This window comes from Coregonus clupeaformis, chromosome 8 (genome assembly GCF_020615455.1).
Source record: "Coregonus clupeaformis isolate EN_2021a chromosome 8, ASM2061545v1, whole genome shotgun sequence".
NCBI lineage: Eukaryota > Metazoa > Chordata > Actinopteri > Salmoniformes > Salmonidae > Coregonus > Coregonus clupeaformis.
The window spans coordinates 34,681,864-34,826,042 of NC_059199.1; the positions used below are offsets into that span (position 1 = coordinate 34,681,864).

General features: G+C 43.8%; 2 protein-coding genes across 6 annotated transcripts; both read right to left on the bottom strand.

Annotated features, from left to right (window-relative positions):
* Nucleotides 1–49,621: 49,621 nt before the first annotated feature.
* LOC121585445 (DNA-directed RNA polymerase III subunit RPC7-like) lies at nt 49,622–57,237 on the bottom strand. 4 transcript variants are annotated; one of them, XM_045222370.1, is made up of 8 exons: nt 56,899–57,237; nt 56,281–56,423; nt 55,797–55,926; nt 54,690–54,758; nt 54,250–54,306; nt 52,092–52,162; nt 51,829–51,948; nt 49,622–50,895 (listed from the first exon to the last, which is right to left on the bottom strand). In XM_045222370.1, the coding sequence occupies exons 2-8, from the start codon at nt 56,398–56,400 to the stop codon at nt 50,809–50,811; spliced, it is 654 nt and encodes a 217-aa protein (XP_045078305.1). In that variant the 5' UTR covers nt 56,401–56,423; nt 56,899–57,237; the 3' UTR covers nt 49,622–50,808. The 4 variants fall into 4 exon arrangements, with proteins under 4 accessions (XP_045078305.1, XP_045078308.1, XP_045078307.1 ...); XM_045222373.1 differs by having other exon boundaries at nt 54,690–54,761; XM_045222372.1 differs by lacking the exon at nt 56,899–57,237 and adding an exon at nt 56,120–56,136 and having other exon boundaries at nt 54,690–54,761; nt 56,281–56,371.
* Nucleotides 57,238–57,783: 546 nt separating this feature from the next.
* Nucleotides 57,784–112,101, bottom strand: LOC123491397 (transcriptional repressor p66-beta-like). Of its 2 annotated transcripts, none has more exons than XM_045221980.1 (11): nt 111,928–112,101; nt 70,915–71,301; nt 70,623–70,752; nt 70,301–70,432; nt 68,984–69,112; nt 68,071–68,238; nt 67,387–67,765; nt 66,575–66,777; nt 66,065–66,175; nt 65,517–65,733; nt 57,784–62,670 (listed from the first exon to the last, which is right to left on the bottom strand). In XM_045221980.1, the coding sequence occupies exons 2-11, from the start codon at nt 71,298–71,300 to the stop codon at nt 62,534–62,536; spliced, it is 1,992 nt and encodes a 663-aa protein (XP_045077915.1). In that variant the 5' UTR covers nt 71,301; nt 111,928–112,101; the 3' UTR covers nt 57,784–62,533. The 2 variants fall into 2 exon arrangements, with proteins under 2 accessions (XP_045077915.1, XP_045077914.1); XM_045221979.1 differs by having other exon boundaries at nt 65,493–65,733.
* Nucleotides 112,102–144,179: the final 32,078 nt, after the last annotated feature.

The window sequence follows — 144,179 nt, forward strand, 5'->3', positions numbered from 1 at the left end:
CAAGATAAAGATCCTCAGGAAAAAAGTGGATTATATTTCTGAGACAGTTGTGAAAATGATTCTGTCTGCAATCAATGAAAAATATGTGTATTGAGATATATGCAGAAACTGCATGGTTATAGATTGATAAAAATCCACGTCTGTCTATAGGTCCACTAGTGAAGCCTACCTCAGGATTTTATATAAGGAACCCGGTGCGTTTTCACAAAAGCTCAGAGTAGTAAGTATAACAACAATTTGACAGTCAATCCTCTGTGCATGAACAAACCAAATTCGTCAAATAAAGCGGTTCTGTGTGTGGTGTGCATTTAGGTCGTCAAGAGAAATAAAGGCCCACTGAGTGTACAAAACATTAGGAACACCTTCCTAATATTAAGTAGAACCCCCTTTTACCCTCAGAACAGCCTCAATTCATTGAGGCATGGACTCAACAAGGTGTCGAAAGCATTCCACAGGGATGCTGGCCCAGGTTGACTCCAATGCTTCCCACAGTTGGCTGGACGTTCCTTTGGGAGGTGGACCATTCTTGATACACGGGAAACTGTTGAGGGTGAAAAACCCTGCACCCTGCGCCTTGCACCTACTACCATACCCCGATCAAAGGCACTTAAATATTTTGTCTTGCCCATTCAACCTCTGAATGGCACACATACACAATCCATGTCTCAATTATCTCAAGGCTTAAAAATCCTTATTTATTAACCTGTCTCCTCCCCTTCATCTACACTGATTGAAGTGGATTTAAAATAAAAAAAATAAAAAAAATAGGTCATTTAGCAGACGCTCTTATCCAGAGCGACTTACAGGAGCAATTAGGGTTAAGTGCCTTGCTCAAGGGCACATCGACAGATTTTTCACCTAGTCGGCTCGGGGATTAGAACCAGCGACCTTTCGGTTACTGGCACAACGCTCTTAACCACTACGTTACCTGCCGCCCCCTAAGCAAGATTTAACAGTGACATCAATGATGGATCATAGCTTTTGCCTGGATTCACCTGGTCAGTTTATGTCATGGAAAGAGCAGGTGTTCCTAATGTTTTGTACACTGTGTCTTTCAGGAAACTCATCTGAGAATTATGTCACAGAGAAGACACTCCACTCCATTGAACCCCACGGCAGTAAGTGTAAAGCTAGCTACCTTCACCACCAGACAATATGAATATGATTTAAAATGTGCATCTTTTAATGCAAGCGTTGCGAGTTATTGCTGAGCCATTCGTTCTATACTTAAACGGCCTGGAATGTCTTTACAGGGACAGGGCAAGTGTGCACACTGTCAAATAGCAGCCTGTTGATTAAGCCATTGAAATCCTTGGATTAGTGGGGGCTAATTTTACACAGTGCTCATTAGTGCTCTGAGGCCCCAGCCTATTTTTACAACTGCAATCACTGTCACAGTGCCAAGTTAACGATCAGTCAAATAAGATTAAAAACAGAGGGTCGCAAAGAAAGTGGAAGGAACAATTCGATTTTTGGAATACAACCCAGAGTTCTAGATTTGACTTCATCAACCTTTACTTGAATGTTTAGAAAGACATCATACGACAACTCTACAAACAGCATCACTATCATTATAAAATGTTTGAGAGGTTAGAAAGCCTATTTATATGATTTGTGAGTCTCTTGATGTAATTGGAGGAAAACCAGCATGGGAAGTTTGATCTTTATCTCAGGTAGCTAAAGGCATTGCACACGCTCCTTATTAGAGCTCTGATTGGTTAAGAGGAGTTGTTCATCCAGTCTTCCATTGGCTGCCATGTCCAGACACTTGCTTGGCTCCTGACAGTTTGGAGCATGTCTAGAGTTTCATAGATTTCTTTGGCCCCAGGCAAAAGACATTGAGACATGAAGTAAACACACTAATTGTTCTACTGTGTCAACCGCTTTAGCTCAGCTAAAGGAGAACACTCGAGTAGCCACTACCTCTCAGTGACACATGTTGGAGTTTAACTGTTGTTTTGTCTGGTTGGCTTGGAGTTTTCTCTCTTGGGGGATTTCAAAGAACTCTGTTTCTGTGACAGAGTGGTGGTGGAGGGGGATTTTGGTTCTCATTTTGCCTTTACTTTCTGTTTCACTAAATACTTTCTTATTTCGCAATACAGTGGGGAAAAAAAGTATTTAGTCAGCCACCAATTGTGAAAGTTCTCCCACTTAAAAAGATGAGAGAGGCCTGTAATTTTCATCATAGGTACACGTCAACTATGACAGACAAAATGTGGAAAAAAATTCCAGAAAATCACATTGTAGGATTTTTAATGAATTTATTTGCAAATTATGGTGTAAAATAAGTATTTGGTCAATAACAAAAGTTTCTCAATACTTTGTTATATACCCTTTGTTGGCAATGACACAGGTCAAACGTTTTCTGTAAGTCTTCACAAGGTTTTCACACACTGTTGCTGGTATTTTGGCCCATTCCTCCATGCAGATCTCCTCTAGAGCAGTGATGTTTTGGGGCTGTCACTGGGCAACATGGACTTTCAACTCCCTCCAAAGATTTTCTATGGGGTTGAGATCTGGAGACTGGCTAGGCCACTCCAGGACCTTGAAATGCTTCTTACGAAGCCCGGGCGGTGTGTTTGGGATCATTGTCATGCTGAAAGACCCAACCACGTTTCATCTTCAATGCCCTTGCTGATGGAAGGAGGTTTTCACTCAAAATCTCACGATACATGGCCCCATTCATTCTTTCCTTTACACGGATCAGTCGTCCTGGTCCCTTTGCAGAAAAACAGCCCCAAAGCATGATGTTTCCACCCCCATGCTTCACAGTAGGTATGGTGTTCTTTGGATGCAACTCAGCATTCTTTGTCCTCCAAACACGACAAGTTGAGTTTTTACCAAAAAGTTCTATTTTAGTTTCATCTGACCATATGACATTCTCCCAATCCTCTTCTGGATCATCCAAATGCACTCTAGCAAACTTCAGACGGGCCTGGACATGTACTGGCTTAAGCAGGGGGACACGTCTCGCACTGCAGGATTTGACTCCCTGGCGGCGTAGTGTGTTACTGATGGTAGGCTTTGTTACTTTGGTCCCAGCTCTCTGCAGGTCATTCACTAGGTCCCCCCGTGTGGTTCTGGGATTTTTGCTCACCGTTCTTGTGATCATTTTGACCCCACGGGGTGAGATCTTGCGTGGAGCCCCAGATCGAGGGAGATTATCAGTGGTCTTGTATGTCTTCCATTTCCTAATAATTGCTCCCACAGTTGATTTCTTCAAACCAAGCTGCTTACCTATTGCAGATTCAGTCTTCCCAGCCTGGTGCAGGTCTACAATTTTGTTTCTGGTGTCCTTTGACAGCTCTTTGGTCTTGGCCATAGTGGAGTTTGGAGTGTGACTGTTTGAGGTTGTGGACAGGTGTCTTTTATACTGATAACAAGTTCAAACAGGTGCCATTAATACAGGTAACGAGTGGAGGACAGAGGAGCCTCTTAAAGAAGAAGTTACAGGTCTGTGAGAGCCAGAAATCTTGCTTGTTTGTAGGTGACCAAATACTTATTTTCCACCATAATTTGCAAATAAATTCATTAAAAATCCTACAATGTGATTTTTTCTCAATTTGTCTGTCATAGTTGACGTGTACCTATGATGAAAATTACAGGCCTCTCTCATCTTTTTAAGTGGGAGAACTTGCACAATTGGTGGCTGACTAAATACTTTTTTCCCCCACTGTATATAGCTTGCCTCAGGCTCTAGTAGTCTATCACCACCTCTCTCATTAATGTTTTTGGTCTGTTACAGCATGTCAATCTCACAAAACCTTTTATAACTTTGTAAGAAAAACTAAACTCAAAACCTAGATAAAGTTAAGTCTTAAAAGTCTTGAACTTGTAGTTTTAAGAGAAAGGACAACTGAACAAATGAGGATGTTTATGACAAAGCTGAAGATGTTGCCTTTTCTATGTTTTTGCTCAATGAAATCATTGTGACAATGCCTTACTTGCCAGTTCATGTTTATGAAGAGTTTCCTCATTATAAATTCAGCATGACCCAGAGCTCTGGGAAATGCTGTGCATGCAGAGTGCAAGTGGCAGCCCATGTGAAACTGGTCTCAGCCAATTGCGTTGCAAGTGATTTAGCCCTCTGGCCAATCAGAAACGAGTTGAGTCAGCACATGAAAGAGGAAATCCTTGGTGATGACAAACATCAGAAACCAAGGTACTTTAGGAGAGACTCTTTCCCTCTGACTGTTATCTTAGAACATTTGTACATGGAATATATTAATCACAATACCATCCACCATCCAGGCATAGCCTATAGGGGCACTCAATTGTTTCACAATGAACAATGGTTGAATTGACAGACTAAACTTGATTTTCATCCATTTGTAACAAACACAAAGTCCTCACTACTGTACCATGCAAAATGTCCTTAAAGTTTTGGTTTGATCTTCAGAGGGGAAAATGAATAATAGAAAGTGATGACCGAAAAGAGCTTCTGCACATCAGAACAGCTATCACTAACCTCGATTTGGATGAGGACTTCTACTTCAATGAGTCGGAGGCGAAGGACATATGGATTATCCAGAACCAGGCCCAAATCCCCGACACTCGGAGAAGGAGGCGCTATAGAGGCCGGTGTACGGGATACCTGACGAGACTACGTCGGAGAGGGGATAAACCGCTTCTACCCTCCGTTCAATTGGCGAACGTGCAATCACTGGAGAATCTATTCATTGGCAGGATAGAACGGCAGCGTCAGGGAAGCTCAGGGGAGGGGGTGTGTGTCTCTTTATTAACAACAGCTGGTGCGCAATCTTTAATATTAAGGAAGTCTCGAGGTTCTGTTCGCCTGAGTTAGAATACCTTATGATAAGCTGTAGACCATACTATTTACCAAGAGAGTTTTCATCTATATTTTTCGTAGCTGTCTATTTACCACAACAAACCGATGCTGGCACTAAGACCGCACTCAACGAGCTGTATAGGGGCATAAACAAATAAGTAAACACTCACCCAGAGGCGGTGCTCCTAGTGGCCGGTGATTTTAATGCAGGAAAACTTACATCCGTTTTACATCATTTCTAGCAGCATGTCACCTGTGCAACTAGAGGCAAAAAACTCTAGATCACCTTTACTCCACACACAGAGATGCATACAAAGCTCTCCCTCGCCCTCCATTTGGCAAATCTGACCATAACTCTATCTTCCTGATTCCTGCTTACAAGTAAAAACTCAAATAGGAAGTACCAGTGACACGCTCAATACAGAAGTAGTCTGATGAAGCGAATGCTAAGCTCCAGGACTGTTTCGCTAGCACAGACTGGAATATTTTCTGGGAGTCATCCGATGGCATTGAGGAGTTTACCACATCAGTCACCAGTTTCATTAATAAGTGCATAGACGACATTGTTCCCATAGTGACCGTATGTGCATATCCCAACCAGAAACCATGGATTACAGGCAAAATCTGCACATAGCTAAAGGCTAGAGCTGCTGCATTCAAGGAGCGGCGCACTACACTTATAAGAAATCCCACTACGCCCTCCGACAAACCATCAAACAGGCAAAGCGTCAATTAAGGACCAAGATCGAATCCTACTACACCGGCTCTGACACTTGTCGGATGAGACAGGGCTTGCAAACTATCACAGATTCCAAAGAGAAACCCAGCTGCTTGATGTCCTGTGACGTGATCCTACCAGACAAGCTAAATACACTATAATCACCAAAAGTATGTGGACACCCCTTCAAATTAGTGGAATCGGCTATTTCAGCCACACCCGTTGCTGACAGGTGTATAAAGCCGAACACACAGCCATGCAATCTCCATAGACAAAAATTGGCAGTAGAATGGCCTTACTGAAGAGCTCAGTGACTTTCAACGTGGCACCGTCATAGGATGCTACCTTTCCAACAAGTCAGTTTGTCAAATGTCTGCCCTGCTAGAGCTTCTCCGGTCATCAATTGTAAGTGCTGTTATTGTGAAGCGGAAACATCTAGGAGCAACAACGGCTCAGCCACAAAGTGGTAGACCACACAAGCTCACAAAACAGGACCGCCGAGTGCTGAAGTGCGGTTGCAACATTCACTACCGCGTTCCAAACTGCCTCTGGAAGCAAAGTCTGCACAAGAACTGTTCGTCAGGAGCTTCATGAAATGGGTTTCCATGGCCGAGCAGCCGCACACAAGCCTAAGATCACCATGTGCAATGCCATTGGACACTGGAGCAGTGCAAACGCGTTCTCTGGAGTGATGAATCACGCTTCACCATCTGGCAGTCCGACGGACCAATCTGCGCCAATGCATAGTGCCAACTGTAAAGTTTGGTGGCATAGCATCCCTCCCCTTAATTCCACTGATGTTGGGCCTAATCGCCCAACATCAGTGCCCGACCTCACTAATGTTCTTGGCTGAATGGAAGTCCCCGCAGCAATGTTCCAACATCTAGTGGAAAGCCTTCCCAGAAGAGTGGAGGCTGTTATAGCAGCCCATGATTTTGGAATGAGATGTTTAACGAGCAGGCGTCCACATACTTTTGGTCACTCACACACCCACAAAACACACATGCATATTGACGCCACACACATTCACACACACACTCTTTCACACTCTTCACATCCGCTGCTGCTGCTGTGTTTATTATCTATCCTGATTGCCTAGTCACTTTTACCCCTTCCTACATGTACATATTACCTCAACTACCTTGTACCCCTGCACATTGACTCGGTACTGGTACTCCTTGTATATAGCCATGTTATAGTTTTTTTATTGTATTACCATTTCCTTTTTTTTTTTTCTTTTTTTTACTTTTTAACTCTGCATTGTTGGAAAGGGCTTGTAAGTAAGCATTTCACGGTTAAGTCTACACTGGTTATATTCTGCGCATGTGACAAATATTTTTGGGGGGGATTTGGTTTTGATTTTATTATTTGTGTTCCGTATAGCTTTTCTGTAACAGAAGTGGTCAGTCATTTGGTAAACTGTCAGAAAGGATATAATGCATTTTTCATGTAACAGTGATACTGAAGGGAGAAGATGGATCAAATGTAACTACTTTACATAAAGCTGACAGACATAATGCTTTATAACTCTCCCGAGTGGCGCAGTGGTCTAAGGCAGTGCCACTAGAGATCATGGTTCGAATCCAGGCTCTGTCGTAGCCTGCCGCGACCGGGAGACCCATGGGGCAGCGCACAATTGGCCCAGCGTCGTCTAGGGTATGGGAGGGAATGGCCGGCAGGGATGTAGCTCAGTTGGTAGAGCATGGCGTTTGCATCGCCAGGGTTGTGGGTTTGATTCCCACGGGGAGCCAATATGAATTTTTTTTATAAATAAAAAATAATAATGTATGCACTCACTAACTGTAAGTCGCTCTGGATAAGAGCGTCTGCTAAATGACTAAAATGTAAATGTAACTTGTTTATAATATGTTATTATTTTAAGGTTTCCTGTATGATACAGTATATTATGTCTCTCTATGTAGCAAATTGTTGTACTCAAAATGGCTGTTATTTAGTCAGGAGGTCATACGTGCTTATACAAGACTTACAATGCATTATAAATGCATCATAATATGTTATACCTGTCGGTGTTAAGAATTGTGTTGTGACCGAAAGCTTGGCCAGCATTGTAAAGCTGAGAGAAGCGCCATCTGTCAAAGTACCCAATGTTCTCTTAGCCATTCTCTCTGACCAAATAAGGTTACTCTGTCTGCTGCAATGCTCTCCTTCCCTGCTCAGTGCTGCTCTGGTATGCCTTGACTGCTATGGCCTGTGCTTGAAGACTTCCTGACGCACGCACATTGGTCTCTTGCCAAGATATGTGCAGCCTGTCTTTTAGGGAAAAAATGAAATACTCCCCATCCAGCTTCTCCGCCTGACCAGGCTAGTAAACCGTGGACGCTGAAGCTACTGTAGTAATAGTTCATTTTGCAGCTAACTTTCAGTCACCGACACACAGACACAAGAATTGTGCGGTTATGTTAGTCACTCTTGAATCAGAGTTAGGGTTAGGGTTAGTCCCTGGTGTATGTCGTTCTCTTCAGTAATCATTCCATATTCTGAAATAAGCAGGTATGATACAATTAATAGAATATTACATTTTGTGGGAAGATTTGCCAGGATGACACCCAGTTAACACACATTACAATAACGATACATTGTAACTCCATGCACTTTCTGAATACCTTTGGAAACAAGCCTCATGTCAACTTTTTTTCATAATCAAAAAGGAAAAACAAGGTCATGTTACCATCCCCACAATATGCACAACATTGCAACAGACTATCCCGCCCTCGTTCTAACTTTGAGTATTGTCTCATCACACAAAACCTTCTGATGGTATGAAACCATGATACTCAACTCAGTAGTCACTCTCTCTGGTTTCTTTATAGGACTTCTCATTGGCTCAGGCACTTGATCACTCACATTGCGATTGGTCATATCGGTTGTTTATGAGGGCTACCATTCAGTCAGTACGTGTTCATCACACCTTGCCCCAGACACCCCCGCCCTCCCATTTGTGGATTTCTTGTTTCTGTTCTAGGTGCCTGAGTCAAGCATGCCTCCCTCTCTTCTCTTCCTCCCTGTTCTGCTTTTATTACAGCTGGTTGAGAGAATCCAGGCCACCATGTGCTAGCTAGCTGCTATAAGAAACAAACAGCGTCTCTGATCAGTTATAGACATGCTGTGATGCGTGTGATAGAAGGAGTCAGGCGCAGGAGAGTAATACGCATCCAAAAAGTTTATTCCGTCGATAAACAGTTACGCAAGCATGCGACAACAACACTCAGGCACAGGGGAAATATCTACCCTGGCAAACAACAAGGTAAGGGTAGCTCAACCGAGCTACACACAGCTCACAACAAACCATCACCCACACAGACAAGGAAGCAGAGGGAACACTTATACCATGACTAATTGGGGATAAGGACCAGGTGTGTGTGATTAATTAGACAAGACAAGTGAGTGATGATAAATGGATCGGCAGCAGCTAGTAAGCCGGTGACGACGAACGCCGAAACCTGCCCGAACAAGGAGGGGAGGCAGCCTCGGCGGAAGTCGTGACAGTACCCTCCCCCTTGGAGCCGCGCGCCGACCGCGGCCTCAGGGACGGCCAGGAGGACGCGGAGCAGGGCGAGCTGGATGGCGACAGTGGAAATCCCGTAACATGGAGAGATCGAGGATATCCCTCACCGGGACCCAGCACAGTTCCTCCGGACCGTACCCCTCCCACTCCACGAGGTACTGAAGGCCCCCCACCCGACGCCTCGAATCCAGGATGGAACGGACCGAGTACGCCAGGGCCCCCTCAATGTCCAGAGGAGGTGGAGGGACCTCCCGCACCTCAGACTCCTGGAGCGGACCAGCTACCACCGGCCTGAGGAGAGACACATGAAACGAGGGGTTAATACGGTAATCAGGGGGGAGTAATAACCTATATGTGACCTCGTTGACTCTCCTCAGGACTTTGAACGGACCCACAAACTGCGGGCTCAGCTTCTGGCAGGGCAGGCGGAGGGGCAGATTCCGGGTCGAGAGCCAGACCCGATCCCCCGGTACAAAGACGGGGGCCTCACTGCGGTGGCGGTCAGTGTTGGCCTTCTGACGACGCACAGCGCATTGGAGGTGAACGTGGGCAGCATCCTCCGTGCGCCGAAACCAGTCATCCACTGCAGGAGCCTCGGTCTGTCTCTGGTGCTACGGTGCCAGAACCGGTTGGTAACCTAGAACACACTGGAAAGGTGTTAGTTTAGTGGAGGAGTGGCGGAGAAAGTTCTGGGCCTATTCTGCCCATGGCAAGAACACCGACCACTCCCCCGGCCGGTCCTGGCAGTAGGACTGCAGGAACCTACCCACGTCCTGATTTACCCGTTCCACCTGCCCATTACTTTCGGGGTGGAACCCAGAGGTCAGGCTGACCGAGACCCCCAGACGTTCCATGAATGCCTTCCAGACCTTGGACGTGAACTGGGGACCTCAGTCAGACACTATATCCTCTAGTACCCCATAGTGCCGGAAGACGTGAGTAAACAGGGCCTCCGCAGTCTGCAGGGCCATGGGGAGACCGGGCAGAGGAAGGAGGCGGCAGGACTTGGAGAAGCTGTCCACAACGACCAGGATGGTGGTGTTACCTTGGGAGAGGGGAAGTTCAGTTAGAAAATCAATGCTAAGGTGTGACCATGGTCGTTGTGGAACTGGTAACGGTTGTAGCTTACCCACTGGGAGGTACCTAGGTGCCTTACTCTAGGCGCACACCGAGCAGGAAGAGACGTACACCCTCACGTCCTTAGCCAAGGTAGGCCACCAGTACTTTCCGCTCAGGCAGCGCACTGTACAGCCGATACCTGGGTGACCAGAGGAGGGTGACGTGTGTGCCCAGTAGATCAGACGATCACGGATAAGAGCAGGCACTATATCCGCGTCCATGACTGTTGTGTCAATTCCTGACTACAAGCTATACCGAGCACTCAAGCCTAAATCCACCCAGGGTGCTCAAAGCACTCCCAACCTGCAGGGGCAACCATGCAACCGGAGCTGTTGAAACCAACCACCAGGAAGTGCTCTGGGGACCATATTAACGTGCGCACCCACAAGCAGTGCATGTGCATGGCATCGAAATGTTTGGTAAAAGCTTACTTGGCTCTCACTCATTCCTGAGAAGAGATACCAATGACCACGGCTCCTGATCATCCAAAGACGCAACTGGTAGGACAGAATGTGTTGTGAATTCATGCTTCTATATGCCCTTTTGTTTGGTTGTAACATACAATACAATTATTAATTAAATTAAATAGTAAGACTTCATTATGTGAACGTAGAACTTGACAGTAACGTTACTATAATCATGTGTATTGTTAAATGTTTAATTAGGATATTGATATTTAATTATTAACTTGCAATGATCCTAGGTTAATCTAAATGATGAAATTATTGTTTGGTTAGGTTGAGGATTCAGTAACATTAGTTTATGCTTATTTTTGAGAAAGTGGAATTGAGAGTTATTTGTAACTAATCCATGGGTTTTGTTTGTGTGTTTTGAAGGTTATCAACCTATTCTGTTCCATCTTTATGACAATAAAAAATCATAAAGTGAACAGTTTTGAGTTGTCCTTTGCGTTCATAAAGGATAAAGCCGTTTTCAAGTTTGGGCAGAGCTGTGGTCAGCCAGAAATCACGCAGAACTTGACAGTTGATAACCAGCGCGGCAGTGAAGACGAGGATCAAAGGGCTGAAGTCAAGCTGTCGACGCAAAGGAAGAATTGCCTGTGAAGCTCTACACCATGGCCAAGGAAACTTTTGGGAAGACAGTCAAGCAACTGAAGCAAGAGCGGACCTTAGCCAAATCTGCTTTCACCAGACAAGCGAACTACCTGAGTAAAGCTGCAGCTGGTATGATTAAGCATGAACTACAAGAGGAGTTCAGCAAGCTCAGTTCCCTGGCTAGAAGTGTCGGTGATTCAAATGATGACTACGCGGCTGGCCTACTGGCTGAAGCGGGAACTAAGGGAGATGAAGAGGTCAAGCTCGACAAGGACCAGCATGCTGATCTTGAAAGGACGATTGAAGAGTGCGACATGAAATTGGAGGAAATCCGAGAGGCAGTCCAATTCAACCTCTGGCCAAGATACGGTAAAGAGGAGGTAGACTTTGCAATCCAAGAAGCGGAGAAAGCCTGTGACAGAGCCAAAGAAACCCCCGTCACTGCTATTAACAGGGACGGCTATGAACTACAGCTGGAAAGAGCGAGGAAGCTAATCCATGATGCAAGTGAGAGCCTGAAAGACTGGGAAAAATGGGTCCCACACGATGAGACTGCAGATCTGAAAGGCAGAGTAAAAGATCTGAGAATATTCGGCAGTAACCTCGAGGCCAAAAGAACAGAATTCCTCATCGCACAGAGAATTGCAGAAGAGGACAGAAGACCTACAGAGCTTCAACCAAGAGCAGTCCCACAACCAGTGGTGAGAATAAAACCAACCAGTCTACCTAAATTCACTGGGCTTAGGAGGAATTTCCACAGATGGAGGAAAGACTGGGAGAGCCTGCAAAAGCAGGGAGAGCCGACTGGTTCAGTGGAGGTGAAGAAGTTTCAACTTCTTGACAGTGTGGACGAGAGAATATGTAGAGACCTGCGCCTGTCATCATATAACAGTGCTGAAGACATGTTTAGAGTACTCCAAAACCGGTATGGAAACAAGCCAACAATTGCTTTGGAGATAATTGAGGACCTGGAGAGGATCCCTCCTTTAAAGTCACACCAACCAAGGAAGGTTATTGACCTGATTCAAGCTGTGGAAAAGGCCCTGAATGACCTCACGGAGCTCGAAAGCAGTGGAGCCATAAAGAATCCCCTTGTCATCAGATCCATAGAGAGCAAGCTGCCGGATAACATGAAGAGGGACTGGCTGACATTCATGGTCAACCCAAGAAATGGAGTCACACCTGACAATCACTTCGACAGCCTTCTAAGATTTTTAAAGACACAAGAGGACATACTGGAGAAACTAGACCAGTTGGGTGTAAGTGAAAACCCTGAAAAGAAAGCTACGTACCCGGAGAAGCGGTATGCTTCCACAAGGTCCACGAGAAAGGGAGGATGCGTTGTGTGTGGAGATGAAAAGCACCGTGAGAAGATTTTCTTTTGTAAGCAGTTCAAAGAACTAAAGCCTAGTGAGAAGCTGAATGCTGTCGAAAGACTGGGAGCATGCAGAAGATGCCTCAGATGTCATGGAGAGGATGAGGAATGTACGGACACTTACCTTTGCAGAAACAGAGACTGCAAAAGAGGAAGCTCCTCGGATCACCATTTCTTTCTCTGCCTTAAAGGAGGGGCTAAGAGGAAAGAATACGTGAAAGTGGAAAACCAGCACCAGGAGGCAAACATTCACAGAGGAGCAAGAGAGATTAATACGTGAGCTCACCCCGGACGTGGCAGAAAAGTTCAGGAATGCTTTCACCAACATGGCAAAATCACACTGCACTGGAGGAAGCCTTCCTGGGGTAATGGACTCAAGCACACGTGAATTACCAGTTATTCTTATGCTTCTCGAAGTAGCTACTAACGCAGGGCAGAAAATTGGAACTCTCATTGACTTAGCATCAGACACCAACTACATCACTCACACAGCCGCCAGGAGACTGAAGCTTCGAAGTGAAAGGATCACACTAGTCGTCCATGGAGTTGGAGGCATGGCCATGAAGGTGAAGACCAAAAGATACTTACTCAAGGTGAGAGTCAAGACACCAAGAGGCACGGAGAAAGCTCATGAGCTGATCTGTTATGGGTTGGATGAGATTGCAAAAGTTCACAGAGCAATCAAAGCACAACACCTCAAGAAGTTCTTCCCCGATACCAACCTGGAAGACCTTCACAGACCAGAACATGTTGAGCTTCTCATAAGCCACCGGGAAGGAAGACTTGCTCCACAGAGAGTTAAGGTAGTAGGAGATCTTGTCCTGTGGGAGAGCCCTTTAGGAAAGACCGTTGGAGGAGCACATCCAGACCTCTGTGAAGTAGTGGACATGGCCCTGCACAATTCTGAAACTCATTTTGCACGATCTATGAGAATCACAGCAGTAAAGTATCAAGAAATTGCTGAGATGCAAGAATCTAGAGCTGAAACTAAAACCACTGTTATTGGCAAAGAGTTCTTGGACTGGTGGAAGTGGGACAGCATTGGTGCGGCCTGTGAACCCATGTGGGGAGGATGTCGTTGTGGTAACTGTCAACCAGGAGGCAAAGACATGACTCTTAGTGAAGAAAGAGAGCTTGAGATAATCAGGCAAGGTCTCAGTTACGTGGAGTCAGATGTGCATAGTCAGGAGCCTCACTGGGACACAAAATACCCTTGTATTGAAGATCCAAGTTCCCTGCCCAACAACAGAAGCGCAGTGGAAGCCACGTTTCTGAGGACGGAGAAACAACTCAAGAGAGAACCAGATTGGCGTGCAGCATACACAACTCAAGTTCATGAGATGGTGGAAAGGAAGGCAGCAAAGAAACTCACTAGAAAGACCATTGCCGACTGGAAAGGTCCAGTATGGTACGTCAGTCACTTGATAGCACCAAACCCACACTCTATAACTACACCTGTCCGACTGGTATGGAACAGCAGCCAGAGGTTTAGAGGAAGCAGCATGAATGACCTTCTTCTGAAAGGGCCTGATGTACTTAATCCTATTCGAGCGGTACTGCTAAGGTTCAGGAGAGGAATCCATGCTGCTCTCGGCGACATCAAAAAGATGTACAATTCTGTGTGGCTCGAAGACCTGGAGATGCACCTCCATAGATTCCTCTGGAGAGACGGTGATGATGGGGACATTGAGGAATATGCCATCACCAGGGTCAACATGGGCGATCGACCAGCAGGGTGTATCGCACAACTAGCCATGAGAGAAACAGCGAAGTTGCCCATGTTCACACATCTGAAAGAGGAACGGAGGGTCCTTGAAGAGGATTCCTACGTAGATGACATCCTGACATCCCATAATGACCTGGAAAAGCTAGACGGAACCACCAAAAAAGTCGAAGAAATCCTAAAGGCAGGTGGATTCTTCCTCAAGCCGTGGGTCCGATCAGGCCAAAGTGGGAGGCAAACATCTACATCAGAACATCCAACATCATCAGATGAAGTCTTCATCCTCCCCAACCAAGTGAGAGAAGGAGACAACAGAGCCCTTGGAGTTGGTTATTTAGTCGAATCAGACAAACTGTACCTCATGACCTCGATAAACTTCTCAAAGAGACAAAAGAAGATGAGGATCAGTCAAGATCTCGTTGGAGAGGAAGTGAGAATGAAAACTCCAAACCCACTGACCAGAAGGCAACTGCTTAGCCAAGTAGCTAGTTTGTATGACCCAATAGGCCTTGCAACACCTGCCAAACAGAAAGGAGCCATTTTAGTCAGAAAAGCATTCCAAGAAACTGGAGGCAAAGCTCTAACAAGAGACACATGGGACACACCTCTGTCTGAGAAACTTAGAGGAGAAGCAATCCGCCTGTTTGAGGAATACAGACACCTCAACCAAATTACCTTCCATAGAAGCCTGACTCCAGTCAAAAGGATTGGAGAACCCTGGGGAATAACATTCTCAGATGGGAGCGACCAGAGTTATGGAGCAGTGGCATACTTCAGGTGGGAAACCGAGCAAGGCATCCTGGTCCGTCTTGTTGAGTCCAAAGCCAAGCTTACACCACTTGACCAAAAGGGAGAACCAGTGAAGGCTGAAGTCTGTGGTGCTGTGTTCGCTGCAAGACTCAGGAAATACATTGAAAAGCACAGTCGGATGCAAGTAGGACGTTGGATCCATCTGTTAGATAGTCAAACTGTGCTGGGTGCAATCCAAAGGGACAGTTATGGGTACCAGACCTTTTTTGCAAACAGAGTGGGAGAGATCCAGAAGTCCACATCAGTTGAGGACTGGAGATGGATTCCAGGTGAGCAAAACATTGCTGACCTCATGACAAGAGGAGCAACCCCAGGGGACCTCAAAGAGAACTCTGTGTGGCAGAACGGCCCAGAGTTTCTGAAACGACCTGTAGAGGATTGGCCGACAAAGTCAGCCAAAGAAGTCGCTGCAGATGCCAAAGAAGGCATAAACAAGCTCCAAAGGAAATGTTTTACAGCAGCACTGACCCGAGCGCAGGTGGGGAAAAAAATCCAACATGCTCCACGTATACCAATATCTCCAAACTCTGACAAAGGTGAAGACCTGCAAAGCAGCCCTAATGGAAGAGGGCACCAAATCCAAGTCCAAAGACCACCTTCTGGTTATTCAGTGGGGAATATCCTTAACATCAGCAAGTTCAGCAGTTTAACCAGGTTGACAAGAGTCATTGCCTGGGTGTGGAGAGCTGCCACAAGGTGGAAAGAAATGCTAGCCAAGACCACCACCACAAGCAAGCCAAAGAAAAAGGAAATTCCTTCAGCTGTTGAGATCAAGTCCAGAATCAAGAAAGCTACACTTACCATCATGGAGTGTGAAGATGCACTCAGGGATCTCTTCCTTGCAGCCCAAAAGGATGTAACCTGGCCAGACACCACACTCAGCAGGCTTGCTGTGGTCAAAGAGGAAAACACTGGACTCTTGCTCTGTGGAGGAAGATTCCAAATCTTTAATGAAGAAAAAACTGCAGTACAGGCTTGCCAGAGTTATTGACGTTAACACTGACAAGAAGGGAATTGTGAGGGATGTATATCTCCGATCCTTCCCCAGCTACCCAGTCACAACTGTGAAGCCCACTAAAAAAGATGGAAAAACATTCAATCAAGATACCAGCAACAGTTCTTCACAGGGATGTCAGACGGATAGTTGTCTTGCTTCCAGTTGAAGAGCAGCAGCAACAGGATCAAAAATAGAGTAACTGAATCCAACACATCACAGTTCTGTGTGACCTCCTTGGGTTGAAGAACCAGGAGGTCAAGTGGGAGGTGTTGTGTCAATTCCTGACTACAAGCTATACCGAGCACTCAAGCCTAAATCCACCCAGGGTGCTCAAAGCACTCCCAACCTGCAGGGGCAACCATGCAACCGGAGCTGTTGAAACCAACCACCAGGAAGTGCTCTGGGGACCATATTAACGTGCGCACCCACAAGCAGTGCATGTGCATGGCATCGAAATGTTTGGTAAAAGCTTACTTGGCTCTCACTCATTCCTGAGAAGAGATACCAATGACCACGGCTCCTGATCATCCAAAGACGCAACTGGTAGGACAGAATGTGTTGTGAATTCATGCTTCTATATGCCCTTTTGTTTGGTTGTAACATACAATACAATTATTAATTAAATTAAATAGTAAGACTTCATTATGTGAACGTAGAACTTGACAGTAACGTTACTATAATCATGTGTATTGTTAAATGTTTAATTAGGATATTGATATTTAATTATTAACTTGCAATGATCCTAGGTTAATCTAAATGATGAAATGATTGTTTGGTTAGGTTGAGGATTCAGTAACATTAGTTTATGCTTATTTTTGAGAAAGTGGAATTGAGAGTTATTTGTAACTAATCCATGGGTTTTGTTTGTGTGTTTTGAAGGTTATCAACCTATTCTGTTCCATCTTTATGACAATAAAAAATCATAAAGTGAACAGTTTTGAGTTGTCCTTTGCGTTCATAAAGGATAAAGCCGTTTTCAAGTTTGGGCAGAGCTGTGGTCAGCCAGAAATCACGCAGAACTTGACAATGACCCATACTACTGGCGCTACAATGCAGGAGGCCGGCAGTATGGCAGTGTTGTCTCTGGGCCTCTCCTCTGTGTCATACAGCCGGGACAGCACACGTGCCTTCACGTTCTTCGTACCCGGGATGTATGATAGAGTGAAATCAAACCGGGTGAAGAATAGGACCCACCTGGCCTGGCGAGGATTCAGCCTCCTCGCTGCCCGGATGTACTCCAGGTTCCGGTGGTCCGTCCAGACGAGGAAAGGGTGTTTTGCTCCCTCGAGCCAATGCCTCCACACGGTCAAGACTTAAACAACAGCCAACAGCTCCCGATCACCAACGCCATAATTCTGCTCCGCCGGGCTGAGCTTCTTTGAAAAGAATGCACAGGGGCGGATCTTGGGTGGCGTACCCGAGCGTTGAGAGAGGACAGCTCCTATCCCAACCTCGGACGCATCCACCTCCACTAGAACGGTAGTGATGAATCGGGGTGGGCCAGTACTGGGGCTGAGGTGAACAGACCCCGCAGTTTGCTAAAGACCAGGTCAGCCTCTAAAGACCAGCGGAGCCGGGACAGCCCACCCTTCAACAGGGAGGAAATCGGAGCTGCGACCTTGCCAAAGCCCCGGATAAACCTCAGATAATAGTTGGCAAAACCAAGGAAGCGCTGCACCTCCTTAACCGTGGTTGGAGTCGGCCAATTACGCACGGCTGAAATGCAATCTCCCTCCATCTCCACACCTGAGGTGGAAATGCGATATCCAAGGAAGGAGACGGACTGCTGGAAAAACACACACTTCTCTGCCATAGCATAAAGGTCATTTTCCAACAGTCGGGCCAGCACCTTGCGAACCAGGGACACATGCTCTGCGCGCGTAGCGGAATACACCAGGATGTCATCGATGTAGACCACTACACCGCGACCAAGCATGTCCCGAAACACCTCGTTCACAAAGGACTGGAAAACTGAGGGAGCATTCATCAAACCATAGGGCATCACCAGGTATTCATAATGCCCCGTGGTTGTGCTGAATGCTGTCTTCCACTCATCCCTCTATCGGATACGAACCAGGTTGTACGCACTCCTGAGATCTAATTTGGTGAAGAAGCGCGCCCCATGCATTGATTCAATCACTGAAGGAATGAGGGGAGAGGATAACTAAATCTTATCGTCTCCCTGTTCAGTGGTTGATAATCAATGCACGGGCGCAGACCTCCGTCCTTCTTCTTCACAAAGAAGAAACTCGAGGAGGCGGGTGAAGTGGAGGGACGTATATACCCCTGGTGCAGGGACTCGGTGACATGTTTCCATAGCCACTGTTTCAGCCTGTGAGGTACAGCGTCTACCCGGAGGTTTATCGCGCAATCCCCCACCTGATGAGGTGGAAATTTAGTAGCCTGCGTTTTAGAGAACGCTTGCGCAAGATCTAGGTATTCAGGGGGAATGCGCACAGTGGAGGTACTGTCTGGACTTTCCACCGTGGTTGCACCAACGGAAACACCTAGACACCTACCCTGACACTCTCGCGACCACCCCGTGAGAACCCTCTGCGGCCATGAAAAGGTGGGGTTGTGGAGTGCTAGCCAAGGGATACCTAATACCACAGGGAAAGCAGGAGACTCAATAAAGAAAAGAAAACGTCACCTGCTCACAATGATTCTCCTGGGTAATCATGGTGACTGGTGCAGTAACTTCCTTAACCAACACGGACCCTAATGGTTGACTATAAAGTACTCTGATGGGGTGTGGAATGGATAGGGGAATCAATGGAATGCCTATACGGTGTGCGAATGCCCTGTCCATAAAGTTCCCAGCTGCGCCTGAATTGACTAGCGCCTTACACTGGGGAACATCCATGTGCTCAGGAAAGGAGACAAGTATTTTACAGTGCGCAGCAGAGGGCTCTGAACGAGTGTGGGTGTTCGATACCTGGGGTGATACGTGAGTGCCCTGCCTGCCAACTCCAGGACCAAAAGAACATTGACTACGACGTGTGGTGGATTGTCCCTTCGTGCCACCAGAGTGGCACTGTCGCTGTCCTCCTCCGCTCTCTCGGCCGGCGGCTCCACCCAGCTCCATCGGCTCGAGGCCTGAGTCTTCCGGGGTGGAAACGGGCAGACCCCTACCAGGACGTCCTCTGGCTGCCAGCAGGTTGTCCAACCGAATGGCCATGTCCACCAGTTTATCGAAGGACAACATGGTGTCCTGGCAGGCTAGCTCCCGTCGGACGTCCTCCCGCAGATGGCACCGGGAAATGGTCGATCAGGGCCCGCTTGTTCCACCCGGATCCCGCTGCCAGGGTCTGGAACTCCAACGCGAAGTCCTGCGCGGTGCTCGTCCCCTGCCTCAGGTGGACCAGTCGCTCACCCGCCTCTCGAGCCTCGGGCAGGTGGTCGAATACCACCCAAAAGAGGCGAGCGAACTCCCTGTAGTCTTCCAACGCAGCTTCTCCTTCGTTCCACACCGCGTTGGCCCACTCCAGGGCTTTCCCACAGAGGCAGGAAACGAGGACAGACACCTTCTCCCGCTCCGATGGTGCCGGCTTGATGCTGGCGAAGTAAAGCTCCAATTGGAGGAGGAATCCCTGGCACAGCGCCGCTGTCCCTTGAAACGGCCGTGGTCGGGATATCTGGATCCCTCCTGCTGCTGGGGTGTAGGTGGCTGGATCCGGTTGGCCAGCTGGTCTCGACAGATCGGGTCTGTTCCCCTCCAGGCGTTGGACTACCTGAAGAACCCGATCCATCGCTTCCCCCAAGCTGGCCAGCATCGTGGAGTGCTCCTGGACCCGTGCCATGACTCCAGGCATGCACTCTTCTCCCGCTGACTCCATAGCAGATGGGTGATTCTGTGATGCGTGTGATAGAAGGAGTCAGGCGCAGGAGAGTAATACACATCCAAAAAGTTTATTCCGTCGATAAACTGTTGCACAAGCATGTGACAACAACACTCAGGCACAGGGGAAATATCTACCCTGGCAAACAACAAGGTAAGGGTAGCTCAACCGAGCTACACACAGCTCACAACAAACAATCACCCACACAGACAAGGAAGCAGAGGGAACACTTATACCATGACTAATTGGGGATAAGGACCAGGTGTGTGTGATTAATTAGACAAGACAAGTGAGTGATGATAAATGGATCGGCAGCAGCTAGTAAGCCGGTGACGACGAACGCCGAAACCTGCCCGAACAAGGAGGGGAGGCAGCCTCGGCGGAAGTCGTGACACATGCTTTTATGACTATTAGGTTTAGGCACCACTGAAAGACCTCCATAAATGCCAGGGCACACAATATAGTTGAATATAAAAGGGTTTACAATAGACTAATGTAAAACACTGCTATATTTTTACAAATGTATAACATATTTATTGTAAAAAGAGATGGGTTGAGCGTGTGTGAATAAAAAGTATGTGTAAGATAACAATGAAGCCTGATCTGTGAAAGAACACCATAAGCCATCATACTGGCAGGGCAAACAATTTCCATCTCTAAAATCCCCCATCAAACTGTGCAGTCTTCCTTTCTGTGCCTTTCTCTTTCATGTTCCCAAGGGAGAGCATGTCTGGATAAATGCAAAGGCTTACTTGGCATGCTGGCTTTACATTACATCACAGTCCTGTTCAACAAGTTTGACTATTGACCATTCTAAATACAGACTCGAGACTACCCCTCAGACCTTTTTCACCTGTAACAATTTGCCTGACAAATTAGTGAGGTAGTCCTACTGTATGTAGACTACATGACACACAAGATATTTGATGGGTAGGTGAATGTTAACTTGACCACCATTTTGTCAATCCAGCTTCATTAACTGACACGGGCATTAGATAACTAGAGTCACAGTGTGACACAGAAGCGCCAGTATAAGCATGGACCCTTTCATTCACAGTATAGCCCAGTCTGACTCTGAAATAGGAAACAGAGCAGGTCATTGTGTAAATGCTGAGAAAGAAGAACTGATCTGATAGCAGTATAGGATCTCACCGCAGGGATGATCAAAGTCAAAGCAGAGCCTTGTTGTACAAACTTCACTGATTAAATGGGGAATTACTAATTGAAATGTATATGGAATTGATGGTGAAAAAGAATGGGCTAAAACATGAATCTATATGTGTGAAGGTTATATTGTTTTAGAAGAATCTAACAGCCTGTATCAAATAAACTCATCAAGTACTGTATGAGGTGAGATACATTTTATGACCTTCAGAACATTTGCTATGGTACAACAGGCCCTCGCTTGAGGTGAACTCAGCCTTTTCCTCTCTGCTTATCCTCAACAAAAATGAGCTATCACTCGCTTTCTGATAGGCTGAAGGGCATGTGCATGCGGCTGCCATGCGAGGAGTGCATGCAAGCATCCCCTGTAGGCAGTTCAGTTCAGGCTCTGGTCTTGAGAGAGTACTTTTTTTTTTTTTTAGAAGAGATGCTTTCTCAAGGGCCTTCCTCATGCCACTAATGACTGACTAACTTTGTTTTAAGAGTGAGCTCCCCATTACTACGGTGGAGCCCAACTTCAAATGGACTGGACCCGAAGGACAAGGTGTCCTAGAGATGAACGCTAGTTAATGTCTCTTACCCCCTCCACTCAATGTCCACTACTAAAAGGTTACTCAATATTTATTCCCATTTATTTCATTCTTGTGAAACACTGGCTTATCTGGTTCCCAGTGAATTTTGCTACAGTACATGTGAAGCACTGGTTTATCTGGTTCCCAGTGAATTTTGATACAATCCCAGTTCCCACACTCTAATGGCACTACACCCCCGGGCCCCGCTCCAACCTCCCTATCCCCCCTGGGTAGAAGGTACATTGGTGGTATCCACATAACTCAGACACTGATCTACATCTTCCTCCATGATTGAGTGGACACACATGCGTCAGTTAAATGGGCCGAGTGTTTTAGCATATGCTCTTTCTATAGATGGGTTAGCTGACAGCATCACGAAAACGATGTGCGCGCTTCAATGGGGCAGAAGGCCGTGTGTTGTTGTGATACTGGGTAGCCAGATAGCTAGCAAAAATGACAAGAAGCTGCCATGTGGGGAATCGTAGGTGGCTCGTTTCATCTAGACAATCTTGTTGTTGATACCATGTTTTGATTTGATGTGTTTTGACTGATGTCACGTCTATGCTAATATGGCAAAACATTTGCTAGCTAGCTAACCAACCACTGTAACAATGTATTTGAGAGACAACAAGTGCTCATTGTGCAAACGTATTTATGTTTTCAATAAACATTGGAGACTAAATATACATGTTGTCAATAATCTAAACCAACCTCGTCTGTTTTTAGTTGCACACGCGTCAGTTTTGTTGCTAAACAACCAACCTATCTATGGTATAACACGGAACTCGTGTGAAACCCATACTCTGCTGTTGCCTATTTACTTGACTGTACCCACTGTAGTAAATTGTGAAGCATAAAATGTTAAATAATTACTCTAAACACATGTCAGTTGTAATTCCATGGGCTCCAACTAGTCAAGCTGATTCACAGTAACTTCTATATCAAGGATTCTTTATTTAAGAATTCAATTGAGAATGTGTAGACTACTGTTTTTGTTGAAACAGGAGAGAGCTTAACCTAGAAGGGAACACATGGAAAACAAATGATCAGACTCTGTTAGGTTGAATTAAGACGGTCAAGTTTTTCTTCTATTCTATGTGACCTACCATGGCAAAATGGGGTTTAATGAAGAGGGAGACAAGATGTTCGCTCAAGTCATGAGGGTGAGGAATCTCTTGACCACTCTCAAGGGGTGTGGAAATCAGACACAGTTAAATAGTTACATAAGCAAGTCTGCATATGCTACTAAAGGTAAAATAGCATTTTGTTTCAACAAATCTAGTGACATCTCTTTCACGTCATCCACTTTTACCTTAAATTTGCACATTTTGAACCACTTGAACCATTACAATATGTCTTAGAGCACTAAACGCATGTCTTCTTTGAAGTCTTCTTTGTTTACCACAGATAGAAGGTGCTTTCATGGTCAAGGACTGTGCAAACTTACACATAGACATGAGACTCAGGCTGCGGAAAATCGGTTTGATCCGCTAACACAGAAAAACTGTAAAAGAGAAAACACAACACAAGGACTGGTGAGAGATATAAACAGGATGTGGGCTGGTGGAATTTGAGATACTGCGGTCACGTCTCAAATGGGGTCATGTACATGTCCTCTGCTGAAGTATGAGACAGTACCTGCTATTCTGCCCACAACACACAGACATAATATGTAGGCTTAATCCATGTCTGGGAAACAAGATATTATCCCACATTTTCTGAATCATAGTAATGAAAGAGTCAAGTCAACTGCTCTGCACAGTAAAATACAGTATAAATGTGGAGATACAGTAGGTCTATCTATGACCTGAATACTATCAGTATTCAGACTGTGCAAATGTGTGAGAAACACTTGGTTCTCCTTTAAGACAATTAGAAGATAGAATCAAAACATCTTGGGCAAGATCGTTAACGAATGTACACAGAAAGGGAAAGAGTGTGTGTGCGTGTGTTGTGCGTGCATGTGGTGTATGTGTGCACATGTGTGTGTGTGGACATGCAGAGGCCTGCGAGGCTGAACAAACAGTGTGGCTGAGCAAACATATCCCTCCCACACTCTGCGAGGGATCAGAATGTGCTGTTTACCTGAAGCTTCAGCACACCAGAAGAAAGAGAGCAAAACAAGAGACACCACGAGGTTAACTCCCAAAGTCTAGCTCCGCCCTAGTTATCTGATAATGACCTCACTATACTGCTTGATTGTGGATAGGGTTTGCAAAACACACCAGTCAACTGTAATGCAACTGCATTTCAATGGCCTTTTCCATTAATTTGGGATTGAGTCACATACCGGTAGCTGGATCTCCACAACAGATGACTTAGAAAATAGACATATCCTGAAAATACACCACATTAAAAGATCTCTAAATGTCTGACAAACTTTGGTTTTGGAGTAAACTACCCCTTTAAAGCCATACTCCAGTCTCCTTTTCAGCTCATTTATCACCTGATTTACTTAACAAAAGGCCCATCTCAATAGGTGGTCCAGGTATCCTCATGACATAGCAAAAAGGGGATAACATCACAAATACCCATGAGACCAACTCCTTGAATGCCCTACTCCTTGAAGTTTGCAGCTGTGTCAAAAAAACAACAATTTTGCTCAAAAACATATTTTCTTTACCCTTTAGTGTGTGTACTTTACTGTATTTATACATGGGATTTCACTTTTCAACAGTAAAACTTTGGAGGATGTCTTAAACTCTAAACAGCATTGCATGTGCCAGAGAGATCCATTACCTCTAAAAGTACACTGTAACGATGCAGCTGCACTGTCAACCCCTTGCTTTTCCCCCAGCCTTGCAGGGAAATGCCCTTCTCACTATACCATAACATGGCCCCTCTGCCCTAGGCTAATAATAGCCTCAGCATCAATCATGGCCTGCTGAGCTCTGCTGGTTGTGGCAGTACGGAGCACGGATGTCCCCGCCGTCTCACCATGGGTTAGGGTTGCGCTGTCTCAGTGTCAACTTGTTGACATGGGCTTGGCCAAGGAACAGAATGACGATATATCACAGATTGGCCCTCTTAGTGGTAGAGAGAAGCTTTAATGAATGTTATAATGAGGATACAGAGCATGGAGGGTTTTGGCTGGACGTCAGAGAAACAGGCCTGGGAGTCCCATGCCTCTTTTCTGTAAAAGTGTAATTGAAGGAGGTATAGGTCTTGAAGGAGCCATTTGAGGAAACAAAGATAGACTATACTTTCATTTGTTTGAATGATTGCATTACATTACAGAAGGTGTTTCAGGACAGAGAAGGACACATATTTGTCCACGTGGATGCTGCTAAGATGCAGCTGCTGAGTTTTTGTTCTGTACGGATAGGACATCAGAAAAGAAAAACTGGAATCCTCCCAAAGGAAAGGTCAGGGATTGGGTGACTGGAACAGCTTTGAAATCAGATGGAATGTGTTGTCATCAAGGCCTCGATGGAAGAAAACCAATCCCTTTAGCCACACACTACTGACCTTGGCTTGTTCCGAGTATTGCACTCCGTTATGGCTAACGAATAGGTTTCAGCATATTGTTGTTTTGTTTCTCTATGTTCTCATCCAGAATCATTTAAATGGCTATGGCCTGCTTTGTTGCCATGGATATTGTATATGCTCTCTGATACCAATGGCTGTAAACTGCTTTTGAGTTTGGTTGGATAAGAAGGAGTGTGCTTCACTTTGCTATGCGTGATGTAACAACCCTTCAAAAGGCAATGGCACATCAATCTTCAGAGGTCTGCCCCTCAAAGTACAGTTACGATAATTTTTCTTCTGTAAAAAATAGATAAGTAAAAAATAAAAAATAGCAAATAATTAAAGAGCAGCAGTAAAATAAAAGAACAGTAGGGAGGCTATATACAGGGAGTACCGAGTCAATGTGCGGGGGCACCAGTTAGTCGAGGTAATTGAGGTAATATGTACATGTGGGTAGAGTTAAAGTGACTATGCATAAATAATAAACAGAGTAGCAGCAGTGTAAAAGAGGGGGTTGGGGTGGGGTGGGGTGGGGGGGCAATGCAAATAGTCAGGGTAGCCATGATTAGCTGTTCAGGAGTCTTATGGCTTGGAGGTAGAAGCTGTTAAGAAGCCTTTTGGACCTAGACTTGGCGCTCCGGTACCGCTTGCCGTGCGGTAGCAGAGAGAACAGTCTATGACTAGGGTGGCTGGAGTCTTTGACAATTTTTAGGGCCTTCCTCTGACACCGCCTGGTATAGAGGTCCTGGATGGCAGGAAGATTGGCCCCAGTGGTGTACTGGGCCGTACGCACTACCCTCTGTAGTGGCTTGCGGTCGGAGGCCGAGCAGTTGCCATACCAGGTGGTGATGCAACCAGTCAGGATGCTCTCGATGGTGCAGCTGTAGACCTTTTTGAGGATCTGAGGACCCATGCCAAATCTTTTCAGTCTCCTGAGGGGGAATAGGCTTTGTCATGCCCTCTTCATGACTGTATTGGTGTGTTTGGACCATGATAGTTTGTTGGTGATGTGGACACCAAGGAACTTGAAGCTCTCAACCTGTTCCACTACAGCCCCGTCGATGAAAATGGGGGCATGCACAGACCTCTTTTTTTTCCCTGTAGTCCACAATCATCTCCTTTGTCTTGATCACGTTGAGGGAGAGGTTGTTATCCTGGCACCACACGGCCAGGTCTCTGACCTCCTCCCTATAGGCTGTCTCATCGTTGTCGGTGATCAGGCCTACCACTGTTGTGTCATCGGCAAACTTAATGATGGTGTTGGAGTCGTGCCTGGCCATGCAGTCATGGGTGAACAGGGAGTACAGGAGGGACTGAGCACGCACCCCTGAGGGGCCCCTGTGTTGAGGATCAGCGTGGCAGATGCGTTGTTACGTACCCTTACCACCTGGGGGCAGCCTGTCAGGAAGTCCAGGATCCAGTTGCAGAGGGAGGTGTTTAGTCCCAGGGTCCTTAGCTTAGTGATGAGCTTTGAGGGCACTATGGTGTTGAACGCTGAGCTGTAGTCAATGAATAGCATTCTCACGTAGGTGTTCCTCTTGTCCAGGTGGGAAAGGGCAGTGTGGCGTGCAATAGAGATTGTATCATCTTTGGATCTGTTGGGGCGGTATGCAAATTGGAGTGGGTCTAGGGTTTCTGGGATAATGATGTTGATGTGAGTCATGACCAGCCTTTCAAAGCACTTCATGGCTACAGACGTGAGTGCTACGGGTCGGTAGTCATTTAGGCAGGTTATCTTAGTGTTCTTGGGCACAGGGACTATGGTGGTCTGCTTGAAACATGTTGGTATTACAGACTCAGTCAGGGACATGTTGAAAATGTCAGTGAAGACACTTGCCAGTTGGTCAGAGCATGCTCGGAGTACACGTCCTGGTAATCCGTCTGGCCCTGCGGCCTTGTGAATGTTGACCTGCTTAAAAGTCTTACTCACATCGGCTATGGAGAGCGTGATCACATAGTCATCTGGAACAGCTGATGCTCTCATGCATGCTTCAGTGTTGCTTGCATCGAAGCAAGCATAGAAGTGATTTAGCTCATCTGGTAGCTTGTGTCACTGGGCTTCTCACGGCTGTGCTTCTCTTTGTATTCTGTAATAGTTTGCAAGCCCTGCCACATCTGACGAGCGTCAGAGCCGGTGTAGTACGATTCAATCTTAGTCCTGTATTGACTCTTTGCCTGTTTGATGGTTCGTCGTACATTACATTCATAACCTTACAGCAATGTGAAATGTCCAGATCCACCACAAAAGGTACAGTATGTACAATATGCCAATGAGTTCAAATTACGATGTAATACACAGCACTAGAGATGATATATAACTTGGTGCCCTAACATCAGCATTGACTTCCTCATTCATAAGCATTAGAGGTCAATGATCTGCTGCTCTTGTGGAAGTACACTGCCATCAAGTCCTATCGAGGGCCCACAGGCACACACATAGGAAGTGTTGACAGCTAGTAGGGCTTCAACAAAGTGGCTCTTGCGTTAGCTGCCCCAGGCTGTTCACATGGCAGACAGTTTAGAGCATACAGTAATTGGTTGAAACCAGGAAGGTGAAAGGTCATCATGAGAACTGGGGACAAGGGCTTCATCGGATCAGTGATTCCTCCATAAAGAACATAAAAATCTTTGATGTTGAAAATATAGTAAGTAAGACACTGGATCAGTACAACATAGTAATATAATAACCTATAAATAAAGTATATTTGTTATTAGATATCCAAAACAGAGGAAACATAAGGAAAGGGGAAAGTGTGAAACCGGTTTTACGTCATATGCCCTGTTTATTACAACAATGAGGTATTTGATTAAAAATATGATATTTAATATTTACTGAAACCTTTGTAAGAGTGAAACACTAATGTCCTCTTTGTTTGTTGAAATAATAAGAGTATGCAGTCTCAGTGTAGCAAGCCCATTCCAGAGGAAGTTGTGAGGAAGCGATAGCTGTAAAACGAACAAACACAGGAAGTCTAACGCACACCCTCCCACAGTCAGGGACCATTCGGACAGTAAACACAGTCGAATGGCTTGTTCTGTACTGTGGGTGAAACAGGAAGTGGTTTATAGGCCGGGAGTCTTGTGGGAGTCAGGAGACTTGAACACACCACACCCAATTAGCGGAGGAAAAAAGGGACAGCCTCAGCAATAGAAGACCACACCACTACCTTATCAGCATAAACTGATTACAGGACATAAACATTATAGTCCAACTGGGGATTGATGGCTTTCGCGTGAACCTGATAACCCTAGATTTAGATTAGTTTTTACACTTACATTAGTTTATCTCACAGATTAAGAGCGGTAAAGTAGGAGGAAATCTGCGTTGATCACCAGTGGCAATGTTCATAAAATGGAAGAGGTCACGTTTTTCATTTTGTTTTAAACCAGGTCACAAGACCGAGTCTATCAGATTAAAAAGACATGTGAGACAAATATACCCAACAAGAGATACTTTTTTGTCAGCCACACAAAACTTCACTTCAGATGGATCTTTTTTGAAGCTATGACATAAGAGAAAGCAAAACTTGAACTTGATTTGGAAATGAGACTGATTCCTCTTGACAAGCAAGTAGCGCTCTGTAAACACTTATATTTTATTCACTATATAAAGACATAATGACAGCCAGTTTCTCTCCTCACAGTTAGACAGAGGATCAAACAATTAACGGCACAAATTGGTTCACTGACTTGTGTCATTTGGAGCTGTTGCTCCGGGGCCATATGCGGATAACTTTGATGTGGCCAAAGTGGAAGACCTCATATTTCAAGCGCCGTGCAAGACATCCGAGTCAGCCTGTGGCCTGAGATGTAGGGCTCATAACTAAGAGGTCAGGAGTTCTAGTGCAGAGTATTGGCTCTCGGTTACCCTGTGATACTCTCTTTCTATACAGTGGGGGGAAAAAGTATTTAGTCAGCCACCAATTGTGCAAGTTCTCCCACTTAAAAAGATGAGAGAGGCCTGTAATTTTCATCATAGGTACACGTCAACTATGACAGACAAAATGAGGAAAAAAATTCCAGAAAATCACATTGTAGGATTTTTAATGAATTTATGGTGTAAAATAAGTATTTGGTCATTAACAAAAGTTTCTCAATACTTTGTTATATACCCTTTGTTGGCAATGACACAGGTCAAACGTTTTCTGTAAGTCTTCACAAGGTTTTCACACACTGTTGCTAGTATTTTGGCCCATTCCTCCATGCAGATCTCCTCTAGAGCAGTGATGTTTTGGGGCTGTCGCTGGGCAACACGGACTTTCAACTCCCTCCAAAGATTTTCTATGGGGTTGAGATCTGGAGACTGGCTAGGCCACTCCTGGACCTTGAAATGCTTCTTACGAAGCCACTCCTTCGTTGCCCGGGCGTTGTGTTTGGGATCATTGTCATGCTGAAAGACCCAGCCACGTTTCATCTTCAATGCCCTTGCTGATGGAAGGAGGTTTTCACTCAAAATCTCATGATACATGGCCCCATTCATTATTTCCTTTACACGGATCAGTTGTCCTGGTCCCTTTGCAGAAAAACAGCCCCAAAGCATGATGTTTCCACCCCAATGCTTCACAGTAGATATGGTGTTCTTTGGATGCAACTCAGCATTCTTTGTCCTCCAAACACGACGAGTTGAGTTTTAACCAAAAAGTTCTATTTTGGTTTCATCTGACTATATGACATTCTCCCAATCCTCTTCTGGATCATCCAAATGCACTCTAGCAAACTTCAGACGGGCCTGGACATGTACTGGCTTAAGCAGGGGGACACGTCTGGCACTGCAGGATTTGAGTCCCTGGCGGCGTAGTGTGTTACTGATGGTAGGCTTTGTTACTTTGGTCCCAGCTCTCTGCAGGTCATTCACTAGGTCCCCCGTGTGGTTCTGGGATTTTTGCTCACCGTTCTTGTGATCATTTTGACCCCACGGGGTGAGATCTTGCGTGGAGCCCCAGATCGAGGGAGATTATCAGTGGTCTTGTATGTCTTCCATTTCCTAATAATTGCTCCCACTGTTGATTTCTTCAAACCAAGCTGCTTACCTATTGCAGATTCAGTCTTCCCAGCCTGGTGCAGGTCTACAATTTTGTTTCTGGTGTCCTTTGACAGCTCTTTGGTCTTGGCCATAGTGGAGTTTGGAGTGTGACTGTTTGAGGTTGTGGACAGGTGTCTTTTATACTGATAACAAGTTCAAACAGGTGCCATTAATACAGGTAACGAGTGGAGGACAGAGGAGCCTCTTAAAGAAGAAGTTACAGGTCTGTGAGAACCAGAAATCTTGCTTGTTTGTAGGTGACCAAATACTTATTTTCCACCATAATTTGCAAATAAATTCATAAAAAATCCTACAATGTGATTTTCAGGATTTTTTCTCTCTCAATTTGTCTGTCATAGTTGACGTGTACCTATGATGAAAATTACAGGCCTCTCTCATCTTTTTAAGTGGGATAACTTGCACAATTGGTGGCTGACTAAATACTTTTTTTCCCCACTGTAGGTATGGCTGGCTAAAGCTGAATTCATAGTTCACAACCACAGAACTGCAATAGTATGTCAGCCCATTAGGACAAAAATAAGAGCCTCATTAAATTGACTCTTACGAGGCTCGGACATGGGCAGTAATGGTCCTGCGGACAATCGCGGCTGTTTTAACCTCTTTTCCCCATTCCTGCCGCTAGATTAGGGAAGAACAGATTCATCGACAGACCAGAGAAGCATGAACCTACACTATGGCGTCAGTAAACGTAGGTTTGGGCACACTTCATAGGGATCACCCTGCTGTAATCTTCCTGTCGTCCTCCTCTTCCTCTCTCCTTCTGCTCTTCCCTGGTCTGGAGTGACACCATGGGAAGTTGTGACATGTGCACCCTCTCTTCATTCTCATTGGTCCAATCCTCTTTTTTACTTACTGCGTTCTGATCTTTCCGACTCTGGAAGAAAGCAAAGTCTAGCATTGCTCCTATAAGTACCTCCTCTTCCATCCGTCTTGTTTTGGCAGTTTGGCGGAAACCTGCGCCATGTGGTGTCACCTGAAGGACGGGGTCAGAACTTGGTGACCTGGGGGTGATGACGTAGAATGAGAAGGATAAAATCGGATAAGCCCATCCAGTTATCCCGTATGCTACCAGGACTGGCTTAGCCTCCAATGGTGGAAGAAGCATCCAATTGGGTCACTGCCAGCGCTTGGATAATAGCGGGGCCCTGATTGGATGAACAGCGGTGGCTCAAAGAGGGTGGTTTTATTGGATGGCCACCTGTGAAAAGAGCCTCTCAGAGCCAAAGGATGAGCTGCGAGACTAGCCGCGGCACGTGTGAGTCAGTGCACTTGACCTGACTGAGAAATCTTGGAAAGTACAGGCACTGGGAAATATAAGTTCTAATGTTACACTAACACACCATCCTTGAATGTATCAAAAGTCTACTATGGACCTTTTGGTTGGGAATATGGGCAAACATACTGGTTAGTGTGTTCTGCATGTACACTAATGACGAGCAGCTACTCAGTTCATCAACCTAAACGACCATTACCTCAGTTCAAGTCAGTCAATCTCCACTGTTTTTACCATGGTAACAAACCGCACCTGCCTTGGTCAAAGCCAGTCTCTCAACACAGTGGATATAGATGAGGGTGTTCAAGGCAACAATCTTTTTGATTAGTGATGAGCTCCTCCAAGCGTGACAGGTGGTTGGGAACCTAACCTGCTTGTGTTACTCAGCAGAACTCAGCTGGGTCAGCCAGGCAGAAAGCAAAACCTCTAACGGGCTAACATTGCAGAACTAGCCTAGAAACAAAGGGTTCCTTTGGTAACCCACACACACACGTAACCCACACACACACACTGGATTTAACCTTAATCAGGGCTGAGGCAATTTCCATTTCAAATAAGTAATGCAAATGTAAAGATATTCTGTTACTGGTACTGCCTAACTTTATTTCCCTAGTAATTATGTTTTTTGGAGTGTCATTGAAAACACAATGAGGTTCCGTGTTGAAATAGTTGAAGTAGCTAATTACACTAAAGTACTGTAGGCCTAATGATCGGGGTTTGATATATATACACTAAGCATGTGATTAGGCCAATAGATGATACCAGACATTCAAACAGCTCTTGCCCTGGCATGGTGTAGTCTCCGTTTCTGTCACTACTACAATGTGTTGCCATAGGAGCTACACAAACAGTGTGTCCTTTCGTGTTGTCCAGGATTTCATGTAGGTATTTTGTATGGCACAGCTTCAAACAAACAAACTAGCAAGCAAAAAAATAAATAAACACACACACATTGGATTGCCCTTGACAGTCTGTGCCCACTGTTTAACTCTTTACCATAGAGACATTCACTCTAACCACCATAAAGTTGAAGTTAGCTTATGCACACATGCCCACACTGCCACACACACACAAACATGTGGTGGAAGGCCCTGCTGAATGAACAGACTGGAAGAAACATGAAGGACAAAAAGGACACAATAACAAACTTCTTCAATGTAACAAAATGCACCATTCAAGTGAACCTCACAACTCCAGTTAGAGTTAGATGCTCCTTCGTCCTTGTACAGACCTATCTACAGACACTGTAGTGAATGCAATGCATTTCTTTTGATTACATATGATGGTTATTACTTCAACTAAAGGCAGAGCAACATATATTGCATAACTCCACATTGTTTCCATGGTTGGCGAGTGAAAGTGAGATAAACAAGTTCCTCTCCTATGAACTGTTTTGAACAAAGTTCAGAAGAGTATACTGCCACCATGAGGATGGTGGTGGAATTGCACCACCAGAATCAGATTTGACTGAACAAGCACTGTACAAACCTACTCCATCCGATCAGAGGATGCATTTTTTTTTTGCCTAAGTCAGTTGCTACGAAAAGCAGACGTGATATAAACGATAGGGAAGCATTAGAACCACACAATATTGTGCCATATCCTCGGGAAAACACAATGACACATTGAATAAACAACACTCTAGCTTGTGCCACTTTCCAGTGCTTGTCCCTATTCACAATTCTGATGTGCGAGTCTATTTTTCTAAGAGTTCATTTTCTCTGCAGACACCCATCCACCCAAAGGTTTCAGTAGAGTACACAGCACACCATGTTCTAGTTATGTTCTCTCCCACCACAAACAAAAGGAAAACCGCAATACCACTTTCACACTTACAGTAAACGTGATCTTGCACACCTTTTTTTCACATGGCTCATTGCACTGTTACGCCTGCATCAATAACCACCAATTATTTTCACAAATGTCTTGAGATGGAATATGATAGGGTGCTATGCTAAGTATAAGACACTGACAAAATGACTAGAATGGTAGGGGCCATAATAGCGTTCAACAAGGACTAACCTATACACGGTTCAAACACAAGGTTGCGGACGAAGAAATAAGTTTGCCCCATTGTAAAAACCGGCTTGTTGTGAAAAGGGGTGCCAATCCTATGGCCACAGGCCACTCCACTCCATAAGGCTGACATTCTCACAGGCAGTTAAAATGTAGGGGCTGTCAAGAGCTGTAAATTGTCGCCTGCTTAGCCAGCCATGACCAGACAGTAGAATCCTCTCTGGTTACGTCCCATGGCCCTGATTCATGCGGGAGCCGCATGGCTCGATTCCAGAAAGTGGGATACCCATGGAAGGCGTGTGGTGAACAAGTCCAGGGTCATGTTCATTGGAGACAAGCAACAAAAATATTTTGCAACGGAAAACTAAAATGACTGTTGCTCTCGACACAGGTAGTGCCTCCCTATTTCAGAATGTTTTCTTCTGTTTGGTGCCAAATGAACGCAACCTTGTTTTGAAGGAGTATTCTGTGATTTTGTTGACCAACTCTTCAGAATCAGTCAAGAGGTTGTTTGTTTACATGTCCTCGTTTATCTAGGTTAAATATCAATTGTGTAATAATGTAATCAAATAGAATCTCTATTAAAATGTACAATAAAGTGATGAAAATGAATTGGTGACATTTAATCATAAACTCAATAATGGCATTATTTCCCTCTATCAAGAGAGTTACATGTCAAAAATGAGAACAGTTTAATCCCCAGCAGTATTATAATGGCACTACCAACTCAGTTGAGATCATAGGGTGAGTTTTACGTAAGAATAACATTTTCACCATTGCATGCACAGAGCCCCTGGAAAAGCCGTGTTTCACCCTTAAACATGTTTTAGAAATACCCATGCCGCATAGTGTACAGAACAAAACTGTGCATGGGCCCCGCATGTACAGTATACCGTCTTCCCTCAGGAAGAAAAACACATTGCACAATGAAGGAGTCATCCGGCAAGAAGAGCAGGTGAGGTATGCAGGTCTGTAAACAGAACTCATGGTGGTGTGACCGACCAACAGAGGAGCACCGTCGCCTCCACTCCTTCTTTGTACAGTGGGGAGAACAAGTATTTGATACACTGCCGATTTTGCAGGTTTTCCTACTTACAAAGCATGTAGAGGTCTGTAATTTTTATCATAGGTACACTTCAACTGTGAGAGACGGAATCTAAAACAAAAATCCAGAAAATCACATTGTATGATTTTTAAGTAATTAATTTGCATTTTATTGCATGACATAAGTATTTGATCACCTACCAACCAGTAAGAATTCCGGCTCTCACAGACCTGTTAGTTTTTCTTTAAGAAACCCTCCTGTTCTCCACTCATTACCTGTATTAACTGCACCTGTTTGAACTCGTTACCTGTATAAAAGACACCTGTCCACACACTCAATCAAACAGACTCCAACCTCTCCACAATGGCCAAGACCAGAGAGCTGTGTAAGGACATCAGGGATAAAATTGTAGACCTGCACAAGGCTGGGATGGGCTACAGGACAATAGGCAAGCAGCTTGGTGAGAAGGCAACAACTGTTGGCGCAATTATTAGAAAATGGAAGAAGTTCAAGATGACGGTCAATCACCCTCGGTCTGGGGCTCCATGCAAGATCTCACCTCGTGGGGCATCAATGATCATGAGGAAGGTGAGGGATCAGCCCAGAACTACACGGCAGGACCTGGTCAATGACCTGAAGAGAGCTGGGACCACAGTCTCAAAGAAAACCATTAGTAACACACTACGCCATCATGGATTAAAATCCTGCAGCGCACGCAAGGTCCCCCTGCTCAAGCCAGTGCATGTCCAGGCCCGTCTGAAGTTTGCCAATGACCATCTGGATGATCCAGAGGAGGAATGGGAGAAGGTCATGTGGTCTGATGAGACAAAAATAGAGCTTTTTGGTCCAAACTCCACTCGCCGTATTTGGAGGAAGAAGAAGGATGAGTACAACCCCAAGAACACCATCCCAACCGTGAAGCATGGAGGTGGAAACATCATTCTTTGGGGATGCTTTTCTGCAAAGGGGACAGGACGACTGCACCGTATTGAGGGGAGGATGGATGGGGCCATGTATCGCGAGATCTTGGCCAACAACCTCCTTCCCTCAGTAAGAGCATTGAAGATGGGTCGTGGCTGGGTCTTCCAGCATGACAACGACCCGAATCACACAGCCAGGGCAACTAAGGAGTGGCTCCGTAAGAAGCATCTCAAGGTCCTGGAGTGGCCTAGCCAGTCTCCAGACCTGAACCCAATAGAAAATCTTTGGAGGGAGCTGAAAGTCCGTATTGCCAAGCGACAGCCCCGAAACCTGAAGGATCTGGAGAAGGTCTGTATGGAGGAGTGGGCCAAAATCCCTGCTGCAGTGTGTGCAAACCTGGTCAAGACCTACAGGAAACGTATGATCTCTGTAATTGCAAACAAAGGTTTCTGTACCAAATATTAAGTTCTGCTTTTCTGATGTATCAAATACTTATGTCATGCAATAAAATGCAAATGACTTACTTAAAAATCATACAATGTGATTTTCTGGATTTTTGTTTTAGATTCCGTCTCTCACAGTTGAAGTGTACCTATGATAAAAATTACAGACCTCTACATGCTTTGTAAGTAGGAAAACCTGCAAAATCGGCAGTGTATCAAATACTTGTTCTCCCCACTGTATATGACAGAGGTCACGTTTTTCATTTTGTTTTAAACCAGGTCACAAGACCGAGTCTATCAGATTAAAAAGACATGTGAGCCAAACGAATGCAATGCATTTCTTTTGATTACATATGATGGTTATTACTTCAACTAAAGGCAGAGCAACATATATTGCATAACTCCACATTGTTTCCATGGTTGGCGAGTGAAAGTGAGATAAACAAGTTCCTCTCCTATGAACTGTTTTGAACAAAGTTCAGAAGAGTATACTGCCACCATGAGGATGGTGGTGGAATTGCACCACCAGAATCAGATTTTACTGAACAAGCACTGTACAAACCTACTCCATCCGATCAGAGGATGCATTTTTTTTTGCCTAAGTCAGTTGCTACGAAAAGCAGACGTGATATAAACGATAGGGAAGCATTAGAACCACACAATATTGTGCCATATCCTCGGGAAAACACAATGACACATTGAATAAACAACACTCTAGCTTGTGCCACTTTCCAGTGCTTGTCCCTATTCACAATTCTGATGTGCGAGTCTATTTTTCTAAGAGTTCATTTTCTCTGCAGACACCCATCCACCCAAAGGTTTCAGTAGAGTACACAGCACACCATGTTCTAGTTATGTTCTCTCCCACCACAAACAAACGGAAAACCGCAATACCACTTTCACACTTACAGTAAACGTGATCTTGCACACCTTTTTTTCACATGCCTCCTTGCACTGTTACGCCTGCATCAATAACCACCAATTATTTTCACAAATGTCTTGAGATGGAATATGATAGGGTGCTATGCTAAGTATAAGACACTGACAAAATGACTAGAATGGTAGGGGCCATAATAGCGTTCAACAAGGACTAACCTATACACGGTTCAAACACAAGGTTGCGGACGAAGAAATAAGTTTGCCCCATTGTAAAAACCGGCTTGTTGTGAAAAGGGGTGCCAATCCTATGGCCACAGGCCACTCCACTCCATAAGGCTGACATTCTCGCAGGCAGTTAAAATGTAGGGGCTGTCAAGAGCTGTAAATTGTCGCCTGCTTAGCCAGCCATGACCAGACAGTAGAATCCTCTCTGGTTACGTCCCATGGCCCTGATTCATGCGGGAGCCGCATGGCTCGATTCCAGAAAGTGGGATACCCATGGAAGGCGTGTGGTGAACAAGTCCAGGGTCATGTTCATTGGAGACAAGCAACAAAAATATTTTGCAACGGAAAACTAAAATGACTGTTGCTCTCGACACAGGTAGTGCCTCCCTATTTCAGGATGTTTTCTTCTGTTTGGTGCCAAATGAACGCAACCTTGTTTTGAAGGAGTATTCTGTGATTTTGTTGACCAACTCTTCAGAATCAGTCAAGAGGTTGTTTGTTTACATGTCCTCGATTATCTAGGTTAAATATCAATTGTGTAATAATGTAATCAAATATAATCTCTATTAAAATGTACAATAAAGTGATGAAAATGAATTGGTGACATTTAATCATAAACTCAATAATGGCATTATTTCCCTCTATCAAGAGAGTTACATGTCAAAAATGAGAACAGTTTAATCCCCAGCAGTATTATAATGGCACTACCAACTCAGTTGAGATCATAGGGCGAGTTTTACGTAAGAATAACATTTTCACCATTGCATGCACAGAGCCCCTGGAAAAGCCATGTTTCACCCTTAAACATGTTTTAGAAATACCCATGCCGCATAGTGTACAGAACAAAACTGTGCATGGGCCCCGCATGTACAGTATACCGTCTTCCCTCAGGAAGAAAAACACATTGCACAATGAAGGAGTCATCCGGCAAGAAGAGCAGGTGAGGTATGCAGGTCTGTAAACAGAACTCATGGTGGTGTGACCGACCAACAGAGGAGCACCGTCGCCTCCACTCCTTCTTTGTACAGTGGGGAGAACAAGTATTTGATACACTGCCGATTTTGCAGGTTTTCCTACTTACAAAGCATGTAGAGGTCTGTAATTTTTATCATAGGTACACTTCAACTGTGAGAGACGGAATCTAAAACAAAAATCCAGAAAATCACATTGTATGATTTTTAAGTAATTAATTTGCATTTTATTGCATGACATAAGTATTTGATCACCTACCAACCAGTAAGAATTCCGGCTCTCACAGACCTGTTAGTTTTTCTTTAAGAAACCCTCCTGTTCTCCACTCATTACCTGTATTAACTGCACCTGTTTGAACTCGTTACCTGTATAAAAGACACCTGTCCACACACTCAATCAAACAGACTCCAACCTCTCCACAATGGCCAAGACCAGAGAGCTGTGTAAGGACATCAGGGATAAAATTGTAGACCTGCACAAGGCTGGGATGGGCTACAGGACAATAGGCAAGCAGCTTGGTGAGAAGGCAACAACTGTTGGCGCAATTATTAGAAAATGGAAGAAGTTCAAGATGACGGTCAATCACCCTCGGTCTGGGGCTCCATGCAAGATCTCACCTCGTGGGGCATCAATGATCATGAGGAAGGTGAGGGATCAGCCCAGAACTACACGGCAGGACCTGGTCAATGACCTGAAGAGAGCTGGGACCACAGTCTCAAAGAAAACCATTAGTAACACACTACGCCATCATGGATTAAAATCCTGCAGCGCACGCAAGGTCCCCCTGCTCAAGCCAGTGCATGTCCAGGCCCGTCTGAAGTTTGCCAATGACCATCTGGATGATCCAGAGGAGGAATGGGAAAAGGTCATGTGGTCTGATGAGACAAAAATAGAGCTTTTGGTCCAAACTCCACTCGCCGTATTTGGAGGAAGAAGAAGGATGAGTACAACCCCAAGAACACCATCCCAACCGTGAAGCATGGAGGTGGAAACATCATTCTTTGGGGATGCTTTTCTGCAAAGGGGACAGGACGACTGCACCGTATTGAGGGGAGGATGGATGGGGCCATGTATCGCGAGATCTTGGCCAACAACCTCCTTCCCTCAGTAAGAGCATTGAAGATGGGTCGTGGCTGGGTCTTCCAGCATGACAACGACCCGAAACACACAGCCAGGGCAACTAAGGAGTGGCTCCGTAAGAAGCATCTCAAGGTCCTGGAGTGGCCTAGCCAGTCTCCAGACCTGAACCCAATAGAAAATCTTTGGAGGGAGCTGAAAGTCCGTATTGCCAAGCGACAGCCCCGAAACCTGAAGGATCTGGAGAAGGTCTGTATGGAGGAGTGGGCCAAAATCCCTGCTGCAGTGTGTGCAAACCTGGTCAAGACCTACAGGAAACGTATGATCTCTGTAATTGCAAACAAAGGTTTCTGTACCAAATATTAAGTTCTGCTTTTCTGATGTATCAAATACTTATGTCATGCAATAAAATGCAAATGACTTACTTAAAAATCATACAATGTGATTTTCTGGATTTTTGTTTTAGATTCCGTCTCTCACAGTTGAAGTGTACCTATGATAAAAATTACAGACCTCTACATGCTTTGTAAGTAGGAAAACCTGCAAAATCGGCAGTGTATCAAATACTTGTTCTCCCCACTGTATATGACAGAGGTCACGTTTTTCATTTTGTTTTAAACCAGGTCACAAGACCGAGTCTATCAGATTAAAAAGACATGTGAGCCAAACGAATGCAATGCATTTCTTTTGATTACATATGATGGTTATTACTTCAACTAAAGGCAGAGCAACATATATTGCATAACTCCACATTGTTTCCATGGTTGGCGAGTGAAAGTGAGATAAACAAGTTCCTCTCCTATGAACTGTTTTGAACAAAGTTCAGAAGAGTATACTGCCACCATGAGGATGGTGGTGGAATTGCACCACCAGAATCAGATTTTACTGAACAAGCACTGTACAAACCTACTCCATCCGATCAGAGGATGCATTTTTTTGCCTAAGTCAGTTGCTACGAAAAGCAGACGTGATATAAACGATAGGGAAGCATTAGAACCACACAATATTGTGCCATATCCTCGGGAAAACACAATGACACATTGAATAAACAACACTCTAGCTTGTGCCACTTTCCAGTGCTTGTCCCTATTCACAATTCTGATGTGCGAGTCTATTTTTCTAAGAGTTCATTTTCTCTGCAGACACCCATCCACCCAAAGGTTTCAGTAGAGTACACAGCACACCATGTTCTAGTTATGTTCTCTCCCACCACAAACAAAGGAAAACCGCAATACCACTTTCACACTTACAGTAAACGTGATCTTGCACACCTTTTTTTCACATGCCTCCTTGCACTGTTACGCCTGCATCAATAACCACCAATTATTTTCACAAATGTCTTGAGATGGAATATGATAGGGTGCTATGCTAAGTATAAGACACTGACAAAATGACTAGAATGGTAGGGGCCATAATAGCGTTCAACAAGGACTAACCTATACACGGTTCAAACACAAGGTTGCGGACGAAGAAATAAGTTTGCCCCATTGTAAAAACCGGCTTGTTGTGAAAAGGGGTGCCAATCCTATGGCCACAGGCCACTCCACTCCATAAGGCTGACATTCTCGCAGGCAGTTAAAATGTAGGGGCTGTCAAGAGCTGTAAATTGTCGCCTGCTTAGCCAGCCATGACCAGACAGTAGAATCCTCTCTGGTTACGTCCCATGGCCCTGATTCATGCGGGAGCCGCATGGCTCGATTCCAGAAAGTGGGATACCCATGGAAGGCGTGTGGTGAACAAGTCCAGGGTCATGTTCATTGGAGACAAGCAACAAAAATATTTTGCAACGGAAAACTAAAATGACTGTTGCTCTCGACACAGGTAGTGCCTCCCTATTTCAGGATGTTTTCTTCTGTTTGGTGCCAAATGAACGCAACCTTGTTTTGAAGGAGTATTCTGTGATTTTGTTGACCAACTCTTCAGAATCAGTCAAGAGGTTGTTTGTTTACATGTCCTCGTTTATCTAGGTTAAATATCAATTGTGTAATAATGTAATCAAATAGAATCTCTATTAAAATGTACAATAAAGTGATGAAAATGAATTGGTGACATTTAATCATAAACTCAATAATGGCATTATTTCCCTCTATCAAGAGAGTTACATGTCAAAAATGAGAACAGTTTAATCCCCAGCAGTATTATAATGGCACTACCAACTCAGTTGAGATCATAGGGTGAGTTTTACGTAAGAATAACATTTTCACCATTGCATGCACAGAGCCCCTGGAAAAGCCGTGTTTCACCCTTAAACATGTTTTAGAAATACCCATGCCGCATAGTGTACAGAACAAAACTGTGCATGGGCCCCGCATGTACAGTATACCGTCTTCCCTCAGGAAGAAAAACACATTGCACAATGAAGGAGTCATCCGGCAAGAAGAGCAGGTGAGGTATGCAGGTCTGTAAACAGAACTCATGGTGGTGTGACCGACCAACAGAGGAGCACCGTCGCCTCCACTCCTTCTTTGTACAGTGGGGAGAACAAGTATTTGATACACTGCCGATTTTGCAGGTTTTCCTACTTACAAAGCATGTAGAGGTCTGTAATTTTTATCATAGGTACACTTCAACTGTGAGAGACGGAATCTAAAACAAAAATCCAGAAAATCACATTGTATGATTTTTAAGTAATTAATTTGCATTTTATTGCATGACATAAGTATTTGATCACCTACCAACCAGTAAGAATTCCGGCTCTCACAGACCTGTTAGTTTTTCTTTAAGAAACCCTCCTGTTCTCCACTCATTACCTGTATTAACTGCACCTGTTTGAACTCGTTACCTGTATAAAAGACACCTGTCCACACACTCAATCAAACAGACTCCAACCTCTCCACAATGGCCAAGACCAGAGAGCTGTGTAAGGACATCAGGGATAAAATTGTAGACCTGCACAAGGCTGGGATGGGCTACAGGACAATAGGCAAGCAGCTTGGTGAGAAGGCAACAACTGTTGGCGCAATTATTAGAAAATGGAAGAAGTTCAAGATGACGGTCAATCACCCTCGGTCTGGGGCTCCATGCAAGATCTCACCTCGTGGGGCATCAATGATCATGAGGAAGGTGAGGGATCAGCCCAGAACTACACGGCAGGACCTGGTCAATGACCTGAAGAGAGCTGGGACCACAGTCTCAAAGAAAACCATTAGTAACACACTACGCCATCATGGATTAAAATCCTGCAGCGCACGCAAGGTCCCCCTGCTCAAGCCAGTGCATGTCCAGGCCCGTCTGAAGTTTGCCAATGACCATCTGGATGATCCAGAGGAGGAATGGGAGAAGGTCATGTGGTCTGATGAGACAAAAATAGAGCTTTTTGGTCCAAACTCCACTCGCCGTATTTGGAGGAAGAAGAAGGATGAGTACAACCCCAAGAACACCATCCCAACCGTGAAGCATGGAGGTGGAAACATCATTCTTTGGGGATGCTTTTCTGCAAAGGGGACAGGACGACTGCACCGTATTGAGGGGAGGATGGATGGGGCCATGTATCGCGAGATCTTGGCCAACAACCTCCTTCCCTCAGTAAGAGCATTGAAGATGGGTCGTGGCTGGGTCTTCCAGCATGACAACGACCCGAATCACACAGCCAGGGCAACTAAGGAGTGGCTCCGTAAGAAGCATCTCAAGGTCCTGGAGTGGCCTAGCCAGTCTCCAGACCTGAACCCAATAGAAAATCTTTGGAGGGAGCTGAAAGTCCGTATTGCCAGCGACAGCCCCGAAACCTGAAGGATCTGGAGAAGGTCTGTATGGAGGAGTGGGCCAAAATCCCTGCTGCAGTGTGTGCAAACCTGGTCAAGACCTACAGGAAACGTATGATCTCTGTAATTGCAAACAAAGGTTTCTGTACCAAATATTAAGTTCTGCTTTTCTGATGTATCAAATACTTATGTCATGCAATAAAATGCAAATGACTTACTTAAAAAATCATACAATGTGATTTTCTGGATTTTTGTTTTAGATTCCGTCTCTCACAGTTGAAGTGTACCTATGATAAAAATTACAGACCTCTACATGCTTTGTAAGTAGGAAAACCTGCAAAATCGGCAGTGTATCAAATACTTGTTCTCCCCACTGTATATGACAGAGGTCACGTTTTTCATTTTGTTTTAAACCAGGTCACAAGACCGAGTCTATCAGATTAAAAAGACATGTGAGCCAAACGAATGCAATGCATTTCTTTTGATTACATATGATGGTTATTACTTCAACTAAAGGCAGAGCAACATATATTGCATAACTCCACATTGTTTCCATGGTTGGCGAGTGAAAGTGAGATAAACAAGTTCCTCTCCTATGAACTGTTTTGAACAAAGTTCAGAAGAGTATACTGCCACCATGAGGATGGTGGTGGAATTGCACCACCAGAATCAGATTTTACTGAACAAGCACTGTACAAACCTACTCCATCCGATCAGAGGATGCATTTTTTTTTGCCTAAGTCAGTTGCTACGAAAAGCAGACGTGATATAAACGATAGGGAAGCATTAGAACCACACAATATTGTGCCATATCCTCGGGAAAACACAATGACACATTGAATAAACAACACTCTAGCTTGTGCCACTTTCCAGTGCTTGTCCCTATTCACAATTCTGATGTGAGAGTCTATTTTTCTAAGAGTTCATTTTCTCTGCAGACACCCATCCACCCAAAGGTTTCAGTAGAGTACACAGCACACCATGTTCTAGTTATGTTCTCTCCCACCACAAACAAACGGAAAACCGCAATACCACTTTCACACTTACAGTAAACGTGATCTTGCACACCTTTTTTTCACATGCCTCCTTGCACTGTTACGCCTGCATCAATAACCACCAATTATTTTCACAAATGTCTTGAGATGGAATATGATAGGGTGCTATGCTAAGTATAAGACACTGACAAAATGACTAGAATGGTAGGGGCCATAATAGCGTTCAACAAGGACTAACCTATACACGGTTCAAACACAAGGTTGCGGACGAAGAAATAAGTTTGCCCCATTGTAAAAACAGGCTTGTTGTGAAAAGGGGTACCAATCCTATGGCCACAGGCCACTCCACTCCATAAGGCTGACATTCTCGCAGGCAGTTAAAATGTAGGGGCTGTCAAGAGCTGTAAATTGTCACCTGCTTAGCCAGCCATGACCAGACAGTAGAATCCTCTCTGGTTACGTCCCATGGCCCTGATTCATGCGGGAGCCGCATGGCTCGATTCCAGAAAGTGGGATACCCATGGAAGGCGTGTGGTGAACAAGTCCAGGGTCATGTTCATTGGAGACAAGCAACAAAAATATTTTGCAACGGAAAACTAAAATGACTGTTGCTCTCGACACAGGTAGTGCCTCCCTATTTCAGGATGTTTTCTTCTGTTTGGTGCCAAATGAACGCAACCTTGTTTTGAAGGAGTATTCTGTGATTTTGTTGACCAACTCTTCAGAATCAGTCAAGAGGTTGTTTGTTTACATGTCCTCGATTATCTAGGTTAAATATCAATTGTGTAATAATGTAATCAAATAGAATCTCTATTAAAATGTACAATAAAGTAATGAAAATGAATTGGTGACATTTAATCATAAACTCAATAATGGCATTATTTCCCTCTATCAAGAGAGTTACATGTCAAAAATGAGAACAGTTTAATCCCCAGCAGTATTATAATGGCACTACCAACTCAGTTGAGATCATAGGGTGAGTTTTACGTAAGAATAACATTTTCACCATTGCATACACAGAGCCCCTGGAAAAGCCGTGTTTCACCCTTAAACATGTTTTAGAAATACCCATGCCTCATAGTGTACAAAACAAAACTGTGCATGGGCCCCGCATGTACAGTATACCGTCTTCCCTCAGGAAGAAAAACACATTGCACAATGAAGGAGTCATCCGGCAAGAAGAGCAGGTGAGGTATGCATGTCTGTAAACAGAACTCATGGTGGTGTGACCGACCAACAGAGGAGCACCGTCGCCTCCACTCCTTCTTTGTACAGTGGGGAGAACAAGTATTTGATACACTGCCGATTTTGCAGGTTTTCCTACTTAGAAAGCATGTAGAGGTCTGTAATTTTTATCATAGGTACACTTTAACTGTGAGAGACGGAATCTAAAACAAACATCCAGAAAATCACATTGTAGGATTTTTTATGAATTTATTTGCAAATTATGGTGGAAAATAAGTATTTGGTCAATAACAAAAGTTTCTCAATACTTTGTTATATACCCTTTGTTGGCAATGACACAGGTCAAACGTTTTCTGTAAGTCTTCACAAGGTTTTCACACACTGTTGCTAGTATTTTGGCCCATTCCTCCATGCAGATCTCCTCTAGATCAGTGATGTTTTGGGGTTGTCGCTGGGCAACACAGACTTTCAACTCCCTCCAAAGATTTTCTATGGGGTTGAGATCTGGAAACTGGCTAGGCCACTCCAGGACCTTGAAATGCTTCTTACGAAGCCACTCCTTCGTTGCCCGGGCGGTGTGTTTGGGATCATTGTCATGCTGAAAGACCCAGCCACGTTTCATCTTCAATGCCCTTGCTGATGGAAGGAGGTTTTCACTCAAAATCTCACGATACATGGCCTCATTCATTCTTTCCTTTACACGGATCAGTCGTCCTGGTCCCTTTGCAGAAAAACAGCCCCAAAGCATGATGTTTCCACCCCCATGCTTCACAGTAGGTATGGTGTTCTTTGGATGCAACTCAGAATTCTTTGTCCTCCAAACACGACGAGTTGAGTTTTACCAAAAAGTTATATTTTGGTTTCATCTGACCATATGACATTCTCCCAATCCTCTTCTGGATCATCCAAATGCACTCTAGCAAACTTCAGACGGGCCTGGACATGTACTGGCTTAAGCAGGGGGACACGTCTGGCACTGCAGGATTTGAGTCCCTGGCGGCGTAGTGTGTTACTGATGGTAGGCTTTGTTACTGTAAGTCGCTCTGGATAAGAGCGTCTGCTAAATGACTAAAATGTAAATGTAAATGTTACTTTGGTCCCAGCTCTCTGCAGGTCATTCACTAGGTCCCCCCGTTTGGTTCTGGGATTTTTGCTCACCGTTCTTGTGATCATTTTGACCCCACGGGGTGAGATCTTGCGTGGAGCCCCAGATCGAGGGAGATTATCAGTGGTCTTGTATGTCTTCCATTTCCTAATAATTGCTCCCACTGTTGATTTCTTCAAACCAAGCTGCTTACCTATTGCAGATTCAGTCTTCCCAGCCTGGTGCAGGTCTACAATTTTGTTTCTGGTGTCCTTTGACAGCTCTTTGGTCTTGGCCATAGTGGAGTTTGGAGTGTGACTGTTTGAGGTTGTGGACAGGTGTCTTTTATACTGATAACAAGTTCAAACAGGTGCCATTAATACAGGTAACGAGTGGAGGACAGAGGAGCCTCTTAAAGAAGAAGTTACAGGTCTGTGAGAGCCAGAAATCTTGCTTGTTTGTAGGTGACCAAATACTTATTTTCCACCATAATTTGCAAATAAATTCATAAAAAATCCTACAATGTGATTTTCAGGAGAAAAAAAATCTCAATTTGTCTGTCATAGTTGACGTGTACCTATGATGAAAATTACAGGCCTCTCTCATCTTTTTAAGTGGGAGAACTTGCACAATTTGTGGCTGACTAAATACTTTTTTCCCCCATTGTATCTGTGTATGCAAAGGTGAACATTTGCTACATGCTTATGATGTGAAAGTCATCCTACACTGAACAAAAATATAAACTCAACATGCAACAATTTCAAAGACGTAACCGTAAAATATATATGTATTTCACTTTATTATTTTCCCCTAAGCCTACCACCTCTCCCCTAATTGGTGTTTACTCCAAAGATTTGACTTTGTTACAGTTCATATAAGAAAATCAGTCAATTGATAAATTCATTAGGCCCTAATCTATGGATTTCACATGACTGGGAATACAGATATGCATCTGTTGGTCACAGATACCTTGTGCAGCACGACACATCTACTTCGCATAGAGTTGATCAGGCTGTTGATTGTGGCCTGTAGAATGTTGTCCCACTCTTTTTCAATGGCTGTGCAAAGTTGCTGGATATTGGCGGGAACTGGAACATGCTGTCGTACACGTCGATCCAGGGCATCCCAAACATGCTCAATGGGTGACATGTCTGGTGAGTATGCAGGCCATGGAAGAACTGGGACATTTTCAGCTTCCAGGAATTGTGTATAGATCCTTGCGACATGGGGCCGTGCATTATCATGCTGAAACATGAGGTGATGGCCGCGGATGAATGGCATGACAATGGGCCTCAGGATCTCGCCACGGTATCTGTGCATTAAAATTGCAATTGTGTTCGTTGTCCGTACCATAAGCCCACCGCCACCATGGGGCACTCTGTTCACAACGTTGACATCAGAAAACCGCTAGCCCACACGACGCCATACACGCTGTCTGCCATCTGCCCGGTACAGTTGAAATTGTGATTCAGACATGAAAAGCACACTTCTCCAGCCTGACAGTGGCCATTGAAGGTGAGCAGTAGCCCATTGAAGTCGGTTACGTTTATATTTTTGTTCAGTATATAACATTACTCACTTTAGGCTGCGCTTTTCAGAAGATGTGACACTAGATAACTTGAACTGAAGGCCAAATAGACTGCAGTAACTATTACTTTGGAGGAACTGTACGCCTTACCTCAGGCTAAACCACAAAACCATAGGCAATACAATGCAAGGCAAACAAAGTTGACCTGATATGAAGCTACTTAAAGGGATACTTTGGGATTTTGGCAATGAGGCCCTTAACCTACTTCCCCAGAGTCAGATGAACTTGTGGATACCATTTGTATGTCTCTGTATGAAGGAATTTAGAGGTAGTTTCGCGAGCCAATGCTAAATAGCATTAGCACAATGACTGGAAGTCTATGGGTAGGTATCTGCTAGCTAGCAGCTACTAGCAGATACCCATTGACTTCTAGTCATTGCGCTAAAGGTAGTTAGCATTGGCTCGCAAAACTACCTCTAAATTCCTTCATACAGAGACATGAAAATGGTATCCACTAGTTCATCTGACTCTGGGGAAGTAGATTAAGGGCCTCATTGCCAAGTAACCCTTTAAACAGCAGCCAGGGGCTATGCAGTGGGGTTACACACACAAGCGGTTGATTTGTTGCACACAGCCTATGCTGACTACACAGTCTGCTGTTCCTAAAAAGGAACTAACCCCAGGACTAGGTCCCGACACAGTAGCAATGGGTATCATTTCCCTTAGCAACTACATGAAAACATACACTGAGTATACATTAAGAACAACTGCTCTTTCCATGACAGACTGACCAGGGGAAATTTAAGATCCCTTATTGATGTCACTTGTTAAATCCACTTCAAATCAGTGTAGATGAAGGGGAGGAGACAGGTTAAAGAAGGATTTTTAAGCCTTGAGACAGGGATTGTGCATGTGTGCCATTCAGAGGGTGAATGGGCAAGACAAAAAATTTAAGTGCCTTTGAACGAGCTATGGTAGTAGATGCCAGGCGCAACGGTTTGTGAACATCAACATTTTAGTCATTTAGCAGACACTCTTATCCAGAGCGACTTACAGTTAGTGAGTGCATACATTTTCATACTGGCCCCCATTGGGAAACGAACCCACAAACCTGGCGTTGCAAGCGCCATGCTCTACCAACTGAGCTACTGGGTTTTTCCTCGCTCAACAGTTTCCCGTGTGTATCAAGAATGGTCCACCACCAAAAGGAAATCCAGCCAACTTGATAAAACTGTGGGAAGCATTGGAGTCAACATGGGCCAGCATCCCTGTGGAACGCTTTTGACACCTTGTAGAGTCCATGCCCCAACGAATTGAGGCTGTTTTGAGGGCAAAAAGGGGTGGGGGGATGGGTGCAAGTCAATATTAGGAAGGTGTTCCCAATGTTTGGTATACTCAGTGTATTTCCCCATTTTCAACATGGAGAAGCCCCGGACCCAGGTCACCCCTAGACCCTTGTTTAGCTATGCTCTAATGAGGGAACTGCAGAGGGAATGCTTACATTGCAGATACAACCATGTCAACATGTAAGGCAACACTTTTGCATACATGCACATTTTGCATAAGTGCACGACGTGACAAGTGCTGTGGCTTAAAAGCAAATACCAAAGAATAACTTTGGCATTTGGTATACCTCCTTGACTTACACCAGCAGCAGAGGAGAGGGAGTTCACCTGCTGTAGGCTAGTCTGGATCAGGTCAAGCAGGTTGTGTGAGGATGATAATGAATCACCCAAGGACTTAGCCCACTTGTCTGTCTGCAGAGGATTAACTGAGCACTAAACAGACATTGTGCACAGTGTTCATAACACACTTTTTCATAATAATAATAATAATTTTTATTTGGGGGGTGCTTATATTTGTCCTGTTACTCACAAGTGTGTAATGGAAATGTGTTTTATGCATATCCCAACTCGCCGAGACACTCGCAGGGAGTTGGGTCACAGCCAGGGTCACTATTGTCTAGCGGCCCTGGAGCAATTAGGGTCAAGCGCCTTGTTCAAGGGCACAGCGACAGATTCTTCACCTTGTCAGCTTTGGGATTTGAACTAGCGACCTTTCAATTACTGGCCCAACGCTTTAACCTTGAGGCTACCTGCAACCACGTTTATTGATGTTGTTTATATATAGAATTTCTCAAAATCCAATGGTTAAAGAGCATAAGACTTTACAAGGCTGATATTCTGAGTTTAAAAAAAAGCTTTTCAAAGCTAGTCAGATTAGGCTTGCATTTCAAGGGTTGTCTTTTCAACTTGGACGGCAGGATGTTAAACCTTGTTAAATGAAATAGAGGAACACTCCTTTTTATGGGTAGAAAAAAAAAGAACAAGAAAGAAATTCTGCGAGCTCACCACTATAAATTACCAGGAATTCAGCTCAAAAAATACTTTTTACATGTCATGAGTTTCCACATGTTCACACCCAATTCCATCCCTGCTCCTTTTAATTGGCAATGGTGAAACTTTTTTTTGTCAACTGCATAACCTACCAATTACACACAGTGAACATACACCACACTTGATTTACCTTATATAATATGCCATCTGTTGGTTGGTTGATACAAACGAATATTTGCTATGGTTATTTCAAATGTATTTAGACTCAAATTCAACACTTTCAAATTGTCAACTCGCATAACATAATTTGACATTACATTAATAAAATATTTTTTAAAAACAAATGCTATTTTTTTGATTAGCTAAGACATTGAAAACAATAATTACAACCTTTGATTGTCGTATACACTTAAAAAAAGATTGCTACACCAAGGAATTACAAAAGCTAAAATACCTGTCTTTAAAACATGTATTTACTTTAAAAACCCTATACTACTGCAATTGTACATATGTTGATTAAAACCATAAAATCTATTAAAGTTATAAAAGGCATTAATAGCCTGTAAATACATCAGCTCCCATTACTACCTCAACATAGCTGAAGAAAGGGGAACAGTCAGTATGACTTGTTAGTATCTTTGGCACTTTAAATCCCCACATACAATAAGAAAATGTCTGAGTATTCTCTCTAGAAGTCTACATTGAGCCACTGTTTCCAACAGTAGTCACCACCTTCCATGTCTTGGACATAGGTTATCAGATAGCAGTATATTGTTCTTTCCATGTTTTATACTATACCGGTCAATGTTTTTGTTCCCATGGCCAATGACTCCACAAGTAATTAGAATACTATAACTACGTCCGCAGGGAGGATAACTCAAGGCCATCTCGTTTTGTCTATTCAGTGTTATCAGGCCTCTTACGGTCTCTCAGTAAGTTGCTTCGTCCATGTTGTCGTCACTGTCCCCTCCAAACTCCTCTCCATTTTCAAAGTAAGACATGATGTAGTCGGTATCCTGGAACACAGATGAGAAGCAGCATTTCCGTTAGGAAAAAACTTGTGCCGGTCAAATGTAAGACCAGATTTTAATTTGCCAGAGTGCCTGCCCACTGCCGATTGACACCACATGTGGAATCGAGTCAATTGCAAATTATTATTGAGCTATGCAAGGAGGAATGATAGCCTACCAAGTGAACAATGGCTCCATGCACATCTCCCCCGGTCCACTGGCTTGTCAACATCATCTTTTTCAGTGTCGCTTCATTTTCCCACTTGTCTGTGCCTCCTTGGTATAGTAGCTAGCTAGTTTGATTTGCGCTGTTTTTAGCATGTTTGACATAGCTATTCAACCATACATTAGAGGAAGAAGGCATCTTACTTCATCTAAATACTCCTCCTTTGTGAACTTCTATGAGATTTCTGTCAGTACACTTTTGGGGAGATTAATCTAGCAAAACATCAAAGAACACTTATGGCCTGCGTAAATACAGCTGTGTCTGTCACAAACTCAATGGCACGGGAAACTTTGAAGGCCGGACCCATTTGATAGAATGTGGCAAATTCGCTAGCTAGAGTGCTAGCTCAAGACAGACAGGAACAGTCGACAGATGACTGAAAGACAACCTGAACCAATCTCCATCCATTGCCATGGTGACTTATAGAATATATGTATTTTCATCAGGATATTTTATGTTGGCCAATGTGTCCGGCAATGTTTTTATTTTCGTTTATCGACCAAAAGATGGCAATTACCAGCTAACGGACTTCTGATGAGAAGGTAGGGATTTTATATAGTGTTTGAGTAGCTATTACGATAAATGAGCGCTGTTAGCATTTAACTGCCATTTTACACATTTTTTACCACTAAATCCCTGACCATAACAATCAGGTTCAAAGAGGGAACAGGTACAAAATGTGACGGGACTTATCAGTCGCCATTACCCCTTACCTCTTCAAAGTCTTCCTCATAGTCCTCTTCATCTGCCTGTTCTTCTTCCTCGTTCGTCTTCTTTTTCTCCTCGTCCTCCTCTTCCTCTGAATTTACCGCCTCTTCTTTCTTTTCGAGATTCTGAAGTGTGAGTTTCCAAGAAACATCAAAACCAGGGCAGGGTGTATGCAAATGAGCCCCTAATTAGGAGTAACTAAAAGGTTAATATTTCTGATCTCTAGTCTCCTTTCGAAGAAAGGTTAGTTGTTTCTGTAATATCCTACCTCTAGCTTGGTGAGAATCTCCTCTTTTCCCACAAGAGGTTTCTTTGGCCGTTTAACTTGAGTTGTAGGTCCTAGAAGAGAAGAATGGAACATGAAGGTTAGCCCAAAAGTAAGTAAATAAAAAAAGGAGAACTGACATGGCAACAAATGGCGCAGGACAGAAGCACGGCCGTAACTACATGAGGACACTGAGGTCTTCGTAAATATTTTATATTAAAATATAGATATACAGTACCAGTCAAAAGTTTGGACACACCTACTCATTCCAGAGTTTTTCTATTTTCTACTATTTTCTACATAATAATAATAATAGTGAAGACATCAAAACTATGAAATAACACAAGCTTCCGTCCTCCTCTTGGTACATTGACTTCAATACAAAACTTAGGAGGTTCTTGGTTCTCACCCCCTTCCATAGGACTACACAGTAATTTTGACAACTTCCGGAGAATGTCCTCCAACCTATCAGAGCTCTTGAAGCATGAACTGACATGTTGTCCACCCAATCAAAGGATCAGAGAATGAATCTACATTTTACATTTACATTTTTAGTCATTTAGCAGACGTTGTTATCCAGAGTGACTTACAGTTAGTGAGTGCATACATTTTCATCTAGTACTGAAAGCATAAGCTACAGCTAGCTAGCACTGCAGTGCATAAAATATGGTGAGTAGTTGACTCAAAATGAGAGAACGACAATAGTTGAACGGTTTTGAGGAGAAGCAAGAGAGAGAGATGTCATTTTTTCACTTTCACTTACTTAGCTAGCAAATGCAGCTGTCTAGTTTAGTTACTCAAACACCCTGCTCAAACAGAGGGATGCTATGTTAGCTAGCTGGCTATGACTTTCCAACACAACACTGGAACTCTTCCAAGTCAAGGTAAGCTTTTGGTTTTATAAATGTATTGCCACCGGGGCCCGCCGGTGTAACTGCTTACTGACTATACACTGTAACGTTACTGCATGATTGTAGCGGGTTTACTAACGCATTAGTTCTATTAGCTATGCTGACTAGGACGTTACTTTAGCTAATATGGGGACAACGATGTAGGCTGTGTGTAGCGGTTATGACATAGTTTGGCTTGGAAAGGTTTATTTGCCTGTTCACATACAGCTGATGTGTTGTTCATTGAAGTCCACAAAAAACGGAAAAGGTGAGAGGAGGAGAGTGCTGCTATGAAAGAGTGTGCAAGGCGGTATTGGATGTGTCACTCGTTGTCCATGTGTCACTGTCTGTCATCTCAAATGTTTTCATGCTAATGTCCACCCTCATCATAAACGGCACTGACCGCCACATATACAGTACCAGTCAAAAGTTTGGACACACCTACTCATTCAAGGGTTTTTCTTTATTTGTACTATTTTCTACATTGTAGAATAATAGTGAAGACATCAAAACTATGAAATAACACATATGGAATCATGTAGTAACCAAAAAAGTATTAAACAAATCAAAATATATTTTATATTTGAGATTCTTCAAATAGCCACCCTTTGCCTTGATGACAGCTTTGCACACTCTTGGCATTCTCTCAACCAGCTTCATGAGGTAGTCACCTGGAATGCATTTCAATTTACAGGTGTGCCTTCTTAAAAGTTAATTTGTGGAATTTCTTTCCTTCTTAATGCGTTTGAGCCAATCAGTTGTGTTGTGACAAGGTAGGGGGGGTATACAGTTCTAAAAATGTCATACGTTTGTGTTTCGTCGCTGATGCTATGTGTCAGTGTGAATAATTTCTCATATTTCCCCCCTTTCAGGGGTATAATGTTACAATTGTATAGCTAATAGGCTATGAATTTGTAGATCAACTGAGTTAAATTAACCTACAGCAGCCAAGGTGATAATGGCTGGGATCATTTTTGCTGTTCTCCAAATAGCATTTGAACGTTATTTTTATTGTATAGAAATGCAGTAAATGTTTCGGACCTCACTTAAACTCAAAACCTGGTTAGGGCCTGGACAGAAGGGGTTGGAATCGGTTCAATAGTGGCATATGTTTTGCAAGGGATTCAAAAGCCAAAGTAAATAGCTAAGAAAATATGTAAATGAAATTTCACTGATTGAGTATCTGAGAAAGACATCTCTTAATTGAAAACAATACATGGCTTACACAAAGTTTGAATTCCACACACAAGTCCTTGAGACAAAGTACTCACTTTTACCCTGAGGTTTTCTCACTTTAATGCAAAGCTCTTTAGGCAATCTGCTCCAGTCTGAAACATAACCATAAAAAAAGAGAAACACGTTAACATAGAAAAATACGCATGACATAAAACACACCAGAAATGCATCACATTCAAACTGTGGAATAATTACACCCAGCCCAAGACTAAAAGTCAGACTAGTTCAGACCAGAAATGGATTTGTTGTCTGGCACCATCTGCTGGACATATACCAACACTGCATCAAAAGAAACCACTTCAGAAACAGGACTGACTCAGTCTGGCTAGGGGTTGCCACTAAAGAATACTAGCAGTAGGTAAGTGGTACAGGGAACTAAATAGTTCATAAAAGAGACAACTGTTCTGTGATCAGTTGGGTGCAGATTCTAACCCCCAGTATATCCACAAACCAGCCCCAGCCAATCGTCACGCACCTGGGCTCCACTCGATGGTGCTGTCCTTGGGCTCTCCACTCTGGTACTTATCAGAATAGCGATCGACATCTACTAGGGAAACAGCAGCGAGATTATAACTGACAATTTCCTATTCATATAATACCAGCCAGGGAAAACAAGTAGAACACTCAATTGCAAAACCTTCTATACCATACCATTCGTCTGACATAACAGCCATTATAATTGGGTACTTTTACATGCATTCAATAATACGATTATTGTGAATACTCTGATTAATATAATAGTTTGATTTAAACATTTACATGTTTTGCCCTTACATGGACAGCTTATAATCAGGCTACTAATGGGACTTTGAAAAATGTAGAACTTTGCCAATCAAAATAAACATTCTATCACAGAGATGATATAATCTTTGGGAAGCCTATTTGATTATGACAAAGTTTGTATGTGAAAACTACTTCACTTCACTCAAGCCAACAAATGACATAACAAATGCTTGCAACATTATTTAAAAGTTTACCAATAACATTAACCACACATAACTTTGGAAACTAGCTCAATCACAGTTAATAACATTCTATGATTTCTCCACCCCTTAAACTGAGACTCTGCGATATGACGTTGCCACAAGCAGCACCGCAGATGTTGCAGATGAGCGCGATGCAAGACGATGCACTCACCGAGTATCATAGAGTATCAGTGCATGTGCACTTCAATCGCTACATTTACATTTACATTTTAGTCATTTAGCAGACGCTCTTATCCAGAGCGACTTATAGTTAGTGAGTGCATACATAATTTTTTTCATACTGGCCCCCCATGGGAATCGAACCCACAACCCTGGCATTGCAAACGCCATCCCTGCCGGCCAAACCCTCCCCTACCTTGGACGACGCTGGCCAATTGTGCGCCGCCCCATGGGTCTCCCGGTCGCGGCCGGCTACGACAGAGCCTGGATTCGAACCAGGATCTCTAGTGGCACAGTTAGCACTGCGATGCAGTGCCTTAGACCACTGCGCCACTCGCTACAACGTGATAGCTATGGGACCAAAACGGCAGAGCAGTTTTAGTTGTTGTGGAAATCGGCCTTATATTGCCATTTGCTTTGTGCATCGCTTACTCTACCTCTTTTGGGAGCGGCCCGTCTGATGTAGAAGGGCAGTGTCTTGGTGGCGACCCTCATCTCCTGTTTCAGAGCCAGCATGTACTCCACCTCATCTCCTGTCTGCAGGGGCACAGGCTGGGCTGGCATGGGCTGAGGTTAAAGAGAGAGAACAGATCAGGAGACTGGGTTGTTATAGCGCCACAACACTAGCACTAAGCAAACACGTTACTACATTTAAATTACCATACAGTATTTCATAATACTGCAACCCGTTTAATGGATGGTAGGCTATATAATGTGTCTAAACCAGACAGTGTCCATACAAATCATATTGTACATGTACCTCAGAGAGAAAAATGCCTAGAAGAGAAAAACAAAACATTTAGCCATTACGTTACTAGCAATATTATATAACTGTCATTCTTTTAATTTCGTGATGCTCAAGAGCACTATAAGCAATTGTGGCAAGGTGAGTCCAGACTGTGTTACAATGTGCACACTCACAGGGAAGAGGGGTGAGGGCTTAAATGTGGTGGGGGGAAGGCTGTCTCCCCTTCCTATGCCCACGTCCTCCAGGTTGAAGGTCATCTGACCCCTTCCACGACCCCTGCCTCTTCCAGCCATGGGGATGAGTATGTAGCTAAATGCTGAAAGAATCGTGAAAGAAAACAGATAATAGACATTGCCTAACAAACACAAATACACATTGGAACCTATTATTGTGGATATCTAACTAGCATTTGAGAGGGGGCTCCCAACACTAGGCCCCCAATTTACAGATAACTAGTAACTAGCTAGCTAGGTAGCTAGCACTCATTGACCACATGGAAGTCCATACAGAATACGATAGCTAGCTAGCTATCGCATTTCACCCTGGCCCTACTGACTTTTCCGTATGGTCTTGGGTTCTCGAGAGTTAATTTCACACATGATTACACCACATCCTTAGCAAGCAAAAATATCTAGCTTCAGTAGCTAGCTATGAAATTTGAACTGCCGGCCAGTGACCTCTCCAGTGCAGCATTGTGCTTGTTTGCATAGCCAGCTAGCTAGTATTGGCTGGCAAGCAAGCTATATTTCGCTGCTACGGGTCATTCTATGACATTATACTTTTTTACGTACCTACTACGTGTCAGTTGAGTTCGTGAAATATAGAGCCAAGCCCTGCAACGTACAGTATAAAAATCAAGCCCAACAGAATCCAACCCAAATTTCTTGAATAGCTAGCTAACTTAGTAGTAACGTTAGAAATGCTGCAGACTGATGAGTCCAAACCAGATCAACTGGCTGATAGCGATGTAGCCAACGTTAGCTAGCTGACGATTAAGCTTGCAGATTGAGCAGTCTATAATACGTATGCTGCTTTTCCTCGACACATATATAGTTTATTATACTGTAGAATATGACACATGTTTTAGGTGTAAGCCCACACGTGCACAGACTGCCGGATGTTTTCAACTGGAGTCCACGTGTGTTCCGTCGGCAATGAATGTCTCAGGAAACATATTCTGTGCGCAATAGTTCTGCCCTACTGTCTGTACTGATATAACGTTCGAATAATTGTTGCTAATTTAATCTTCCATAATACCATTTCCCCACAAAAATGTGGTAGTGTTTTTGAGCAGTTGTGGTGAGCCACATAATATAAAAAACAAAACAACTCACAACATATTGATGCTCCCCAAAATAGACCTACCAGTGCTGCCACCAGGTCGCGCTATTATTCCTTACGTTTTAAGATTTTGGATTGTTTGACTGTCAGTTGCACAAATGAATGCAGTCAACCGAAATGCGTCTTCAGCATTTAACCCAACCCCTCTTAATCAGGTGTGTTGTGTTTAGTTTGGAGTGCATTTTAGATTTGCATGTAAGCTTTGTGCTTGTGTTGATGTAAAGGTTAGCCTCTTGAATGGCATGTAAATGCCAAATTATTATTTTACACATCTTCCCCTATAGGAACTTCACAGGATTTTTTAAAATGTAGAACACAGTCACACAATCCAGAAGTAAATCGTTCCATCCTTTATTAAACATAGCTTGCAAGAGATAAATATTACAAAGTTATTTCCTCCAAAATTAGCTTATTTTTTCAGTCAATGCATAATCGTTATTAATCAACTGGCAGTATTCAAACAGCATTAATATTTTTTTATTTTATTTTTTCTTTGAAGACAGTTAAATATCAAGTATGTGCAAAAGGTCAGGATTTATATTTGAAATAAAAATTAAACAAAAAATGGCCTTTATTTTCTAGGATAAAAATTAATTTAATATTTTCACCCGTTCCCCAGATGATACAGATTGATAATGACTCCATGTCATTTTTTCTCTCACAAATGTAATTTACAACAACATTATGCAATGTTCAAACTGAGGAATTGCAGTTCATTTTATATGTATAAAAGAAAAACTTCAGCATTTTCACTTCAAATGTAGAAAATTATTTGCAATGAATACCCCCCTCCCTCCCCTTCAAAAAGTTCCCTGTATTTCCAACAATAACGAATATGCCAAGAGTAAATGAAATGATACCAATAAAATAACATAATACATTTGTATAGCCAGGAAATGTGATAAATCCTCCATAAGAATAACATCACGATTAGTAAACCCCATAACTACAACACTGTCTTGATGGGCAGCTTTATCTGCCTTAGAATGTTTTAGACATAACCCTATTGTTGAACTCACTTATTTGGCAGTCAGTTTGAATATTGTCAGTTTGATAACTCCATGAAAATTCCCCCAAAACAGATGTTGACCAGAACAAAGGCGATAAGGGCAAGATTTCTCTAATCTCCAACAGCTCCTAGCACACTAGATTTTAAAAAGGTAAAAACAAATACATGTATATTTTCCAATGGAAAACATGAGCATTGCAACATGCCATATTTTCATATTCATAGAAATATGGAAGAAAGAAAAGGAAATGTAATTTTTATACCTGTCATTTCAGACATGGGTAGCCCTGTAGTTCAATACAGAAATTGAAATCAGCAAAACACAGAGCTATGTTTCAGAGTGAGATCTGTAGATTTGATGACGACTCTGGGGTAATACTGTCTGTCAGTGGTTTGATCCATGCCACATCCTCACAAATGAAGTCTGCATGGGTTCATCCAAAGTAAGAAATACACTGAACAGTGTTGAGTTTCTAACAGAACATACATACAACAAACATACGTGAACCTGACATTATTCTTCACGCTCGAAGCCTGTGGAATGGATTCAAACTCCATCAGAACAATGATCACTTTTCCAGCAAACACTACTCACTACAAAAAAAAACATACATTCAAGAAGAAAATGTGTCTAAAAGAAAGAATAATAATCCCATACATTTTGCACATTTGTTACACAATAATACACAGAGATCACAAAACGAAATGACAAGCTTCACTATATTCATGGCTTTTTGTTTGCTTTTCTACACAATATACCATTTTATTTTTTTATCGAAGGGAGAAAAAAAGCTTATGTACAATAAGTCATTATTACTTCTGACCTAGCAAATATCATGGAATTTTTATTTCAGTCAATAAAATGTTTTGTTTGATTAAATTGGATTTTTTTTTCTTGAAAACGTAAAACATTACAAACAAAACAACAAAAATTACTTAATTGAGACATCAGAAATAGGACAATTAAAAACCCTAAAACATTAGATAATTCAAAAAAAGATTGTGGTTGAAATTACAAAGGTGTGTGGATGCGTCTATTACAGCCTGCAAGAGAGAACAAGAGAGAGAAATGAGCTTCAATATACAAGTCCAGCTTCATAGCAAAAGGACATAGAAAAACGAGACAGCCGAATCAAACATATGAGGGGGTGGGAAAGAAAATGTACCCCGACATAAAAAAATAAAAATGTCATGACATCCTATTCTAACCAACCACAAAAGAGGGAATTGATTGACAATTGTATAAGCAACAAAAAACAAATCTCTTCTGAATGTAAACTTCCATTCACATCTACATATTGCACCTGCCAATCAAACCAAAGGTAGTTTCATAAATTACTTGGTGTGTGTTCAGTATAAATAACTTACGAGAACTAGGAAAGGGGACTTGAGATTTCATAGGCCGCCGCATGAGTGCACTTGACTTGATACACCAAATCTGTGTATCTAGTGGGCAGAGCTTGCACCCAATTTAAACCTAGTCTGCTTTAGGACTAAATGTAAGCCCCTGTCATGTCAGGCCTGCTAAACTGCGTACACCCAATGATAGTAGAGTGTTAACTATCATGAGATTGATCCAATCAGTTGATTACCCCATTTCAAATAATCCATCTTGATTGGTTCAGCTCCTCATAGCTTCCACTCAAACAGTGTTTGTAATGCCATAATCTCTCAGCCAAACCTTACAGGTTGTCAGTGCGTAAGAGGGTGACAAACCCCAAACTCCACAACTCTTTCTTGAGGCCAGTGAACAATACAGGTGGGACATTTTTAAGTGCCAATATTATTGCAGTGTTGCCATGGATCTTTCCATGGTCCTTTGGCTTTACTTAAGTATTTCTATGGCCATCAGGATGGTGATGTGCCCTAACCCCTGATTCTACAACCTACTTGACCAAATACTGACATAATACGCTGTTGAGCCAATGGCCTTCCAGAGCACATTTTTTACGTCATTCAACGGTTGACCTAAACTCCTGATACAGTGAGACGTAAAATTTAAAATATGGTTTATAGCAGTTATAGCCGTAAATAATTCAACAATCTTCTAAAAGCCTGAAATAAAGACTGAAACCTGTGACGCTGAACCTAGCACAAACTAAAAGTCCTGTCTGATCTTCCCAACACTAGCCATAAACCCCCTATAGCTTCTACATGGATGCACTTGTAAATACTTAGTTCCTATGCCAGCCAGACAAACTCCAAATTAATTGAAGATCTGCTGGTCTACCTCTCTCTGAGTAATACTGCACATTGTCTGAACACTGCTTTAATGTATTTTATGACCTGTAGCAAACTTGGCTTAGCGAGTCTAGGCGACTTCAAAACCAAACCGAAAAACAAACAAACACAGAAAGTGCTGCTGGTGAAATGTGCGTGGCAGTGGTAACAGTGTTGACAGGTGTGAGAGACCATGCTCACATGACCGATGTCCCAAAGGTCAATGAGGGGCAAAAATTGACAAAAACTATTTGGTGTCACTGCCAGCGTTAACGAACCTGTTCAAATAATTGAAAAAGGTAACCAATTGAATGTCGTCTGATACAGTCCACATGAACACTCTGGACAATGGTCCCTCTCCCGACTCTCTCGTAGACAATCAGATGACATCCGCACCTTGGGGGACCTGTGAATTGTAACATTCTAATTATCTTTTTAAACTTTTTTTATTTATTTTATTCATAATAAGAAAAGTGCTCCTCGAGAATGAGGCATCTCGTGTGCATTGCCTGAACACGATGATTGATCAACGTCTCTCCCATTTTAAAGATAAATCCATATCAGTCTCCTTTCTCTCAAGCTTGCCATCGATACGTAATCCATATAGATATTTGAATAGTTTCAATCTGTTCACTACTTTTTGATAATTATCGTCTCCTGGGGCAAGTACCTCTGAGATACGCAGCCTTTTCTACAGAGACGCCGCAAAAAAACGAAAATGACAATCAAGAAACCCTACAACAAGAAAACAAAAAACGTGCCCCATGCCACCGCCACCTCAAGTCCTCACCATTTCCATCACGGTACCACAAGGAACAGTTGGGTTTAGAAAAGGTTGAAGTCTCTGGACTTGAGGCATTGAGGGGCAATGAGGGATCTTGGGGGCAGCTTTCATGACCCCATTTTGAGGCCAGTGCCGAGCACCGAGATGGGACGATATGCCAGAATCCAAAATGGCTGCCACGCTCCTCCTCTCTGCAGGCCATGGCCTCCGCTGGTGACACGGCATGGATTTTTTTCCCAACCGCAAACACCAGTGGACTTTCCTGTGCTTAGTTCATTGATTTGTTTATCTATCCGCACCTTAGTGTGCACTTTGTGGATCCTGTCCTTGTTCTCGCTCCCATTAATACTGTGTCAAACTAAAATATTAATAGTGCTTCCTGGTTATGATCCATCATCTTTGCTGGTCCACTCAAAGCAGGGCAGTCAGTCATTGGACCAGTGTCCAGTTGGATCTGGTTCATTCCACATTATCTCCCTCTTACATAGCGGTATGCCCATCTATTTTGCTGCTTTAAAAATCTTGAAAATGAAAGAACCGTACATTTGGAGTGTAACAGGGGAGTAGCTAAAATAAAATTATGTGAAAAGAAAAACAAAGATATCCTAAAGCAACCCTGCAACAGTACCCCCTACCTCCCCCCAAAATAAATAAAAATAAGGGTATGAACTGAAAGTGAGGCGCTCTACGAGGCATAAGAATAGAAAAGCTTAAGAGTAATAGTAACTGAATCGGTAACAGTAATCATAATAATAATAATAATAGTAACAACAGCAATAATAGTAGTAGAAATTATTTGAGAGTCTTCGAAATAATTTTGCTATAGTAAGAAAGTCGAGAAGATGCACTGACAGTTTGGTTGTCTTTTGTCTGGCTGATTGTGTCGTTTCTCAGGCTGATTGTGTAGTTTCTCATGGGTTAGTTTAGGTAGGCACACGGACAGGCACTGCATGCAATGGGGTTGGGGAGGTGGTAAAGTCTTTTTTTTTTTTTTTTAGGGCATGGTGGTGGGGGGTGCGGAAGGTGGCCCTTGGGGTGGGGATTGGGAGGGTGGGGACAAGGAGGGGGGGGTTCATTTCTGTCCGTTGATGGACTGTGATATGGAGCGTGGCGGGATCATGTCCAATAGGTACTCCCTCTGACGGTCTGCTAAGCTGGAGCCTTTGTTGGCCCCGACCCCTCCTTGGTTCAGGTAGGCAATGTTCAACCCTGAGAGAGAAGGAGAAAGAGAGAAATCAAGAATAATAGAGAGAAAGAGACCGAGAGAGTTCAAACAAGAGGTTGAGAGAACAAGGAAAGTTAAAAGGACAGGAAGAAACACAGAGGAAAAAGAGAGAGAGGAAGAAAGAGGAACACATTTAATAAATCCTTTGTCCCCACAACATATTTAAAAATGAACAATATTCCAGAGTCTGCTGTGTCTGTTTTGTCCACCAGGGTTCGGGTCAATTCCAATTTAAATTTAAATTCCAATGTAAAATTGAATTCAGTCATGAAGTGGAGAATTTACGTTGAATTCACTTACAATTACAACAATATTCAAGTTATAGAATTTGACTGTTTAAATTGTAATTCAATTGAAATTGTAAAACAAATATTTGTTTGAATTTAATATTTATACATTTCACAGTTAATGCACTTAGTATAAACATTTACTGCAGGATTTGTTAAAAAATTATTTCAACTTGGATTTCTATATGTCCAGTTTAGCTAGGCTGTCTGAACAGTGACATGATCAGCCTAACAGCCTGAGGGAATTTAATTGGAATTTGGATTTTATTTTTTTTGAATAACCTAACATTGGAATTTAGAGGGATTGAATTCCCTCAGAATTCAAAGACTGACCTGGAATTTTAATTGAATGAAATCAAATTTACAGGGAGAGGGAATTTAATTATATAGAATGTAAATTGTTGAATTAACCCCAACCCTGCTGTCCACCTCATCTGAGATTAGATGTTTGTTAGACAATGATAGGTATGACAATTATTATTGAAATAATTATTTTATGTATGCTCTCTGTATGGCTATCTTTGTGAAAAATGTGTAAAGCTCATCGTGTCTCACTCTTACTCTTTCTTTGAATGCTAAACATTTGGGCAACACCTTCAGGTATTATGCATTATAATGCTGGTATAATGCATTGTAAGACTTGTCATAAGCACATATTACCCCCATATTATCATCATTATCTCATCATGATCCTGACTAAATTAAAAAGCCATTTGGAAGCAGTTAAAAATGTGCCACATAGAGAAACATAACTTATTATGAGTATTACAATAACACATTATAAAGGCTCACACATGCTCATTACATTTTAATCATTTAGAGACTTACAGAAGTGAGTGCAAACATATTCATACTGGTCCCCCGTGGGAATCAGACCCACAACACTGACATTTGCAAGCGCCATGCTCTACCAACTGAGCCACACGTGACCAGTTATATACAGTGCATTCGGAAATTATTCAGACTTTTTCCACATTTTGTTATGTTACAGCCTTATTCTCAACTGGATTAAATAAAAACATTTCCTCATCAATCTACACACAATACCCCATAATGACAAAGCGAAAACAGAAATACCTTATTTACATAAGTATTCAGACCCTTTGCTAGGAGACTCGAAATTGAGCTCAGCTGCTTCCATTGATCATCCTTGAGATGTTTCTACAACTTGATTGGAGTCCTCCTGTGGTAAATTCAATTGATTGGACATGATTTGGAAAGGCACACACCTGTCTATATAAGGTCCCACAGTTGATAGTGCATGTCAGAGCAAAAACCAAGCCATGAGGTCAAAGGAATTGTCCGTAGAGCTCCGAGACAGGATTGTGTCAAAGCACAGATCTGGGGAAGGGTACCAAAAAATGTCTGCAGCATTGAAGGTCCCCAAGAACACAGTGGCCTCCATCATTCTTAAATGGAAGAAGTTTGAACCACCAAGACTCTTCCTAGAGCTGGCCGCCCGGCCAAACTGAGCAATCGGGGGAGAAAGGCCTTGGTCAGGGAGGTGACCAAGAACCCGATGGTCACTCTGACAGAGCTCCAGAGTTCCTCTGTGGCGATGAGAGAACCTTCCAGAAGGACAACCATCTCTGCAGCACTCCACCAATCAGGCCTTTATGGTAGAGTGGTCACTCTTCAGTAGAAGGCACATGACAGCCCGCTTGGAAAGGCACCTAAAGGACTCTGACCATGAGAAACAATATTCTCTGGTCTGATGAAACCAAGATTGAACTCTTTGGCCTGAATGCAAAGCGTCACGTCTGGAGGAAACCTGGCACCATCCCTACGGTAAAGCATGGTGGTGGCAGCATCATGCTGTAGGGATGTTTTTCAGCAGCAGGGTCTGGCAGACTAGTCAGGATCGGGGGAAAGAGGAACGGAGCAAAGTACAGAGAGATCCTTGATGAAAACCTGCTCCTGAGCGCTCTGGACCTCAGACTGGGGCGAAGGTTCACTTTCCAACAGGACAATGACCCTAAGCACACAGCCAAGACAATGCAGGAGTGGCTTCAGGAAAAGTCTCTGAATGTCCTTGAGTGGCCCAGCCAGAGCCCGGACTTGAACCCAATAGAACATCTCTGAAGAGACCTGAAAATCCAACCTGACAGAGCTTAAGAGGATCTGCAGAGAAGAATGGGAGAAACTCACAAAAAAAGGTGTGCCAAGTAGCGTTAAAATCCAAGAAGACTCGAGGCTGTAATCGCTGCCAAAGGTGCTTCAACAAAGTACTGAGTAAAGGGTCAGAACACTTATTTAAATGTGATATCAGTTTTTCATTTTAATAAATTAGCAAACATTTCTAAAAACCTGTTTTTGCTTTGTCATTATGGGGTATTGTGTGTAGATTGATGAGGGACACATTTTTTAAATTCATTTTAGAATAAGTCTAATGTAACAACATTTTGAAAAACTCAAGGGTTCTGAATACTTTCCCAATACACTGTATATACACAAGGGACCAGACTTATCACATGTAATAGCATTATATCTGCAGGCTTTAGGCCTAAGTGAAGTGTTACCATAAGGGGTTCTCAAAAACCCACCGGGGATGTTGTAGATCTGGCGACGGCCATCATGCTGGATCCGACTGCTGCCACCGCCACCACTTGTGCCGCCACCTCCTCCTCCGCAGCGCTGCTTCCCCGTCATCCCCAGCAGGCCGCTGGCCACGGAGAGCTGGGAGGCCTGGGCGAAGTTGGAGAGGACACCCCTCGCCGAGCTGGAGAGACCCCGCTGCATGGAGGCCTGAGGCTGGGGAGCCTGAGGGAGCAGAGGGTGAGAGAGCGGTGGAGGAAATCAGTGACCTCCAGATACGTTGGTCCAGTCAAAACGGTTTTGGTAACAATGATTTAAAACATCATATGATACTGGGCCAGAGTACGATCTACAAATGCTGCAAACTATGGACTACACCCCAGATTTAAATGGGGCCTATAGGATGGTTGATTGAGGCATATAGCTGGATCTACGCAACAGATTGGGGTGGGCCAAGGACTAATCTCAGTATACATTTTTTAAACTACTTTTGACGTCTGATAACAGCCAACAAATTAAGGTTTGTCACTAAGGTTTCTTAGTGTAGGCCCGTTACCTGACGCAGGGCGTGATGTCGGATCATGGTCTCGGCCTTGCTGACGTTGGGAACAGTCGGTGCCGTGCTGGGGGAGAGGGCTGCCTGCTGCTGGAGCCTTTGCTCAATCTCCTGTTAAACACGAGGAGAGCGGGAGAGATAAGGGTTGAGACAATGAACAACGGATGGGAAGAAAAGGTTGGGACAGGAAGAGGGATGGAAACAGACAAGAAATTCAAGTACAAAAGGACATTCGCACACACACACACGCTCCTGTAAAAAAGCTTTTAACAGTCGGAGCATGTCAGTGGTCAAGTGGAAAAAGTCAATTGGTTCACTCCGACAGCTCAGGGCCCTAGAACATAATGAGGTCACACCCTCTGACAGCTGTCAAAAGAGGTCAGCCGCAAAATGTACTTATCGTTAATCACACATAGTTTGTAACATTCCTGCATACTAGTATATTTGACCTAACCCCGTTGTAAAGCCTGTTGTGCATCTCTTTAATCCATGCTTTATTAAACAGCTGACCTGCTCCTGCTGCAGGGCCTTGACGAATGCGTTCTTCAGCCTATTGGTGTGCTCCGCCTTCAGGGCCTTCTTCTGATTGGACGTCATGCACTGCTCGCAGAGGATACGCCCACCCTTCTCCTGCTTCCAGTGGGGGGTGAAGTCGATCCTGCACTGGGCGCAGAAGAAGGGCTCCATGTGTGACAGCGCCCCCCGCAGCTTACCTGATGAGAGAGGCAGGAGAGAGGCAGTTATTACAGGTTTTGGCTCTTAAATCAACATATTTGAGGGGTCAGTTTAAAGTTACTGTCCAGTGTTTCCATATTTCTATGAAATATTACCTAGAATTAATTACAATATGAGCAAATAGTTTCCCTTCAAATTTGTTTAATGAAGTATGTTAAAAAGCAGCTTTTATGTGTTGGAATGGTGTGGACATACACCAAAAGCAGAATGGTGTGGGCATATACCGGTCATTAAAAATATTCATGCGAGTAGACCCGGTGATTAACCAGCTAATCCTTAGGAGGATGACATCATCCTCTGAGGAAATAGCAAGCATTTTTTAAACAGTCTATTTGAGATACAAGTCTGAGGTGGGGGGTTTTGAAGTGTTGTTTTCCATCAATTTATGCTTTGCCCACAAATATGAGTATATGATGAGTTAACATTATTTGGGTATGAGTTAACAGAATATTAACTTTTAAAAGTTAGATTTTCACTGGACAGTTACTTTAAGCACGTTGAGGCGCAGAATCACTAATCTTGATCATATAATGAGAAGTTATTTGGGATGCAGTGTGATTTGTAGCGGTGCCTGTCCAGTGGCTCACCCTGGCTGTCGATGACGCTCTGCACCACCTCCTCCAGGCCCACCATGTAGATGAACTCGCTGTTGGCCGCCGACGGCAGGAAGTGCAGGAGTGGGGCCGGTGGCTTGGGCGGCGGGATCTCCAGCAGGGTCTTTTCCAGCTGTTTGCGCAAGGCCAGCTTGGCTGCCGCCTGGCTGCTGGCCTGGTCCGCCAGGGAACTCACGCCGGAGCTGCTGCCACCACCTGTGCCGCTCGACATGGTGGAAGGGCTGACAGCGCCCATCCCACTGCTGCCCATCCCCACGCCGGCCACGCCACCAGCCACCTGCATGTGGGCCAGGTTCATGTAGATTGCAGAGGAGCCCGAACGCTGGGACGCCACCACCTGCTGGCTGGTGGCCTGTGGTGCGTTCAACGCACAAGGGAAAAGGGGCACAGTGGAAAAACCGTGAGACAAGTTGAAGTGATTGCTATTATTCATACGGAAGGGTCCTCTGGATGGTCTTTATGACTTTTAAACATGCTCAATGAATGTAGTGGTATAAGGAATATGGTGGAAACTTCCTCCAGCCATGCTTGCACTGATCCAATGCTTTTAAATGCATGAAGGGGAGTGACCGAGTGGATACTCGTGGGTGAAGGGTAGAGAATCGGAATGCAACCAGAGTTTGCTGAAACGTGGAGAGCAGAGGGTTGGCACCATACCTGCTGGTAGCTGACGTTACTCATGCTGCCCGTGCTAGAGCGGTTCATGCCAGACTTGGAGGGCATTCTCTGGCCCTGCAGCTGGGACGGGTTGGGGGCGATGACCCTCTGTGACATCATCATCGGGGGCAGGGAGGCGTTAGCCCCCGACCTGATGACTGTGTGACCCTGTGGAGGGAGAAGAGGAAAGGTTAGAGGAAATCAAAAGAGAAGAAGGGATGCATTATTATATGCCCAGCAGGGATGGAGGAGGAAGAGGGACAGAAAAAGGTGAGAAAGTGATAAAGAGAAGAGATGGTTAATAAAAATGGGGAGAACCATGAGAGGGTAACAATTAAAAATTTGGACACAATTTAATTAATTCCGCAAATAAATTGACCAGGAATCCCCATTTGCTACACTGAGTGTGCCATTGAAATATAGGGAGCCAGTCAGCCACAAATGTAATGCTTCTATTTCTGGGTATATGTTGTACCGTTTGTAGTCACTAGAGGGAAATAGATACATACGTGGCCTTATCGTCACAGTTCAGACAGTCAATGTGAACAGCTTACATAAAAAGCTGACCTGACCAACCTATGTCCAATTCAAGGGATCATGGCTCAAAGCACTGTCTTCCATATATAGATGTAAGATATCAACCTAACCAGGAACCATATGCTTTCCAAAACACAAACATGATCCAAAGAGTAGTGAAATAGATTTGCCTAAGCATGCACACCCAATTAGCATACAGTATAGATCCTATAGCGCTGGTATGTAATGCATTACAAGACATTCCAACTGAAGGAGCAATAATGCTCATGGAGCTGTGGATAGCAGGTTTGACTCAGACCAGGGGTGCAGGTTGAGTTCCAGTCAGGCTACTGCCAAAATCACTGCAATACACACAGACCGACACACACACACACACCTGTGCAGTGCGGAGGTTCTGGGGATCCGGGGTGTGCATGCCAGGGCGGACCGGCAGCTTTCCCATCCCCTGTGAACTGTGGATGGGGGACGGCTGCACCGAAGAGGTGGTATTCTGGACCACAGGTACCTGGATTGGTTGTAATAGAATAGTACAATAGAATAGAGAACATTATACAGATGATACACAACAATTGGTGCAATGTATATAAGTTATGATACAATATATAAATAGTAGGGTCAGGTCTGGCAGAAGAATGTGGCACACACAAGAACACACACACACTCTCTCTTTCAAACAGAGACACAGATCGCACACAATAACGTCACTGATACACTATAACAGATCTCTGCTATTTTACTCCTGCTCTGACATTGAGCTGTTTAGTCTGTGTGTCAGCACAGTCTCATTACTACCTCAAACAGGGGCCTTAGGTAACACTGCTACATGCTGGGCCATTCACATTTACCGTATTTTCCGCACTATAAGGCGCACCGGAGTATAAGCCGCAGCAGCTAAATTGAATGATATTGAATGATGTGTACATATATAAGCCGCACTGGACTATAAGCCGCAGGTGTTTTAATGTTTAATTACCATATGTAAGGGTTGGTGCACAGAGGGGATTGTCGGGAAAGAGACAAACTGTCTCGCTCTCGTAATGTCTGTCTGTCTTGCTCTCGTTCTGTCTCTCGTTCTGTCTCTCGTACCACTCTCGGTTCCACTTTTACTTTTGCGCGCTACCTGTCTCACTCTTTTCCGGCCTCCAGCTTTTCCTGCTGGAGCCCGCCGCTTAAAGGTGGGGGGCGCGGACCGGTCATAGAGCCCATAGAGTTAAAGTTGGTGGACTGTAACCTGTAAAATCCATAGATTTAGGAGGTCTTCTAGTGGCCATTAGCTGTAAAAATCCATAGATTAGCCGCACCGTTATATAAGCCGCAGGATCGAAAAATGGGAAAAAAGGCGCGGCTTATAGTCCGAAAATTACGGTACACTGTGAGTAGAGGTTGTACTAGTATCAGGCTGTTTAGGTGGCTATACAGTCAAGCAAGAGTGACATTAGCCTGTATTTTGTGGGATACAATAGCCATTATAATATTTGATGCCGATTTGAGTGAGAATTCATCCCGGATTTAGATTTTTGTTACCAGTTGATTATCCAATGTAAAGTGAGGTAGTTGGCTAAGGAATTCAAACACCAGTATATTGTCACATACTAGGGTGCTGGGTCTCATTTGACATTTTCTATAACGATATTTCAATCTCTGAATTGGAAATGAAATATGGAATGGTAATGGTGTCAACGCTGATACTAACCTTCTGCACGACGTTCTCCTTCTGGATCTGGCTCTGCCGAAGCTTCTTGAGCAGCACCAGACGGGCCTCCTCCAGACGCAGCTCTTCCCGCAGAGCCTTGATCATCTGCTGCCGCTCTTCGCCATTCTTCCCCTAGAACGCATACGTTACACACTCACACGTTTATGGATAGGACAGTGAAGGGCTGACAGGAAAAATTGGAGGAGTGTGAGTATGAAGGGCAGTTGGTCAGATTTGAACCCACACCGACTATGGTCTACTTGAGTGCCAGGGTCAGCGGCTCTAACCGCTAGACCACACAGGCCAAGTGGTGACAACGTACCTTGAAGATCTCCAGGTTGGCCTGGTGCAGCCTCTCCCCGGGGTAGGGCGTCCCCCTGGGACTGGATGCCTCGTTGTCCGACAGGATGATCACGTCTGGGGACGGAGTGTGTCGCTCACGGTCCACATCGCTGGATATGGGAGAGAACGGGATCAGAGATGAATGACGACTAACAGAGGATGAATGGTGTACTCTGTCTAGCACTACATCCACATCTTCTGAACAACTCATTTCAATCCGCAATTGTCCATCCATCACCTGTCCTACGTCCATTCTAAATCATGATTCTTACCCTCTTCTGGCGCTGAAGTCCACTGGTTCGTCCACCATGTTCTCCTTGCCATTCTTACTGGGGCCTCCATGGCCCCCCAGCCTCCCCAGGCTCCCGTTAATCTTCTCCTCGTAGGCCGCCGCTGCGCCCGCCAGCATACTCTGGTGGTGGTGGCTCCCCCCCGGCCCCCCTTTGCTGCCGTCCAGGGACCCGGCCGCCACCGCCGCCGCCCCTTCCAACGCGGCCAGGTCCTTGCGCTTGAGCAAGGCCAGCATCTTGAGGCGCTCCATAGCCTCGTGGCCCTCCATCTTGAGGCGCTTGGCCAGGGCTTCTTCACGCTCCTCGGACGTCTCCAGGCCCCGCTTGAGCAAGTTCAGCCTCAGCACCTCCTCAGACATCCGCTCCATCCTGGAAACAAAGGAAGGGAGGAACGTGATGTTCAATTCAATGTAATTTAATTCAATTCAACAAGATATTTTAAAGCATTTCACAGATACAGTGGGGAAAAAAAGTATTTAGTCAGCCACCAATTGTGCATGTTCTCCCACTTAAAAAGATGAGAGGCCTGTAATTTTCATCATAGGTACACATCAACTATGACAGACAAATTGAGAATTTTCTTCCCAGAAAATCACATTGTAGAATTTTTTATGAAGTTATTTGCAAATTATGGTGGAAAATAAGTATTTGGTCACCTACAAACAAGCAAGATTTCTGGCTCTCACAGACCTGTAACTTCTTCTTTAAGAGGCTCCTCTGTCCTCCACACGTTACCTGTATTAATGGCACCTGTTTGAACTTATCAGTATAAAAGACACCTGTCCACAACCTCAAACAGTCACACTCCTAACTCCACTATGGCCAAGACCAAAGAGCTGTCAAAGGACACCAGAAACAAAATTGTAGACCTGCACCAGGTTGGGAAGACTGAATCTGCAATATGTAAGCAGCTTGGTTTGAAGAAATCAACAGTGGGAGCAATTATTAGGAAATGGAAGACATACAAGACCACTGATAATCTCCCTCGATCTGGGGCTCCACGCAAGATCTCACCCCGTGGGGTCAAAATGATCACAAGAACGGTGAGCAAAAATCCCAGAACCACACGGGGGGACCTAGTGAATGACCTGCAGAGAGCTGGGACCAAAGTAACAAAGCCTACCATCAGTAACACATTACGCCGCCAGGGACTCAAATCCTGCAGTGCAAGACGTGTCCCCCTGCTTAAGCCAGTACATGTCCAGGCCCGTCTGAAGTTTGCTAGAGTGCATTTGGATGATCCAGAAGAGGATTGGGAGAATGTCATATGGTCAGATGAAACCAAAATAGCACTTTTTGGTAAAAACTCAACTTGTCGTGTTTGGAGGACAAAGAATGCTGAGTTGCATCCAAAGAACACCATACCTACTGTGAAGCATGGGGGTGGAAACATCATGCTTTGGGGCTGTTTTTCTGCAAAGGGACCAGGACGACTGATCCGTGTAAAGGAAAGAATGAATGGGGCCATGTATCGTGAGATTTTGAGTGAAAACCTCCTTCCATCATCAGCAAGGGCATTGAAGATGAAACGTGGCTGGGTCTTTCAGCATGACAATGATCCCAAACACACCGCCCGGGCAACGAAGGAGTGGCTTCGTAAGAAGCATTTCAAGGTCCTGGAGTGGCCTAGCCAGTCTCCAGATCTCAACCCCATAGAAAATCTTTGGAGGGAGTTGAAAGTCCGTGTTGCCCAGCGACAGCCCCAAAACATCACTGCTCTAGAGGAGATCTGCATGGAGGAATGGGCCAAAATACCAGCAACAGTGTGTGAAAACCTTGTGAAAACTTACAGAAAACATTTGACCTGTGTCATTGCCAACAAAGGGTATATAACAAAATATTGAGAAACTTTTGTTATTGACCAAATACTTATTTTCCACCATAATTTGCAAATAAATTCATTAAAAATCCTACAATGTGATTTTCTGGAAAAAAAATTATTCTCATTTTGTCTGTCATAGTTGACGTGTACCTATGATGAAAATTACAGGCCTCTCTCATCTTTTTAAGTGGGAGAACTTGCACAATTGGTGGCTGACTAAATACTTTTTTTCCCCACTGTACTTATGAACCATGTTTGAGAGTGAGCCTATGTGAAGATAACACATCTAAACGAACAGTCTTGAAAATAGGGGCTTTATTGTTCTTTCCATGTGCGTGCGTGCGTGTAAAAATGAGAGCGTGGGATTGCTCGTTTCCTGACCGCCCACTGACTAACTACCCAATCAGGTGACTCCCTGACAGCATCGAATTAACTAATTACACAAGCATTACATTTAGATGATACCAGTCATATTCACCGCTTGATAGCACTAATATTCACCCCTTAAAGTCAACATGGTTATTAACAAAAAAAAAGGGATGTTTGAGTCTTTCAAAATAGTATATATATATATATATATATATATACAGTGGGGAGAACAAGTATTTGATACACTGCCGATTTTGCAGGTTTTCCTACTTACAAAGCATGTAGAGGTCTGTAATTTTTATCATAGGTACACTTCAACTGTGAGAGACGGAATCTAAAACAAAAATCCAGAAAATCACATTGTATGATTTTTAAGTAATTCATTTGCATTTTATTGCATGACATAAGTATTTGATCACCTACCATCCAGTAAGAATTTTGGCTCTCACAGACCTGTTAGTTTTTCTTTAAGAAGCCCTCCTGTTCTCCACTCATTACCTGTATTAACTGCACCTGTTTGAACTCGTTACCTGTATAAAAGACACCTGTCCACACACTCAATCAAACAGACTCCAACCTCTCCACAATGGCCAAGACCAGAGAGCTGTGTAAGGACATCATGGATAAAATTGTAGACCTGCTCAAGGCTGGGATGGGCTACAGGACAATAGGTAAGCAGCTTGGTGAGAAGGCAACAACTGTTGGGACCACAGTCTCAAAGAAAACCATTAGTAACATAATACGCCGTCATGGATTAAAACCCTGCAGCGCACGCAAGGTCCCCCTGCTCAAGCCAGCGCATGTCCAGGCCCGTCTGAAGTTTGCCAATGACCATCTGGATGATCCAGAGGAGGAATGGGAGAAGGTCATGTGGTCTGATGAGACAAAAATATAGCTTTTTGGTCTAAACTCCACTCGCCGTGTTTGGAGGAAGAAGAAGGATGAGTACAACCCCAAGAACACCATCCCAACCATGAAGCATGGAGGTGGAAAAATAATTATTTGGGGATGCTTTTCTGCAAAGGGGACAGGACGACTGCACCGTATTGAGGGGAGGATGGATGGGGCCATGTATCGCGAGATCTTGGCCAACAACCTCCTTCCCTCAGTAAGAGCATTGAAGATTTGTCGTGGCTGGGTCTTCCAGCATGACAATGACCTAAAACACACAGCCAGGGCAACTACGGAGTGGCTTCGTAAGAAGCATCTCAAGGTCCTGGAGTGGCCTAGCCAGTCTACAGACCTGAACCCAATAGAAAATCTTTGGAGGGAGCTGAAAGTCCGTATTGCCCAGCGACAGCCCCGAAACCTGAAGGATCTGGAGAAGGTCTGTATGGAGGACTGGGCCAAAATCCCTGCTGCAGTGTGTGCAAACCTGGTCAAGTCCTACAGGAAACATATGATCTCTGTAATTGCAAACAAAGGTTTCTGTACCAAATATTAAGTTCTGCTTTTCTGATGTATCAAATACTTATGTCAAGCAATAAAATGCAAATTAATTACTTAAAAATCATAAAATGTGATTTTCTGGATTTTTGTTTTAGATTCCGTCTCTCACAGTTGAAGTGTACCTATGATAAGAATTACAGACCTCTACATGCTTTGTAAGTAGGAAAACCTGCAAAATCGGCAGTGTATCAAATACTTGTTCTCCCCACTGTATATATATACACAGTGGGGAGAACAAGTAATTGATACACTGCCGAGGTTTTCCCACTTACAAAGCATGTAGAGGTCTGTAATTTTTTATCATAGGTACACTTCAACTGTGAGAGACGGAATCTAAAACAAAAATCCAAAAAATCACATTGTATGATTTTTAAGTAATTAATTTGCATTTTATTGCATGACATACAGTGGGGAAAAAAAGTATTTAGTCAGCCACCAATTGTGCAAGTTCTCCCACTTAAAAAGATGAGAGGCCTGTAATTTTCATCATAGGTACACGTCAACTATGACAGACAAAATGAGAAAAAAAAATCCTGAAATTCACATTGTAGGATTTTTTATGAATTTATTTGCTAATTATGGTGGAAAATAAGTATTTGGTCAATAACAAAAGTTTCTCAATACTTTGTTATATACCCTTTGTTGGCAATGACACAGGTCAAATGTTTTCTGTAAGTCTTCACAAGGTTTTCACACACTGTTGCTGGTATTTTGGCCCATTCCTCCATGCAGATCTCCTCTAGAGCAGTGATGTTTTGGGGCTGTCGCTGGGCAACACGGACTTTCAACTCCCGCCAAAGATTTTCTATGGCATTGAGATCTGGAGACTGGCTAAGCCACTCCAGGACCTTGAAATGCTTCTTACGAAGCCACTCCTTTGTTGCCCGGGCGGTGTGTTTGGGATCATTGTCATGCTGAAAGACCCAGCCACGTTTCATCTTCAATGCCCTTGCTGATGGAAGGAGGTTTTCACTCAAAATCTCACGATACATGGCCCCATTCATTCTTTCCTTTACACGGATCAGTCGTCCTGGTCCCTTTGCAGAAAAACAGCCCCAAAGCATGATGTTTCCACCCCCATGCTTCACAGTAGGTATGGTGTTCTTTGGATGCAACTCGGCATTCTTTGTCCTCCAAACACGACGAGTTGAGTTTTTACCAAAAAGTTATCTTTTGGTTTCATCTGACCATATGACATTCTCCCAATCCTCTTCTGGATCATCCAAATGCACTCTAGCAAACTTCAGACGGGGCCTGGACATGTACTGGCTTAAGCAGGGGGACACGTCTTGCACTGCAGGATTTGAGTCCCTGGCGGCGTAGTGTGTTACTGATGGTAGGCTTTGTTACTTTGGTCCCAGCTCTCTGCAGGTCATTCACTAGGTCCCCCCGTGTGGTTCTGGGATTTTTGCTCACTGTTCTTGTGATCATTTTGACCCCACGGGGTGAGATCTTGCGTGGAGCCCCAGATCGAGGGAGATTATCAGTGGTCTTGTATGTCTTCCATTTCCTAATAATTGCTCCCAAGAGTTGATTTCTTCAAACCAAGCTGCTTACCTATTGCAGATTCAGTCTTCCCAGCCTGGTGCAGGTCTACAATTTTGTTTCTGGTGTCCTTTGACAGCTCTTTGGTCTTGGCCATAGTGGAGTTTGGAGTGTGACTGTTTGAGGTTGTGGACAGGTGTCTTTTATACTGATAACAAGTTCAAACAGGTGCCATTAATACAGGTAACGAGTGGAGGACAGAGGAGCCTCTTAAAGAAGAAGTTACAGGTCTGTGAGAGCCAGAAATCTTGCTTGTTTGTAGGTGACCAAATACTTATTTTCCAACATAATTTGCAAATAAATTCATTAAAAATCCTACAATGTGATTTTCTGGATTTTTTTTCCTCAATTTGTCTGTCATAGTTGACGTGTACCTATGATGAAAATTACAGGCCTCTCTCATCTTTTTAAGTGGGAGAACTTGCACAATTGGTGGCTGACTAAATACTTTTTTTCCCCACTGTAAGTATTTGATACATCAGAAAAGCAGAACTTAATATTTGGTACAGAAAACTTTGTTTGCAATTACATAGATCATACGTTTCCTGTAGGTCTTGACCAGGTTTGCACACACTGCAGCAGGGATTTTGGCCCACTCCTCCATATAGACCTTCTCCAGATCCTTCAGGTTTCGGGGCTGTCGCTGGGCAATACGGACTTTCAGCTCCCTCCAAAGATTTTCTATTGGGTTCAGGTCTGGAGACTGGCTAGGCCACTCCAGGACCTTGTGTGTTTCGGGTCGTTGTAATGCTGGAAGACCCAGCCACGACCAAAATTCAATGCTCTTACTGAGGGAAGGAGGTTGTTGGCCAAGATCTTGCGATACATGGCCCCATCCATCCTCCCCTCAATACGGTCCTGTCCCCTTTGCAGAAAAGCATCCCCAAAGAATGATGTTTCCACCTCCATGCTTCACGGTTGGGATGGTGTTCTTGGGGTTGTACTCATCCTTCTTCTTCCTCCAAACACGGCGAGTGGAGTTTAGACCAAAAAGCTCTATTTTTGTCTCATCAGACCACATGACCTTCTCCCATTCCTCCTCTGGATCATCCAGATGGTCATTGGCAAACTTCAGACGGGACATGCGCTGGCTTGAGCAGGGGGATCTTGCGTGCGCTGCAGGATTTTAATCCATGACGGCGTAGTGTGTTACTAATGGTTTTCTTTGAGACTGTGGTCCCAGCTCTCTTCAGGTCATTGACCAGGTCCTGCCGTGTAGTTCTGGGCTGATCCCTCACCTTCCTCATGATCACTGATGCCCCACGAGGTGAGATCTTGCATGGAGCCCCAGACCGAGGGTGACTGACAGTCATCTTGAACTTCTTCCATTTTGTAATAATTGCGTCAACAGTTGTTGCCTTCTCACCAAGCTGCTTGCCTATTGTCCTGTAGCCCATCCCAGCCTTGTGCAGGTCTACAATTTTTATCCCTGATGTCCTTACACAGCTCTCTGGTTTTGGCCATTGTGGAGAGGTTGGAGTCTGTTTGATTGAGTGTGTGGACAGGTGTCTTTCATACAGGTAACGAGTTCAAACAGGTGCAGTTAATACAGGTAATGAGTGGAGAACAGGAGGGCTTCTTAAAGAAAAACTAACAGGTCTGTGAGAGCCGGAATTCTTACTGGTTGGTAGGTGATCAAATACTTATGTCATGCAATAAAATGCAAATGAATTACTTAAAAATCATACAATGTGATTTTCTGGATTTTTTGTTTTAGATTCCGTCTCTCACAGTTGAAGTGTACCTATGATAAAAATTACAGACCTCTACATGCTTTGTAAGTAGGGAAACCTGCAAAATCGGCAGTGTATCAAATACTTGTTCTCCCCACTGTGTGTATATGTGTATATATATATATATATATGTACATATATACATATATACACACACACACACACACACAGTGAGGGAAAAAAGTATTTGATCCCCTGCTGATTTTGTACGTTTGCCCACTGACAAAGAAATGATCAGTCTATAATTTTAATGGTAGGTTTATTTGAACAGTGAGAGACAGATAACAAAAAAAATACGTACGTCAAAAATTTTATAAATTGATTTGCATTTTAATGAGGGAAATAAGTATTTGACCCCTCTGCAAAACATGACTTAGTACTTGGTGGCAAAACCCTTGTTGGCAATCACAGAGGTCAGACGTTTCTTGTAGTTGGCCACCAGGTTTGCAAACATCTCAGGAGGGATTTTGTCCCACTCCTCTTTGCAGATCTTCTCCAAGTCATTAAGGTTTTGAGCCTGACGTTTGGCAACTCTAACCTTCAGCTCCCTCCACATATTTTCTTTGGGATTAAGGTCTGGAGACTGGCTAGGCCACTCCAGGACCTTAATGTGCTTCTTCTTGAGCCAGTCCTTTGTTGCCTTGGCCGTGTGTTTTGGGTCATTGTCATGCTGGAATACCCATCCAGGACCCATTTTCAATGCCCTGGCTGAGGGAAGGAGGTTCTCACCCAAGATTTGACGGTACATGGCCCCGTCCATCGTCCCTTTGATGCGGTGAAGTTGTCCTGTCCCCTTAGCAGAAAAACACCCCCAAAGCATAATGTTTCCACCTCCATGTTTGACGGTGGGGATGGTGTTCTTGGGGTCATAGGCAGCATTCCTCCTCCTCCATGTTTGACGGTGGGGATGGTGTTCTTGGGGTCATAGGCAGCATTCCTCCTCCTCCAAACACGGCGAGTTGAGTTGATGCCAAAGAGCTCGATTTTGGTCTCATCTGACCACAACACTTTCACCCAGTTCTCCTCTGAATCATTCAGATGTTCATTGGCAAACTTCAGACGGCCCTGTATATGTGCTTTCTTGAGCAGGGGGACCTTGCGGGCGCTGCAGGATTTCAGTCCTTCACGGCGTAGTGTGTTACCAATTGTTTTCTTGGTGACTATGGTCCCAGCTGCCTTGAGATCATTGACAAGATCCTCCCGTGTAGTTCTGGGCTGATTCCTCACCGTTCTCATGATCATTGCAACTCCACGAGGTGAGATCTTGCATGGAGCCCCAGGCTGAGGGAGATTGACAGTTATTTTGTGTTTCTTCCATTTGCGAATAATCGCACCAACTGTTGTCACCTTCTCACCAAGCTGCTTGGCGGTGGTCTTGTAGCCCAATCCAGCCTTGTGTAGGTCTACAATCTTGTCCCTGACATCCTTGGAGAGCTCTTTGGTCTTGGCCATGGTGGAGAGTTTGGAATCTGATTGATTGATTGCTTCTGTGGACAGGTTTCTTTTATACAGGTAACAAGCTGAGATTAGGAGCACTCCCTTTAAGAGTGTGCTCCTAATCTCAGCTCGTTACCTGTATAAAAGACACCTGGGAGCCAGAAATCTTTCTGATTGAGAGGGGGTCAAATACTTATTTCCCTCATTAAAATGCAAATCAATTTATAACATTTTTGACATACGTTTTTCTGGATTTTGTTGTTGTTATTCTGTCTCTCACTGTTCGTCGGTGAATCTGTGAGAGAGTCTGAAAGTGAACTCTTTCACCTTGAGTGAATGGGGCTATCGGTTATTCATGTCATGTCGTTATATTAAAACAAGTTCCTATTCACCAAATGAATGCATGAGATGGAACACACAAATGAAACAAATGTGTGTTAAACATTGACTTGGCATTTTAAAGTAACCTACATTGTTGTTCTCAAGTCTTCTCTTTAGGGCAGGGATCATCAACTAGATTCAGCCGCGGGACGATTTTTTCTTGAGCGGATGGTCAGGGGGCCAGAACATAATTACAAATAATTTGTAGACTGCAAATTGACCGCAAGAAGCCAAACAGATGGAATATTTGACTAAAACATAATAATTTCAAACCTTGCTTACATTTGTATATGATCACATCTCTCTCTATGCTGCGTGGGAATATTTTGGAACAGATTCCCAAAATTTAAAATCACATGGAGCTGATTTGCTGGTGTTTTTACAGTATTTTAAGTCCAACAATAACAAATAAAATCCAAGTTAAAAATGTTTTGCTCAGGAAACTTGGGGGCTAAATAAAAAATCCCCCGTGATACAAATACGGCCCGTGGGCTGCTAGTTGGAGAACCCTGCTTTAGGGGATGCTTGATGAATTCCATTGTGTGGGGTTACTATGTGGATCACACTAGTGAGGAAGACTTCGGTTAGGTGGCAACCAATGACCTCTCACAAACACGGCTGTCATGTGACTGGTTGCTATAAGTAGGCTGACTGAGCTTTTGGTCCAATCAAAAGCCTGTGTCAGGAATGCAAGCTGGAAGTGCAAAAAGCCTCAAAGAGCTACACAGTAATTGCATGTTTACTGAATAAGGCAACAATATCAGATTGTACGTTTTACACATACATCTTCATAATGCACGTGAAAGGAGCCCTCGGTCTGTACAGTTAAAGTACAGCCGTAAGATATAGTTTCCAACGAAAGGTCCTATAATATCCACATGGGGGGAAAAAGGCCAGTATTAATCCAGATCATACTAGATAGTGTATGTTCAATGTGGGTGGAGAACATATGAGCATGAGGTCATACGCGTTCAAGTGCCTGTGAGTTAAATTGTGTGCATACATACAGAGTCTGCTCGGGTTTGACCATGTCACGTACAAGTGATCTAAATTATCGTGTGTGCGTGCTAGTCACATTAGGTTAAGCATGCTTGGGTGGGCTATGGATGGCCCGAGGACACACCCACACACACTAGACAGTGTGTGTCGGCTTTTGTCTGCTGGCAACTCCCTATTTGCCCAATACATTTGTATTCCAGTCAGCGTAGATAGCAAGCCTGAGATTAAGTGCATTACTATCAGGTGTTGCACTGCACAGTGCTCTGACGTCTGCATCGGTTCCTAGAAATCTTGCTCTGCATAGAGAGGACTTTCTGGGGTAAAAAGAACAACGATAAGCACACAATTCAGAACTGAACTTACAAAAAGCTATCCACTGTCTACAAGTAGACAAAACATAAGATTGCAGTCAAAATACAACATTACATAAAACAACAATAAAGCTAAAAAGCAGCAAAAGACATACATAAAATAAACACCAGCACATCAAAGGCTAGTATAAACACAAGATGTTGGTGACAACATGTTGAGTACTTTTAAATCTATGGATGTATGGCTCGGTTATAATCTTCAGGTATTTCCCAGATTTTCTACAAAAAATATATATCTGTATGGATAACCATTGCAGATACAGCCAGTATCTGATAGTTTCTTAATTGGAATGGTTTTTCACCAGATACTATCTCGATTCATATTCAGACAATGTGCGCGGAGAGCCAAGCTCATTCTTAATAACAGATGAGGCCTTCAGTGATGCATATGAGTGCACTGCACCAACAGTCAAACAGTGCTGTAGTAGTAGCACAATGGAGGATGCCTTGTCCGTAGTCACACATACCACCTAAATGCAGGTGTTCTGTCATACGATGCTTACCTATCAGAACATGAGTCCATGTGTGTCGTAACTGTGTTACCCTTCCAGTTCTGTTATGTAAATGAAAAATTATACCTTTTCACGGGGGCAGCATCAGGGCCTGTAAGTTATACAGTAGCATTGTTATGGTACAGTGTTACCACTGACACTGACCTTATTCGCCTTGGTGACAGGCACAGAGGCTGCTAGACAAACTGCTCTGTGTTCAGCCATGTTGACTGATGGGGTCTGATTCGCACCAGACCTCACAGAGATGGAGGCGTTTGATGAGGTGCGGTAAGAAGAACACAGTCTCCAGACACACCATCAGAAGAAGTACCTCTGACCGAAAGTCAACAGCGAGCAGACTTCCACCAAAGACTGGTGACTGTGTTCCAATGAATCCCTGGTCCTCACAATGCATACCAATGGTCTACTTTCTTGTGAAGTATTCAGTTTATAGCCTATTGCTTTAGCACGGTTTCAGTCCTGGTTCAAATTAGTCTCACAAAACTTGAAACCAAATAAAGACTCCACCACTAGTGCCCACCACCAGTAAAGTAATTTCCAAATGTTAATGGTCTCAAAAGACAAATGGATCCCAATTTGCTGTGATTTCAACTGCCAAAATAGAATAACATTATCAAGATGAACCCTCTAAAGCATAGATAAGTGCCTCATCTATGCTTGGGGCTGTTTCAAATCAGGTTTACCTACAAACATGGAGTCAGACATCGAACTGTGTTACAAAAGGATCTGGATCCTTGGGTAGACTCACAGGTAGACAGACTGAGCTCCTGAACACACAACTCTCAGACCACGCTCGCTGGTCATTGCCAAGTGAAGGGCAATGTAGAGGTCAAGCTCTTCAAGGGAAAGTTAGTTTATCTGGCTTCTCAAAACAGTCACATTCTGTTTTAAGCTATCAGAGACAATCAGATGCTCTGCCAAAGGTCTTTGTGAGACCAAAAGCTTGGCACATTAAATTACTGAAATGTGCATTGTTTGAAGAGTGCAGAGACTCTTTTCTAAAAGTTACAGTCCAAAATGTTCTCAACTTCAATACTGAATCTCGTTAGAAGATTTATTTGGCCCTCAAAGGGCCACAGTATGCAAACACCTGCTTTGAACTGACCTTTGTAAGACTGAGCCATCATCAATAGTAGTTCACCTGCAGCATTGTACATGAACCATCACTAATTAATCCCAAAGGCCCTACATCTAACTCTACAAAAATGTAATGTAGCAAAAGCCTCCTCAATTGGAATTCAAATAGAGATTTAATTGGCCCCTTTTATCACTTAATCACTTCCCTGATAGCGGATTATTCCTTGTGGTGTCATTCTATCATTCCCCCTCATCTATAGCATTATCTTATTCTTCTGGCTGGCACCATTAAATCCATTCAGCCTGTCATTCTGTTACATCTCAATATTATCATCTCCAGATCTAAAGCAGTTCAGTAAAAAAATGTGGGGAATCTTTTATGATAACGTAATATCCCCTCCTCAATAATAGGGACTCAGGGAGTGTCAGGGCAATGAGAGTGCACATTCGCCTCGTTTCATTTTGGATGCCTCAAAGGCATGATGTGAATCACAGTCTCCATTTCGTGTAAAAAATAAATAAATAAACACCCTCGCAACCTCCATGCCAAGCCACCCACCTCTAATGAGAGACAGAGGAAGAAGGAAAGAGAGAGAGAGCATAAGCACGCGCATGGCCAACAATGGCACTGGCCGAGCCAATCAGAGTGGCTTCTGTGGTGCGCGTCAGTCTTGCCCCCCTCCACCCACTGTGCCCCCGTCTGCCTTTACATAATATAATGACTGTTTCAGTCAGCTGCTACACAAACCAGACTCTTTCTCCCCAACAACCCTCTCCCCCTTATCCCTCCGCCTAAACGCCCGCCCCTGCACTCCCCCCTCTGCCACCCCTCCCTCCCCCCCAACCCCCTCCCTCCTTTCACAGAAACCTGCACACGCGCACTCCGTGACAGACTCACGGCTTTGGGCACTTTGCCAGCCAATGCAGCAGCAGCTAAGGGAATCGAAAAGAAAGAAAGACGGAGAGGGAGAGCGAGACAGGGAGGAGAGACAATTTGAGACAAGAACAACATCATCCCCCTTTACCCCAAATCGCAATTTTTCCTTTAACCCCCCCTTGTCTCTGTGCTGAGTTCCTCACCTCACGTCGCCATTGATACAGAGGGATTCCACAGCAATGCGCGCACGCACACACACACGGAATGTAATTGTTACAAGTAGCATAGTCGGACCCCAGGGACAGTGAGGAGACGGAGGGCAAGAGGGGCCTCCTACCCCAAAAATGCTGCACACAGGGACTTAACAGGCCATGCCAACATAAGGCACTCTTTTGTAACCCCCCTCATCCACCCTCCCCCTCCTCTTCCCCTCTCCGGCATTCTACTACAGCTGTGCCACACCACAAAGAAGTGTGCATAAGCGACCCCTCCCTTCTCCTGCACCCCTCCCCCATCCTTTAAAAAAAGTAAGCCTTTTTCCCCTCTCCCCCTCGTTGTAAAAATAAACACACTTTTTGGGGGCCCCTCGAAGGTACTGACCCACACACTGGCTTTTTAAAACTGAATGCATTTTTCATTACACTATGTGTAAGGAAGAGAGAGGTAGGGGGTGGGGAGGGGGATAGAGGAAGATTGAGCAGAAAAAAAGATGAGCTCTCTCCTGACACGCTACCCTGTCATAATGCCAACCCTTAATTCCCCCCACCGCCCATCCCCCCACCGACACACACCATTTTCTTTATGCGCATGCCACTGCTGCCTGTCGATCAGATCAGAGCATGCACACACACACTCCAAAATGTCCGCCTCTTTTTTTTTTGCACCCCAAAAATCCACCACCTCCAGACACCTTAACGTCAATACGTCCGCAAAATCAGTCTTCCTATGCTGCTAGGCATAACTGGTTTGGAGAGTTTACCAAACAGGCCAAATGCCAGATAGTGGGGTACAATAGTAATAAGGCCATTTGCAACCACACGGTGGAATCCGCAGCTCATTACACGCATGATCTGCATCATGACAATTCATTTGGCTGATGCAACTCCCGCGAATCACCGTCCCCAACCCAATACGCTGGTGGCACAGCATCATTTACCCAGGGCTAGAGAGAGAGAGAGACTCTTTCTGAGGGAGCAGACAGGGAAATTGTTCACCCCTTTCCGACTCAACTTCACACATGACTATGAGAGCTTCCTCTTTTTCTCATTTCATTTTTAAAAACAATTTGATTCGTCTGATGGTGGAGACGCTTATCACAGAGGTGCAGGGTGGGGGGTTCGCCATCACCACCCCGCCCCCTCATCTCTATCCTATGATCCTGGCCAAACGCCCCAAAAATCTCTGGCTCTACCCATCCAGCTCGTCTGATCACCCACAAGCTCAATTGGCTCAATTAATCCTTTCTCTTCACCGCATCGGATACCAAGCGAGCATTACGGGCACACAAAATGGCCACCGTCGCCATAACCCAAGTGGACACTTACCCTTGTGAAATGCATATATTTGTCATTATCATTACAGTTATCATCAAGGCCTTATAAAAGTTACGTACTGTATGTATGGCCTTCTAAGTAATGTATGTAATTTGTGGTATGGTACCACAAGGCTTTGGGCTATGACCCAGTTAGGAGTTATAAAAGCCCGGCCTCAAAACAGGGTCAGAAAGGGTGAGCATTGCAAGTGTCTGGGGATGCGGGGTGGCTGCTGGGCTCGGGGATCTTTATGGAAACGCATGATCCAGTCCTGCTATCCCCACTTGGCCTTTTATGTGGTTTGGAGGGACAGTGCCACTACTATGTACATATGTTGAAATTAGGAGTCTAATTGATTAACTAGCTTGCATAATCAAAGTTGTATTACCGCGTTTCATGGAATTTCTCCAAAGACTAAGTTCATGCAGATGAGGAATAGGTCTGTGAAGTAACGCTGAGCAATTCACTGACATTTCAGTAATTTGTTGGGTTTTAAACAACTAACTTGACCTAAGTTGGTTCAATTATTTGAACTCCATTTTGTTCGTTTATTTTAGGTGAGCTCAATGCGCATATTGTTATTTTTATTTATTTAGATACATTAGCTACAGCCTGAACTGTGCAATGTAGTAGGGAGATGTGGCCAATAGGCCAATATTCTACATAGTTTAGCGCATAAAACATTGTAATTAACTACAAGTACCATAATCCATTGTGCATCTACTTGTCCGGTCTGTTTTTTTTATGCCTGCTACTGAAGAGACAGAAGAATGTGCAATCGTGAGGGGATATAGAGAGCAGCTGTTGCTTCACATGATCTAAGTGATTGACAGTTGGTATACAGCAGTCATAAAAGTATGCCTTATTTACAGTGCATTCGGTAAGTATTCAGACCCCTTGACTATTTCCACATTTTGTTACGTTACAGCTTTATTCTCAAATTGATTAAAATTGTTTTTCCCCTCATCAATCTACACACAATACCCCATAATGACAAAGCAAAAACAGGTTTTTAGACATTTTTGCTAATTTATAAAAAAAAAAAAAAAAAGTGTTCAGACCCTTTACTCAGTACTTTGTTGAAACACTTTTGGCAGCGATTACAGCCTCGAGTCTTCTTGGGTATGACGCTACAAGATTGGCACACCTGTATTTGGCGAGTTTCTCCCATTCTTCTCTGCAGATCCTCTCAAGCTCTGTCAGGTTGGATGGGGAGCATCGCTGCACAGTTATTTTCAGGTCTCTGCAGAAATGTTAGATCGGGTTCAAGTCCGGGCTCTGGTTGGGCCACTCAAGGACATTCAGAGACTTGTCCCAAAGCCACTCCTGCGTTGTCTTGGCTGTGTGCTTAGAGTCGTTGTCCTGTTGGAAGGTGAAACTTCGCCCCAGTCCGAGTCTTTAGGTGCCTTTTGGCAAACTCCAAGCGGGCTGTCATGTGCCTTTTACTGAGGAGTGGCTTACGTCTGGCCACTACCATAAAAGGCCTGATTGGTGGAGTGCTGCAGAGATGGTTGTCCTTCTGGAAGGTTCTCCCATCTCCAGAGGAACTCTGGCGCTCTGTCAGAGTGACCATCGGGTTCTTGGTCACATTCCTGACCAAGGCCCTTCTCCCCCGATTGCGCAGTTTGGCTGGGCGGCTAGCTCTAGGAAGAGTCTTGGTGGTTCCAAACTTATTCCATTTAAGAATGATGGAGGCCACTGTGTTCTTGGGGACCTTCATTGCTGCAGACATTTTTGGTACCCTTCCCCAGATCTGTGCCTCTACACAATCCTGTCTCGGGGCTCTACGGACAATTCCTTCGACCTCATGGTTTGGTTTGCACTGCCAACTGTGGTTCTTATACAGATAGGTGCGTGCCTTTCCAAATCATGTTACATCAATTGAAATTACCATAGGCGGACTTCAATCAAGTTGTAGAAACATCTCAAGGATGATCAATGGAAATAGGATGCACCTGAGCTCAATTTCAAGTCTCATAGCAAAGGTCTGAATACTTATGTAAATACGTTTTTTATTTTATTTTATTTTTTATTTTATTTATTGCATAAACCTCTAAAAACCTATTTTCGCTTTGTCATTATGGGGTATTGTGTGTAGATTGATGAGGGGAAAAAAATATTTAATCAATTTTAGAATAAGGCTGTAACGTAACAAAATGTGGAAAAAGTGAAGGGGTCTGAACACTTTCCGAATGCATTGTACTTCGAAGAACTACAAAATCGTGATTTTGTCAGACAGCAGCGCTATAGAGATGAGATGATGACTTGCAATGAAATAATAAGTAATCAAATAAAACAAACAAACACAACAACTGAAATATTTTATTAAAGTAAATGGTTAATAACTGACAAGAAGCAATGGGCAGTCACTACCATCATGAAAATGTATGAATTGTTTTATTCTGTGTTGTTGCAGCATTCAACCCAAATAATCGAAACCGAAAACAGTGATAAAAAAAATAATTATAGAATGGAAACTGAACCGACCTCAAATAGCACTAATCGCTCAGCACCACTGTGAAGTGAAAAGATAAGTGTTGGCATGAGTCAGTTTCTCTGAGGCTATAGGGCAGACATTTTTTATTTGAGCTCAGCGCCCAGGCCATTGATGGCTGACCAATCTCCAATTTCACATTCCCAGTTCCAAAGCAGGGTAACCATAGACACAGGTTGGTGTGCTTGTGCCACAGATAAATATAAACTGTATGAGGAATAACACAGAACGTAGAAACTGGCTTTCCATTGTGATTAATGGATTTCTGAGAGACATCCGATTAAGCTTTCTCAGACTGGTGAACATTTACTAACCAGCTGAACATGGCAATAATGTTATTGGAATAATGACACCTGACATCATGTATAGGTCATATCATTTGACAGATTTTGGTTGCTGAAAATAGCTTCCTACAGATTTTGAGTTCCTCTGAATTCCACAGGCCGTTTACGACCCTAGTATCAAGGGATCAGATAAAGGGCCAATTTTCATTAGCGTAGCTGTATGCTCCGAACTTTCTGCACAATGGAGACAAAGTCCAGATTTAAAGTGGTTTAGCGGCCCTGCTCGGGGTTGAAGGTCGCCACGACAAACAGCCAATCCTTTGTGATTAGGATAGCAGTCTGATGGGGTTCCGCAAAGCAGAGCCGAGACACCATGAGCTCGCTTTCACAGGCGACAACGTACTAGGTGAGAGTGTGACATCCCCAAGGGCACATAAAGCAGAAATATTACTTCAGCAGCAGACACTGGCTTCATGATCTCACACTGCAGCCATTCCTGTGCCTCGTAACTCCACAGGAGACTATCGCAGGTGACAAAACACCATAAAGGGTCAGAAACGCTGGGGTTGCAGAAGTTCCATTTCCATCTTTCCCTCCATTTCACTCGATAAAATCTCTTCGGTTGAATAGCATTTGCAGATGATCCATCCATCCTTTTTGCTTTTATAGTGCTTATAGTTAAGGGGAATGCATTATTGGGGAACATGAGCGTACCAAATGGTTAGCAGCACTAAAAAGCCAGATGTGGAGTTCCAGAGCTTCATTTGAGGCCAAAGCTTGGTTTCTACAGAGCTTTCCTACAAGAGCTCCATACCCATTCCTTGTTAGTAATTATTTAACCTTGTATTGGTTTCCAGGATTGGTGACCCAAAAATCAACATTGATTGATGAGTTCATAAAATAAAACGGTAATCTAGTTGATAGAAATCAATACTCTGATTGGTATTGGTCTTCTGATTGGAATTAATCTCTCAATGCAGTTGTATGCAAAGAGAAAAGGTTGGAAAACACTACTGGATCTGCGAATGTTGTAAGCAGAAAAACCGTGGTGGAAGCATACAGTGAGAATGTCTGAATCCCATGCTTCAACCGAATGTAGGAGTGATGTAGACAATCCCATTTTATCAGTCACCAAATCTGTTAAAAATTATTATTAACAAATTCACTAGAACAATAAGGCAAGGCAGAGACTTGGAACAACGCACCGATTAGCTTTACGAGTTGCTGGGTGTTATACTGTTAGCTTGGCTTTTGCGCTAATCGTTGTGCAACAACAAAGAAAAACAAACTGGTGATGTTAGTGGATAAACTGATTCTGAGCTACAAGAGAAAGATAATGGTTTATTTTCTATTTCAGTAGGGCGACATTACATGGTATCAATAGCAGCTAATGCTGACTTATTTGAAACTATTTACAAATAAATCATACAATCCATCAAGATAATAAAATCTAAAAAATGTAAATACATATTTTCTGGAAAAAACATCAGTGCTGTGGGTATGGTACATACAGATCACAGGTAAATGTCACATTAGTTGGACAAAAAGTGGCGGTCCATCGATCACATTTATTGTGCTCTTTTCACACAAATGTAAATAAAGAATGTTTAATACAGCCTAGGACAGAGCAGCAACATGAGCCTATCTATAAAAGGTAGGCCTAAGTCCAATGCAGGTTATCATCAGTGGTAGCTAGTTTTTGTGTCACATTATTAGTTGATTGAGTTGCCATGACATCAACAAACTGCTAGCAAATTTCTAAAATACTTATTGGTATTCTACAATGACAATATGCCATGCACATTTTTGTTGTTAGAAGGGGAATTTGAGGTCTACTGTATCACATTTGTTGTGCTGATAAAGATATGTCTGGGAACAGGAATAAAACACTGCACAACAATTTTGAAAAAGCCAATGGAATGTCTGGGCAGGAGAGCTCATTGGTTAATGTATTAATTGGACCTACATCCTGATCAACCCACACACTGGCAGCCCTGCCGTATATTACTCAGATGTGGGGGCTGCTGGGAATATGACCAGAATTTGCATATGGTTAGTTTCTGACACTAATGAGGCCAATTAGGCGGATGGCGCTCATGGCCACAGAGTTGTAATTGGTTGGCTTGAACTGCTCAGGAGTTATGGATAACAGGATGTGGGTTCAAAGCCAATAGTAAGCACTGCAACTGTGAGATGTTGACAGACTTACAGCATCTTATTTCATATTGGTGGTTCTTGTTTATATAGCCTCAGGTTGAGTAAGCCTATCAAGGGTTAGACTGACAGAGAAAATCAGTCTCTCAGAAGCAACATCCACATAGAAATGGCGTGGGGGAGTGGGCTTCCAAATAAATATTAAACACACATACAATTAGCTATTAGCTACATACAAACACATATGTGCACACCTGAACACCGACATAAAATACGAGCCATAGTCTACTTCATCTACTCAACACCAAACGCAAGTCTCTCCTCCAGGCAGCGAACACACCCGCATCGATACACCTAGATGTGAGCACCTCAGTCTCCTCCTGTTCACACCACCCCTGCTCTGCCACAACACTTAAAAACACACCCCTGGTCTTCATTAAACAAGACAACCGCTCATTGTGGTCGTTGCCACGACAACCGACCCCCTTCTATTTTCAAGCCATGCCACTAATCAATTCCTGTTCTGCTGTCGCCCGAAGGGAGGGAGAGAGGGAGTTGTGGCTAGGGAGGAGGGTAGAGGTGGTGAAGAGGGGTGGGGGGCTGGGCAGTGGCAAGGGGCAAAGGGGAGGAAGTGTGTGGGGGTGTGAAGTTGGGAGACAAAGAGCCGAACGCATAAAACGTGAGCCCAGAGGTAGCTAACTGACATGGTGGAGCTCGACAGTGGCCTTGAGGGACCGTCCATGGTGTGCAGCAAGCAGCAGCAGCATTATAGGGAAGAGGAATGAATCTTCAACCAGGGCTGTGTTCATCAGTTTTAAAATATTTTTTGCAACGGAAAACAAAAATCAGCATTTCTTAAGTCCATGTAGTCCCTCCCTTCAGTTAAGTCAGTTTTCTTCCAGTTGGTGCCAAATGTACACAACCCAAGATTTCATTCTAATAAGTCCACCTTACGGTCTGGGTTTTTGGAGACTACCATAAGGACGGTAACAGATGAGAACCCAATGGGTCATGGTTACCAATCACAGACCAAATGGGTCCAGGACCCAATGAGTTTAGGTTACCTAGCAGAGAACAAATGGGTCCAGAACCCAACGGGTCATGGTTCCCACAGACCCAGTCATCCACTGCTGGAACACGCGTTTTAAAGACGGCAAGCCAGGTCAGGCCAAAATACAGACAAACTGTACGCCTATGGAAAGAACACCAAACAATATCTATGTTTTTTCCCCTTGCATAAGATGAGCATAAGCTAGCTCATCTGAGGCCCTATTACATAGGCTAGTTTCAAATGGAACATATATTTTATTCAGACATTCCAGGAATGATGATACATTCAAATGAGAAAATTCTTGGGTATTGAGACGTGAATATTTAGCCGACACACAATTTTTCAAAGTGTTTATAATTTTTATCCAACATTATCTAATGTCAAATTACTTTTGTGAAGAATAATAAAAAAACTACTCCATAGCAGTCTCCAGTGAAATATCATGCTGTTTTCCAGTCTACAGTGCCTTCAGAAAGTATTCATACCCCTTGACTTATTCCACATTTTGTTGTGTTACAGCCTGAATTCAAAATGGATTAAATCGATTTTCTCCCTTCACCCATCTACACACAATACCCCATAATGAGAAAGTGAAAACACGTTTTTAGATATTTTAGCAAATGCATTGAAAATGAAATACAGAAATATCTCATTTACAAAAGTATTCCCACCCGAGTCAATACTTTGTAGAACTACATTTGGCAGCGATTACAGCTGTGAGTCTTTCTGGGTATGTCTAAGAGCTTTCCACCCTTGGATTGTGCAACATTTGCCCATTATTCTTCAAAAAATTATTCAAGCTCTGTCAAATTGGTTGCTGATCAGTGCTTGAGAACCATTTTCAGGTCTCGTCATAGATTTTCAAGTAGATTTAAGTCAAAACTGTAACTCGTCCACTCAAGAACATTCACTGTCTTCTTGGTAAGCAACTCCAGTGTAGATTTGGCCTTGTGTTTTAGGTTATTGTCCTGCTAAAAGGTGAATTAATCTCCCAGTGTCTCGTGGAAAACAGACTGAACCAGGTTTTCCTCTAGGATTTTTCCTGTGCTTAGCTCCATTCAGTTTCTTTTTTATCCTGAAAAACACCCAAGTCCTTAATGATTACAAGCATACCCATAACATGATGCAGCCACCACTATGCTTGAAAATATGGAGAGTGGTACTAATGTGTTGTATTTGATTTGCCCCAAACAAAAAACGTTGTATTCAGGACAAAAAGTGAATTGCTTTGCCACATTTTTTTGCAGTATTACTTTAGTGTCTTGTTGCAAACAGGATGCATGTTCTGGAATATTTTTATTCTGTACAGGCTTCCCTCTTTTCACTCTGTCAATTAGGTTAGTATTGTGGAGTAACTACAATGTTGTTGATCCATCATCAGTTTTCTTCTATCACAGCCGTTAAACTCTATTGGCCTCCTGGTGAAATCCCTGAGCGGTTTCCTTCATCTCTGGCATTGTAGTTAGGAAGGACGCCTGTATCTTTGTAGTGACTGGGTGTAATGATACACCATCCAAAGTGTAATGAATAACTTCACCATGCTCCTGAGTGGCGCAGTGGTCTAAGGCACTGCATCTCAGTGCTTTAGGCGGCACTACAGACCCCCTGGTTCGATACCAGGCTGTATCACAACCGGCCGTGATTGTATGCCGCCCTATGGGACTCCCAATTGGCCCAGCATCGTCCGGGTTTGGCCGGTGTAGGCCGTCATTGTAAATAAGAATTTGTTCTTAACTGACTTGCCTAGTTAAATAAAGGTATAAAAAATAAATACAAAATATGCTTTTTTATATTTTTACCCATCTACCAATATGTGCCCTTCTTTGCAAGGCATTGGAGAAACCTTGTTTCTGTGTTTGAAATTCACTGCTCGACTAAGGGACCTTAAAGATAATTGTATGTGTGGGGTACGGAGATTAGTTAGTCATTCAAAAATCATGTTAAACACCATTATTGCATTAAGAAAATGAGTCCACGCAACTTGTAATAATAATAATAATAATAATAATTATTATTATTATTATTATGTGACTTAAGCAAATGTTTACTCCTGAACTTATTTAGGCTTACCATAACAAAAGGGTTGAATACTTAGACTCAATACATTTCAGCTTTTACATTTTTTATTAATTAGTAAATACTTCTACTTTGACATTATGGGGTATTGTGTGTAGGTCAAAAAAAAGAAAAAAAAAAGAAATCAATTTTAAATTCAGGCTGTAACATAACATAACGTGGAAAAAGTCAAGGGGTGTGAATACTTTCTGAAGGCACTGTATTCAGACCAATGGGTTCCATTTCTGAGTGTGGGTCATATGGACATTATGTTGTGCTTTCATAGACGCTGATTTTGTGTGCATATCTCAACCATGGAACCCTTTCACTTTAAGTGGGCCATACACAGGCATGCTGACATACAGTACTGTGGCGTATACAGTAGGCAGCATTAAGATTAACTAATTATGATTTTAACTGACACCGGATTTTCACTGACCTACGTTACAGTAAAGTCACTGCATAACATTGACTAGTGACACTGCTTTTCGAGGTACTCTGACTATTCACTGAAGAATTGGAGAGGCAAGGGTAGAACAAAGGGCATCGAATCAGAACCCATCCCAAGTCATTAGTTCAACATGAAAACAAGTCTACTCTAATGAATTGAGTTTCGTTCATTGAGAATGTATGGTTACCCCCACGACTATCAAAATGCGATGAGACTCTGTAGCCTACTACATCCACCATTTGTATTTGTATGTGGATGTGGCTGTGTGTTTCTCAGACAAAGTATCATTACTTTATGTCACTGTTTGCATGAATTAGTGTCCTGTTCCTTTAAAAAGCAGTTACAATTCTGTTCACTTTTATTTTTTTTATTACCCAAAGCAGTCAAAATGCGAGAGAGCCAGTCTAAGCCGGTTTGTAACCTCAGGGTATGGAATGATCTCTTAATATGTAGCCGTTAGTGGTCAGGACGTCACACGAAGACAGGGAGAGAGAAAGAGTCAGAGAGGGAGGTAGGGAGAGAGAGCGAGAGGGGTGGGGTGGGGGAGGGGCAATGAAGCCCCTGTGCTTTCAGGGCAGAAAGAAGAAAATCTACTTCTTGCAAGATGCTGATTCTAAAACCTGGCATCTTGACAAAAAAGGATCATTGCGGAACTTCAGACCACAGGGTGGGGCATACGTTGTTTAAACAAAAAAAATGTAATAGGAAAAAAATGCTGGAACATAGGCCATCTGGAGAGAACAAGGTAGCCGAGAGATTTGTAAAATGGGGTTGAATGGGGGGCAGTGAGGGTATCGATGTCTTCCACGAAATGAGAGGAGAGCAGAGAATAATACTGTAGGTACAGTGAAGACAACAAATGCCTACAGACGCACATAAGTCACAAGAAACACATCTTAACCAAACAGACATACAGGCTGGTTTTCTACATTAACACGTCTTGCCAACATAGTGGTGCGCACACTCAACAATCTGGCACAGACGGGGTGTCATACACTACAAGATTCTTCACTTGGTCGTGAGGGATTCTCCATACCACCACGCTGTCTTGAGAAAAAACAATGATGTGATGTGATTAGATTGTGTAGCTAGAACGAACTGTGGCTCAAAGCAGCCTCAAACGTTTTCAGTCAGACATTCACGCTTGCCATACAGAGTTGACATTTCTAGCCAACATTTTGAATAGCACTGCTTGTGAACTTCAGAGCTGTAATGATTTGCCGCTTAGGTTAAAGGCAATATAAAACACATACTAGTAGTCATGGCTCCTGCTCGAGAGTCTACAAATTCTAGGTGACGCGAAACAACCTAATCTCACTGGCTTCTTTGACGAGCTCTCATTGGCTATTGCTGGTCGCCGTTCTCAAAACTTGTTGCACATCTCACACTACAAGAGCATTGCAGATTTTGTGCCGATCAAATCAAGCATGTTTGAAAATATTGGGACGTCTGGGACTGTTCAAAGACGGGATCGGTAGCCCTCAGATTGCGTCTCTGAACTGCTCACATTAAACGAGCGTCGGTGACGGCCACGCGCCCCGAGTAGGCAACTACATGGGGAAAATGTCTCCGATCTCAAAAATGTGTCTGGGACAGATAAATGGGACCAAAATTGTGTAGTGTACACCCGGCTTTATGGGAGGGATGCGTCATCAAGTGGAGATGGCATCAGCAGGGACACTTATCCTAAGAGTAATTGGCACATATATACCAGTGGCGGTCAGTGCCTTTTAAGATGAGGGAGGACGATTTTTTTTTCATGAGCATGGCCTTGTTTCTATTACAGCATAATGGATGACTCTCATTCATATTCCATTCACCCAGTTCAATGTAACAGCGATAGGTTTAGGCTACTACATGATACTCAAATTTTCCCTATACCCATCATGAGGTTGCTACAACCTAGTGTATGAATGAAAGTTTACAACGTAGGAGCACACAGGTCGAGGGACAAATTTGAGGTGACAGACAGTGACACTTGGACAGACAGTGACATTCAATACCGCCTTGCACACTCTTGCCTGCATCTAACTGATATAGGGTGTAATCATTAGTCCAACAGTTGCAAATTCAGGTATGTTGATCCCCGTTTTGATCCGTTTGCTTCCATTTAAGAAACGTTTTTCAACAGAATTGGTGGAATGAATACACCCCTGATCACCCGTAAACACAGTTTCATAGCAGCCACGTCGTATTCCTTCTCGCATCTCTCCTCCTCTCACCTCTTCCCTTCGCTTGTGGACACAACACATCAGCTGTATGTGACCAGGCGAAAAAACCTTTCCAAGCCAAACCGCTACACACAGCCTACACCATTGTCACCATATTAGCTAAAGTAACGTCATAGTCAGCATAGCTAATATAACTAACACGCTAGTAAACCCGTTACAATCATGCAGTAACGTTACAGTGTACAGTCAGTAAGCAGTTACACCGGCGGGCCCCGGTGGCAATAAATGAGTAATACCAAAAGCTTACCTTGACTTGGAAGAGTTCCAGTGTTGTGTTGGAAAGTCATAGCCAGCTAGCTAACATAGCATCCCTCTGTTTGAGCAGGGTGCTTCAGTAGGCTAAACTACAGTGAGGGAAAAAAAGTATTTGATCCCCTCCTGATTTTGTACGTTTGCCCACTGACAAAGAAATGATCAGTCTATAATTTTAATGGTAGGTTTATTTGAACAGTGAGAGACAGAATAACAACAAAAAAATCCAGAAAAACGCATGTCAAAAATGTTATAAATTGATTTGCATTTTAATGAGGGAAATAAGTATTTGACCCCTCTGCAAAACATGACTTAGTACTTGGTGGCAAAACCCTTGTTGGCAATCACAGAGGTCAGACGTTTCTTGTAGTTGGCCACCAGGTTTGCACACATCTCAGGAGGGATTTTGTCCCACTCCTCTTTGCAGATCTTCTCCAAATCATTAAGGTTTCGAGGCTGACGTTTGGCAACTCGAACCTTCAGCTCCCTCCACAGATTTTCTATGGGATTAAGGTCTGGAGACTGGCTAGGCCACTCCAGGACCTTAATGAGCTTCTTCTTGAGCCACTCCTTTGTTGCCTTGACCGTGTGTTTTGGGTCATTGTCATGCTGGAATACCCATCCAGGACCCATTTTCAATGCCCTGGCTGAGGGAAGGAGGTTCTCACCCAAGATTTGACGGTACATGGCCCCGTCCATCGTCCCTTTGATGCGGTGAAGTTGTCCTGTCCCCTTAGCAGAAAAACACCCCCAAAGCATAATGTTTCCACCTCCATGTTTGACGGTGGGGATGGTGTTCTTGGGGTCATAGGCAGCATTCCTCCTCCTACAAACATGGCCAGTTGAGTTGATGCCAAAGAGCTCAATTTTGGTCTCATCTGACCACAACACTTTCACCCAGTTCTCCTCTGAATCATTCAGATGTTCATTGGCAAACTTCAGACGGGCCTGTATATGTGCTTTCTTGACCAGGGGGACCTTGCGGGCGCTGCAGGATTTCAGTCCTTCACAGCATAGTGTGTTACCAATTGTTTTCTTGGTGACTATGGTCCCAGCTGCCTTGAGATCATTGACGTGATCCTCCTGTGGAGTTCTGGGCTGATTCCTCACCGTTCTCATGATCATTGCAACTCCACGAGGTGAGATCTTGCATGGAGCCCCAGGCCGAGGGAGATTGACAGTTATTTTGTGTTTCTTCCATTTGCGAATAATCGCACCAACTGTTGTCACCTTCTCACCAAGCTGCTTGGCGATGGTCTTGTAGCCCATTCCAGCTTTGTGTAGGTCTACAATCTTGTCCATGACATCCTTGGAGAGCTCTTTGGTCTTGGCCATGGTGGAGAGTTTGGAATCTGATTGATTGATTGCTTCTGTGGACAGGTGTCTTTTATACAGGTAACAAACTGAGATTAGGAGCACTCCCTTTAAGAGTGTGCTCCTAATCTCAGCTCATTACCTGTATAAAAGACAACTGGGAGCCAGAAATCTTTCTGATTGAGAGGGGGTCAAATACTTATTTCCCTCATTAAAATGCAAATCAATTTATAACATTTTTGACATGCGTTTTTCTGGATTTTTCTGTCTCTCACTGTTCAAATAAACCTACCATTAAAATTATAGACTGATCATTTCTTTGTCAGTGGGCAAATGTACAAAATCAGCAGGGGATCAAATACTTTTTTCCCCTCACTGTAGCTAGCTGCATTTGCTAGCTAAGTATGTGAAACTGAAAGAAAATGACAACATTTCTCTCTATTTCTCACTTGCTTCTCCTTCATTTTGGAAGAAATTCATTTGTTCAAACATGTTCAACTATTGTCTTTCACTCTCTTTGAGTCAACTAATCACCACATGTTATACACTGCAGTGCTAGCTAGCTGTAGCTTATGCTTTCAGTACTAGATTCATTCTCTGATCCTTTGATTGGGTGGACAACATGTCAGTTCATGCTGCAAGAGCTCTGATAGGCTAGAGAACGTCCTCCAGAAGTTATCATAATTACTGTGTAAGTCTATGGAAGGGGCTGAGAACCATGAGCCTCTTAGGTTTTGTATTGAAGTCAATGTACTTAGAGGAGGACGGAAGCTAGCTGTCCTCCGGCTACACCATGGTGCTACCCTACAGAGTGCTGTTGAGGCTACTGTTGACCTTCCTTGCAAAATAGTGTGTTTTAAATCAATTATTTGGTGACGTGATTATATTTATATTTATATATAGTTTTATGTTTTATAATTTAAATTTGTATGTAATTCACTGAGGAGGATGGTCCTCCCCTTCCTCCTCTGAGGAGCCTTCACTGGTATACACTCACACACATACACAAAGGACAACACAAGATCCCACTATACAGGGCCAGGTGAAAATAGGTTACAGGAAGAGGAAGAGAGAAGGGAGCTACAAAGACAGAGTATAGTAATATATATATATTTTTTTGTCATTTAGCAGACGCTCTTATCCAGAGCGACTTACAGTTAGTGAGTGCATACATTTTCATACTGTGGGCTGACGCCACTAAGTATATGAACAAAATATATTTGAGGTCTGGCCACAGCCACACAAAGGTGCCCTATTGCAGAAGGTAAACTGTAGTTCTCATAATGGTGGGCTGATGCTGCCATAAAGAACACGGATGAGGAAAGCGGCAGAATAGCAATCTGTTCCTGTGCATAAACATGCTCATATGAGAGAGGGAGAGGGCGGTGGTTGAAGACAACGAGGACATAGCCCTGTATTATCGTTAGCATTAGTGAGTAGCACAGGTGAAGGACATATAGTCACATGAAGACAGTGTTTCCAGACCTGGTCCTCAGGGACCCCCAACCGTTGCACATATTTGTTACATTCCACCACTAATCAGTACACCAAATTCAACGAGTCAAAGGCTGGATTGACTAGTTGAATCAGGTGGGCTAGCGCTGGAATCAAACACATACAGTGCATTCAGAAAGTATTCAGACCCCTTGACTTCTTCCACATTGTTACGTTAAAGCCTTATTCTAAAATGGATTAAATAGTTTTTTTCTCCACTCATAAATCTACACACAATACCCCATAATGACAAAGCAAAAACAGGTTTTTAGAAATGTAAAAAAAAACTAACAAATAAAAAACTTTACAATACATTTACATAAGTATTCAGACCCTTTACTCAGTACTTTGCTGAAGCACCTTTAACAGCGATTACAGCCTGGAGTCTTCTTGGGTATGATGCTACAAGCTTGGTACATCTGTATTTGGGGAGTTTCTCCCATTCTTCACTGCAGATCCTCTCAAGCTCTGTCAGGTTGGATGGAGAGTGTCGCTGCATAGCTATTTTCAGTCTCTCCAGAAATGTTAGATCAGGTTCAAGCCCGGGCTCTGGCTGGGCCACTCAAGGACATTCAGAGACTTGTCCCGAAGCCACTCCTGCGTTGTCTTGGCTGTGTGCTTAGGGTCGTTGTCCTGTTGGAAGGTGAACCTTCGCCCCGGTCTGAGGTCCTGAGCGCTCTGGAGCAGGTTTTCATCAAGGATCTCTCTGTACTCTGCTCCATTAAATCTTTCCCACGATCCTGACTAGTCTGCCAGTCCCTGCCGCTGAAAAACATCCCCACAGCATGATGCTGCCACCACCATGCTTCACCGTAGGGATGGTGCCAGGTTTCCTCCAGACGTGACGCTTGGCATTCAGGCCAAAGAGTTCAATCTTGGTTTCATCTGACCAGAGAATCTTGTTTCTCATGGTCTGACAGTCCTTTAGATGCCTTTAGACAAAACTCCAAGCGGGCTGTCATGTGCCTTTTACTGAGGAGTGGATTCCGTCTGGCCACTCTACCATAAAGGCCTGATTGGTGGAGTGCTGCAGAGATGGTTATCCTTCTGGAAGGTTCTCCCATCTCCACAGAGGAACTCTGGAGCTCTGTCAGAGTGACCATCGGGTTCTTGGTCACCTCCCTGACCAAGGCCCTTCTCCCCCGATTGCGCAGTTTGGCTGGGCGGCTAGCTCTAGGAAGAGTCTTGGTGGTTCCAAACTTCTTCCATTTAAGAATGATGGAGGCCACTGTGTTCTTGGCGACTTTCAATGCTGCAGACATTTTTTGGTACCCTTCCCCAGATCTGTGCCTCGACACAATCCTGTCTTGGAGCTCTACCGACAATTCCTTCGACCACATGGCTTGGGTTTCGCTCTGAAAAGCACTGTCAACTGTGGGACCTTACAGTTGAAGTCGGAAGTTTACATACATTTAGGTTGGAGTCATTAAAACCCGTTTTTCAACCACTCCACACATTTCTTGTTAACAAACTATCGTTTTGGCAAGTCGGTTAGGACATCTACTTTGTGCATGACACAAGTAATTCTTCCAACAATTGTTTACAGACAGATTATTTCACTTATAATTCACTGTATCACAATTCCAGTGGGTCAGAAGTTTACATACACTAAGTTGACGGTGCCTTTAAACACCTCTTTGCTTGACATCATGGGAAATCAAAAGAAATCAGCCAAGACCTCAGAAAAAAATTGTAGACCTCCACAAGTCTGGTTCATCCTTGGGAGCAATTTCCAAATGCCTGAAGGTACCACGTTCATCTGTACAAACAATAGTATGCAAGTATAAACACCATGGGACCATGCAGCCGTCATACCGCTCAGGAAGGAGACGCATTCTGTCTCCTAGAGATGAAGGTACTTTGCTGCGAAAGTGCAAATCAATCCCAGAATAACAGCAAAGGACCTTGTGAAGATGCTGGAGGAAACAGGTACAAAAGTATCTATATCCACAGTAAAACAAGTCCTATATCGACATAACCTGAAAGGCCGCTCAGCAAGGAAGAAGCCACTGCTCCAAAACCGCCATAAAAAAGCCAGACTATGGTTTGCAACTGCACATGGGGACAAAGACCGTACTTTTTGGAGAAACGTCCTCTGGTCTGATGAAACAAAAATATAACTGTTTGGCTATAATAACCATCGTTACGTTTGGAGGAAAAAGGGGGTTGCTTGCAAGCCGAAGAACACCATCCCAACCGTGAAGCACGGGGGTGGCAGCATCATGCTGTGGGGGTGCTTTGCTGCAGGAGGGACTGGTGGATTTCACAAAATAGATGGCATCATGAGATAGGAAAATTATGTGGATATATTGAAGCAACATCTCAAGATATCAGTCAGGAAGTTAAAGCTTGGTCGAAAATGGGTCTTCCAAATGGACAATGACCCCAAGCCTACTTCCAAAGTTGTGGCAAAATGGCTTAAGGACAACAAAGTCAAGGTATTGGAGTGGCCATCACAAAGCCCTGACCTCAATCCTATAGAAAATGTGTGGGCAGAACTGAAAAAGCGTGAGCGAGCAAGGAGGCCTACAAACCTGACTCAGTTACACCAGCTCTGTCAGGAGGAATGGACCAAAATTCACCGAACTCATTGTGGGAAGCTTGTGGAAGGCTCCCCGAAACGTTTGACCCAAGTTAAACAATTTAAAGGCAACTCTACCAAATACCAGATTCTCCTTCACATACTGGCCTTAGTTATCTTTACACCAGGACACAGAGAGCAAAGAAATTAAAACTGAACTGGAGTTCAGTGTTTACCAACCAGTTCTGATACCACTACTTTACATTTCTGGCTGAATCATAACAGCACAGAGATCTCTACAGACCAGTGAAGGGGACAGCGTTTGGGTGACAGGGAATGATACACATGACAGCCAGGACACGTCCTGGCTGTCAACATTGGGAAAAGTTCAACATTGGGGAAAAAAGGTCAAAAGAGCGGGAAAAGGCCAAAGCCGTGCCAGGATACGCGTTCTACAAAAAGGTCACAGGGTCAAAGTAGTGTAATTTGTGTGAAGATTTTGGTGGACAAAATACATTGTGGAAGGTGACAATGAAATTCACTTCATTTAACAAGAGGTAGCACACCATAAAATTGAAATTATTTTGTTTTTGTAGGACGCAACTGTGTCTAAGCTATTTTCAAATGACTTTTTTCAGATGTGAAACGTACACAGTGGAACAAAAGGAGAGCTACAGTAGTGTAGCACACCAGCTACACAATCTAACTCAAGAACATTGGAGAATCTACTGCCTGCTGGATCTGGGAAGCGCTAAAAAAAGGGAACCACCTTCTCATTGACAGGTGGGAAGAGTTACTTATGTCAATCTATAGTGTCACTTCAGTCTATGAGTCCAATTCCTGCATACACATCACCACCTCTCTTCATCAACCCAAGTCTGAGAGGTTTTTGTTGCATAATTGTCTCCTCCCCTCATCTACATGGGGACCCTACAAGTCTATAAAGCAGTATTTTATACATGGTCATGTAAAAGTTGAATTTCCATGTAACCTTGTTGTTATCCCCCCCATCTTCATTTGAGTGTCATGCAAATTATAACCGGACCAAGCATCGACACTACTTCTCCCTCAGTCCATCAGCCTTTCATTTTCCAACTCATCCCCTTCTTGTAAACCTTCCAGCCTACCTTTGCAGTGCATTCATTTTCATTTTAAGCTCATCTTAACAAACAAAAAAAACACCATTAACCCAAGAAGGGAACACCCAGAAATGGGAATGTTGTGAAAGCCAACTGGGAGGCGAAACTACTCATCCAGAACAACGGTGCCAATTAGCCACCATGGTGCCATACGCATTTAACCTTTATGGTCACTGACACAATGGCAGAGGTTCAACACAAGAGAACACGGTGGCATTAGGACCCCCGTGGACCTAAAATGTTCTTATGAAAGGAGTCATTCAAAAGGTCTCACTTTGTCTGATCGAACCAATTATAGGCTACCCTGTTCACACTACTGAGCTGAACTATACTGGGCTGGCCTGGTTACGCATCCACCATCTTTGCTGGAACTGTGCTGGAAAGGACAATGTGAAAACAAAATATATATTCCAGCACAGCAAGGTTCGGGTAGGCACTGTTTATTTTATTTATCCCTTATTTTACCAGGTAAGTTGACTGAGAACAAATTCTTATTTACAGCAACGACCTGGGGAATAGTTACATGGGGAGAGGAGGGGGGATGAATGAGCCAATTGGAAGCTGGGGATGATTAGGTGGCCATGATGGTATGAGGGCCAGATTGAGAATTTAGCCAGGACACCGGGGTTAACACCCCTACTCTTACGAGAAGTGCCATGGGATCTTTAGTGACCACAGAGAGTCAGGACACCAATTTAACGTCCCATCCGAAAGACGGCACCCTACACAGGGCATTGGGATATTTTGGGGGGGACCAGAGGAAAGAGTGTCTCCTACTGGCCCTCCAACACCACTTCCAGCAGCATCTGGTCTCCCATCTAGGGACTGACCAGGACCAATCCTGCTTACATCAGAGGCAAGCCAGCAGTGGGATGCAAGGTGTTATGCAGTTGTCTGAAAGGGTATGAGTCATCCGGGACCTGGTGATGCTTGGCGACCACGTGTTCCACATGAGTTCCACAGCTGCGTTTTGCTTATCGAGCAAAAACATTGGGGAGGCCCGCTAATTAAGCGTCACAGGGATCCATTCATCTGGGCTGATTGTTTCTGTGCAGGGTTTAATAAGACTCGCGTGAAGCCCACTGAACAACACAGCCACCCCCATTCAGGTGTTAACCAGGCCGTGACGCCAAACATACACACTTAACATGCAAAACCAAACATTCTTGAGACCCATTCGCAAACCAATTACATCCCATGCTGCTAATGAATTAAATTGATATTCTCTTCTTCTGGGTTTGCTAGTTAAGGCCCCATTGAAAGAAGGGGCCTTCCAAGGTGAGTAGTAAAGGTACCTTTTTCTTTGACTGACAACAAATAGGCCAAACCTGTGTAATATCTGTGGGAAAGTCTAGCCAATTACCTTCCCATCTCACCTCCAGATTCAAACGATGGTTTTCGTTAAACCAATGGATATGTGTGAGCATGTATAGCCTGCAGCTATTGGGGATTTCATTTAGCCTACCCATTTTTGGTTCAGGACTTACACTGAACAGAACCCACATTACAAGCAAGGGTATCCCCCCCAATGCATGCCTCGACACTCCTATTTGGGAATGCCTTTCACTAAAACTGAAGTCTTGTTCATTGGTACTCACTGACCTGGACAGGGACTGGTTTCAATTATAATTATTTCAAGGAACAGCATAGGTTGAAGGTTAAACCATAACAAACTATATATGCAAATAAGGGGACATCACTGGCTGGGCTGACCTTTCATAACCTGTGGACAGCGAGAAAATGTCTAAAACCAACACGGCATTGCAGTGATCTTCTCAATACTAAGCTCCCGTACAGGCTGCAATGTGCACAATTGCACTGGTGGTCCTCTGTAGCTCCATTGGTAGAGCATGGCGCTTGTAACGCCAGGGTAGTGGGTTCGATCCCCGGGACCACCCATACGTAAACATGTATGCACACATGACTGTAAGTCGCTTTGGATAAAATGCTAAATGGCATATTATTATTATTATATTATTAATATTGTTTGCAAAACATTGTTACTGAGCATGTCAGAAAGAAATTAGAAGCCTGTGAAGATGCATTTTTTTGCACTCTCCTTTCGTTTAACACACGTTGCTATGCGAGATGAATCCCTTGTTTATCGCTACACTTCACATACAGTCATTAACATCACACATATCAATTAGCGCCACGTGCCAGCTTCCGACAAGGCTTCTCCCGCTCAAAGGATTTTCACTTGGGCGGATTCTTAAATAAACTTCATTTTCCTGATTAAGATGTAATTATACAGATTTCTCTCCCCTCCAACAGAGAGCGGTTATATCTTAATTTCAAGTAAGTATGGACCACTAAATGAGCATAGATTTTAAATGGGGTCCCTCTTCTAAGGGTCCCTCTTCCACGACTGAAAACACAAGGAAGGCGTTTCGTTGGACACAGCAGCTTTCAGAAGATACCACAGGCTGTGTGTAGGGTATGACAATCCTTTTGCACAGCAAATGTGTTTGAGCTCAAATAACATAGGCCTACTCGAATGCTGGACAATAACATAGCAAAGCTAGTGGTACCAAAGCTGACTGACTCAACTGCAAATTTGACCTCCTTTAAATACAAAATTAAGGCTACCGTTACCCCCTCATAAATCAGCTCTGATAAAAACTTCGGTGGGAAAGCTGCCGGACCATAGCTTCTCCAGACCAATAAGTGGTACACTCTTTGTTGATACTTTTCAGAGAGTTTTCCTGTACACTCTGTTCTATGAAAGTCTGAGGTAACGGTGTTGTCATGACTCTGCTTTTGTATAGAATCAAATCACATTTTATTTGTCACATGCGCCGAATACAACAGGTAGACTTTACCGTGAAATGTTTACTTACAAGTCCTTATCCAACAATGCAGATTTTTTTTTAAGAAAGAACAAAGATATTTGCTGGGATTTTTTTTTTACAAATCAATTACAAGTAAGGAAAATAAGAAAAGTAACAATAAAATAACTAGGCTATATACAATGGGATACCGGTACCGAGTCAATGTGCAGGGGTACAGGAACCAACAGCTGGTGAATAGCTGGTGTCAAGGCACACAGGCTTTATCTGTGAGAGTGAGAGCATCAGTCCATCGGGTCAATCTGGACATGCCAACTCAGTGGTAGGGTCATCACACACACACCAAAAGCGAGGGTCTCTTGAAACAAGCACTGAGTGTCTGAATCAATGGGTGAGTGCAATCAACATTGTATATTTTCTCACACCACGTGAGAAAAATCCCTTCCCTCTAAAGGTCATGAGATCAATATTAGGATATTCAACATTCGAGGGACTCCACCACAACGTGCTCCTTTCATCAGGGGTCATTGTGACTGTATCCTAAGTACATCAGTGGAGGGCAACTGGTTTATTGTTATCCAACCGCAGGTGCACTTGTCACTTTGTTGTGTTTGGGACAAAGGGGGTGTTTAAAGGGCAGCCATTCTGTTTTCAAACCTTTCTTCTTTTGACCAAGGTCAACGATCCTGAAGCAGAGCCAAGGCCACCTACACTGAGTGCTGTTGTGATCTTTCCCTCCAAAAATGATAAAGCCTACATAAACTGTCCAGTTGGTCTGATATACAGTGGGGGAAAAAAGTATTTAGTCAGCCACCAATTGTGCAAGTTCTCCCACTTAAAAAGATGAGAGAGGCCTGTAATTTTCATCATCGGAACATGTCAACTATGACGGACAAATTGAGAAAAAAAAATCCAGAAAATCACATTGTAGGATTTTTTATGAATTTATTTGCAAATTATGGTGGAAAATAAGTATTTGGTCACCTACAAACAAGCAAGATTTCTGGCTCTCACAGACCTGTAACTTCTTCTTTAAGAGACTCCTCTGTCCTCCACTCGTTACCTGTATTAATGGCACCTGTTTGAACTTGTTATCAGTATAAAAGACGCCTGTCCACAACCTCAAACAGTCACACTCCAAACTCCACTATGGCCAAGACCAAAGAGCTGCCAAAGGACACCAGAAACAAAATCGTAGACCTGCACCAGGCTGGGAAGACTGAATCTGCAATAGGTAAGCAGCTTGGTTTGAAGAAATCAACTGTGGGAGCAATTATTAGGAAATGGAAGACATACAAGACCACTGATAATCTCCCTCGATCTGGGGCTCCACGCAAGATCTCACCCCGTGGGGTCAAAATGATCACAAGAACGGTGAGCAAAAATCCCAGAACCACATGGGGGGACCTAGTGAATGACCTGCAGAGAGCTGGGACCAAAGTAACAAAGCCTACCATCAGTAACACACTACGCCGCCAGGGACTCAAATCCTGCAGTGCCAGACGTGTCCCCCTGCTTAAGCCAGTACATGTCCAGGCCCGTCTGAAGTTTGCTAGAGTGCATTTGGATGATCCAGAAGAGGATTGGGAGAATGTCATATGGTCAGATGAAACCAAAATAGAACTTTTTGGTAAAAACTCAACTCGTCGTGTTTGGAGGACAAAGAATGCTGAGTTGCATCCAAAGAACACCATACCTACTGTGAAGCATGGGGGTGGAAACATCATGCTTTGGGGCTGTTTTTTCTGCAAAGGGACCAGGACGACTGATCCGTGTAAAGGAAAGAATGAATGGGGCCATGTATCGTGAGATTTTGAGTGAAAACCTCCTTCCATCAGCAACGGCATTGAAGATGAAACGTGGCTGGGTCTTTCAGCATGACAATGATCCCAAACACACCGCCCGGGCAACGAAGGAGTGGCTTCGTAAGAAGCATTTCAAGGTCCTGGAGTGGCCTAGCCAGTCTCCAGATCTCAACCCCATAGAAAATCTTTGGAGGGAGTTGAAAGTCTGTGTTGCCCAGCGACAGCCCCAAACCATCACTGCTCTAGAGGAGATCTGCATGGAGGAATGGGCCAAAGTACCAGCAACAGTGTGTGAAAACCTTGTGAAGACTTACAGAAAACATTTGACCTGTGTCATTGCCAACAAAGGGTATATAACAAAGTATTGAGAAACTTTTGTTATTGACCAAATACTTATTTTCCGCCATAATTTGCAAATAAATTCATTAGAAATCCTACAATGTGATTTTCTGGATTTTTTTTCCTCATTTTGTCTGTCATAGTTGACGTGTACCTATGATGAAAATTACAGGCCTCTCTCATCTTTTTAAGTGGGAGAACTTGCACAATTGGTGGCTGACTAAATACTTTTTTTCCCCACTGTAGGCCTAAAATCTCATTTATAAGGCATGTTTGTTTGGAACAGATTTGTTCCAAGGAGAGGAAGCAGTTACTTATCCTTAAATGAGATGCAGAGCCTGATAGTTTTAGCGGATGATAAAAATGTAATCTGCAAGTTCTATTGAGCCAAGGGACTGGCTTAGCCATAATTTGTGATAGATCTGAAATATTGCATTCATGATACACATCTACAGAAACCAAACAGTGGAACGTTTATCAAGGCAATAGCTCAACCTTTCTTTCTGGAACTGAATCTGTATGATGGGAACTTGTCAGAGTCAAAAATCCAGGAGGACGAGTGACGGAGGCCTCATGGGCATTGCTACACCAGGCAGTCAGTAACGATAAGGCACCACGGGAAATTAACGTGTGCACACTGCGTGAAATCCCTTCATGGGCAGCTTTAGTGTGCTGGAGCACATCAATTGTGTTAAAGAACTGTAAATAAATAAATAACATTGTGTGTCACATACTACCTAAACTGAGTAAACCCTCCTTGATTATGAACTATCGACGCACTATATCAGGGACAGCATTCACGAATATGCTACAGCCACCCCAAAAATGATAAGACATTTGTAATGGATTCCTCTTCTACCCCATGTAGTTGAGTGTGATCAGGGCCATAGGTCTCTACATACACATACAGTGTGGGAAGGAGAGGATGGATGGTAGAGTGATACAGTTGAAGTCGGAAGTTTACATACACCTTAGCCAAATACATTTAAACTCAGTTTTTCACAATTCCTGACATTTAATCCTAGTAAAAATTCCCTGTTTTAGGTCAGTTAGGATCACCACTTTATTTTAAGAATGTGAAATGTCAGAATAATAGTAGAGAGAATGATTTATTTCAGCTTTTATTTCTTTCATCAGATTCCCAGTGGGTCAGAAGTTTACATACACTCAATTAGTATTTGGTAGCATTGCCTTTAAATTGTTTAACTTGGGTCAAACGTTTCGGGTAGCCTTCCACAATAAGTTGGGTGAATTTTGGCCCATTCCTCCTGACAGAGCTGGTGTAACTGAGTCAGGTTTGTAGGCCTCCTTGCTCGCACACGCTTTTTCAGTTCTGCCCACACATTTTCTATAGGATTGAGGTCAGGGCTTTGTGATGGCCACTCCAATACCTTGACTTTGTTGTCCTTAAGCCATTTTGCCACAACTTTGGAAGTATGCTTGAGGTCATTGTCCAATTGGAAGACCCATTTGCGACCAAGCTTTAACTTCCTGACTGATGCCTTAAGATGTTGTTTCAATATATCCACATAATTTTCCTTCCTCATGATGCCATCTATTTTGTGAAGTGCACCAGTCCCTCCTGCAGCAAAGCACCCCCACATCATGATGCTGCCACCCCCGTGCTTCACGGTTGGGATGGTGTTCTTCGGCTTGCAAGCAACCCCCTTTTACCTCCAAACATAATGATGGTCATTATAGCCAAACAGTTCTATTTTTGTTTCATCAGACCAGAGGACATTTCTCCAAAAAGAACGATCTTTGTCCCCATGTGCAGTTGCAAACCGTAGTCTGGCTTTTTTATGGTGGTTTTGGAGCAGTGGCTTCTTTCTTGCTGAGCGGCATTTCAGGTTATGTCGATATAGGACTCGTTTTACTGTGGATATAGATACTTTTGTACCTGTTTCCTCCTGCATCTTCACAAGGGGCTTTGCTGTTGTTCTGGGATTGATTTGCACATTTCGCACCAAAGTACGTTAATCTCTAGGAGACAGAACGCGTCTCCATCCTGAGCGGTATGACGGATGCGTGGTCCCATGGTGTTTATACTTACATACTATTGTTTGTACAGATGAACGTGGTACCTTCAGGCATTTGGAAATTGCTCCCAAGGATGAACCAGACTTGTGGAGGTCTACAATTTTTTTTCTGAGGTCTTGGCTGATTTCTTTTGATTTTCCCATGAAGTCAAGCAAAGAGGCACTGAGTTTGAAGGTAGGCCTTGAAATACATCCACAGGTACACCTCCAATTGACTCAAATGATGTCAATTAGCCTATCAGAAGCTTCTAAAGCCATGACATCATTTTCTGGAAATTTCCAAGCTGTTTAAAAAGCATAGTCAACTTAGTGTATGTAAACTTCTGACCCACTGGAATTGTGATAGTGAATTATAAGTGAAATAATCTGTCTGTAAACAATTGTTGGAAAAATTAATTGTGTCATGCACAAAGTAGATGTCCTAACCGACTTGCCAAAACGATAGTTTGTTATCAAGAAATTTGTGGAGTGGTTGAAAAACGAGTTTTAATGACTCCAACCTAAGTGTATGTAAACTTCTGACTTCAACTGTACATATTGGGAGAACATGGCCATGGCTGGTCCATCATTGACAAAGCAGTGCCGTAACCGTTCATTCATACTGCTAGACAGTGTTCAACACCAGGGACTACCATTCACAGACTAAAGACTTTCATTCATGGAGAGAGAAAGGTAGACAGACAGACAGAGAGAGCGAGATGAGCACTGGATTTTCCAGGGCTCAGAAAGTACTGTACTTTTGTATTCAACTGGTAGAATTTAGTGTCTGGTTGGTGGCAAAGCACAGGTTGAAATACATCTCAAAAAGGTATTGTAGGATAATAAAGACAAAGGGAAAAGTAAATAAATCAAATCAAATCTTCAGACAACAAGACCCATGATGAAGGATTCATGTTTAGATGTGTTTATCCTTCATTCCCGCATATCTTGGATTGGTAAAGATACAGTCGGTTATGTAGCTCTTACTTCAATGTATGATCGAAAGAAAATACTTCCTCTTGGCTGCAGAGTTTTAACTCCAAAATGAACTTTTTCATTGCGCCCGAGTACCCCTGCATCATTCTGAAGTTGAGACCCCAAAATAGAACAGACATAGGGTATATTTTGAACTTTTAAGAATGGTCCCTCCTGTGTTCCAACTAACAGCAGTCTTCATCATTCCGCTGAGACTTTTCCTTACATTGTTCTGTAAACTGTAGCCTATAATTAGGCCTACAGTATATAGACACTTAGAGCTCCCGTTGTCAGATTAATTCGTAGAAAGTAATTCAATGAGGGAAGAGTAGAATAATTGAAATCAATCAAAGTATTTTGGCAATCTGTTAACAATCGATAGGCTAATCGAATGGGTTAGGGCTATTCTCACTGGGAACAAATGCATATTGCAATTTAGTCTCTTCCAACAGCTGCCTGGCAAGAGTCTACACATGGACTCCACGAAATGTTGCCAAAGCCGCATGAGTATCAGACAGTTCGGCTTGGCCCGGTTCAGTAGCCTTGGCTCTACCCAGATCACCTATATAAATAAATTAGGCGCTGTCTCACTATTGACTTTTCTGCCTCACCGAGAATAATAGCCGGCACATATTAGCTAATGATGTGCGTTTCTTTCCTAACGGCATCTAGACATCTACTGCCGTTTATCAGTGGCTGCCCGTTGGTTACAATCTATACATGCATTCGCGTTAGAATAAAATGTCAAGTCTTACATGTCAAGCGTCAGGCAGCCATTTGCGTGCATATGGAACAAGTTGAGAGCACGTCCTCACTTACATACATGGCTGATGCATTTTCGGATTTTTTTTCTAATTGTACAGCCATCAACTACAGTGCACACTAGCCTAGGCTACTCTCTGCGCCCTCCACACAGCTCTGTGACGCTACCGCTTGGTCTTGTGTCTACAACTACCACTACATTGGTAGTACACACGGATATGCTTCATACAAGGGGTTTTAAAGCGAAATATTTTGGTATATTTAGGGAATTTCACCGTGTGCACATGCACTGCTTGTGTAGCCTGCCGGGCGCACTCAGGGCATTCTCCGCCAATATGAGTTAACCCCTAGAGACTCGAGATGAAACAATGAAACGGATTTCAGACATTCGCTACAATGTTGCTATTGCCCGCGTCTTTGATATTTCTCTAAAACGTTCGTTTCTTTCACATGCGTCCTAAATGACAATGCGCGACATGCATTCAAAAATGCCTATCAAATGATCCCAGACCTTGATTAGTCACTTTGAACCGTTGGTTGTTGATGGCTTGCAAATAAGCTTGCATCAATATACGAACCATGCTATTGTATTGTATGTCTTTGCGCCACATCTACCCCCGAGTCACCCCCATAACATTGGATGTGATTATTACTACCCCAAGTAGAGTTCACTCTACCATCCGTAAGAATCCAAATCCTGCCGCCGCAATTTCAAAAATTATATTCAATTTTATCTAGGCCTCATCCATATCCTCGGACTCACCTGACTCGCCTTTACCCCTCAGGTTCCACAAGCTCAGGGTTCTCTTTCCGATCCTGAAGCGCTGCAGTAGCTCCTCACGACCAGTCCCCGGCACCGGCAGGCAACACAAAAGCGCTGATTGGGCCTCAACGAGCGCTCATCCCCTTGGTCTCAGCCCAGACAGACGGGTTATTGGTCGACGGCTGTGTCGGAGGCGCGCCCCTATTATTATAAGGTGTGTGTTTTTGTCTATGTCTAGAGGGGAGGGGACAAAAAGCCCTGAAATGATGGGAACTAAATGGGTTGTTATGGGCGCCGTGTCCGCAGCACAAGGCAAGCTTACTACATTGACAGATAAATAGTGGACAGCCATATTAACTCCCTCTTCATTCAGCGATGGCCATCGACTGGATCAGGAACAATGCCCTTTCTACGACTCATCTTGAACCTAGTATTTTCTTAACTTGTAGAATCGCTTTTCTAGCAAGAAGAACACCCGAGCAACCGCTTGATAGTCTATCTATACGAGCAGTAAATCATATGCGTAAAAGCGTAAATAAGATCAATCGATTTGAAACTTTTTTAACACAATTTAGGATTTGTCTAAAATATATATATATAGCCTATATACATATTCTATATACAGGGCTTACGTATAATCCATATTCATACATACAATCATGTAACATCAGTAGCCTATCCTTTAGGCTACAATAGAAATAAACTCGAAATAAGATCGATTATGGTGAATGGATGAACGATGACACGATCAATAATGTATAGCCTCTCTGCGTTGAGGCACGAACAATAAGATGCCTGACCTACTTAACAAACTATAGCCTAATCGAAAGTAAATGTTTCAATATGCATCTTTGGAACTAAAATAGGATTGTTAAAGCATGGATTTGGCTCAGAAGTATTGTTGAACTCCACTTTAGGTCGTGCGTAAAAGGCAAGCAATATTGTTCCATACAAAAAAATGTTTGGTTATGCATATGATACATAGGTTATGTCAGCATTATATAGACTTAGCCTCTAATAACCTAAATTCGAGGACATCAGTCATAGTTTATTGATGGCTGTGATAATAAACATAACCTATACAGTAGGCTATAGCCATATGGCAAGGAAAAACGTCATAAGCAAGACTTACTTAAAGCTTAGCCTACTTTATGGACAGCTCCATATGAACTCAGTGACCAAGTTCAGATTCCCCTTCATTGCACATAGATTCCCTCATAGCCTACATTTTATTATGGCATTGTATATTATTGTAATGGAGAAATACGCAGCCATCTAATAAAAACCATTGTCCCGTCTACATACGGAATCGAAACCGATAGGTTTTCAATGTCAAGTGTCAAAATGTGAGTGTCAACAGCTGCAGCTTGGTGTGACCTTGGGGTAAATTAATGGTTAATTGGAGTAATGTTTATGTTGGACATACTGTACCAGTCAAAAGTTTGGACACACCTACTCATTCAAGGGTTTTTCTTTATTTGTACTATTTTCTACATTGTAGAATAATAGTGAAGACATCAAAACTATGAAATAACACATTGGAATCACGTAGTAACCAAAAAAGTGTTAAACAAATCAAAATATATTTTATATTTTAGATTCTTCAAAGTAGCCAACCTTTGCCTTGGTGACAGCTTTGCACTCTCTTGGCATTCTCTCAACCAGCTTCATGAGGAATGCTTTTCCAACAGAGTTCCAACATATGCTGAGCACTTGTAGGCTGCCTTCCCTCTGCGGTCCAACTCATCCCAAACCGTCTCAATTGGGTTGAGGTCAGGTGATTGTGGAGGCTAGGTCATCTGATGCAGCACTCCATCACTCTCCTTATTGGTCAAATAACCCTTACACAGCCTGGAGGTGTGTTTTGGGTCATTGTCCAGTTGAAAAACAATTGATAGTCCCACTAAGCGCAAACTAGATGGGATGGCGTAACGCTGCAGAATGCTGTGGTAACCATGCTGGTTAAATGTGCCTTGAATTCTAAATAAATCACAGACAGTGTCACCAGCAAAGCACCCCCACACCATAACACCTCATCCTCCATGCGGAGATCATCGGTTCACCTACTCTGCGTCTCACAAAGACACGGCGGTTGGAACCAAAAATCTCCTATTTGGACTCATCAGACCAAAGGATAGATTTCCACCGGTCTAATGTCCATTGCTCGTGTTTCTTGGCCCAAGGAAGTCTCTTCTTATTATTGGTGTCCTTTAGTAGTGGTTTCTTAGCAGCAATTCGACCATGAAGGCCTGATTCACACAGTCTCCTCTGAACAGTTGATGTTGACATGTGTCTGTTACTTGAACTCCGTGAAGCATTTATTTAGGCTGCAATCTGAGGTGCAGTTAACTCTAATGAACTTATCCTCTGCAGCAGAGGTAACTCTGGGTCTTCCTTTCTTGTGGCGGTCCTCATGAGAGACAGTTTCATCATAGCACTTGATGGTTTTGTGACTGCACTTGAAGAAACCTTCAAAGTTCTTGAAATTTCCGGATCGACTTACCTTCATGTCTTAAAGTAATGATGGACTGTCGTTTCTCTTTGCTTATTTGAGCTGTTCTTGCCATAATATGGACTTGGTCTTTTACCAAATAGGGCTATCTTCTGTATACCACCCCTATCTTGTCACAACACAACTGATTGTCTCAAATGCATTAAGAAGGAAAGAAATTCCACAAATTAAGTTTTAACAAGGCACACCTGTTAATTGAAATGCACTCCAGGTGACTACCTCATGAAGCTGGTTGAGACAATGCCAAGAGTGTGCAAAGCTGTCATCAAGGCAAAAGGGTGGCTATTTGAAGAATATAGATATAAAATACACTTTTTTGGTTACTACATGATTCCATATGTGTTATTTCATAGTTTTGATGTCTTCACTATTATTCTACAATGTAGAAAATAGTAAAAATAAAGAAAAACCCTGGAATGAGTAGGTGTGTCCAAACCTTTGACTGGTACTGTATATGCCCATGCATTTTTACGTGCAGGCGTAGGATTGCAAAGTGAGTGTATATTACTGGAAACTTTTTAAGTTTACCAGTAAACTTCCAGAATTTTTGTATCTTTCAAGGATTTTATGTAATCTAGCACAAGACATGTAGTGGCCCTTTTGGGTACTTCAGATTATTACAGGTGTCTGTAATTATCTTGGGCCCTCTCTCTGGCCATATCACATGTAAAATATATGAAATAAATAAATAAGATGATTTTAAAAAAGAATCAATGATAAAGCTCTAAAACATTCTCCTAAATATAAACCATCAATTTAGTATATACCATTGGTGTTTAATAGGAGGCTTTTACACACGTCCTTATTTATTTTACTATGTCAATATGTATTTGTTGTCAATGTTTTGAAGTCAAACTGATGGCAGTTGTGAGGTCAATAGTTGGATGAGTTGCAGAGGTAATTTAAAATAATGCCATTGTTGGTCAGATGCTTTTTTCATGAATTAAGCTATTTTCTCTTGAAACTCACGGCAATATGGACACACACATATATATATATATATATATATATATATATATATATATAAAATGAATACTATATGGAATACATTTTATAAAACGTATTAAAGTATAAATTACCAATGTTACAATAGATTGCCATATATTTTGTAAATTAACAAAATTACTGAAGATTACCGTAAACTTTGGTATATTACCGGTAGCTTAGCAACCCAATGCAGGCCTGCAGAGCTGCAGTTTACACGATATTAATCGCGATTGTGTTGATATTCACTGTTAAAATCATTATATTGTTTGGAAACAGAGGTAACTGAGCCCTCTAGCGGCGTGCAAAGAAATCCTCGCTTGGCACTTGGCCAACATGTGTAACCATACAGTCAATGTACTACATGTACTATATAGGCCTATCAGGCGATTATATAAAATCACAAAGACTATGCTACTCATGTAGACCCCCAGTGATGCAATCTTGAGGCTTTACCATCTGTAAATTATGGGTTTAACATCTGTTTTTATTTATTTATTTACCATACATGTTATATTACACTGTATAGAAATATTAAACTGGGTCACATTAGTCTTATAACATGAGCTGGCTTAGCCATGTCCTGTAAAATATAATGTCACATTATCAACCAATGACGTAATCATGATGTCAAGGCCACAGGGTCACATTTGTTTGGTCAAAAGTCATCTTAACCAAGAAGAGTAGCCAAGGAAACCTGGTTAAGGAGCTTTGTTCACTAATTGACATTAATCAATGGGATGAGGTAATGCCTCAAAAACAAGCAGACTCTATCTCAGGGTTCTTCAGTCTATTGTATGGTGAAAATAGAAGCTTCATCACTCTTTATGGACACAATATGATGACTGCAGACACTTTTTCATTTTTTGAGTGTGTGTGTCTGTGTGTGTAAACTCCAAAAATGATGCAGAAAAATTAATCCATGCATTTGTTACTTCTAGGTTAGACTACTGCAATGCTCTACTTTCCGGCTACCCGGATAAAGCACTAAATAAACTTCAGTTAGTGCTAAATACGGCTGCTAGAATCCTGACTAGAACCAAGAAATTTGATCATATTACTCCAGTGCTAGCTTCCCTACACTGGCTTCCTGTTAAGGCAAGGGCTGATTTCAAGGTTTTACTGTTAACCTATAAAGCGTTACATGGGCTTGCTCCTACCTATCTTTCCGAGTTGGTCCTGCCGTACATACCAATACGTACGCTACGGTCACAAGACGCAGGCCTCCTAATTGTCCCTAGAATTTCTAAGCAAACAGCGGGAGGCAGGGCTTTCTCCTATAGATCTCCATTTTTATGGAACAGTTTGCCTACCCATGTGAGAGACGCAGACTCGGTCTCAACCTTTAAGTCTTTACTGAAGACTTATCTCTTCAGTAGGTCATATGATTGAGTGTAGTCTGGCCCAGGAGTGTGAAGGTGAACGGAAAGGCTCTGGAGCAACGAACAGCCCTTGCTGTCTCTGCCAGGCCGGTTCCCCTCTCTCCACTGGGGTTCTCTGCCTCTAACCCTGTTACAGGGGCTGAGTCACTGGCTTGCTGGTGCTCTTTCATGCCGTCCCTAGGAGGGGTGCGTCACTTGAGTGGGGTTGAGTTACTGACGTGATCTTCCTGTCTGGGTTGGCGCCCCCTTGGTTTGTGCTGTGGTGGAGACCTCTGTGGGCTATACTCGGCCTTGTCTCAGGATTGTAAGTTGGTGGTTGAGGATATCCCTCTGGTGGTGCGGGGGCTGTGCTTTGGCAGAGTGGGTGGGGTTATATCCTTCCTGTTTGGCCCTGTCCGGGGTTTCTTCGGATGGGGCCACAGTGTCTCCGGACCGCTCCTGTCTCAGCCTCCAGTATTTATGCTGCAGTAGTTTATGTGTCGGGGGGCTGGGGTTAGTTGGTTATACCTGGAGTACTTCTCCTGTCTTATCCAGTGTCCTGTGTGAATTTAAGTATGCTCTCTCTAATTCTCTCGTTCTCTCTTTCTCTCTGAGAACCTGAGCCCTAGGACCATACGTCAGGACTACCGGGCATGCTGACACCTTGCTGTCCCCAGTCCGCCTGGCCTTGCTGCTATTCCAGTTTCAACTGTTCTGCCTGCGGTTACGAAACCCCTACCTGTCCCAGACCTGCTGTTTTCAACTCTTAATGATCGGCTATGAAAAGCCAACTGAGAGACCTGAGCCCTAGGACCATACGTCGGGACTACCGGCCGTGGTGACTCCTTGCTGTCCCCAGTCCGCCTGGCCTTGCTGCTATTCCAGTTTCAACTGTTCTGCCTGCGGTTATGGAACCCCTACCTGTCCCAGACCTGCTGTTTTCAACTCTTAATGATCGGCTATGAAAGGCCAACTGAGATTTATTCCTGATTATTATTTGACCATGCTTGTCACTTATGAACATTTTTGAACATCTTGGCATGGTTCTGTTATAATCTCCACCCGGCACAGCCAGAAGAGGACTGGCCACCCCTCATAGCCTGGTTCCTCTCTAGGTTTCTTCCTAGGTTTTGGCCTTTCTAGGGAGTTTTTCCTAGCCACCGTGCTTCTACACCTGCATTACTAGCTGTTTGGGGTTTTAGGCTGGGTTTCTGTAAAGCACTTCGAGATATTAGCTGATGTAAGAAGGGCTATATAAAATAAAATTGATTGATTGATTGATTGTCTATGGTGTGTGTGTGTGTGTATCTATTTAACATTTACATTTTAGTCATTTAGCAGACGCTCTTATCCAGAGCGACTTACAGTTAGTGAGTGCATACATATTTTTATTTTTTCATACTGGCCCCCTGTGGGAATCGAACCCACAACCCTGGCATTGCAAATGCCATGCTCTACCAACTTAACCCCTGCTAAATATGATAAATGCATCTGCCACTCACAGAGAAGAGCGTTTTTTCTTGCTGTTTCTGTTTCTCTCTTTTTTGACTCTCTCATCATCACCAAAGAATTATGAAGCATAAAATTAAGATTACAGGGAAAATCTACACAGAATATAAACACATCCTCTATCTACAGTTTGTCAGGGTCAAGTGAACCTTGATAGGGGTCAGTTCCTAGTTATGTCCCTTACTCTAAATTGAGACACTACGCTTTCCTTGTTTTCATTATCCAAATCGAATCAAATAAAAATGTATTTGTCACATGCGCCGAATACAACAGGTGTAAAGCTTACCGTGAAATGCTTTACGAGCCCTTAACCAACAATGCAAAGGTTTAAAACAGTAAGTAAGAAACATTTGCTAAATAAACAAAAGGAAAAATAGTAACACAATAAAATAACAATAATGAGGCTATATACAAGGGGTACCGGTACCGAGTCAATGTGCAGGGGTACGCGGTAGTCCCTAGCCACCAGGTCATCTCTCTAACTGCTGTACTGTATTGTACGTTTGAAACACATTCAGAGCCTTTCCCAGAAGTGACCTACCACTGCTACCCAAAAATAACCCACAAAGACAGGAAGTCAAGCCATTTTCGTGAGCCTGCTTTTTGTTCTAGAGTGGTAATTTCCCCCCACCACTCCTTACTTAAAGCTCTGATTATGCACGAGGCAGTGGGTTGTGCAATGGTATGTATGTACAACGTACGAGTAGGAACGGAATGCGACATAGTCCCCTGCGCCGAACGTCTCGTTAACATCCATGGAGCTGCTGTACTGTCAGAGGACCATGCAGGGCACAAAGCGTGAGAGCCAGAGTGTTCTTCTCCGGGGCCTGCTCTAAGTCATTAATGTGAAGGTGGGCACTGCAACTGGACAAGAGATCAACAGAAAACAGAAAAGGCATCTGGAGGGTTGCAACACTGCAGTAGTCCACCAACCGCATTATACTGCATATCATATGATTCATTGTACCTTGCTTTGAGAGAGGATGCTGTGTGACTTATCTCATGCATTATTTAATCTCAGTGCCTTAATGCACATTGCTTGAGCCAACAGTGTCATTTAGATATTAATCTTATAACCCCTTCCTTTTGAATATTGCATTTGTCAACTATTGGCTCAACAAATGCTGTTTGTAAAGCTCCACATTTCCCTGCAAATCCTTCTTGGAAAACACCAACTTGAAACACTTGAAAACACCAACACTTTACTTCCTCTGTGAAGCTGGCCTGATAATTCAGTGGTGATTTCCTACAATGCAGATGATTAACTTGATTTAGGTATTAAATAGATTAGAGATCAATTTCATACACATCAAGGATCAGGATAAGACCCAGATGCAGACAGTTCGAAATAGCAAAACGTTTATTTACAAAAACAGGGGGCAGGCAAACGACAGGTCAAGGGCAGGCAGAGGTCAGTAATCCAGAGCAGAGTCCGAAAGGTACAGAAACGGCAGGCAGGCTCAGGGTCAGGGCAGGCAAAATGGTCAAAACCGGGAAAAACTGGAAACAGGAGACAAAGGGCTGTGAGACATAGGTTTAATCCTAGACACATGAAAAGTGGGATGTAGACTGAGGGTACGGGGCCTCTGCTCGAGACGATACCTGGGAGCCGTGGTCCGGTGGCGGTCCGCCTGTTGTCGATACCTGGAGGTGGTCTTGAGAAGAGCCAACCGGGCTCTCTTCCAGGTACGGCGACAGTGGCGGACGAACATCTGGGCCGAGGGTATGCCGACCTCTTCCTCTTGCTCCGGGAAGAGCGGGGGCTGATATCTCAAGGAACACTCAAAAGGTGAGAGACCAGTGGCAGAGCAGGGAAGGGTGTTGCGGGCGTACTCAACCCACACGAGTTGCTGGCTCCAGGTGGTGGGGTTGGCGGAGACAAGGCAGCGAATAGTCGTCTCCAGGTCCCGATTGGCTCGCTCCGACTGGCCGTTAGACTGGGGGTGGAACCCGGAGGACAGAATGGCCGACAACCCAATGAGCGTGCAGAACGCCTTCCAGAACCAGGACGAGAACTGAGGACCCCGGTTGGACACCATGTCCACCGGGAGTCCATGGATCTGGAAGACGTGCTGCACCATGAGCTGGTAGGCCACCAAAAGCATTGTCGCACAAAGGCCAGGGTCCGGTGGGAACCAGGGTGGCAGGTAAGCCTGGAGGAGTGGGCCCCCCCCATCGTTCGGCTGAGAACGCTGTGCCTCACGGACCTGCTTCTCAATTCCCCAGCTGAGAGCTGCTGCCAGACACGAGGTGGGGAGGATGGTCTCGGGGTCCGGTGGGGTAGCCCCGGGTCTATAGCGGCTTGAGAGCGCATCTGGCTTGATATTCTTGGAACCCAGGCGGTAGGAGAGGGAGAAGTTAAACCGGGTGAAAAGCAGGGCCCACCTAGCTTGCCTGGAATTGAGACACTTGGCGGTGCGGACATATTCCAGGTTCTTATGATCCATCCACACAATGAAAGGATGTTCCGCCCCCTCCAACCAGTGCCTCCACTCCTCCAACGCCATCTTCACCGCGAGAAGCTCATGATTCCCCACATCGTAATTTCTCTCCTTGGTGTTAAGACGATGAGAGAAGAAGGCGCAGGGATGCAGCTTGAGGTCGGCCTCCACCACGAACTGACGGGACGGGTCAGGATGAACTAATATGGGAGCTGTGGTGAAGCGGTGTTTGAGGTCCCGGAACGCCCGGTCCGCAGCTGAGACCACGTGAACGGAACCTTGGGAGAGATGAGTGCAGACAGGGGAGAAGCCAGAGTGCTGTAACCCCAGATAAAGCGGTGATAAATCCCAGGAAGCGTTGCAGCTGCACTCTGGACGTAGGCTGGGGCCAATCCACCACCGCTCTCACCTTTCCAGGATCCATCTGTACATTCCCTGCAGCGTTGATGTAACCAAGGAAGTGGATGGTGGAGTGAGGGAATTCGCATTTTTCCGCTTTCACAAAAACCTGGTTCTCTAGGAGGCGCAAGAGGACCTGTCGGACGTGGAGCACGTGTTCTTGGGCTGAGCGGGAGAAAACGAGGATGTCGTCGAGGTAGACAAAGACAAACCAGGTTCAACATGTCTCGGAGAACGTCATTAACCAGGGCCTGGAACACAGCTGGAGCGTTGGTAAGGCCAAATGGCATGACCAGATATTCGTAGTGACCACTGGCCATGTTGAAGGCAGTCTTCCACTCGTCCTCTTCCCGTATCCGCAACAGGTGGTATGCATTCCGCATGTCCAACTTGGAGAAGACGGTGGCCCCCTGGAGCGGCTCGAAGGCCGAGGCGATGAGTGGTAGCAGGTAGTGGTTCTTAACCGTGATGTCATTGAGGCCACGGTAGTCGATGCACGGGCATCGGGTTTTGTATTCTTCTCCACAAAGAAGAACCCTGCGCCGGCGGGGGAGGCAGAAGGCCGGATACACCCTGCAGCCAGGTAGTCCTCGGTGGAGGTCTCCATAGCCTTGGTCTCCGGACCCGCAGTCATAGGGTTGGTGCAGAGGAAGCGAAGTGGCCCAGGCCTTACTGAAAACCTCCTGGAGGTCCTGGTACTCTGCGGGACTGGCGGAGAGGTCCAGGGCAACTTCCGATTCCACAGGAAGACGTCCCGGGGCAGGCTGCGCCGACTTCAGGCAATGGGCGTGGCAGAACGGGCTCCAGCCCATGATGGCACCAGCAGTCCAGTTGATGAGGGGGATTGTGTCGCTGGAGCCAAGACAATCCCAATACAACAGGAACCTGAGGGGACTTAATAAGCAGGAATTGGATAGCCTCGCTGTGGTTCCCTGACACTCGTAGGTTGATGGGAGTGGTATTGTGGGTGACCCTTCCTGTAGAGCGCCCGTCCAGCGCTCTAGTGTCCATGGGAATGGAGAGGGGCTGAGTGGGGATGTCCAGCTCAGATGCCAGGGTAGCGTCCATAAAACTCTCATCGGCCCCTGAGTCGTTGAGTACCCGGAGAGATTTTGACTGGTTCCCCCACAGCAGGGTGGTATGGAGAGGGGTGCGAGTAAGGGGAGAGGGAAAGTTCTCCGTATGGCCCACCAGAGTACACCAGAGCCTGGTGGACACAAAATGACCAGTAGGACACAAAATGACCAGTAGTCCCGCAATACAGACAACTCTTAGTGTTAAGCCTGTGTAAACCTCCTCTCCTTCCTACGCCGCACATCGATCCGGATAGTCAAGGCGATAAGCGAGTCGAGATCCATAGGTAGTTCCTGGGCTGCTAGCTCGTCCTTAACTTCCTCCGATAACCTGTGCAGGAACGTGTCGAACAGCGATTCCGGGTTCCATGCACTCTCAGCCGCCAAGGTGCAGAAATCCACTGCATAGTCTGCCATACTGTGGGAGTCTTTCCGAAGCTGGAGTAACTTCCGGGCAGCCACTCTCCCAGACAATGGTGAATCGAAAACCTTCTTCACCTCGTCCACGAAGGACTTGTTGTTCCCACACTGCCATAGCCCAGGCGAGAGCCCTCCCGGACATCAGCGTGATGAGGTACGCTATCTTCGAGCGGTCTGAGCGGTCTTGCTCCAGAAATGTATTCAACGCGCGGTCATGGCTTTCGGCCAAGGTCTGGAAACCCTCCATAAGACCATGCAGCAACTCCTCGTGGTGGGGTTGGAGGGTAATAAAGGGAAATATATATTTTTAAAGGATATATATATGTATGTATATATGTATGTATTTATGTGTATATGTATGTATGTGTATATATGTATGTATGTGAATATATATATTTGCGAGAAAAAAAAAACATATGGGGGATTGGAAGTGATGCAGACAATTACATTGATGGAAGTTACAATCTATCTGCAATATTAAAGTTGATCTACCCCCTAAAAAAATTTAAAAAATAAAGAAAAATAAACTCCTCGTGCCTCCCAATGGTGGCGCCTTGGGAGGAGACAGCATTGCACAGCTGGTCCGAGTCTGCTGGGTCCGTCATGGCCAGTTCATACTATCAAGGCTCAGGATAAGACCCAGATGCAGACAGTTCGTAATAGCAAAACGTTTATTTACAAAAACAGGGGGCAGGCAAACGACAGGTCAAGGGCAGGCAGAGGTCAGTAATCCAGAGCAGAGTCCGAAAGGTACAGAAATGGCAGGCAGGGTCGGAGCAAGCAGAGGTCGGTAATCCAGAACAGTGTCACAAGGTATAGAACGGCAGGCAGGCTCAGGGTAGGCAAAATGGTAAAAACCGGGGAAAACTAGAAAACGGGCTAGAGCAAAACAGGAGTGCGGGTAAGCTTGACGAGACAAGACGAACTGGCAACAGACAAACAGAAAACACTGGTATAAATACACTGGGGATAATGGGGACAAATGGGAGACACCTGGTGGGGGGTGGAGACTAGCACAAGACAGGTGAAACCGATCAGGGTGTGACAACACATGTCCCCTGTAATTCAACAACATGTTCACTAATGGTTGGCCATTTTGGTGTGAAAAGGAAGAGAGGGGAAGTCTTCTTTTACATGGCTACACAGAACTTACACCTTCACAGTCATGTCAGATCAGTGACTCCTCAAATTAAGGGAGGAAGAACGCATATTCAAAGTATTTTCAACAGAGACACTGAGCTACTTCCTGATCCCATATGAAAGGACACGTGACCATTGACGCCAAAGCTCACCGTCACATGATGTGGGGATTACGGGTTATGAAATGGGGGTTCTTGAGTACATGACAGGAAATTACAGTTAAATGGGTGAGGGACCGCTTAAAACACTGCAGATACGGAGGGAGATACACAGTAGTGTAACCTAGGTCATGTTTTTAGGGGAACATTTTATGAGCGATTCTTATTGGACAAGTCCAGGAAGTCCCTCCCTATTTTAGTCAGTTTTCTTCGTCATTAGTCAGTTTGGTGCCTAATGAACACAACCCTTGCCCTTCCCAACAGTTCAGAAGACATAGGCCGGGATTCAATCCAAGGGAACTATACAGCCGACAATTGCCTTTTAAATGACCTTTTAACGTCAGTTATAGTGCAGCTCCTTGCATTGAATCCCAGCCATATTCATTGTTTACACCACTGGAGATTACCCTGACATTCCAATAAAATAGTTTGGGTCATTGGCTAATAGGCGATTAGCATGCACGGCAAAGAAAAACTGTGTGATCTCAAACCTTGATTGATTGATTGCTGATGAGAAGTGCAGTCAGTACAGGTACATTCTGCCACTCATATGGTTGTCTGGCAGTTGCTTTACCATGCAGGTCAAAATCATGCTTACACTGGGCCACCAATACATTTACACTGGGCCACCTGAATTTTAGAGGGAGACGGGGAGTCTAAAAGAATGTGGTTAAAAATATCTGCTTTCTCATCCCTTCATAGGTATTTTTTCACATCTAATTGACTGACAGATTTTCTTGGCAGTGGCTGCAGTGACTGTTTTAGCAAGGCCCTCTGTAGATCCAAGCGGGGTTTTGTCATCGCTCAAAAACACTCGTTTGACGAAATGTTTCTAACGGCTTTAAACCCTTGCATCACCCCAGCTGACACAGAGATATGTTTTTACACCACAATTAGATGTGATGTTTGGCTTAATCCGACATTAACCTCTCTTCAACCTACAGTAGGGTAGAAAGGGAAAAAACTCACACAGAGGGAGATCTGAGGGTGGATGTAGTTTTCAACTGGCCCCGGTCCAGTCTTTGCCAAAAAAACACTTCATTATGGTTGCCCAAATTCAATCTATAATCCTGCCCCCTCTAAGTTGGGTGTGTCAACATGGGGCCCGCATTAAATACTGACTCTAAGTAGATTACCAGATTTAACTCCTGATTAAAAACCCATACTACAAAATACGGATAAGGCAGAAAACACTTTGGTGAGACTGTCAGATGTTAGAGAGAGGAACAAGTGGTGTTCCAGACAGTTAGTAGATACAGTAGACAAGCAGACGGACACAGATGCATAGACACACACGCACATGCACACATACCATGTGAGGAAATATAAAATAGTAAAGAAACTTTATAACTGAAGAGAAGATAGTATATCTCACATTGACACAATAGTCCAATTGTCTTGCTGATTGACACTGAAAGCATTCGCCTCATACTGTAGGTCTGACAACAAAGTCTGTTGACCTCTGGATTGCTGGCTTCCAAATCAACTCCTATCTCCTTACCCCTAGGCACTCCTGTAGATCTAAAATCATTGAATAAATGTACTGTATGCACTGTGCTGAAAATTCCACTCAGAGCAAGGTGAAGCAATTATCACATTGTCTCAAACCCATCTGATCCTTTCAGATTTACAGGAGTGGCTAGGGACCAATGATGTGTATCAACCTATTGCTAGGGACTAGGTGGTCGAGTTGGGGATTAAAATACATGAACTCATATGAGAAGATTCCAGGTGAGTTCTCCATTTAGTGGCCATATTCTGGCATTGCATTCCTTTACATAAATTCCTTTAATCAGGGTTGAGTTTGGGTTACTCAACCTGTATTCAGTAGGGGTGTGGATGGTCCTGTCCTCCATATTGAAGGTGTGTTTGTTCAAATGCGTCACAGGGAGATTTTCACAAGATGTCCGCTTCCAGAACACCATTGGTGGTTGAAGCTGTATCCACTACTGTTCCAGCCTTCTCCTCCTTACCAATGTGACCCACTAATTAATAGCGTACTGTATAATGTTTGGACATGAATATGGATGTTCTCAGACTGTTATACAACACACATTAATATCAAGAGAAAACAATGACACACACTTTATTCAACATATCAAGCAAGCTAGCGACCCTGTATTGTGTCATTGCAGCTCAAAGAAACCGAAGTGTAGCCTAATCAGGCTACTATTTCATTATTATGTTATTACCATTATTACAGGTGTGTTCTAAGTAACTACCTGGTAAACGCTGGGCTGTAAAATAAAGCGTTACTTATAAATAGTACATACATACGTACATATAAACGTATACTTAAACAATAAGGCCACGTACTTTCGTTAGAATTTGATATGCTATATATTCAGTTTTACATGGTTAAAGGCAACAATCTGGGATATTTCCTGCTGTTCAATGCTTATTTAAATTAATGGTATGACCATTGATTCTTGAAGAATGCAATAAGAAGAATTTAAAGGCTTCATGAGCTTAGTACAACTGCCTTACCCTATCATAGCTCTCATGGACTGTCAGTTCTTGCACCAATTGCTCTGTCAGAACGCTGCGTGTGGATGTGGTGCAGGGAATCAAGCGCAGGAACCAGGGTGTTCGTCAACAGACTTTAGTATATCCAAAAACAGGAATGAGTCGCCAACCCAACCGGGTGGCACGAACAATTACGCACAACAACAACAGTGCGAAATACAAGAAAAAGCGCACGCAGTGCGAACTCTCAAATACAACGTTATGAGAGAGGAAACTCCTCAATGGCAACAGCTGACAAATAATAATCACACATAACACCTGACCCAACACACGATAACTAAATAGGAAACAAAATCAAAGACTAACAAGGGACAGGTGTACAACCAGACAAAACCAAACAAACATGAAACATCGAACGGTGGTAGCTAGTACTCCGGGGACGACGACCGCCGAAGCCTGCCCGAACAAGGAGAAGGAGCAGCCTCGGCCGAAACCGTGACAGTACCCCCCTTGACGCGGCGGCTCCAGCCGTGCGCCGATCCCGGCCTCGGGGACGACCAGGACGACGCGGAGCAGGGCGCGTAGGATGACCCCGATGGAACTCGGTCAGCAGGGACAGGTCTAATATGTCCCTCCTCGGCACCCAGCACCGCTCCTCCGGGCCGTACCCCTCCCACTCCACGAGATATTGGAGACCCCCCATCCGGCGTCTCGAATCAAGGATGGACCTCACAGTGTACGCCGGAGCCCCCTCGATGTCCAACGGGGGCGGAGGAATCTCCTCTATCTCATAATCCTGGAGTGGACCAGCTACCACCGGCCTGAGGAGAGACACATGAAACGAGGGGTTAATATTCCTGTACTCAATAGGCAGTTCTAACCTGTAACACACCTCGTTCAACCTCCTCAGGACTTTAAATGGCCCCACAAACCGCCAACCCAGCTTCCGGCAGGGCAGGCGGAGGGGCAGGTTTCTGGTCGAGAGCCAGACTCGATCTCCAGGTGCGTACACAGGCCCCTCACTGCGGTGGAGATCGGCGCTCGTCTTATGCCGACGGATGGCCCGCTGCAGGTGAACGTGGGCAGCGTTCCACGTCTCCTCCGAGCGCCGCACCCACTCATCCACCGCAGGGGCCTCGATCTGGCTCTCGTGCCAAGGTGCCAGAACCGGCTGGTACCCTAACACACACTGGAAAGGGGTTAGTTGGGTGGAGGAGTGGCGGAGAGAGTTCTGCGCCATCTCGGCCCACGGAACGTATCTCGCCCACTCCTCCGGCCGGTCCTGGCAATAAGACCTCAGAAACCTCCCCACATCCTGGTTGACACGTTCAACCTGCCCATTACTCTCCGGGTGGTAACCCGAGGTAAGGCTCACCGAAACCCCCAACCGTTCCATAAACGCTCTCCACACTCTGGAGGTGAACTGGGGGCCTCGATCAGACACTATATCCTCGGGTACCCCGTAATGCTGGAAGACATGGGTAAACAGAGCCTCAGCGGTCTGTAGGGCAGTAGGTAGACCCGGCATGGGTAGGAGACGACAGGCCTTCGAGAACCGATCCACAACGACCAGGATGGTAGTATTCCCCTGTGAGAGGGGAAGGTCTGTAACAAAATCCACCGAGAGGTGGGACCAGGGTCGTTGTGGAACGGGCAGGGGTTGTAGCTTACCCCTGGGCAAATGTCTGGGCGCCTTACACTGGGCACACACCGAACAGGAGGAGACATAAATCCTCACATCCCTGGCTAACGTTGGCCACCAGTACTTAGTGCTAAGGCAGTGAACTGTCCGGCCGATACCTGGATGTCCAGAGGAGGGGGACGTATGAGCCCAATAAATGAGGCGATCGCGTACCTCGAGCGGAACGTACGTCCGACCCACAGGACACTGGGGAGGACTTGGGTCGGTGCGTAACGCCCGCTCGATCTCGGCATCGACCTCCCATACCACCGGTGCAACCAGACAAGACTTCGGTAGTATGGGAGTGGGCTCAACGGACCTCTCCTCCGTGTCATATCGCCGAGACAGGGCATCTGCCTTCCCGTTCTGGGACCCAGGGATGTAAGTGATTTTAAACACAAACCGGGCTAGAAACATAGTCCAGCGGGCCTGGCGAGGATTCAGTCTCCTAGCTGCCCGGATGTATTCCAGGTTACGGTGGTCAGTTAGAATGAGGAAAGGGTGTTGAGCCCCCTCAAGCCAATGCCTCCACACCTTTAGGGCCTGTACCACGGCTAACAGCTCCCTGTCCCCTACGTCATAATTCCGCTCCGCCGGACTGAGCTTCTTAGAATAAAAAGCACAGGGGCGGAGTTTAGGTGGTGTGCCAGACCGTTGTGAGAGAACGGCCCCAATACCAGCCTCGGACGCGTCAACCTCTACCTGGAACGGTAAAGCGGGATCCGGATGCGCCAACACCGGCGCTGAGGTAAACAGGTCCTTCAGTCTCCCAAAAGCCCTGTCCGCCTCAGCTGACCACTGCAAGCGCACCGGACCCCCCTTCAACAGAGACGTAATGGGAGCTGCCACCTGTCCAAAACCCCGGATAAACCTCCGGTAATAATTCGCAAAGCCCAAGAACTGTTGCACCTCTTTCACAGTGGTTGGGGTTTGCCAATTACGCACAGCTGACACCCGGTCAACCTCCATCTTCACCCCTGACGCAGACAATTGATAACCCAAAAAGGAGACCGACTTCTGAAAGAACAGACATTTCTCTGCCTTGACATACAGGTTATGCTCCAACAGCCTCCTCAACACTCGGCGCACCAGGGCTACATGCTCAGCTCGGGTAGAACTGTACACCAGAATATCGTCTATGTACACGACTACTCCCTGCCCCTGCATGTCCCGGAAAATCTCATCTACAAAGGATTGGAAGACTGAGGGAGCATTCATTAACCCATATGGCATGACGAGATACTCGTAATGACCGGAGGTCGTGCTAAATGCTGTCTTCCATTCATCGCCCTCTCTAATGCGCACCAAGTTATATGCGCTCCTAAGATCCAATTTTGTGAAGAACTGAGCACCGTGTAATGACTCCGTCATAGTCGCAATCAGAGGAAGTGGATAGCTGTACTTCACTGTAATCTGATTGAGACCGCGGTAATCAATACACGGGCGCAGACCTCCATCTTTTTTCTTCACAAAAAAGAAGCTTGAGGAAGCCCGTATGTATCCCTGTCTCAGAGACTCGGCGATGTAAGTTTCCATTGCCTTCCTCTCCTCTTGGGACAAGGGATACACATGGCTCCGCGGGAGGGCTGCTCCTGACTGGAGATCTATCGCACAATCCCCCTGTCTATGAGGCGGCAGCTGCGCCGCCCTAGTCTTACTGAACACCAGTTTCAAATCCTCATACTCAGGGGGAATCTGCAGTGCTGGCATTAGATTCGGACTCTCCACCGAGGTCGCCCCTATGGAAACACCCAGACACAGCCCCACACACTGAGCAGACCACCCTGTAAGAGCTTTCTCTCGCCACGAAATAGTAGGGTCATGGGTAATTAACCAGGGAAGCCCCAGTACCACCGGATACGCAGGAGAGTCAATCAGATAGAGCTGAATCGTCTCCTCATGACCCCCCTGCGTCACCATCTTAAGAGGCGCTGTGACCTCCCTAATCAACCCAGATCCTAACGGACGGCTATCTAGGGCATGTACAGGGAAAGGCTTATCAACGGGACGGAGGGGAATCCCTAACTTTACACAGAACTGGCGATCTACAAAATTCCCAGCTGCGCCTGAATCTACCAGCGCCTTATGCTGGGAACGAGGTGCAACCTGTGGAAAACAAACAGGCAAGGTTAGGTGAACGACAGAAAGCTCTGGGTAAGTAGGGCGCCTACTCACCTGGGAGGACTCCCCAATGCCTGGCCTGACCTCACCTCCACCAGGAGACCCTCCCCAACACCTAGCCGCGGTGTGCCCTCCACGGCCACAGTTGGTGCAGGGAACGGCCCCCTCGGGTTCCTACTCCTCCGTTCCCTAGCGCCAGCACCTCCGAGCTCCATAGGGCTCGGCTCGGAGGTGCTGGAAGGTGGAATGGGCAACCCCCACCCGGGGACGTCCCACGGGTAGCGAGCAGGGTGTCCAGCCGAATGGCCATGTCGACCAGCTGGTCAAAGCGACAACGTGGTATCCCTGCACGCCAACTCTCTCTGGACGTCCTCCCGGAGGCTGCAGCGGAAGTGGTCTATGAGGGCCCGCTCATTCCACCCTGCATCTGCCGCTAGAGTCCGGAACTCCAACGCAAAAGCCTGTGCGCTCCTCATCCCCTGTCGGAGGTAGAACAGACGCTCCCCCGCCGCCTTCCCCTCCGGTGGATGGTCAAACACGGCACGGAAGCGGCGGGAGAACTCCGCATAGGTAACAGTAGCGGCGTCTATTCTCCTCCATTCGGCGTTGGCCCACTCCAACGCCTTGCCGGTGAGACAGGAGATGAGGGCGGAGACGCTCTCATGTCCCGAGGGAGCCGGGTGTACGGTGGCGAGGTAGAGCTCCACTTGCAGCAAGAACCCTTGACACCCGGCAGCGGAGCCGTCGTACGCCCTCGGGAGGGAGAGCCGAATCCCGCTGGGTTCCGGAAGGGGGACAGGAGGACTGACCGATGGGGATGGTCCGGTAGGTGGGGGCGTGGGTACCCCGCTGGTCTCCCATCGGTGGAGAGTGTTCATCACCTGATCCAGGGCGTGACCGATCTGGTTGATCCTGTCCTCCTGCCCACGAAGACGGTCTTCCATAATGTCCGTTGGCGCGGCTGCTCCTGCTGATTCCATAGTGTGATGTGTGATTCTGTCAGAACGCTGCGTGTGGATGTGGTGCAGGGAATCAAGCGCAGGAACCAGGGTGTTCGTCAACAGACTTTAGTATATCCAAAAACAGGAATGAGTCGCCAACCCAACCGGGTGGCACGAACAATTACGCACAACAACAACAGTGCGAAATACAAGAAAAAGCGCACGCAGTGCGAACTCTCAAATACAACGTTATGAGAGAGGAAACTCCTCAATGGCAACAGCTGACAAATAATAATCACACATAACACCTGACCCAACACACGATAACTAAATAGGAAACAAAATCAAAGACTAACAAGGGACAGGTGTACAACCAGACAAAACCAAACAAACATGAAACATCGAACGGTGGTAGCTAGTACTCCGGGGACGACGACCGCCGAAGCCTGCCCGAACAAGGAGAAGGAGCAGCCTCGGCCGAAACCGTGACATGCTCTGTCTATTCATGTAAGAGTGGTTACATTCCTCATCTTCACACCAAACCAGTGGTTAAATTGAGCCTGAGCTACCATCCCTTTAATTCTCATTATAAACTGGGTTGTTCGAGTCCTGAATTCTGATTGGCTGAAAGCCGTGGTATATCAGTCCGTGTACCATGGGTATGACAAAACATTTATTTTGACTGCTCTAATTGTGTTGGTAACCAGTTTATAATAGCAATAAGGCACCTCGGGGGTTTGTGATATATGGCCAATATACCACGGCTAAGGGCTGTTCTTAGGCGTGACGCAACGCGGCGTGCTAGGTCACAGCCCTTAGCAGTGGTATATTGGCATATACCACACCCCCTCTGGCCTTATTGCTTAAATAGAGCGCCATTACAACTAACCCCTAAAGAAACACTGGGGATTATTGCACCCTCTTTATCACCTTAAACATGAGTGGCTGAATCTAAGTTACATCTAACGATGTACTCCAAAATAATTCCATACTGTAACAGCTGTAATATCCTAGAGTATGATTTGGTTTGGGAAACATATTCCTGCTATTCTTTTCCATAACACAAGGTATGCCAAAGTATGAAATAATCTTTCAGTGTAAAACAGAGGATTACACACTATCAATAGCACAGGGCATGGGACCAAGGATCTACTTGTAGTCTGACACACAAGACTGAAGTTATGTAAACAAACAGAGTGTGCATACATTATGAGCTTGTGAGAGTGACATAACCCTGTCTGCAGGGATGGACTGCAACACAAACTAAAGGAGTTGCTTGCTACCCTATACCACTGTGAATCAAAAATAACTTACATGAAGAGAATCTGCGAGTGTGGAGAAAAAGAATGCTGAAAAGAAATCCAAATGTCATGAATTTCCTAATTTAAGGCAACTAAATGTGAAAATTGTGCAAGGGAGTGAGCACTGTCACTAGGCACTGTACATATGAAAATGGTCAAAACATATCTGAGGCCTGGTATGAATATGAAATGACATTGTAGGAGACAGGATATCTGGTGAGAATACTGTACTCACATTCATAAAGTGTGTGAAAAGGAGTAGAGATTAGGACAGTTCCAGCATTATGGATTTTACATTTGTACTCAAAATCACACAAAAAATACCTTACAACCAAAACATAAATGCAAGGTATGAACTTGGTGCCTACCTTTAACTATATCTGGGCTCTGTTTGATTAATAATGTAATAATGCACCCTTCTTTCCTCAATGTATTCGCAGATCTGACATGGTAAAATCATTTTTTACCTATCCACTTACAGATTAGTGATTACCTCAAGGAAGGGAGGAAAGAAGGATGCCCTTTAAAGGTATTAGTGTGACCTAGGGTGGTCTAGTGGTCCTAGCCGCTGCCTTCAGTGCAAATATACCACTGCATCATGGGTTTCAATTCATTTCCATTTTAGTCATCAGGCCCACTGCTATTTCAGCACACTCTCCTCTTTCCTCTCTACTTCTGTCCTATCCAATAAACAAAAATAGTTGTGAGGAATGGGACTTGCCCTACTGCTTAAAAAAAGAAAAAGGGATTTGAACAGGGCCCTGGTGCCACGATGTAATTATTGGAAACACTTTTTTTAAAAAGAGCATTTACCCAGCTGCACCTTATGAATCTGAACAGCAGAGGTCAGTATTGTCCTTTGGCTTACTTCATTCCATAGTCAAACCCTATGGGTGAATCTCAATAATTTAGTTCCCTTACCCATCTCCTACTCCAGTCACAATAAAGCAGTCCCCCTGTAGGCTTCCGTAATACTGCTTCACTTGTCCTGTCTTTTCAGATGACAGAGCAGAAACATTAGGCCTGCATTACGTTTACATTTACAGCTCTGTGGCTCCTTCCAGCCTCTCGTTTCAGTGTAGGCTATGTGTAGTGTCTTGGGGGTTGAGGAAAAAAGCATAAGACAGCATAAATACAAATGTCTATTTCGCAATGGACAAATAGAGTTGAATGAATAAAAGTTTAGTTAATAAACGTTAATTAAAAACAACAACTATTGCACTCAGGAAACAGACTCATATCCATCTATCAGATCTAAGTAGAAAAACAAAGAAGAGGGATATATTTGTCCAACTTTGAAAATCATTCGCTAGGCCTACCTGTACCTCTGTAGGGCTACAAAATCATTTTGACTGTATTTACAAACGCAGAGTCAAGTCTGCTAATAAACACTGAGAGTAGCCTTTAGAGGAGAGTAGGGTGCACATCATGGCAGCAGAAATATGTTTAGGGGTGGGGGTGCTATGTGAACTAATTGTGTGAAGAAAAACAAAATTGTCCAAATATTTTATATTTAATTTTTTTATTCTGATTTATCTGGGGTGCTGCATCACCCTCAATACCCCTACTCACGTGACTATGGTGCACATCCAAAGCTTCCCTTGAGAAAAACCCAGGCGAAAGTCACATTGACTGGTTTAATTGATATATCAATAATGAAAAGTTAAAGAAGCATTTTATTTGCGTGCGCAGCGCACCCTACTCTTCTCTACTCTCAACATTCAAGTTGTTGGCATCAGTGTTGGAAAAAGTACCCAATTGTCATACTTCAGTAAAAGTATAGATACCTAAATAGAAAGTTACTCAAGTAAAAGTGAAAGTCATCCAGTAAAATACTACTTGAGTAAAAGTCTAAAAGTATTTGGTTCTAAATATACTTAAGTATCAAAAGTAAATGTAATTGCTGAAATATATTTAAATATCAAATATAAAGTATAAATCATTTTAAATTCATTTTATTAAGCATACCAGACAGCACAATTTTCTTGTTTTTAAAATGTATGGATAGCCAGGAGTACACTCCAACACAGCCATCATTTACAAACGATGCATTTGTATTTAGTGAGTCTGCCAGATCAGAAGCAGTAGGAATGACCACGTGTTCTCTTGATAAGTGCATGAATTGGACCATTTTCCTGTCCTGCTAAGCATTCATCATGTAAAGAGTACTTTTGGGTGTCAGAGAAAATGTATGGAGTAGAAAGTACATTATTTTCTTTAGGAATGTAGTGAAGTAAAAGTAAAAGTTGTCAATAATATAAATAGTAAAGTAAAGTACAGATACCCGAAATGACTTAAGTAGTACTTTAAAGTATTTTTACTTAAGTACTTTACACCACTGGTTGGCATGACAAATCATCTCTATAGTTGCCATCTACCCCATTCTGTGCATTTAGCGCTTTCAAACAAAATGTCTAACTGTGGATGTTCTTTTATGTGGGAACTTAATCATCAACCTTTGAACTTAGATGACAGCAATTATTACTAATCAGGCTGTCTTGTCCACAGTAGCCATTTTGTTTAATCACCTCACAGCGGCAGAACTCCTTTGACCTACATGGCAAATGGAAAATGAAAGACTGCTCTTTAAGGAAATCACTTTTTAATCAGGACAATGACATCTGTGCCGCACGTTACCAGTGTGCCTGGTGTGGGTTTGTGCATTGAATGTCTCCCCATCTATTTAAATAACTTGAATGCGCGCACACACACTAACATAAATGGACAACCACAAGTGGACAATCTTATACAGGCCCATACAGTGGGTATCATAAGTATTCACCCCCTTGGATTTCTTCACATTTTATTATTGTGTAATTTTTTTGGTCAACGAGCTACATCAACTACTATGTAATGTCAAAATGTCAACAACAAAAAAATCTAACATTTCTCAAAAATTAATGCAAATTTAAACACTAATGGTAGTGGTTGGAATTTGGGAAGGGTGCACAGGTCATAGATCTTGCCGAACGGCAACATCTACTAGGTGCCTTATTCACACCTTTTTCTAGATTGAAAGAGTTCTTATTATTTCTTGTCACCAAAAGGGTAATAAAAAAGTTCCTAAAATACAATAATTGCCTCTGACAGACATGGAATGATGGATTGTCAGGGTGATTTGGCTACCGTTGTCTCTAATGCAGTGAAATATTGAGAGGTCAGGTGGGAATTGTCGCCTCAGAATTGAAGAGATGCCATTGGTGCGTGACGATGCCGGTGGGATGGGGAGAGGGGAGTCGGCATGTGTCGATGAGATAAGACTCGAACAGCCGACTGTACTGGAGTCTATAAGTCTTTGGCAATATATTTGAACATTTCTTACAGAATGAATGAACCGTCAGGATGCACGAGCTCTTTCGTTTTTCTCTGCTTCTGATAAGAAAATTTTACGGTGATGCTATGTGAATATTAATCCCATATTAATAGCATATTAATTCATTTACAGTTTTTAATTTTTTATAGTGAATTTCGATGTATTCGGATTAACATTTGGAGGAGCTTTAACATGTTTGCGCGAGATGGTTAAAAAGTTGCGCTTCAGCACAGCTCCTCTCTATGCTGCCAGGTTGGTCTTTGTCGCAGTGCCATTCGCACGCTCTTTCGGTGTTATTAGTAGCCTACCCTACAGTGTGCGCTGATGGGAAGTGCACTATATTGTACATGAATGAACTCAATATTTTGACACCAGTCAGTTTGGACAGCTGTGGAATACCGTGACACTTGTCAGGACTAGGTTTTGAGCCGTCAGTGACCACGACCACTTGAGAGTGAGAGCTTTTATCATATTTTTGGGAGATGAAAACATAAGGAGTTTTTCTGAAACAGTTCAGAAAAAAGGCATTCTCACGGTTTTTGTATTACAGTATTTGGAGGAGGAGTGAATTGATGGGCCTTGAGGCAGAGCATTGGATTTTTTGAATGATTTCATTTTTCAACTCTGTCATGCCAAACTAATCCGGTAAGCACGCTTCTTAATAATCATAAAATCCTTCAGTCATTTGTCTCTTGGGTTGCATTTCCTCACATCTAAATATTTTTTGGGGAGTTTGAAACATTGAACAGGAACCCTTAAGGAGTGGACACTAACAATCACGTATCTCTCAGATAGCCTACATATGTTTTGTCTGCTATGTCATTACCAGCCTGTCAAAACATTAGGCACATTATCCAGGCACATTATCCATGTGCACGCGCTGCACATAGAAAAGATCGATAAACTTAATTCCCATATAGTGAAATCTCCTATATGAAATAATGCGTCTTTATTGACTGTATCGTGTCTAAACTACTTGAAATACACCTTAGTAAAAGAAAAAACTTGTAGCAGTCGCGCAGAGGGGCCTCTTGCGCTCATGTCTTTTTGAATGGTATTAACGTTTAATTGTAAACCTGCAAGCTCAACATCAGTTGACTCTTCTGATGGCAGGTACTGATGGCTGTGGATGCTTTGCTGCATTGTTCCCATAGTGATGATAATCTACCCCTGCTGGTTTCAGTGAATTGAATACAGAATAGCTAGGGGCACAAGGTCAGTATTTGGGAAGTAGGTGAGATTGCGGTAAATTGAGCAATTTTTTACATTCAGCATAACTATGTCAAGGGAAATATAGTATTCTTTCTAACAAAGATATCTACATATATTACAGGATGTTGTGTATCACTGGAAGAATTCATGTAAACATTACAGTTTTGAAAACATATATTGTCCCCCCAAAAAAGTGGTCTCTTGGCACAACTTGCCCGAGTAAGTTGAGCCGCTGGGTAAGTTCAGACGCCTACAAACTTATGTACTGAATTAAATATTACAACTACCTTTTAAAAACCAAGTCTATCTTTATTTCCCTAATAAAAAGCATGAAGAAGGCACAGTGATGCCGAAACGTTTATGTTTTACCCAATAAATTACTGGGAGTTTATGAATTATATACTGTATAGAGTGTGCGACTCTCTTTATTTATATATATTTATTTCCCAAACACAATTCAACCCAATCACTTTTTTTTTGTCTTTTAAAAATTGTAAACATATCTTAACATTTACATTTTAGCAGACGCTCTTATCCAGAGCGACTTACAGTTAGTACATACATTTGTTTTTCCATACTGGCCCCCCATGGGAATTGAACCCACAACCCTGGCGTTGCAAGCGCCATGCTCTACCAACTGAGCTACAGGAGGTCCTTAACACAAGCTTAACACCTCACAAACGTTGTACTTTTTAGGCCGTGTTGTTACCTCATATCCGAGTGATAATGCCTTGCATTATGCCTGGGAAGAAAACACTTCACTTTGCTCAACTTGTCACTGGCTCAACCATTGGCTCAACTCATCCCATGGCCATTAGCTCAACTAACCCCAAGGCAAACATTTTTTACATTTTAGCCCACACAGCTACAAGGATGCACTTTCATGCTAGGTTTAGGAGCTCATATTGAAGCTTATAGAGACCCCAACTGATTTACAGTATAGAACCATTTTAAAATTATCTACTTTGGTTTAGACACAAGCAAACCTCTAGCACATACATTTGTTTTTTTTTGTATCTAACATGCTTACCACTTTTTCCATGTGATTTCTTCCTTCACAGACTCCATGAAATGATGACCTCTTTCTAAATATTTAAAGATGATTAATTTTGTCTATGGTTTCCTAGAAACAAGGTTGGCTCAACTTACCCCTTTGGCTCAACTCACCCCACTCTCCCTTACAAGCAGCCATATAATTAATCAAAAGTATGATTAAATTATTTAATTTCATACATTTAATAGATGATACTAGTATAGGTGGACACTTTCAAAGTTGTTGGTCTGATATTTCCTTATAGGACCCAATGTAACAGGTTTCATGCCTTCTATGAACACCCCTAAAGGATTTTATTCATACATTGATTGTCTTGCTAGTATTTAATAGCCATGGGAGATAGAGGGCTGTCTTTAAACCCCAATTAGTTCATCACTTACAATTGAAGTCATTCATTAGAATTACAGTACACGGATTGGAATGATGCATTCTTCCTATTCTAAGATATAATACATTACATACAGGTTCAATCATTCTGTCAGGGAACATAGACCTACATTATTTTAACCAATATAGCACAAACAATCAAAAGCTTTAAGTGTGCTGACTGCTGAAAGGGTTCCTATACTGTAATTTACTGTGTTTTTGGAATTTTAAAGAGAAACCAGGTATTGATCCCCATTTTTATTAACGCTGCAGTCCTTCTCATAACTCCACATGCATCTTCCATGAGAAAGTAAGACTGCTGAGAACTTAAAGGAAAGATTCACCCATTTAAAATTTTTGCCCATTCTTCAAGGCAAAACTGCTCCAGCTCCTTCAAGTTGGATGGGTTCCGCTGGTGTACAGCAATCTTTAAGTCATACCACAGATTCTCAATTGGATTGAGGTCTGGGCTTTGACTAGGCCATTCCAAGACATTTCAATGTTTCCCCTTAAACCACTCAAGTGTTGCTTTAGCGGTATGCTTAGGGTCATTGTCCTGCTGGAAGGTGAACCACCGTCCCAGTCTCAAATCTCTGGAAGACTGAAACAGGTTTCCCTCAAGAATTTCCCTGAATTTAGCGGCATCCATCATTCCTTCAATTCTGACCAGTTTCCCAGTCTCTGCCGATGAAAAACATCCCCACAGCATGACGCTGCCACCACCATGCTTCACTGTGGGGATGGTGATCTCGGGGTGATGAGAGGTGTTGGGTTTGCGCCAGACATAGCTTTTTCCTTGATGGCCAAAAAGCTCAATTTTAGTCTCATCCGACCAAGTTGCCTTCTTCCATATGTTTGGGGAGTCTCCCACATGCCTTTTGGCGAACACCAAACGTGTTTGCTTATTTTTTTCTTTAAGCAATGGCTTTTTTCTGGCCACTTTTCCATAAAGCCCAGCTCTGTGGAGTGTACGGCTTAAAGTGGTCCTATGGACAGATATTCCAATCTCCGCTGTGGAGCTTTGCAGCTCCTTCAGGGTTATATTTGGTCTCTTTGTTGCCTCTCTGATTAATTCCCTCCTTGCCTGGTTCGTGGGTTTTGGTGGGCGGCCCTCTCTTGGCAGGTTTGTTGTGGTGCCATATTCTTTCAATTTTTTAATAAGGGATTTAATGGTGCTCCGTGGGATGTTCAAAGTTTCTGATATTTTTTTATAACCCAACCCTGATCTGTACTTCTCCACAACTTTGTCCCTGACCTGTTTGGAGAGCTCCTTGGTTTTCATGGTGCCGCTTGCTTGGTGGTGCCCCTTGCTTAGTGGTGTTGCAGACTCTGGTGCCTTTCAGAACAGGTGTATATATACTGAGATCATGTGACACTTAGATTGCACACAGGTGGACTTTAATTAACTAATTATGTGACTTCTGAAGGTAATTTGTTGCACCAGATCATATTTAGGGGCTTCATTGCAAAGGGGGTGAATACATATGCATGCACCACTTTTCTGTAATTTGTTTTTAAATAATTTTTTGAATCAAGTTATTTTTTTCATTTCACGTCACCAATTTGGACTATTTTGTGTATGTCCATTACATGAAATCCAAATAAAAATCAATTTCAATTACAGGTTGTAATGCAACAAAATAGAAAAACGCCAAGGGGGATGAATACTTGTGCAAGGCACAGGTACATGAAAATATTAAATGACCACGGGAATCAATAGAACATCGCTCAGAGATGCACACATATGATATAACATTCAAAATGGGTCAATATTTTCTTTAACCCTCCCGTTGTCCTAGGGTCAAAATGACCCGCCACTGTGTTGAACCAACTTTATTTAATTTTTATATTTTTGGGATCATTTGTGAGAAGGAGGCAGTGAGACTTTAAAGAAAGTATCACTGCCTCCTCACAAATGATCCAAAAAATATAAAAATTAAATAAAGTTGGTTTAACACAGTGGCGGGTCATTTTGACCCTAGGACAACGGGAGGGTTAAGTCAATAGCAATCTATCTGTGGTGGTCTGAAATGGAATGGTGCAGCATGAGTGAGTGAATGGAAGATACAGAGATACAGGAGCCTACTGTAAGCCTAAACCTAACTATCTCCCCCTTTTCCACAGATACCCTAATAGTGTATAGTTCCATCCTCTTCTCTGTAGAGATTTATGGTGATGGGAAACAGAGTGGAAAAGAGAAATTGACAACAGTCTTAATGCCCTCATTCAAATCTATGGCAAATAACAGAATATTGATAGGGTTGGAATATTAATAGGTGACCCAATTATGTAAATACACTGAGTGTACAAATACACTGAGTGTTCTTTCCATGACATAGGCTGACCAGGTAAATGTAGGTGAAAGCTATGATCCCTTATTGATCTCACTTGTGAAATCCACTTCAATCAGTGTAGATGAAGGGGAGGAGACAGGTTAAAGAATGATTTTTAAGCCTTGAGACAATTGAGACATGGATTGTGTATGTGTGCCATTCAGAGGGTGAATGGGCAAGACAAAATATTTAAGTGCCTTTGATCGGGGTATGGTAGTAGGTGTCAGGCGACAAAACCGATGTGTGCTCAACTATGGGGCAAAACAGAAGGTGTTGGCTTAGATCGTTGACAACATGTGAACTATATTTATTTAATGTTTATTGAAAACAGAAATACGTTTGCACAATGAGCACTTGTTGTCTCTCAAATACATTGTTACAGTTGTTGGTTAGCTAGCTAGTGAATTTTAGCCATATTAGCATAGATGTGAAATGAGTCAAAACACCTCAAAACAAGACTTGGTATCCAGAACAAGATAAAACTATCTGAAACTAGCCACCTACGATTCCCCACATGACAGCTTCTTGTCATTGTTGCTAGCTATCTGGCCATCCATAATCACAACAACACATGGACTTCTTCCCCGTTGAAGCGTGCGCATAGTTTTTGTGACTAACCCGTCTATTCTAGAAAGTTTGATCACTGCAGTGCAGTGGCTGTCTGTCAAATAATAAAGTAATGCAGGTAGCCAAGCCATGCTTTCAATCATTCTTGCAATGGAATTCATATCCATACCACAGGCAGCTGAGCTGAAGGGTAAAGACTACAACCTTGGGTAGAAGTGGCGCAGTGGTCTAAGGCTCTACATCACAGTGCTAGCTGTGCCACTAGAGATCCTGGTTCGTAATCCAGGCTCTGTCGTAGCCGGCCGCGACCGGGAGACCCACAGGGCGGCACACAATAGGGTAGGGGAGGGAATGGCTGGCAGGGATGTAGCTCAGTTGGTAGAGCATGGCGTTTGCAACGCCGGGTTGTGGGTTTGATTCCCACGGGGGGCCAGTATGAAAAATAATGTACGCACTCACTAACTGTAAGTCGCTCTGGATAAGAGCGTCTGCTAAATGATGTAGAACTATATTTATACAGTGAATCTTTATGCTTTATTGCAATTCCCAGATTCTGTAGATAGATTCTGTTAGACCCTTTTTGCACTAACTTTTTTGGCTCATCACATACGCTGCTGCTACTGTTTATTATCTGTCACTTTATTCCAAGTTATATGTACAGATCTACCTAAATTAGCTTGTACCCCTGCACATCGACTCAGTATTACCTGGTACCCCGTGTATAAAGTATAGTCAAGTGCAAGTGTTGGTTCAGGAAAGTTATTTTTATTTGTTTTAATGGGGGGGTTCACAACCATAAAATTATGTTGTCCCATGCCAACATTTGTCCGCTGGGGTGGTTGAAAGATTCAGAGCATGGCCAGGTCAGTGTTTACAATTCCCCTCTCCCTCCACACCTGCAATGTTCTTAAAATAATCACTGTCACACAATGCAGATATGTTGAGGGAGCTAATGCAGTTATGCTTCGCCACTAATCACATTAGAGAACTGATACGCTACCTGAAACACTGGCATATTTGGGCATGAGAGGCTGAGCCAATTTCATTTGAGAGTAAGAAAAAGCTTTTAAAGTCACCTAGAGGATGACAGATGGCCACACTTGCATTCTTATAATGTATCCTCTTCAAGAATCAATGGTTATATATCATAAATAAAATGATCATTGAACAGAAGGAGATATTCCTGTTTGTGCTTTAAACGCTCTGGGACAATAATAGTCACCTAGAGGATTTGGGCAAGGCTCCAAGACCGTACAAGGCTACAGCCTCGCTAAAAGGCTATTGTATTTGGACTGCCAATTAACATAAAAAGTTCACTCATTTATTGGCCATAAAGGCTGCAAGTCCCCCAAGATCAGAGGTTAAGTTGGCCGAGGTTAGTCTGGGCGTTTAGTTTTTCCTCTTTCGATTCCGCAAACCCACAGGATCCAGTTTTAATTAAAGTGCAGAGAATGTCCCTTAGATGTGATAAAGCAAGCCAGTCTGTGGCAGCAACTTAATAATATCACTGGTGGGGATTCCACTTTCTACAAGGTATTTTGACAGTGAAATCATCATCTGGGTGAACCTTATCTAACGTCGACTGAGACCTTGCGTTAGGTCCTCGAGCAAGCTAGTAGTCTTATAACATGCAGGAGAACCAGTCGGTCACTTCCGTAATGTAAGTGCATTTAGCTCTATTATATATGGCCGTGGCTGCAGATCCAACTTTTCTCAGACATTCTTTTCCCAGACTAAAGGTCCAAAAGCTTCTGCGCATGTGCGGATCACGTTCTGAGTTTGTGCTTCTTTACCTCTACTTTACACATACATTTTTGTGGTCTCCTTCCCTTCACATTTCTCACTGACAATCGTGAATGATAATTCTTCAAGTTTTACTGGTGAAACATCCATGCAGCATCTGCATACCAACCATTTGATACCGTTCATTTTCATGGGGATATCCATTTAGATCTTCTTGAGTTATACAGTGTTGTTTCGAAGTAGCCTACAGTGTTGTTTTGAATGATGTACAGTGAGCAAAGTGTTAGAGCAGATAGTGTTAACAAACTGTAGCATAGCCTAACTGTATATTTTGGCTAGTGGCGCGCTGATGAGTTTTTGCCACATGAGATAGAAATGCGGTGTCGTTTCTGCCTTACAGTAACCCTATACATGCTCTTATATTTGGTTCTGTTATGTAGAACACTATCATTATGTGATCTTGTAGACATTGATTCAACTTTGATCTAACTTTTAAACGAGCCCCATTAGCCAGTGTAGTCTGTTCTCCACAAGTAGAGCAGAGACTGCGTAAATTAGAGAATAAACACATGCGCAGAACGTGATCCGAACATGCGCAGAAGCTTCAGGATCTTCAGTCTGAGGAAATAAATGTCAGGGAAAAGTTGGTTCCGCAGCCACTCTGTATTATATACCAGGAAAAAGTATAAGGAGAATCAGGAGAGTTTACGGTGAAATTCGATATACATGTATGTTCACTCTATGATGCAGCTGTCTTTTACCCTTCGACAACCTACAGATTTTGTTTGTGCTGTATCTTGTAGCTCCCTCAGGTATTTTCAGTGTCTTCATAGGTCTACTGCTGTAGATTCATCACTATGGCTCTATTTACCTTACAGTGCACTGACTGTCCACCCACGCCAGGCCACAGAGGCCACGTCATACTCACCTGCATAGAGCCTACCACATGGGCAGTGGCCAACATATCAAGCTTATAGGTACTGTAGCTTATGGCAAGTAATACCTGTATAGAAAGATCAAGGACTGTTTATGGAGCGAGGGAGTGAGTGGGGAGAGGAAGGGAGAGAGAGGGTGGAAGATGCACAGGGAGGAATAGACAGAGAGAGAGGGGGAGGGAGGGAGGGAGGGAGGGAGCAGCATAGAAGGAGGAGAAAGAA

Bases quoted from the DNA above. Each gene is read 5' to 3' on its own strand.
- LOC121585445 (XM_045222373.1), bottom strand. From the start codon at position 56,400: ATGGCTGGAAGAGGCAGGGGTCGTGGAAGGGGTCAGATGACCTTCAAC. The intron at 54,762-55,796 runs GTAGAGTAAGCG...CTGTTTCCCTAG, and splicing joins ACGGGCCGCTCCCAAAAGAG to TAGATGTCGATCGCTATTCT. The intron at 52,163-54,249 runs GTGAGTACTTTG...CTTCTCTTCTAG, and splicing joins GAGAAAACCTCAGGGTAAAA to GACCTACAACTCAAGTTAAA.
- LOC123491397 (XM_045221979.1), bottom strand. From the start codon at position 71,300: ATGGAGCGGATGTCTGAGGAGGTGCTGAGGCTGAACTTGCTCAAGCGG. The intron at 70,753-70,914 runs GTAAGAATCATG...TCCCATATCCAG, and splicing joins GACTTCAGCGCCAGAAGAGG to CGATGTGGACCGTGAGCGAC. The intron at 67,766-68,070 runs GTATGGTGCCAA...AACGCACCACAG, and splicing joins GTAACGTCAGCTACCAGCAG to GCCACCAGCCAGCAGGTGGT.